General features: G+C 69.8%; 9 protein-coding genes and 1 long non-coding RNA gene across 16 annotated transcripts in view; 4 read left to right on the plus strand and 6 right to left on the minus strand.

Moving 5' to 3' along the window:
• IDUA (alpha-L-iduronidase) overlaps positions 1-693 on the plus strand; it is an 11,361-nt gene extending 10,668 nt beyond the window's left edge. Inside the window, 1 exon segment of the mRNA XM_037529787.2 lies at positions 1-693. This exon segment is cut by the window's left edge and continues 147 nt beyond it. The gene's annotated coding sequence lies outside the window, so the exon portion shown is untranslated.
• Positions 694-3,841: 3,148 nt separating this feature from the next.
• Positions 3,842-13,830, plus strand: FGFRL1 (fibroblast growth factor receptor like 1). The gene is made up of 6 exons (XM_037530170.2): positions 3,842-3,924; positions 9,262-9,534; positions 10,586-10,666; positions 10,748-11,029; positions 11,633-11,986; positions 12,074-13,830. The coding sequence occupies exons 1-6, from the start codon at positions 3,846-3,848 to the stop codon at positions 12,520-12,522; spliced, it is 1,518 nt and encodes a 505-aa protein (XP_037386067.1). The 5' UTR covers positions 3,842-3,845; the 3' UTR covers positions 12,523-13,830.
• A 1,672-nt stretch (positions 13,831-15,502) lies between these two features.
• Positions 15,503-31,450, minus strand: RNF212 (ring finger protein 212). Its single transcript, XM_037530518.1, has 14 exons — positions 31,314-31,450; positions 30,025-30,086; positions 29,552-29,626; positions 28,015-28,071; positions 27,830-27,888; positions 27,499-27,551; positions 27,370-27,430; positions 27,111-27,156; positions 26,502-26,565; positions 26,241-26,316; positions 25,830-25,933; positions 19,477-19,600; positions 18,067-18,171; positions 15,503-15,605 (listed from the first exon to the last, which is right to left on the minus strand). Exons 1-14 carry the CDS (start codon positions 31,420-31,422, stop codon positions 15,503-15,505), a joined length of 1,098 nt encoding a protein of 365 aa, XP_037386415.1. The 5' UTR covers positions 31,423-31,450.
• A 641-nt stretch (positions 31,451-32,091) lies between these two features.
• Positions 32,092-39,821, minus strand: LOC119261077 (transmembrane emp24 domain-containing protein 11-like). Its single transcript, XM_037530303.1, has 5 exons — positions 39,580-39,821; positions 35,601-35,701; positions 33,095-33,220; positions 32,402-32,548; positions 32,092-32,241 (listed from the first exon to the last, which is right to left on the minus strand). Exons 1-5 carry the CDS (start codon positions 39,698-39,700, stop codon positions 32,092-32,094), a joined length of 645 nt encoding a protein of 214 aa, XP_037386200.1. The 5' UTR covers positions 39,701-39,821.
• Positions 39,822-46,942: 7,121 nt separating this feature from the next.
• LOC119261273 (spondin-2) lies at positions 46,943-48,559 on the minus strand. Its single transcript, XM_037530519.1, is given in 6 exon segments — positions 46,943-47,127; positions 47,297-47,326; positions 47,329-47,470; positions 47,695-47,886; positions 48,004-48,227; positions 48,361-48,559. Coding segments are annotated over 6 exon segments (972 nt in total).
• Positions 48,560-58,477: 9,918 nt separating this feature from the next.
• On the minus strand, positions 58,478-71,788 carry CTBP1 (C-terminal binding protein 1). 2 transcript variants are annotated; one of them, XM_037529913.2, is made up of 9 exons: positions 71,722-71,788; positions 67,464-67,618; positions 62,341-62,485; positions 61,597-61,803; positions 60,811-61,025; positions 60,069-60,199; positions 59,728-59,855; positions 59,244-59,361; positions 58,478-59,149 (listed from the first exon to the last, which is right to left on the minus strand). In XM_037529913.2, exons 1-9 carry the CDS (start codon positions 71,759-71,761, stop codon positions 58,966-58,968), a joined length of 1,323 nt encoding a protein of 440 aa, XP_037385810.1. In that variant the 5' UTR covers positions 71,762-71,788; the 3' UTR covers positions 58,478-58,965. The 2 variants fall into 2 exon arrangements, with proteins under 2 accessions (XP_037385810.1, XP_037385809.1); XM_037529912.2 differs by having other exon boundaries at positions 58,478-59,152.
• Positions 71,789-84,296: 12,508 nt separating this feature from the next.
• On the plus strand, positions 84,297-95,642 carry MAEA (macrophage erythroblast attacher, E3 ubiquitin ligase). 4 transcript variants are annotated; one of them, XM_037529744.2, is made up of 10 exons: positions 84,297-84,422; positions 89,360-89,542; positions 89,649-89,852; positions 90,121-90,243; positions 90,739-90,852; positions 92,781-92,857; positions 93,406-93,514; positions 94,650-94,783; positions 95,182-95,377; positions 95,448-95,642. In XM_037529744.2, exons 1-10 carry the CDS (start codon positions 84,354-84,356, stop codon positions 95,541-95,543), a joined length of 1,305 nt encoding a protein of 434 aa, XP_037385641.1. In that variant the 5' UTR covers positions 84,297-84,353; the 3' UTR covers positions 95,544-95,642. The 4 variants fall into 4 exon arrangements, with proteins under 4 accessions (XP_037385641.1, XP_037385642.1, XP_054544012.1 ...); XM_054688038.1 differs by lacking the exon at positions 84,297-84,422 and adding an exon at positions 85,054-85,075; XM_037529745.2 differs by lacking the exon at positions 90,739-90,852.
• Positions 95,535-113,245, plus strand: UVSSA (UV stimulated scaffold protein A). Of its 3 annotated transcripts, none has more exons than XM_054688036.1 (14): positions 95,535-95,574; positions 98,518-98,617; positions 99,463-99,793; positions 100,182-100,302; positions 100,392-100,682; positions 101,252-101,364; positions 101,453-101,581; positions 106,197-106,302; positions 109,435-109,534; positions 109,748-109,870; positions 110,147-110,327; positions 110,580-110,691; positions 112,801-112,972; positions 113,137-113,245. In XM_054688036.1, the coding sequence occupies exons 2-14, from the start codon at positions 98,520-98,522 to the stop codon at positions 113,228-113,230; spliced, it is 1,971 nt and encodes a 656-aa protein (XP_054544011.1). In that variant the 5' UTR covers positions 95,535-95,574; positions 98,518-98,519; the 3' UTR covers positions 113,231-113,245. The 3 variants fall into 3 exon arrangements, with proteins under 3 accessions (XP_054544011.1, XP_037386097.1, XP_054544010.1); XM_037530200.2 differs by lacking the exon at positions 95,535-95,574 and adding an exon at positions 97,030-97,057; XM_054688035.1 differs by lacking the exon at positions 95,535-95,574 and adding an exon at positions 98,047-98,358.
• Positions 113,246-122,060: 8,815 nt separating this feature from the next.
• Positions 122,061-125,512, minus strand: NKX1-1 (NK1 homeobox 1). The gene is given in 3 exon segments (XM_037529049.1): positions 122,061-122,603; positions 122,606-122,898; positions 125,059-125,512. Coding segments are annotated over 3 exon segments (1,290 nt in total).
• A 1,754-nt stretch (positions 125,513-127,266) lies between these two features.
• On the minus strand, positions 127,267-128,879 carry LOC119261132 (uncharacterized). The gene is made up of 3 exons (XR_005128938.2): positions 128,716-128,879; positions 128,321-128,516; positions 127,267-127,293 (listed from the first exon to the last, which is right to left on the minus strand). It is a non-coding gene; the product is annotated as an uncharacterized LOC119261132 (long non-coding RNA).
• Between the last annotated feature and the right edge of the window lie 2,819 nt (positions 128,880-131,698).

Below are 131,698 nucleotides of genomic sequence, written 5' to 3' on the forward strand. Positions count from 1 at the left end.
GAAGGGCCTTCGCACACGTGGGCCTTGGTCGCAGCCCCCGTCTGGGGCCTGGGCCGCAGGGCTGGCTGGGGCAGGCCTCTGAGAGGCCGCGGGGAGCCGGGCCAGGGCCGCGTGGGGCTGCCCTTCCTCCCCGCAGCAGGGGAGGCCCTGCATGGGCTGGGGGAGCTGCAGCAGCCTGTTTGCGGGGTTCCTCTCCCCGCACCCTGGGCGCCCTGACGTGTTTTGGGCAGAGCCATGGTGGGAAGAGCCTCCCCGGAGCCCCAGGGCCAGGCCGCAGCGAGCTCTCCAGTGGAGGGAGAGCAGCCCGGCGCGGAGTGGCGGCGCCTCGCCCGCCCGTCCTCCCCTCTCCCGGGCAGCTCAGGAGCATGCGCACGGCCGAGCTGCACCCGCGTGGGGCCCTGACGGTGGCGGAGCCTGCCCAGCGCCCCCAGCTGAGCCGACCCCGGTGCCCTGGAGGGGCCGGCAGCCGGAGGCGCTGAGCTGTGCCTTAGTCGGGAGGGGGAGGCCTGGCTGCACCCTCTGGCCTGTGGATTGGACCCTGCCTCCTCCAGTTGGCGTGGGCGAGGCGGTGGGGCCTCCCAGATGCTGCCCCACGCTGCACCCGGGCACTCCGCCCTGCTGGACACGTGGCCCCCTCTGTACACAACTTCATTAACTAAAAAGTGAAGACTCTCTTGCCTCTGTGTTCAAGGTGGTGTGCCCTGCGGGCGGGCCCGGTCCCGGCCCCGGACTCCCGGGTGTGCGGGAAAGGCTGGTGCAGCAGGCGGACAGCAGGCAGTGGGCGGGTGCACTTGTTCCACTGTCCACCTCGGAGGACTGGTCACTGGGCACCTCTTCCGTGCTGGATTTGGGGTGGATACAGGCAGGCAGGGGAGGCCTTGCCAGGGAGGGGGGTGCAGGGGTGGCATGGACGGTGACCGGTGCGCGTGGGCTGACGGTCTGCCCACTGCAGTGCCAGCGGGGAGAAGGGAGATTCCTGCAGGAGACAGCCAGTGGGGAGACATCTGGCCCCTGTGACCTCTCCCTTCACCCAGTGTCACGACCCCACCCCGTCCCCAGCAGACTCTGGATCCGAGAAGGGCTCATCTGCGTCCCTCCCCCTCAAAGCACCCCCGTAGGAGCAGCACAGCCGGGGCCCCGCATGTGCCCCTGTCTTTTGAGGACCCCTTCATGGCGGGGGCCCAGTCTTGCTGAATCTGTGTCCGCCTCTGCTGTCTTCGCTGTTGCAGGGAGAGCCAGCCCCGTCCATTAGCTCTTCAGGAGCAGAGGATGCCGGGGGGCCGGGCATGCTCCCTGCACGGAGCCCCAGCCCACCCCCACGGGGCAGGTCTGGCCACTCGGAGCGGCCAGCACGCCCTGGGGCCTGCCCGCGCCAGCAGGCAGACATGGGCTCACGCAGCCCAATATGGGTGTGCGGGGCTGAGTTGGGGTGCTGAGACCCAGAGGCCTGCTAGTTGCCTCAGGCCCCGTGTCACAGGGGCATTGAGCCCATTCAGAACTCCAGCGGACTGTCCTGAGCAACAGGGGAGCCCGCAGGCTGGAGGGCTTCCTGGAGGAAGCAGGCGTGGGGAGCTGTCATGCCCCGTGCCGCCACCAGGGGGCAGAGCTGCCCACCGAGGGGGCCCCCAGGACCTGCCCTTTCCTGACAGCGCCCCCTGCCTTGGCCTGCACGGCCACCGGGCGGGCGGCCTCCAAGACCCTCCCCAGGCCTCCGCACTCCTCACTCCTCTGCTGCCCACTTCTGGTTCTTGCTCTCACCCTTGCAGCCTCCACACACCTGCCCTGGCGGCCTGCACACCTGTCGGCTCTTCACGCTTCGGTGGTGACTCCTCGCGGGCCTGTCCGCGGAGGCTGGGGGCCTCCGCCCGCGGGACAGTCCGCCCACCTGCCCAGGGCACCTGACTGCCCAGCCCCAGCCCCAGGTCCTCAGGGGCCCGAGCCCCGCTGCCGGCCGCATCCCCGCCTGCCGGCCTGGCCACCCAGTACAAGGGATGCGCAGGTCTTGGCTGGCTCCTGCAGCCTCTGTGGGGGACAGGCGGGTGCCCCCTCCAGGCGCCCACGCAGGCCTGGGAGCCCTGCCGCAGGGCCTGGGGGCTCCACATGCGGCTGGCCGGCACCCCTCACTCAGCTGTCCTCGGCCCTGAGGACCCTGCCTGCTGCCTCTCCCGGGTCAGTCTTCCCCGAGGCTGCCGGGAAGAGGCCCTGGAGCAGAGGCGGTCCAGGCAGGGTTCTCGGGGACCAGCACGGCAAAGGGTCAGTAGGGATGGAGGGCGCTGGGCAGCGGCGGGAATCGGCTAGAGTTGAGGGGCAGGGCCTCCGGGGCCGAGGAGTACGTGTTGGGGGCACTGGGGAGCCACAGCAGCATCAGGATTCTTTGGGGAGCCGGATCCGGTCACTGGGGGCGAAGAGAGGACGGCCAGGGAGACCCTGACGGGCCCTGATGGTGTGGGGGCGGGGCGGGGCCCCGGGCCGGGCAGGGCGTGCCAGGTGGGTGCTGGACGCAGGCGGCAGGAGGCCGGAGCGCTGCGCTGGACAGGCCCCCTCCTGGCCATGCCAGGTGCTGGCGGCGATCCTGCGTGGCGGGCCTGTGTCCCCCGGGCGCGGCTTCGGCGCCCGGCTGCGGGACACCTGCCCGCCGTGAGGCTGGGGCGCGGCTCTCCGCCGCGGGGCGGGCGGGGCGGGGGTGCGGAGCCGCGGGGGCGGCGGGCTGGTGTCCTCCGCCAAGGGCGAGCGCGGGCGCCGGCCGGGCTCCGGCTGCGCTCACGGCGGGGCCGCGGGGGCTGGGGCGCGGCGGGGCTGACCCCTGCGCGGCGGGAGCCCCGCGGCCGTCGGGCGGCCCCGCGCGCGGCGAGGGCCGGCTTCGGGGAGCGGGGGCGCCTGAGGCCGGGGCCTCCGGCGCGGGCTGGGGTGCGGGTGGGGGGCGCCGCGTTACCTGGCGGCGCGGGGCGCGCGGCGGGGCGGGCGCGCGGCGGGGCGGGGCGGGCGGGGGCGGGGCGCGCCCCGGGGCTCCCCGCCCCGCCCGCGGGCCGCCCGCTCGGCGAGGGTTAAGGCCCGGAGCGCGGCGGGCGGGGCGGGCGCCGGGTTGGAGGAAAGTTCGGGCCGGGGCGGGCCGGGGCGCGCCGATTGGCGGGAAGTTGCGCCGGGGCGGGGCGCGCGGCGGGCTCGGCGCTCGCTCCGGGAGTTGACAAAGCCCCGCAGGGAAGGACGCCTCGCGGCGCGGCGCCCCGGGCCCCTCGCCCCGCCGCCCCGGGACCCCGGCCCCGGCCCGCCGCCCCGCGCCGCCGCGCGCCCCGCCCCGACCCCGGCGCCGGCCCGAGCCGCCCGCGCCAGGCAGCGCCGCCCGTCCCCGTCCCCGTCCCCGTCCCCGTCCCCGTCCCGAGGCCGGGCCCGGGGGCGCGGGGCGGCGGGGCGGCGCCCGGGGCGCGATGACCGCGGGGCGCCCCCGCGGGCCCGGCCCTGAGCCGTCGCCCCCAGCTCCGCGAGGTGAGACCGGGGGCCGGGGCGCGCCGGGGCGCGGGGGGCCGGGCCGGCCCGGGGGGCGCCGCGCCCCGGCCCGCGCCCCGCCCGCCCGCCCCACGTGGCCCGGCGCAAATCTGTCGGCTCGTGGCGCAGGCGGTTGCCCGGGGGCCCCGGGCCGGGCGCCCCGCGGGCAGGGCCCGAGCCCCGCGCCGGGAGCCCGGACGGCGCGCGGGGCGGGCGCCGGCCATCAGGGTGAGCTCTTTGTCTGCTTTGACGCCCAGGCTGCGCCCGCGCCGCCGCCTCCGCCCCGAGCGCGCGCGGGGGGCCGGCGGGGGGCCCGCGGCCCGCGCCCCGCCCGCCCGCGCCGCGCCAGGCCCGCCGGCGAGATGACGCCGCGCCCCGCGCTGCTGCTGCTGCTGCCGCCGCTGCTCCTGGGGGCGCTCCCGCCGGCCGCCGCCGCCCGAGGTGAGTCCTGGCGCCCGGCCGCGCCGGCGCCGCCCCTTCCCGCGGCCCTGAACCCTGCCCCGGTGCCCGCGCCCGCCCGGCGCCCGCCGCCCCCCCGCGCCGCGCTCCCCGCGGCCCCGCGCCGGGCGTTGCAGCGCACCAGGAGCCGCCCCCGCTGGCCGGCGCCGTGGGCACAGGCCCTGCCCCTGCCCTGCCCCTGCCCCTGCCCCTGCGCACACGCTCGCTGGCACCTCGCTGGCCCGCGGCGCGGGCAGCTGGGCCCCTGCGGACTCCTGGGAGTGGGCTGTCGGCCCGGTTGGCCCAGTTGGAGCCCTGGGAGCCCACGGAGACCCCAGGGACAGCCAGGGTGGGGTGTGGGGCCGGGGGCTCTTTGGGCGCCCGCTGCTGTGCCCAGCCCTGGACCCTGGGCCTTCCCACCCCCAGAGGGGACGGGCTGGGTCCCCAGCGCATGGCACCACCTGGGAGATGCGGGTCTCCTTCAGGGCAGCCCCGAGGACCACCCTCTTCAGGACTGGCCACAGCAGGCCTGGGTGCGCCCACCACCCCATCCAGGTGGGCAGGTCTGGGGCCTCCTGTGGGCTGGGCAGCCCAGCCCAGGGAGCGGCGGCGGCAGAGGCTGGCGGAGGCGGGTGATGCGAGCCCCGTCCGTCCCCTGCCCACGTGCCCCGTCTGGCCTCCTCAGCGAGGCGGCCCGTGACCAGGCCAGCCCTTTGGGTGTGTCCCTCACCCTGTCCACCAGTCCTCTGAGGCTTCGCCCTCCCCCGCCCGCGGCGGGCGCACGAGTCCATCCTGGCCTTATATGGCCACATTCGGGTGTTGGTGGCGGGCGGTGGCCCAGGTGGGCCTCATGCCCGGCACCCCCTCTGCCCTGCCAGGACTGGCCGCCCGGCCCAAGGCTGGGGGCTGCCCGGTGTGGCCCGGCCGGGTGCTTGTGCCAGCTGCGGGCGCTTGTGCCAGCCCCGTAAGCCCCAGGGCTTTGATCCCCCTTTTATCTGCTCGGACCACCCCCCCCATCCTGCTGCACCTGCCGGCCCGCCACCCTGGTGGGAGAGGTTGGAGGTGGCCTCTGGCCTGATGAGGCGGGAGCTGTGGCCGAGGGGAGGTTGCGCCGGGCTGTGGACGGTGGCGGTGCGCTGGCCGGCCTGGCACTGGGGACCCCACATTTCCCCGGCATGCCTGGGCCCTGCCTGGTGTCCGGCAGGGCTGGCAGCAGGAGAGAGCCGGCACCACCGCCCGGGGCAAGGTTCTCCATGGCTTTCCCAGCCTGGACTTGGAAGTTGCCTGGATGCTTCTTGCCCGGGGTGGACGGAAGCGGGCCTGGCTGGCCGGGGCTGGGGCTGCTCTCAGTGTGACCGGTGCAAGCCCCCGTCTCACCCCACACTCATGACACCAGCTTCCCCCTAGCTCCCCACTTGCGCTTGGTCCTTGCTGTGGATGCCGGGGTGGGGGGCGGGCCCTTCGCAAACCAGCTTGCCGGGCGGTTCTGAGGAGGCCGCGCTTGCAGGCTCCGGGGTGGTGGTGGCCGGGCTCGCGGAGCCAGCCCGAGGTCACCCTGTCCGTGTGCTGGGCTGCGGTGTGTCCGGTGGAGCTGAGCGAGCACTGCCCAGGGCTAGGCGCCAGGGCCGGTGCTCAGGCTGTGCAAGCCGGTGGGGGTGGGGTGGGTGGGTGGCCCTGGCCCAGTGTGCGCCGTCCACTGGGCCGCAGGCCACCCCAGGGCCCTCTGGGCAGTGGCTGGCCAGTGCTCGGCCTGCTAGCTGGCGGGCGCTGGAGGTGGGGATGCGGGCCAGCGCCCCATTGATGTCTGGGGCTGCTCCTGGAAGCGAAAATAAATCACTGTCCGGGGGGAGGGGACTGCGAACAAAGTCGCCTTTGGCTGGGCCTGGAAACCCACGGGCTCCGCGGCCATTGTGCCCCATCAATGGGCCTCTCAGAGCCGCCTTCCAGCCCCGCCAGCCGCTGCGCTCCCCACCCTCCAAGGGGAAATGTTGGTTTTTCCCCAGCAGCGCCTCCGGCTCACCGGGCCCTGCCTCCGCCAGCCTCCCGTCCTGGGGCCACCCCTCTGGAGGCGCCCCTGCTCGTGCTGGCCCTCCTGACTGTCCTGCGCCCCACACTCCACCACCAGGGCGGCCCCGGGCACAGGGCCCCAGCCAGACCACCGCCCCGCCCGGCCCGCCCGGCCCGCCCTCCCGGTGCTGCGCCTGCAGCCGCACAACTCTGCCCAGGGTCACGGCGTTCCTGGCGAGGCGGGGCCGGCCGGCTGTGCTCAGGCCCCAGGAGGGCCGGGCCGTGTCCTGGCCACTTCCCTGGGGCAGCGGCCGGGAGTCCACGGTGCCAGAGCCAGGGAGGTGGAGTGGGGTCACCATGGGGCTCACGGGGCTGGGCTGGGGCTGAGCCTGAGTTGGGGCCGGGCTGGCCAGGAAGCTGCTCGGGCTGGGGGGAGGAGGAAAGGGAGGGGAGCCCCCTGGGGTCCTGGGGCCTCGGCCAGCCCCTGCCCCCACTGAATGGCTGCTGGAAGGGGTCCTGCGCCCCTCACGCCACACGCTGGCCTCCGGGCCCCCAGCGTGGGCGTGGCTTCCCGCTGTGGCCCCGCCCCAGGGGCGTGGCTAGGTGGTGGCCGGCGGGGACATGGACACCTGGCCTGGGTGTCTGCCTGTCCTGACATCTGGCCTCCTGCCCATTGTTCCCGCCCCAATGCGTCCTGACCACATGCCCTCGGTGGTGCCCAGAGCGGGGCCAAGGAGCCAGGCTCTCGGTGGTCAGGGCCCAGTGCTGGCGGGCAGCAGGGCCACGGTGGACACAACCCTCTCAGCTGGGGTGGGTGGGCTGGACCCCCTGGGGAGGCCATTCAGAGGACCCAGGCTTTGGCGGGTGGGGTGGGGGTGGGGCGGGGGTGGGCAATTGGGGGACTGGTCAGCTTGGAACCCAGGGGTGTGGCGGGATCCAAGCCCCTGGTGTGTCCATGTGGCGGGCCTGGCGCTGCCTGATGCCCATGTGTCTGGGCCAGGCCAGGAGGGACTGGACCGGTCTACGAGGCCCCCTGCTGAAGGCTCCGCTGGTGAGGGGGCAGCAGCTGCTGGGCAGGGGGTGGGTTGGACGCTGGGGCCGGCTTGTGTGGTGGGTCAGCCTGTCTCTTTGCTGTGCCCAGAGTGGCCTGGTTTCTGGGGCAACCACTCGCCCTGCGGGTCCTACCAGTTCCTCCAGGATCCACGGGGCCACCCGGCCAGCTGGTGACCAGGAGCCGGCACCAGGCACATGTGTGAGGGGCCACCCACAGCAGGCTGAGGGGTACTCTGTGCCCCCCAGGAGCCTCTCCTCTTCCCCAGCCTCTGTCCCCTCTGGTCTTCCCGGCACAACCCCTGCTGGGGCCCAGGGGACACACAGGCTCCCTCCCCAGGTGTGCCAGCTGGCCCCTCCGCCACCCTCTGGCAGGCCCCAGCCGCCCGGTGTGGTCTGCCGCCTGCTCAAGGACCCCTCTGGGCTGGTGGGGCCGGCCGGGACTGGGTGGGCCCTCCAGGTGGAGGTGGGAGTGTGGCCTCAGGCAGCCCCCTGGGGCCTCCCGGCCACCCTCTTGCAGGGGGTGGGGAGAAGGGGGTGATTCCCCTGGCCCACCACCGGGCGCCCAGCACCCCAGGCCCATGCCCCATGCCCTTCACCACAGCGTCCTTGCGGTCAAGCACTCCTCCTGGCTGTGACGGGAGTGTGGGGGCTGGGGCCTCCTGGGGGGGACTGGGGTGGGCCAGGCGCTCTGCAGTCAGCCCTCCCTCTGTCACCCTGGCCCGCGCCTGCCTCGGGTTCCGGGCTGAGTGGGAGCACTCCTGTCCAGGGTGGACGTGGGGCTGGGTTCCCCAGGCCGAGCGCAATGCGTGACTGTCTCCCCAGCCGCCAAAGCCTCCAGGTCCGGGGCCCGGGCCTCCTGCTGGTGGCCTGCTGGGTCTCTGCAGAGGGCAGGGACCTGCCGGGTCACCGTTGGGTCCGTAGAGCCAGGTGGGGGCAGGGCCGGCCGCTGGGGGCGGGGGCTGTTTGCTTTTGGATAAGGCTGGCTCCAGTCGGCCCAGCCGCCTGCCTGGCCCCCACGCTGCTCACAGGCGACCCTTGGCCAGGCTTCCGGCCATCTGGCTGTCTCTAGGCCCTGTTCCTCCTCTGCAGGGACCGAGGTGGGCGTCCCGCCCCAGGGTCTGCATCCAGCCCCTGGTGGCCACTCTCCCTAGCGCTCTGCCTGGGTGGGGACAGGGCCTGGGGGCCTGTCCAGGCAGCTCTGGGAGGCCGGGGAGCTTGCTCCTGCCCTGCTGCAGACGTCTGCGTGTACACTTGTGCATCGGGAGCGGGTGCATGTGCGGGAGGCGTGGGTCAGCTGGGCATGGTCTTGCCTACTGGGGCAGTGGGTCCAGGCCTGGGGGCCCTCCCTGAGCAGTGCTCAGCAGCCCGGTCACCGTGCAGCTGGGCACCCTCAGGGCCCTGCTGATGGCGAAGTGACCGGGGGAGGTGGGCCGTCCTCAGCTGCTGCCCTCCAGGAGGGGGACAGCTACGGGCAGATGACCCAGAGGCGGGGGCTGTCAGAGCAGAAAACAGGAGGGGCCCTGACAGCCTGGGGTGGGCTCACACCCCGGGGCTTGGAGAGGGCAGGCCCCTCCCCCCGCCCAGTGCCTCAGCTGGTGTCCAGAGCAGGCCAGGGCCCCAGGAGCAGCGCGGGGTGTGTCCTCCGGTGCCCACGCAGCGGGTGGGAGGGAAGCTGCAGCTCAAGAGCGAGGAGCTGGCCAGGTGAATGCTACGCTGGCCAGCGGGTAGGTGTAGGCTGGCCCCGGGGCCATGTGGGCAGTGCCTCCCGCAACCAGCCGAGGGGCCCTGGGAGCTGGGTCCGCCCAGCCCCCGGCCTTGCCCCACATCCCTGCCGGTCACCTTGCGGCCCTGACGGGCCACCACCCGGGCTCCAGCCACAGCAGGGCGGGGCCGAGGTCCTGAGGCCGCTCCCCTCTGACGCCTGTGGGCCCTTCCCTGCTGCCTTTCACTCCCCACCCTGGTGCCCCCAGGCCTGGTCGTGCCTCACCCCCGCATGCGCCCCCAGACTTGGGCCTGGGCAGTGGGCAGCAGGCCTCTGGCTGGACAGGAGCCCTGTGCCGGGACCTGCCGGGCTCAGCTACCTCTGACGGCAGTGCCTCAGGGTTGTGGCCTTCCGCTTCGGACGCCTGGGGCTGCATGGCGGGACACAGGCCCTCCCCAGCCCTCTGCGCCGGCCGGCACTGCTCAGGGCACGGGGCCTCTGCTGGCCAGGGCTCGCGTCTGCTCCTGCGTGGGCCCAGCGGGTGTCCGGCCGCTGCCCTGATGCGGCGTCTCCCCCAGGTCCCCCAAGGATGGCAGACAAGGTGAGCCCACGGCAGGTGGCCCGGCTGGGCCGCACCGTGCGGCTGCAGTGCCCAGTGGAGGGGGACCCGCCGCCGCTGACCATGTGGACCAAGGACGGCCGCACCATCCACGGCGGCTGGAGCCGCTTCCGCGTGCAGCCGCAGGGGCTGAAGGTGAAGGAGGTGGAGCGGGAGGACGCGGGCGCCTACGTGTGCAAGGCCACCAACGGCTTCGGCAGCCTCAGCGTCAACTACACCCTGGTCGTCATGGGTCAGTGAGGCCGCGGGCACGGGGGCCGGACCCTGGCGGGCGGGCGGGAGGGCCTCCCTGCACAGCCCCGCCCCCGCCTGCGCCCGGTGGCCGCCCCTGCCCGCAGGCCCTGCTCCTGCGGCTCTGTGATGGGGCCAGGACTGGCGGGGGCGGGTGGGGATGCGGGCAGGGGCTCGCTGAAGGGCAAGGGCGGGCGGCAGGGCTGGGTGTCGCCCTGACTTTGAGGCTCAGGTTTCAGAGTCCAGAGGGACCGGGAGCGAGGGGCCTTCTGTTCTCTTCTGCTTCTGAGGCCCAGCTTGGGCAGCAGCGGGGTTCCCAGTGACACCCCTCCTCTTGGCCCCAGGCAGTGGCGCCCCACACCCAGTGGCTCGGGGGCCCAGGGTGGGGCACTGGTGTCGCACTCAGATGTGGGTCCCTCGGGGCTGGGGAGGGTGGTCTCTGAGACGGGCGGCGCCGGTGGGGGCTGAGCAGCGGCCATGGATTGGGGGCCCAGCTGGGGGCCTGCGGCCAGGCTGGCCCACCTCTTGCAGGCGGGAGTCTGGAGGCCCCTCTCCGGGTCGGCAGTCCTGGGCTGGGGGCGGGGCCGTGGCGGGCAGGGCCATTTCGTGCCCCACCCCGGGACTACCCGCTCAGCCCCAGGCCTTTGGGGTGGGGATGGGAGGCCAGTGGGGTCCCCACGTCCTCCAGGGCGGACGAGCACGGAATGTGAGCCAGGCGTCCTCGCCAGGCCCTCGGCCCCTTGATGCGGGTTAGGGTTACCGCAGCTGCCGGCCGGCCCCCCTCCCGGGCCGCAGACCCCTGGAGCCAGGTGGGGCCAGCCCCGCGGTCCCTCACAGGCCTGTCCGGTCACCTGCGCCCAGGGCGAGGGCCGGCGGGCAGCCCCAGCTGTCTCTGGGGTCTGAGGCGGTGCTACCCCCCACCCCCCGCCTGTATGTTCTAGAGTTTTCTCAGCTGGGCCTGGGAACCAGCTGGGCTGGGTGGGGCTGGGGCAGGGGCCGGGCTGGGCCTGGAGAGGGCTGCAAGCCCATCTCAAGTGCCCCCCCTTCCGCAGACGACATCAATCCTGGAAGGGAGAGCCCGGGGCAGGACGGCTCCTCCGGGGGCCCTGAGGATCCAGCCAGCGAGCAGTGGGGTGAGCGTGGGGCTGGGTCTCCCCCGCGGTCAGGTGGGGGCAGCCCTCCTGAGCCCCACTGACCCTGCCTCCCCGCCGCAGCACGGCCCCGCTTCACGCAACCCTCCAAGATGAGGCGCCGGGTGATCGCGCGGCCGGTGGGCAGTTCTGTGAGACTCAAGTGCGTGGCCAGCGGGCACCCTCGGCCGGACATCATGTGGATGAAGGATGACCAGGCCTTGACACGTCCGGAAGCTGGTGAGCACAGGAAGAAGTGGACGCTGAGCCTGAAGAACCTGCGCCCGGAGGACAGTGGCAAGTACACCTGTCGCGTGTCGAACCGGGCAGGTGCCATCAACGCCACCTACAAGGTGGACGTGATCCGTGAGTGCTGGACAAGGGCCTGGGGCAGGTGGGGGCGGGGCTGGCGGGGTGGGGCGGGGCCAGTGCACATGGGGGCGGGGCTGGTGGGGCGGGGCCAGTGCACACGGGGCGGAGCTGTCGGGGTGGGGCGGGGGCAGTGTACGTGGGGGCGGGGCTAGTGGGGCGGGGCCAGTGCGCATGGGGTGGGGCTGGTGGGGTGGGGCGGGGCCAGTGCGCATGGGGTGGGGCTGGTGGGGTGGGGCGGGGTCAGTGCACATGGGGTGGGGCTGGTGGGGCGGGGCCAGTGCACATGGGGGCGGGGCTGGTGGGGCGGGGCCAGTGCACACGGGGCGGAGCTGTCGGGGTGGGGCGGGGGCAGTGTATGTGGGGGCGGGGCTGGTGGGGCGGGGCCAGTGCGCATGGGGTGGGGCTGGTGGGGTGGGGCGGGGTCAGTGCTCATGGGGTGGGGCTGGTGGGGCGGGGTCAGTGCTCATGGGGTGGGGCTGGCGGGGCGGGGCCAGTGCGCATGGGTGGGGCTGGTGGGGCGGGGCCAGCGCACGCGGGGCGGGGCTGTCGGGTGGGCGGGGCCGGCAGCTGGCCCCGCCCACACGCTCGTCCCTGCAGAGCGGACACGCTCCAAGCCGGTGCTCACCGGCACGCACCCCGTGAACACCACCGTGGACTTTGGCGGCACCACGTCCTTCCAGTGCAAGGTGCGCAGCGACGTGAAGCCGGTGATCCAGTGGCTGAAGCGGGTGGAGTACGGGGCCGAGGGCCGCTACAACTCCACCATCGACGTGGGCGGCCAGAAGTTCGTGGTGCTGCCCACCGGGGACGTATGGTCACGGCCGGACGGCTCCTACCTCAACAAGCTGCTGATCGCGCGAGCCCGCCAGGACGACGCGGGCATGTACATCTGCCTGGGGGCCAACACCATGGGCTACAGCTTCCGCAGCGCCTTCCTCACAGTGCTGCCAGGTGTGTGGCCGGCGACGCTGGAGGCGGCCCTGGCTGGCCACCGCAGGTCACGCCCTGGGCCCACCCCTTCTCTGGTCTCTCCTGCAGATCCAAAGCCGCCAGGGCCACCCCTGGCCCCCTCATCGTCCGCCCCCAGCCTGCCGTGGCCCGTGGTCATCGGCATCCCGGCCGGCGCGGTCTTCATCCTGGGCACCGTGCTGCTGTGGCTCTGCCAGGCCAAGAAGAAGCCGTGTGCACCTGCGCCTGCCACCCCTGGGCCCGCCCACCGCCCGCCCGGGCCCGCCCCAGCCCGCGGCGCCGACAAGGACCCACTGGCGCTGCCAGCCCCGGGCGCTGCCTCTGGCACGGGGCTGTGTGAGGAGCTGCTGGCCCCGGCGGCCCCCTTGCACCTGCTGGGCCCCTGCCTGGCGGCTGGCCCCAAGCTGTACCCCAAACTATACACGGACGTGCACACGCACACGCACTCACACACACACACGCACGCGCACGTGGAGGGCAAGGCCCACGCGCAGCAGCACATCCACTTCCAGTGCTAGGGGCCACGCACAGCGGCCACACACGGGGCAGCGGGCACAGGCCAGAGGTGCGGCAGTGCCCCATGCCTTGTGTGAAGCACACACACAGGCCTGGACACACCCCCAGACTCACACAGGTGTGGGTGTGTGATGGATGCGTGTGCACAGCCGTACACCATGTGCACAGCCCCCGCGGTGGACACACAGATGCAGCCACACCAGACACGGCCACACACAGACGCGGCCACACACAGACATGGACACACACAGATGCGGACACACAGACATGGACACATAGACGTGGCCACACATAGATGCGGCCACATACAGGCGCAGACACACAGACATGGACACACAGATGCGGCCACACACAGACACGGCCACACACAGACATGGACACACACGGACACAGACACAGTCACACACCAGCTCAGGCAGACACGTGGGCATGCACATAGCACAGACGGACGCACAGCAGGGACACAGACGCGAGTGCTGTGGCTGACCCTTCCTGCCAGGACATATGGTGGACGCGTGTGGAAGGACCGGGCTGGTGACTCTGCAGTTGGCATGTCATGGTGGCTGCTTTGTGACGGGTCTGGTGGCCCCAGAGAAGGATTTCGAGGGGCTGCTGTCTCCCCCACTGCCCGGTAGGAGCCTGGGGGGGCGTCTGGCTCGGCAAACCAACACCCCCTGCCCGCGCATGTGTGCTGTCCAAGCCTTGCAGGCCGCTGGCTATTCTTGCCCACCAGGCCCGGGGTCAGGTGGCAGCTCCAGGCCCTGGCCTGCATCTAGGGCCCAGCCCCGGCCTCTGCTGCCAGAGAGGAGGGTCGTTGGTATTTATATTTAAGAAATTAAGATAATAATATTAATAATGATGAGAGGGGGGCTGGGCCATAGAGCCCTGGCCGAGCCCGGAGCCCGGGACACGCCTGGCCTGGTGGCCACACTGAATGTCCACCTTAGGGCCACTGACCCAGGGCCCAGATCTCTGTATTTTATATAGAGTTTGAGCTGAAGCTTCGTATATTTAATTTATTTTGTTAAACAAGAAAATGTGCATCTTTTTCCTCTAAGCCAGTGTTTCTGTGTGTGTCTTTGCAGCTGTGTGCGTGGCTGTGTGTGTGCACTATGTATGCAGCTGTGTGTGAACGCACCTGCTGCCAGGGCTGGGGTCCAGATTGGGGTGCAGAGCAGGCTCATTAGCACCCTGGACAGAGCAGGGTGCCCAAGTTGGGAGCTGCCTTACCTGCGGGGGCCTCCTGGCTATCCCACACCAGCATGCCCTGCCCAGTGCCCCTGGGCAAGGTCCCCTGAGAAGGGCCATGTGCTTCCCCTGCCCACCTCCCAGTGTGGTCTCGGTGGGCAGTGCTGACCTGGGGGCCAGGGCTCCCTGCTGCCTCCACCTGGGTATTGCCGATCCCCATCCCTCTGGGCTGCCTGCCCTCCCAAGGCTCTGGAGCCATCGCTGGAGGGCTCTGCAGTGTCTTGGAGGGTTTCAGCAAAGCGACTGGCATCTGGGCTCTGTGTTCCCAGAGCCCGGGGAGACTTGCTGGGGTCCAGGGCCCTACCCATCACTGCTGGTGCCCAGCTTGTCCCTGGAAGTCGTTCTGTCGTCCCAGTCACAGCTGACCTGTGGCCTCTAGGGCCATCTTGCCAGGAGCTCGGCTGTCTATATTTCTGAAAAAACATAAGCAGCCAAATCCCCACCACCAGCTGTTAGGCCCTTGCCCGCGCCTCTGCCCTCTTGGTCTGCGCAGCCCATCTGTAGTCACTGTCTCCCTTAATTTCCATGCTTTGTCCGTAGACCTGCTTGGTCTCCTGACATCCCAAGCTGCGTAGGCTCCCAGGGCGGGCCCGTCTTCCTGACTGGCTGTGTGCGGCCTGCCTTGCTGCCTGGCGCGGGGTGACGCTCTCTGGCCGGACGCATGCTTTCCCAGTAAGTCAGGTCTGTCTCGGGAGTGGCTGCCTGCAGGGCGCCGCTTCCTCTGCACCCTCCGGCGGCCTCAGCGCACTCTGCCCACGAGGCCCAGGGCCCGCGTGCCTGTGGCGGCAGCGGCACCCAGATTGCACGTCTCCATCGGCCGCCTTGGGTGCGCCCTTTACGCCAGCCCAGCACCCACCAGGCATACCAGCCACGCCGGCCCACAGGTCCACTCGCCCAGCGCAGCCTTTGCCTTGAGGGCGAGGCCCCAGCTCCTTCGGGCCATCCCCAGGGACTCCCCTGGCACCGCCTGGCCCTGGGCCTGCCACTTGGGCCCTGACCCTCGGGCCTTGGTCTCCTTGAGCCACCTGAAGCGAGCGCCCCAGCCCACACGCGCCCCCGGCACACAGCCCTTGCTGGAAGGCGCGCCCCCCGGCAGCCTGGCCCGGCTGCTGCTGGAGTCGGCCATGCTGAGAGCGCTTATCTCCGACTCCCAGGTCCGCGCCTCCAACCCCCGCGGGTGTCCCCGCAGTCGCGCTGCTTGGCCGGAGCTGCCCGCGCCCCCGCTCCAGCCTCCTTTCAGAGTTGCCCAGCGTTTTCGGGCCTCTCATGGCTCTGCATACATTTTGGTATTTTTTGTTGTATTTCCTTGGAAAATACACTGGACTGGACAGGCTGCCCCGACTGGGCTGCTCCAGGCAGGAGGGTCCCCAGCCAAGGCCGGGCCGCCGGCCAGCAAGCAGTGTCTGCCCGTGTCCGGGGGTCTACGTGGCCCGACGGGCCGGTCTCCGGTGTGCACGTCTTCCACCTCTTGGCTCAGGTAATGCCCAGCCAGTTCTGCTCCCTGCCCTCTCCGGGGGCGGGGACCCTAGCCCCCCCACCTCCCCGTGTGCCCTGCTGGTTTTGTGTCCGTCTGCCCCAAGAACATCTGAGAACTAAAGACTTGCTTGCCTTGAGGCCACCCTCTCGTGGCCAGACAGACCCGGCAGGCAGGGTGAGGGACCACCTCCAGGGAGCCGGTCACTCTGTGGACATGCTGGGTGCTGGGCTGAGCAGGGAAGGGACCGTGGAGACCAGTCAGAGTCGCCAGTCCTCCTGGGCCACCCGCACCTTCAGGCCATGCTCCACGCCCACGCCATGGCCAGGAGCAGCGCCCACGGCCAAGCCCATCTTCATTGCCCTGCTCGGGGAGGTCAGCATGGGGTGTCGGCTCCGCCCGGAGGGGTCCTCTGCCTTTGGGCCCTGTAGCTCACGGACCCCTTCCCTGGGCCCCGGTCCACAGCTGCCCCCTCTGCTGTCCCTAGACAGGCTGCAGTGGCCCCTGAGAGATTTCGGGCTGGGCGCCCCTTCACTGCGACTCTGTCCCCCCAGGCCGCTGCACGCCCTCACTGACGGCCCCCCGGGAGGGACGGACCTCTTGCCCAGCACTGCCAGGGTGGAATCTTCTTTTCCTGCACCTCACACACAGGGGTCAGCAGAGAGCTCAGTGGTGGGGACACTGCTGGGCAGTGGCGGGGTGTCTGACCGCCACACCTGCACCCCCACCTGACCCTGTACCAGTTGCCGCAGGAGCCTCGTAACCCTAACTCTAACCCTAACCCTAACCCTAACCTCGGGGACTCCCGCAACCAGGACCGGGAGCAGTGGGGGCGGGGCCGAGGCCAGGGCGTGGACGGGCCGCAGGGAGCACACGGGCACCGGGATGAGGGGGCTGGGGGGGCGGGGAGGAGCCGCACCGGGGTAGGGGGCTCGTGCCACAGGGCAGGGGCAACCGGTCTTGGCGGGGCAGTGTCCGGGCTCCCCCGCGCCCCAGCCTGGGCGCCCCTTCCCATCGGGAAGCCCAAGCCCCGGGGGCCCAGCCAGTGCCGGGGACCACCAGCAGGAACACAAATGCCCCTTGTCCACGGCGCTGGCGGGTCTCTGGGCGACGGAGTGGGGCCCGGCGCTGCCCTGGGGGTCCAGCCTGGGGCGAGCAGAGAGGTCCCTAGGTGTGTCCTGAGTCACCCCTGGCCAGGCCGGGCTGGCCCGACTCCTGATGGCTCGTCTCTGCAGGACACGGCCCTGTCTTTGGGGGTGGAGGCAGGGAGGGGTCGGGGTGCTGAGCCAGGCTGCCGTCGTCCCTGACCCGGTCCTGGGTGCTGATAAGCCGGTCTCTTGAAGCTCGGCAACTTGAAAGGGCAGCCCAGGCTCTGACACCCTGGGGTGTGACTCCACCCCTCCCCCAGCCCTCCTGGCTTCAAAGGGGTGTCCGCCAGCCGTCCAGCAGCTGTCTCAGGAGGGGGGCCTGAGCTGATGCCCAGGGACAGGGCGGTTCAACAAGAGGCCGAGGGTGAGGGGGGCGTGGGGCCATGGGTTGGGCGAGCCTGGCAGGAGATCAGAGCCTTGTCCCGAGACCAGGACAGGGACAGGCCAGTTCCAGGGCCTTGGGACAGGAATGCGGGCTGTGGGACACAGGACAGGGGACAGGACATGGACAGGAGGGCAGGACACAGAGTGGGGACGCCCACATGGCGCAGACGCGGCTGGGGTGTGGGGCAGGGGCTGCCTGGCTTCCCTGGGCCACTGGGCGGCCAGGTGGGTGGGCAGGGGAAAGTGAGCCCCTCACTGACCTTGCCCAGGCCCAGGGCTCTCTGGACTCCACGCAGCGAGGCCGGTGACCTGGAGAGTGCGGGCCAGGGGCCGGAGACGGGGCTCCCACAGCCAGGCCTGTGTGGGGTGGGCTGGGCTGGGAGCGGACCCCTCACCCCGACCCCTGCCCCAGCATCTGGTGTGAGAAGCTCCTGGGCATGCAGGGTCCCGGGTGCTCCACGGAGCTCTGTGGAGCCTCACATGCTGGTAGGTGGGGTGCTCAGGCCCCCCCCAGAGCCAGCAGGCCCACGTGGCGGGCCCTGGGTCAGGGCACCCTCTGCGCCCCGAGCTGACCTCCTCGCCAGGCGCCCTCCGGGGGGGAGGGCTGCCCTGGCCCTGTGCTCCTGGGTGACCAGGTGCATCTTGGGGGCTGACAGGATAGTCTGAGGAAAGGGACTCCGATGAGGGTGCTGTCCTGCCTGGTGGCTGGGCCCTGGTGGGGGCTGCTGGCCATCCTGCACTGGCCAAGGGGGTACTCCTGTCCCCAGAGGGCCCACAGCAGAGCGGCCAAGGTGGCCAGCCTGGGATCCATGGGGTCCAGGTGGGTGTCGGGGGCTGGTCTGCAGAAGCTCACAGAGGCCTGCAGAGGCCAGGGATAGCCAGCCCTTCCCTGCCCGTTCTGCCCAGGACCACGAGTGACTGTGGGTCCCTGCCTGCCTCTGTGGCATGAGGGAGGCAGGGCCTCTCCGGGTTCAAGGCCCGCAGGAGGCTCCTGGGCCCAGGGACCAGCAGCTGGTGCCATCTTGGCGAAGGGCCCCTCACCCCCGACAGATGAGGGCCAAGGCTGGGATCACAGGCCACGGTCTTGAGAGGCCCGGGCCTGGGCACCTGGGGCAGGGGCATCCCCCGTGGAGATCCCAAGTTCCTGCTGGGTCCAGGAGCCCCCATGGTACCGAGAAGGGAAGCCTGGCTGGCCCTGCAGCCTCTCCGGCCACGCCGGTGGCAGTGTCACGGGCAGCAGGCTGGGCCGGCCGAGGGCAGAGGCTTCCCAGATGCTGCAGTGAAGGCATCACCAATTGAGGGTGCCCGAGCGCCACCTCAGCCTGGCCAGCGCGGTGCCACCTGCATCCTGGGGAGCCAGCCCGAGCCTCGAGGCGTCACCATGCCAGACCAGCCTCCTGAGGAGGGAGCAACACCAGGTCAGACTGGGGCCAAGAGTCCATCCCTCATGGCCCCGGGCAGAAGCGAGACAGTCCTGTCTTGGGGCAGGTGGGGGCACGCAGGGTCGGCTGCACCCCTTTATGGGCTGTGAGGCCCAGGCCCCACGTCTGCAGCAGCTGCAGGCCACCCCGCTCCCTGTGACAGCCGCCGGGCATCTGGCCCTGGGCCGGCAGGTGGTGACAGCTGCCAACAGCTGGCCGGAGGGGCGGGCGCCGGCCTTAGCCTGAGTCCTGGGGGGCCGGGGCTGTGCTGGGCCCTCAAGGCAGTCGGAGGGGGATGTGGGGAGTCCGGAGGCCGTGCTCTCCTGCCCTGAGACACCCGGCCCTAGAGAGACGCGGCAGGGGGAGGGGCAGTCTGGGTTGTCTCGGCCTGGCTGGGTGGACCCCAGAAGCCCCCCCAGCAGGGAGGGCAGGACGGCAGGGCGGCTGAGCCAGGATGGTGGGCAGTGGGCCGGGGCCTTTGCTATCCTGATGGGAGGGTTGAGTGGGGGGTGTCCTTAAGCTGATGGGGAGGGCGGGACAGCCGGTCACCCCCACCCCGGCCCTGATCTTCCTGGGTAACTTCAGCCTGCCTGGGTCCCTCGACTGACCTCTGATGTGGGGTTCACCATCTCACACTCCTGGCCCTGGCCCAGGCGCAGGGAGCCAGGACAACAGCCACCCTCGTGGCCGACGAACAGGCCGAGTCCTCGGGCCCCGGAGCCCCTCCCGTGAGAGACCCCAGGCCGCGGGAGCACCCGCCGGCCCTCAGCCACTGCTCTGCTGCGTGGGGAGGCGGCCTGGCGGGGGCGGGCGGGGCGGGCTGGCAGAGGGCACTGGCCCCACAGTGGCAAACCCCTTCCCCGTGCACCACTCTCCTGTTTCCACCTTCTCCCGGAAGCTGTCCTGCTCCTGGATTCCCCCCAAGTCTCCTGCACTGCGTGGCCCTCCAGGGCCAAGGCCCTTTGACATTCCCAGGTCTGCAGCCTGGGCCTGCGGGCGTTTGCGGCTCAGGGGGCATCACAGCTCACAGTGGACTTGTGGGGCACCCCCACCTGGCTGAAGGAGCCCTGTCAGCCCCAATCCAACACGGAGCACAGGCCTCCAAATACCAGGGCGGGTCCTGGCCAGGGACAGCTGCCGGGCACCCACTGGGTGGCACAGGGCGTACCGTGGTGTCCCCAGGGCCACGGTTGGCTGGACAGGTGGGGAGGGGGCGGCTCTGCCCCTGGCCCCATGGGGTCATGGGGGCTGGGGGCCGGGCGCCGGCAGCCCAGCCCTCACAGGTTGGGGGCCTGCTGGCTGCAAGCATCACGGCGCCCTCGGGGCCCAGCAGGGGCAGCGGCCAGGCCAGGGAGCTGGCCCAGGACAGGCACAATCCAGCCTTTGTTCTCGTGGCCGCCAGAGCCTGTGGGCCAAGAGGAAACGCGGGGAAGCCAGCCAGCAGCCCCCCTGCTGCCAGCCCCACCAGGGCCGCAGACGCCACGGTGGTGCCGGCAGGAGAACTGGGGCGCCGCAGGGAGGGGCGCTGGCCCGTGTCCTGGCTGCGTCCAGGACAGGCCACCTCCCCCCACCTTTGGGGCCCAGCAGGGGCCCGCTGGGCAGGCCCTGCCCACACGCCGGGGCCTGTGCCTCCTCTGGCCCTGGGGCCGGGGGCCAAAGGGGGCCCCCAGCGACCCCTGTGACCAACACGACATGTCCCAGCCACAGCCGGCCTGGCCCTCACCATACGTGGCAGACGCCGATCCCCGTGCCACGGCCCCTCTAGGGGCCCCTGTGCCAGGTCATGGCGGTAGGCTTGGGGTGTCGGTGCAGGTGGGGGATCGGAGCCCGGCGCCCCTGGTGCCTACGGCCCAGACCTGGCCTGCCAGAGCCCTGAGGCTGCCAGTTGGTCCCGAGGGGTCCCCCACACCGCTCCCCTTCAGTGAGGGGTGCCTGGAAGGGCCAAAGCCCCTATGTCTGCATCCCTACCTGAGGCCACTGCTCTGCGCACCGTGAGCTGGATGAGGCCCCGCCGCAGGTCCACTGGACTCCCCAGCAGCCTCCCCGTGGCCGAGGGAGCCCCAGGGTGGGCCCAGAGGTGCCCCCACCTAGGCAGGGTCTCCATGCACGTCCCCCACCCCAGCGGGGCCTCCTGGGGTGGCAGCACCCCAAATCCCCAAGGCAGGCCTCTGCCCCAGTGTGGACCCCGGCCCCTAAGTGAAGCTGGCAGTGACCCGGGCGCTGCCCCGGGAAACTTCCAGAGTTTGCTGGAGCAGCTGCAGCTCCAAGGCCCTGCTGGGCCTTGAGTGCCTCCCACACCCTGCTGGGCACTCAGAGCTGCGTCCGGGCGGGTGGGCAGGCGGGCAGGCAGGCGGGCAGCGTGGACACGCAGCCCAGGAGCCACCCTGGGGGAGAGGCGTCGCAGCCGCTGCACCCGAGAGTGGCTGGCTGCCCACCGCCTACCGGTGCATGCCTTGGGCCTGGGGGGTGAGCCGCGTCAGGCAGCCCCGCGACCCAGTTGGCCGCAGACGCAGAGGGACCAGCGGTCTGGTGGGGGCTGGCCACATGGGGTACACGCGGCTGCAGCGTGGGGGAGGCAGCTGCGGCAGGACCAGCTGTGGGCGGCAGGGGCTGGCCTGGAGGGGCGCTGGGCGTCTCCGTGCGGGAACCCTCTGGGCTCACGTTACAGTCTCCACTAGAAAAACAGCCCATTCGAAAGCCGGCTCTGAGGTTTCAAGAAACTGCAAACGGATCCACTTCCTGGCGAGGCCTCCCCAGTTGGGACCGGCTGTCCTACCCAGCAGAGGCAGGGCTGACCGCGGTTCTGAGCCCTCCGTTGGCCTGACCCGGGAGCGGGGATGAGGCTGGGTGGCCGGGCTTCAGGCCCTCTGTGCTGAGGGTGGCCCCACTGGGGAGGCCGTGCTCCCTAGCCCCCACTCCCGGAGCCAGGGGGCCATCTCCAGAGCCGGCGGGGGGCAGATCACGGGCCGGGCAGGGTGGGGGCAGGTGGACAGGCAGGGAATTCCCCCCACTGCAGGGAGGCACCAGCCTCCAGAGAGTCATGCAGAGTCTGGGGTGGGTCTGTGTCCCTGGGGGGCAGAGGCGGGGTGTCTGCTACCTTGTCCCTGCGCAGCCCCTGCCCACGGAGGGCCTGCAGGCCAGTGACAGGTGTCCACCCGAGAGCCCAGCAGCCTCCCCTGTGCAGAAGGCGCTTTCTGGGACATCTGGAAATGCTCCGGGCTCCCGGCTTGCTGCCCAGCCTGGGGTGCGGCCCCCAGTGGCGCCACTGAGGCAGGAGCTGGGGGAGGCTCTGAAGGCCGTGCTGGCCACAGAGGGTGGGTTCTACCCCTCAGCCCCGGGGCAGAGGCCAGGGTTTCTTCCTTCAGACGTGCTCACTGGCCATCTCCAGAGGGTGGCTGGGCCGGGGGCCAGGCTGGACACCCGCGCGGGAGGTGTCAGCACGCTGGCCCTGCTCACCGGACGCCCAGCCACTGCCTTGACGTGCAGCCACGCGGGGACCGTGGAATTCCAGGCTGGCTGCAGAGGCCTTGCGCAGCCTCTCCTCCCAGGCGGCCACCCGCCAGCTGCCAGGGTCTTGGCTCGGAAAAGGCCTGAGGCAAACCACTTTTCTGCCAAATTTCAGTCTAAGATGTAAAAACGCAGAAACCAGAAGCAGTAAAAGTGAGAACAAAGTGAAAGCAGCAGGCCGTGTGCAGGAAGGCGGCGGCCTGGGGGTGGGGGGGAAGGAGGGCCCTCCTGGGGGGCGGCTCCCTGCGCCCCACACCCGCGGCCTGCCTGTCAGGACCCCGGCCTCGGGGCCCGCCCAGGCTGGGTCAGGCAGGCCCCGCTGGCCCCTCACCCACACACAGGCACATGTGCACCCCCCCATCCCAGACCTTGGCCCTCCTGGGCCAGCGACCTGTGCACTGTCTGCCGGTTGGCGGCACAGCCTCCACGGCCGGGACTGGGGAGCCACTCCCAGGGCTGCTCCCCTGCGGCCTGCGGTACCCCTGTGCCAGCCCCTTGCCATCTGGGGGCCCCGCACGGACCTGAGGCACTGGCGGTGCCCGCACATTTCCCTCAGGGTGGGGTACCCTGAAGGGGGCTCCTGCGGTTTAGACCTGGGCCCAGTCCTCTCCTCCCGGGCCTCAGCTGCCAGCCTCCCTCCCGTACACCCTCAGAGGTCACTGTGGGCCCTGCCCGGTGCCCAGCACTGGACGCTGCCCTGCAGCCCTAGACGGGAGACCCAGGCAGGAGACCACAGTCTCCACAGGGGACTCCCGGGAGCAGGTGATCCTAGGGAGTGACCCCAGTGAGGGTGCCCAAGGGTGTGGTCATCCTGGCTACTTCCCGTGGGTGTCTGGACCCTGCAGTCAGCGCTGGACCCAGCAGCCCTGCACTCTGCAGCGCCGGGTCCTCTAAGCCCGCGCCCTGCTCAGGCGAGCGCCGCCCGGTCCGCATGACCCCGCAGCGCCTCTTGTGGTGTGAAAGTTCAGGTGCCCCCTGTAGCCACTTGCACCTGGGGTTGGGGTCTGGAGGCCCCCAGACCTAAAGCTCCAATGGCTTCAGGGCGTCTGCAAAGCAGCCCAGGAGGGGCTCCCCATCCCACCTCCCATGGCCCCGCCCCACACGGGCCCGCCCCCGCCTCTCGGTGGGAAGGGGTGGGGTTCCATGCCTGCAGGCTGGGTGCCGCCTGCGTGGGTCCCCACACGTGGAGCTGGAGGGAGGCGCCGGCTGTGTCTCCGGGCAGGGGCGCAAGGGCGCAGCCGCCTCTGGGCCGCCGGCCTGGCCGGGCAGCCGCCCACCCCTGCCGCGGGAGCCTGGACCTGGCCTTGGCCCTTTCGCCCCGCCCGCCGGAGCCAGGCAGGGAGACCCCAGCACTCGTGGCGTGGGGTGCATACAGGCAGGGGTGTGCAGCACCCGGGCGTGGAGGGCTCCCTAGGAAAGCAGGCGGCCAGGGAAAGGAGAGCCCTGGGGCCCGCAGTGGCTTTTTCAGGCTTTTATTGATCCTTCTGCGCCATCCATGGGGCGGCGACCGCGCGCAGGCCGGCAGGGCGAGGTAGGAGGCTCCCGGCCCCACTCTCCGCGCCCCCCGGGGTCCGCTGCACACCACCGCCCTGGTGCTCAGTGTGCCCACCTGCACGCCTGCACCGCGCCCAGGGGTCTGTGGAGACCACAGGTGTCCGTCAGATCCTACCGGCAGGAAGCCCTGATGACTCCCATGCCCTACAGCGTGGGTCTGTGGGCGCCTTCTCTCATCTGGGAGCGGCCGCGACCCCAAATGGACGCGCAGGGATGGGGCTGCAGGCCACGCAGGGGGGCCTGAGCCAGGCGGGGTAGCACCCAGGTGGCCTTGGCCCTCGCGCCTCTCAGATCTGCCATGGGGCCTGGGCACCGCTGGAGCCTGAGGGAGGCATTCGCCAGCCAGACGGGGTCCGGGCACGGGCCGCAGCACAAGCCCCGGCGCAGCGTGGGACCTACCCCAGGAGCCCCAGGAATTTCCTTCTCTGGAAGGAAAATGCCTTGGACCTCCTCGTCCACAGCTGCTGCTCTGTGGGGACCCCTGATGGAGGGGGGGGCACCCGGGGCTGGCGTGGGTCGGGGGTTCCCCAGCAGCCCACCTGCCAGGAAGTGGACTGGCACTTCCTCCCGGAGGCTGCGGGTGGTGCCCACCCCTTGCCAGTGCCCCTACCGGCTCAGTGGGGGTTAAGCCATGACATCGTTAACCCTCTGTGGACAGTGGGGGCCACTGCTGCTTGGGGAGTGGCTGGAGAGACACCCCACTATGGAAAACGCATCCAAGACTGCCGAGACGGCTGTCCCCCTGCTCCCCACCCAGGACACCGCCCTCCCCGCGGCCCACGCCCAGGACGCCCCCCACTCCCCCGCGGCCCTCGCCCAGGACGCCCCCCTGCGTCCACGCACACTTCATGGCAGTCCATCCAATCCATCCTGTCTGAAAAGCAGCCGAAGCTCTGGCTCCTGTGCGAGGCCAGCGCAGGACACCATGCCCGGTGCTGGCTTCCTCCGTGCAGCCCGCCAGGCCTCAGTAAGGGGCAGCGGCGGACAGGCAGACAGAGAGCTGCTGCCCACTGGGCAGGGCCCTCGTGGGGACCCACCCTGGACGCAGAGAGAGAACAAGTCGCGGGCAGGTCTCTAGAAGGGCAGGGCAAGATGGGGGCAGGCAGAGCGTGCCTGGACCCCCACATGCGCGTTGGAACTGTAACCAGAGCCCTAAACACAAGGTGTCCCCCGTGCAAAGGCGCCCACAGTGCCTGGTGGCCCCTTGGCAGGGATGCCCAGTTGGGTGAGGGCCCACGACGGCCTGTGGGGTGGGCATGCTCCTCTCCTGACAGGGGGAAGGGCCGTCTGCTGGCTGCACACACCCTCCTCCACCCCTCGTGGGCAGGCCAGCCCCGCTGGGCACATGGCATGGAAGCTGCGCTGCCCGCCAGGCCTGCCTTGGGAGTCCGTGCCGGCTAACAGGCCCCCGCACTGTGGCCTGCGGCCCGCTGTGTCACCCCCCACTCTGAGCGCCCGGCCGCAGGGGCCAGCCCACCCCAGGGCCCCGTAATAGCAGGCCCCTCGAGGGGCGGCTGGCTGCTCAGGAGGAGAACTGGACTATTTCTGGGAGGACGCCAGTCACTTCGGCCTCCGGTCCGGACTGGACACGCCAGCTCCCGCAGGCTGGAGTCCGCAGGCTCGTGGGCCCATCCCCTCGTCAGCCACTTGGCCACGCGGGCTGAAGTCTGAGGCTCCAGTGCTGGTTCCACCAGCATGGGGGCGCCGAGTCCATGGGGTCCAGCCGTGAGGCGGGGGCTCCAGAGGGGCCACGTGACCAGCCCACCGCTGCCCTAGACCCCACACCGGAGACACTGGGCATCAGGCCCTGCCTGCAGAGGATGCCGAACAGCCCAGGGGCCCCACAGGCCGCAGACCCCACAGGCCTCCCGCTGGGCAGCCAAGGCACTCCATGGCGGGCAGGGGTGGGGTATCATGGGCGTGCTGAGCTCAAGGTCCCACAGCCCTGACCAGACGCCCCAGATTTACCTGGCCAGACAGAAGGCAGCTGTGAGCAAACAGCAAGGCCAATGCCGGGAATCAAGGGTCGTGTCCCGTCAGGCAAAGGCTGGGCGAGCAGCCAATCCCCGTCGCAGGCCCACGCTCCTCCAGCGTGCGCGTTCCCCTCCGCCCCGCCGGCAGCTCCCCACGAGCATCTTCGCAGCCAGGCCCACGGGCGAGGGCGGCCAGGGCCAGGGAGGGGCGGGGCACGGCCCTGTGGTCAGTGCCGACACCTCTTCTCCCACCCTGCTGGTGGGGGCAAGTGCGGAGAGGGCGCTCGGGGGCGGCATCTCTGCACCAGAGGGTGCCCCAAGCACCCGGCCCCACACAGGGCAGCGCGGGCGCCCCTGCATCTGCAGCCAGGCCTCACGCCGCCCGTCGGAAGGCACGGAGGCCCCACAGAGTTGGGAAAGGACTTTATTCAACGGCGTGGTGACCGGCCCTGGTGGGGCGTGGTGGCTGGTCAGAGGCACAGCTGGTCCGAGGGCGCGGAGTGCGGGCGGCTCACCTCCCCAACGCAGGCCCTGCAGGAGCGTGGGGTCAGGCGGGGGCGGGGTCTCCCCAGCCTCCCCTTGTGTCCCCCGTGCACTTGCCTCCACGCTGCCGCAGCCCCGAGATGCTAATGGGGGGCCTGGGTGAGGGGTCTGCTCCCACGAGGCTGGGCGGCGGGGTGGGCGTGTGGGCCGGCGGCACCCCCCTGTGAAGGACCATGGCCGTCAGGGGAGCCCACACTGCAGCCAGGGCCTCCCCGGCCCTGGGGGTCTGAAGATCATGTACGGGTGCTCGCTGGCCCCGACAGCCCAGGGTGGACGGCCAGGGCTGGGGCCAGGGAGGGGGATCCCAGCTAGCTCTGTCCCCCCTCCTCTGCAGGAGCACCCGGCTGGGCTGAGGCCCCACCCGGGCGCGGGGCACATCTCCCACAAAGCAGTCACCGGCACCAGCAGCCTCCGCAAGCAGAGGGCCTGGGCAGGGCAGGGCAGGGCGGTGGGGGGACGCTCACCCACCTCAGGGCTGTGGCAGCAGCCATACGCGTGGGCGTCGGGCCAGGGAGTGGGGTGCTGCCCGGGCGGCAGACGCTGCCTATGGGGACAGGAGGACCTGAGCAGTGCCCGCCCCGCCCACCTCGGGTTGGTGAGCTCCGGGAGGGGCGCAGCTGGAGGCAGGCCGGCCTGCAGGGCGCACAGCACAGGGCGCAGCCCTTCAGCAGCCCCAGCTTCTCTCCCACAGGAAGCCACCACATCCGCCTCGCAGAAGGCCCCACTTACCCATGCGCCCGTCTTGCGGGGGGCTGATGAGGGAGATCCTCATGGGGCCAGCTGCGCCCTCGGGCTGCGGGGAAGAACAGGTGGGTGCCGCCCACAGTAGACAATGCTCGTGCCCCACACACAGCCACCAAGCTCCTGACCAGACGCCCAGGGGGCCAGGGGGGTTGCACCGAGATGTCCCCCACCGCCTGGCGGATGGGCGGGCCTCAGGGGGCCCTTCCACACTGGCCGGGCCCTGAACATGGTCCCGGTGGCCCTCCCGGGTCCATGGCCCAGCCCCTGGCCTGCACTCTGACCAGCCGCCCAGGGCCCGCTCCACCCACAGGGCCTCCCAGGGCAGGACTGAGCCCCTAGGACGGCGCTGCGACAAGAGGCCCCTCGGGAGCGCTGCTCTGCCCCTGCCCTCCTGCAGCCTGTCCACTTGTGAGTTCGGCCTCTCCGCCTGGGCAACGCCACTCCTGGTAGGTAGCGGGGCCAGCACACCTCTCCTGCTGTCCTTCCTCGTACTGTACCCACGGCCCAGTTCTCCCGGCGTCTCCTGGTTTATGACCGGCCCGGTCCAGCACTCAGGCCAGAGGCCTGCGGGGCCACGCCGCACGGAGCACTTACCCTCCTCTTCGGAGTCGGCTCCGAGTCCACGTCCATGGGCTCTGCTCTGAGAAAGGCAGTGGGAGGCTCCCGCTGTCCAGGCGCAGCACTGGCCCCAGGCGCCCGCGCCTGCCTCTGCCTCCTGCGGGCTCCCTGCTCAGGGCTCCAGCCATCCCTGTCCTCGCCCCTCCCATTGCCCAGCAGGCAATGGCCGCCCCGGGTCAGGCGATTCCAGCACTGCCCACGCGGCTGAACCCTGCAGGGCCCGCAGCCCACTCACCTCACGGAGGCCGGCGCATCCAGGAGCAGCAGCGGGCAGCCGTGTGGCCTTGCGGACGGAGCTGCGGGGATGCGTGTGAGGCTCAGGGGCCCCCGCCATTCTCCCGCCCCTCCCGGCAGCTGCACTTACTCGAGACCGAGGTCCGAACTGTGCCCGAGGCCACCTGCGGAGCCGCCCTGGCACTGGGCGGGGAGACGGTATTACACCCGTGTGCCACGACCCGGCCTGCACCAGGGCCCCCGGGCCTGCCCTGGGGTGGAGCCCGAGGCCTCAGGGAGCGTCCACTGAGGGCCTCCAGTTACCAGCCCTGCAGGGCCCTCACAGGAGCAGCCCAGGTCAGCCCCTGCCCCCGGCTCCAGGACTGCCCCCCTCTCCTCGCCCCTCCCTGCCCTTGGGCGTTCCCACTGCAGGTCACCCAGGCAGGCCTCCCCGCCCTGCCCAGGGGGTGCAGCCCACTCACCTCTGCAGCTGCTGCACCTGCAGCGCCGACATTCTGAGGGCGTCCTCTAGCCTCCAGACCTGGGCAAGGGAGACAGCGGCCAGGGCGCGGGCACTCAGGCAGGGCCCCATGCCGCAGGGAGTGGAGCCACGCTCGCTGCCGGGGACACCCCAGCGCTAGGCGCTCGGGGACGCAGCAGGACCCACCTTCTCTCTGTAGAAAGCCAAGAGTCTCCTCCTGTGCTTTTCTTGAAACTCTGAAATCTGAGAAGCGTGCCCAGCTGACAGGCCGGCCCGGCCAGGACCCAGCTGCAGCGGCCCCCCGCGGGGCGGACAATCGGGGGAGCCAGCAAGCAGGAGGCGGACGGACGAGTACCTGGGAAGACCGCGTGGAGTCCCGGGCCGCTGGCCCCAGGCCTGGCTCACAGGTGTCCCGTGGGCGGGGACCCTGCAGAGGGGGCTGGGCAGAGGCTGGCGACCAAGACCCCAGGGCCTCTACTGCCACGCCTGAAGCCAGCAGCCCGGCCTCCCGCGCCCCTGAGTCGGGCCATGTGCGGGGGGCTCAGGGCCAAGCCCTGCTCGAGACTGACCCCGGTCCTGCACAGCGGGGGCAGCAGCCGCCCGCTCCACGGGGAGCTGGGCCTGACGTGTGAAAAGGGACCTCCTGCCTGGCGGGACCAGGGAGCAGGAGCTCACCCCCTGCACTTGTACTTTTTGGGGGATGGCTGAGAGTGGCCATGCGGGTCCATGTGACAGACGGGGGCTCTCCTGGGTGCACACAGAGTGTCAGTGCCCTCCTGCTGCGCCAAGGTGGCCCCACCCCACCTGCAGCTTCACCCGAGTTGCCCAGTGGCTTCCGCCCCCTCCCCTGCTGCTGGGCTTTGCAGGCAGCCTCCCCACCGCTGCGGGCAGCTGCCCCCTTCACTGGCGCAGCCAGCGGGAGCTGCCTTTTCTTCTCGCTCCGCCGCAGCCAGAGGGTGCCGGGCCATGTCCTGTGACAATCAAAGAGCCCCAGCCGGGAGAGGGCGTGGGGTGGGGGCAGACAGGATCAGGGCCCGCGCTGGGGGGCGTGGCTCTGCCCACCCCACCTGCCCAGGCCCGTGCTTCCTGGGGTAGGGGGCCCACTCCTGGGCCCAGCCCTGCCGGGTGCATCCGCCAGCACCCAGCCCGCCAGAGACGTGGCGTCCAGCTCACGGGAGCTGCCCAAGCCCTGTGTGCGGCCCCATGAAACCAGCCCCCGGCCACTGCCACCCATCCCCCAAGCCGCTGAGGCTGGTCCTTGCAGGGCTCCCCCAAGCTGTGCCCCGGGTCCTGAGAGTCACCAGGGGCACTTTCCCAGGTCACCAACGGCAGTGCCCAGCTGGAAAGTCTAGCATGAAGGGGCCTCCGGCTGCAAATGGGGCCACAGCTGCCGTCCTCGGCGCCCAGCACAGCCCAGCAGTTGCCACACCCAGGGTGGGCGTGCAGGAGCCTGGCGACAGGGTCACTGAGCAGGTGGTCTGGAGAGGCCGTGGCACCCGGAAGCCAGAGGACAGTCACCCCAGAGGGACAGCGGTGGGAAGTGGCCCTCCTTGTCCCCCTCGGGGCAGGCAGCGTCCCAAAGCTGCGAGTCCAGGCAGCCCAGCTGGGCGCTACACCCAGATGCAAGATGGGGTGTGTGCGGGGGCGGGGGTGCTGGATGAGGGGCGCAGCTGTTCTGGCTTTGTGGTGGGCGACCCCGCGGGCGCCTCGTGCGCCTGCTCACCTGTGCGGTGTCCCTAGAGTACCTGGCACACAGGCTGTCCACGCGCAAGAAGAGCGCCTGGATGTCCCAGTCGGTCTGCAAGAGACATGCTTGTGTGCAGAGCCCACTCCCGGGGGCTGGGCACCCGCTGGACCCAGCACCAAGACCTGTCCCAGGCCCCGGGGGCCCGCCTTGCCCAGCAGCCCCCAGAGCCACTCCCAGGACCCGAGACGGGCAACGGGAAATAGCCCACCCGCACTGGACAGCCTCGACATCCCCAAGAAGCAAGGCCAGCCCTGTGGGGTGGACGCAGGCCCTGGCGGGGCGACCAGGGATGGAAATCCAGATGGAGCGCGAGGCGGGCGCCCCCAGACGTTAGACGTCACTTTATCTCTGGCCACTCGGTGTGGGGAGACCTGGCCGCCACAGATGCCTCCGTGCCGAAGGGTGTCAAAGGAAGGCGCGTCCGGCTCCGAGAGGAGGTTCCAACTTACGTGCTTGGAGAGCGGGACCGTGCGGCAGGGAGCGCGGCAGATGGCACACTTGTCCTTCCCGCCTGGAGGAAGAGCACCAGGGCCAAGTGGCTGGCCCCCGCCAGCCCGACAGGCGGCAGCGACACTGCCCTCCGCCCAGCGGCGACGCGTGCCCCACAGCCTGAGGCCCCATCACCGCTCCTTCCCTCCTTCGGAGCTTACAGCGCTGGGAAAACGCCCAGGTCGTGAAAATCGACCTCCAGGGAGGCCACGAGGGAGGCTCCGAGCTTGCTCTCCCGCCCCCGACACGCCGCTGCGGGTCTCCCGGCTCGCTGGACGCCGCAGTCCTCACCCGGGGCCCCTGGGCCCTGCTCTGGCCCCGCCGTGGCCGTCCCTCCCCAGGCCCCCTCCTGTCTAAAGCAGCCAAGAGCCAGAGCCGGGGTCCCACGCGTGGGTCGGTGCCGGGACCTGCAGTGCCAGCAACCCCGGCCCGGGGCGACCCACAGGGGCCACGGGAGGACGACGTCCTTGCGGCCTGCGCTCAGCGTCCCTACCCTCCGCCCGAACCCCACGCAGTGGGCGGCGGCTGGACCAGGGCCCCTGAGGGCCCCCGAGCACGTGGTGAGGTCGCCCCCTCGTGGAAGCATCACCCCAAGGCGGGGCTGCCCTCTGCAGGGCCCGCCCCCCCCAGCGGCCGGCACCGGCTGCGCTCCCGCCGCACCTGAGACGCGGGGGACAGGCGCGGGGGTGGCCGAGGCGGGGCCCGCCCGCGTGGGGGCAGCGCGGGGCCCGCGGCGAGGGCAGCTCTCCCGGCCCAGCGGCTCGGCCCTGCGGGGCGGCACCGGACCCGGAAAGACCCCCACGGCCCGGGCTGGGCGGCCCCCCCCCCCCCCCCCCCCCGCCCCCGGCCGCTCCGAGCCCCCGCGCCGCCCTCCCCCGGCCCCTTCGGGCTCCGGCCTCACCCCCGCCGGACGCTGGGGGCCGCCACCCGGGCTCGCACGGGGCAGAGGCCAGTTCGGTACCCGCCGGGCACGGCCCCGGAGGCCCCGCCCCTCCCGGGCCCCGCCCCCGGAGGCCCCTCCCTCCCGGAGGCCCCGCCCCTCCCGGGCCCCGCCCTGGAGGCCCGCCCCTCCCAGAGGCCCCGCCCCCGGAGGCCCTCCCTCCCGGAGGCCCCGCCCCCGGAGGCCCCGCCCTGGAGGCCCGCCCCTCCCAGAGGCCCCGCCCCCGGAGACCCCGCCCCCCAGAGGCCCGTCCCTCCGGGAGGCCCCGCCCCTCGGCGCCGTCCCAGGTGGCGGCCCTGTCCGCCTGACCTTTGCCCAGGCAGACGTGGCAGTACACGTGGCCACAGCTGGTCAGGCTGAAGCACGACGTCCGGTGCGGCGGCTGGAAGCAGCGATTGCAGAACACCCAGCTGGCCATGCCGGCCGGCGCCGCCCGGAGGCCAGGAGTCCCGGGGCGCGGGAGTCAGGCCGCGGGACCACGGGGCGGGCACGCGGCAGCGGTCGCTCCGCGCCTGCGCACAGAGGCCCGCTGCGCGCCTGCGCACGCCGAGCTGCCGCGCGTCTGCGCACGCAGCCCCGGCCCCGCGCCTGCGCACAGAGCGCGGCGGAGGCGGGAAGGCGGCGAGGCCGAGGCCCGCCACGACGCAGCCCGGCGCCCTCCGCCTGCAGGTGAGGCGCGCGCCGAGGCCGGAGCGGCGGTGCGAGGATGCGTCGCGTGGCCCGGGCCGCCCGAGCTCGGGGGCGGAGGGGCGAGAGCCCGCGCCCGTGAGGAGCCCGGCCCGGCGCGCCGTCGGGGGCGAGCGTGAGGCGGGCGGCGCGGGGGATGGCGCGGGGTTGGCGTGGGGGGGGCGGGGATGTCGGCGGGAGGGCGGTGTCAGGGGCGAGCGTGAGGCGGGCGGCGCGGGGAGCGGGCGGTGTGTGGGGAGCGGGCGGTGTGTGGGGAGCGGGCGGTGGGGGGTGGGGGGGTGGGGGGGTGGGGGGGCGGGGCGGGGGACGGGCGGGGGCACGCGGCTGCTCTGCTCTGCTCCGCCGGCCATGGCCCGGGCGCTGCTTTATTCACCCCCCCCCCCGCGGGCGCGTCTCGGGGCTACACGAGCTTCTTGGCGACGAAGAAGGCGCGCAGGTGCCGCATCTGCAGCAGCCCGACGGCCAGCAGCAGCAGCGTCTGCGCGAGCGCCCAGCGCAGGACGCCGCTGTGGGTGCCCTCGCTGGTGGCGCGGAAGCGCTCCTCGCGGCCCTGCGGAGACGGGGAGGGCGGCGCTGGAGCTCCCCAGCCCGCGCCCCTCTCTGGCGCCGCGCCCCCACCCCGGGGCGGCCCGTCCAGCGCCCAGGACACAGGAGCCGCCCCCCGCGGCCCTCGGGCCTCGCCTGGTGCGGGGAGCCGCGAGCAGACTGACCCTCTGGTAGTCCTGCTCTCTGAGTATCTGCTCAATTTGCTCAGTTAGATGCTCGAGCTTGAAGCTGACTTCGTTGACTTTGTCCTTTGCCTGAGCGATGGCCACGTCCAGGTCGTGTTCTCCGACTCGGATATCTAAGTGGACTCGCTGTGAGAACAGTAAAAAGGAAGAAACATGTTTTCAAACCAGCGCCCCGTCCCTCTCTGTCTCTGCCGAGTCCTCTCCTGGCCCCCCTCCCCTCCGTGTTTCTGCAGCAGCAAGCCCGAGGCGGCCCCCCTGGGCACCCACACCTGCCACTGCCTCTGCTGCCAAGAGGAGTCATCGCGCAGGGAGATTTCTTCACCCAAAACTCGATCTTGATGCTGAAGTGCAAGTTCTCTTTGTTCTCAGCACGTGTAGACCGAGCCACCCTACTGGGCAGGAGTCAGGGACTAGGACACCATTACTCTTGGGCCCCCGGCCTTTGCTTGTTTTCCAGCCTGAATAGCCACAGCTCTCTCCACCTCCCCACAGCTCGTATTACTCCCGGCTCGCCCTTGAACCCCTTCCAAGCCCTCCAGCTCTGTCATTGGTTGCTGTGCTGGTCTAGGTGAGAATTTTCATGGGCTTCCAGTCTGAGTGGATCCTGTGTGTCCACATCATGGTCAGTAATGCCAGCCCTGCTCTCCCAGAGGACTGGAGGCTGACACTCACCAGCTTACTCCCTCCAAATGACACCAGCCTCGTGGAATTAGATTCCAAGCAGATGATGTGCTCTCCAGGTGAATGGGATGTGAAATAGAATGTTCCTTGTGAGCCGTGTAACTTCGACAACAATACCTAGGATTGAGGATTTCCATAGCTTTACTGTTTATTTTCCATTCTTTCTTTTTTTTTTTTCCAAAGGTTTACTTTTACTTTTTTATGCATACAAGAACTGGGGTGCAGGCCAGAGGTGTGGGGGGGGGGTGAGAGGATACACCAGAGATAGAGTGGGGAACAGAACAGGCAGATCCACTGAAATCCACTGCTGAGGGGGCGCAGCGGGGAGACAGGAGAGGTCTGCTGCGCCCTGTGGGTAGCTCCCTGGCCGGGGATCGGACTCCTGCCGCAGTGGCTGCCGACAGCTTGATAGCACTGAGACTTAACCCTTGAGCCCCCAGGGGGGCTCCCTATTTCCATTCTTAAGAACAAGCAACCCCCCCCATATAATCTACTAAAATCCCATAAATAGTAGACTAAATTGCCCATAAGTGTGGGAAATATTCACTCTTCTGTGGCTTCAGTACAAACCACAAGTATGTACCCTTTGTTTGTTACCAGAGTGGCAAAGTTTTGGAAATAACTGCTTTTCAAACATCATTTGGGAGTGTAAGTAGAAACACCGTTACGGAGGTAGTTTGGCATTAAAACGCACGTCACCATCGCCCAGCACATCTGCCCCTGGAAATGTGTCCCATGAGCACATGCAAGTAGATAGTCACATGCGAAAGGATGTTTTGTGTGGTGCTTTGTAACAGCAAAACTGCTTTCCTGAAATAACTTTAATACCTGGTTTAAACTCAGCAAAGCCAAATAAAGGAGCATTCTGTGACCATAAGAGAATGTCTCACCCGTGTCTGCGCCACAGGTGCCCTGTGTCTTGTGGGGCGCCATCGCACAGGATGGGATTTCATAAAAATGCCATTTGTAGACCCCCACACATACTTGTGCGTTTCTGTGGCCTAGATGAGGATTCTGAAGATCATATGTCAAGCTGTGAGATGCTTATATTTGTATAAGGAACCTTGATTATCTGTTTTGTTTATGTGTCATCAATGTTTCAACAACAGATTTCCAGCTTGGTGGAGGAGCATGGAGTCACTCTGTCTTGACAACAAGTAAAAAGCTGAACAAGAGAGAGGTCAGTTCTTATTTCTATCAGACAATTGAGGTCTTAGGGCAAACTGCTGCTCCTCAAATTGGAGAGACAAATAAGCCAGGAACAAAGAATCACATCTTAAAAGAGCAGAAGCCGGTGGGAACCGGTGCTGGGTTCTTCTGGAAACATCCTGTCTGGATTTCAACCACGAACGACCAGTCATACTAAAAGGCACAAATACAGTTTGAGGGGACAGAACAGGCGTCAGGATCAGATCCGGATACAGCAGGAACACTGGGACTGTCAGGAACTCAGAGGAACACGACAGCGGCCCTCGTGGACGGGGCGGGTGTGTGGAGGGGAACAAGCAAGCAGGCAGCAGAGCGCTGGGGGCTCAGGGGCCAGGAATGCCGGTGAGGTGGCTGCAGCCGAGCCTGAGGGTCTGCCCACAGAAGCTTCCTCATACCGGAAACCGGGAAAGGCTGAAAAGAAGTGGAACAGAAGGTCCCAGAATTTGGGGGCACCTTTTGAAGGTCGAGTGCAAAGGCAAGGCCAGGTGGGAGAGGGTGAAAGTAACGGAAGGAGTTTCCCCAGCTCAGTATTGGCTACCCAGCTGCAGAGCCCGCAGCGTGGCCTGGATACCAGGCAGCATAAACACACAAGATTCCACAACTGCGCCAGTCACACCATATTAACCTACAGGAAGTCAAAGATAAATCACGACAGCACCAGAGTCACAAAAGCCGCAGCTACAGAGACAGGCAGAACGTTGGTCGGAGTCGCATGGAGCCCTCAGAAGCCGAGCCGGCTCCGCGGCGTTGAGAGCAGGGCCCAGCCCCCGGGGTTGTTTGGAAGAAAAGGAGAAATGGGCGTTTCCAAGGCAGAGGTTGAAGCAACTTGTCGCTGACCAGGTCAGAAGGGTCCACGTGAAGCACGGGCGCACCAGAGGAGACGCCGCGCCACGAGCCCTGTTCCTGTGGGCTCTGACGTGTGCCCGTCTCCCCCGAGGGATAGCCGCGCGCGCTGAAGGCCCGTGTTTCATGGGTCAGGAAATGGGTGCCGTCGTGCTGCAGGGGGCAGGTGCGCCCTGCTGGCCTGGAGGCCCCGCGCGACCAGGCAGCCTTGGCGGGCAGCGAGTGGGTGGCAGCAGCTGACGTGTGCGGTGCCCGGGTGCTCTGCAGCGTCTGGCCTCAGCTGACGCAGCTCTCGAGGCCGCTGGCCGGGCTGGGCCCAGGACCCCGAGGGCAGTGGGGGTGCGGCCGGCGCGCCTGCTGGAGGGAGTGGACACTCGAGGGGAGGCGGGGGAGGGATTTCTGGCAAGTGGGAAGTTGAGGCGGCAGAGCTCAGCGAGCCTCTCACCTCATCGTCGTAGGTCTTGACGGTCACAAACACGCCCAGGCCGGGAGCAGACTCGAGGAAGTCATGCCGGGACACATCCCACTGCTGAATCCTGAAGGTCCCTGTGCGGAAACAGGTGCTGCCAGGCCGCGTACATGGCGCGGTGGGGCCCCTGGCCCGGTCCCAGACTCCAGGGCAGGGCACTCTTGTTTACAGATCCCTCTGCCCGCACCTCAGGTCTCAGGGCTGCGGGCGTGATGGCGGTAAAGGTCAGGCTCCTCCTAGAATGTCGACCCGGCCCCGGGGCAAGTTGGGGGGCTTCCCACACCCCGTGAGCCTATGGCCCCCAGGCCTCCATCTGCTCTCCAGCTAACCCCGCCCCAGGGCCTCCTGCCAAGGGCTTCCTGGCCAGAGGGCGCTCGGCCCCACCTGGGGATGGGCGGAGGAGGGCACCTGCCAGTCCAGTGGTTTGACCTGGGGGCGGGGGGGTGGGGAGCGCCTCCTGCAGCCTGGCCCAAGGCAGAGGGCCCTACAGGCAGCGGCCAGCTCCCTGCAGCGGGGTGGGCCCTGCCTCAGCCATGTCCAGTGCTGGCTTTGCGGCGCTCCCAGGAGACCTCCGACCAGGCGCGGGCACAGGCCCGCCTGTCTGTGTTTGAACGTGGCCCACACAGAGGGTCCTCCCAAGGTGCTCGCACCCGTGGCCTGAACTTGGGTGACAGCTGCCTGGGGGGGCGGATGCTCTTCTGCCGATGATCTTACTCTGATGAGCCCAAAGCACAGGACAAGCAGCCCGTGCACCTGCTGAGCAGCCACTCCGCTGCCAGCATGTGATGCCGCCGCCACACCAAGGGCGCTGTCGGCGGGACTGGATGCGGGGGGGCAGGAGAGCGGGCGGGAGGGAGGCTGGCCAGCCAGACGGTGGAGGCCCCCGGTCCATAGTAAGGGGCTGGTGGGGGGGGCTGCTGTGGAGACGGGCGCCGCCGGGCCAGCGCGGTGGGCTGTGCAGAGGCGTGGGCCTGCGTCCGTGTCCGCTCAGCGCGCAGGACAGTCGCCTCACGGGGCCGTGGAGGCGGTTGGGACCCGTTCCCCAGCCCTCGGCACAGCCGCCTCCCTGGGAGCCAGAGGGCCAGCCTGGCAGCCTGAGGGGACCTTGCCTGGCCACGGAGCGCTGCGGGTGCTGGAGGGGGCGTCGGGAGGCGGCGCCCCGTGCCTTGGAGCACCAAGTGTTAGCGAGTCTCTCGGTGGAGAGGCCCCCTTGGGGGGCGGCGTCTCAGTTGCTCCCGGGCCTCAGAGAGAACCTGCCTGGACCCCCCAACATGGAGCAGGAGCCGCTGGGCGGTGGACACAGCCGCGTCGGAGCCGGAGCGAGAGGCACCCGCTTCCCGCCCACCGGGAGCACGTCTGCGACGCCCGGCGCGGAGGGAGCACCGGGAAGCAGCACCCCCAGAGGCCGGCACTCGGGCGCTGGCAGAGCCCGGCTGGGAGGAGACTCGAGGTGCCTGACAAGCTTTCTGAAGCAGCCGTCTTGAAAACGTGTCAACAGAGTGGACGCGCTTGAATGAGAACGTGTTGGGGGGCAGGAGGGCGAGCAACTGGTCGCCTCCTCCGGTGCTGGACACCGAGGTCTCCCTGACTGGGCTAAAGATGGCGGGGAGACCGTCGGAGGAGGCTGGGTGGGTGCTGCGGCCTCCCCACGCCCACTGGCCGTTCCTGGGCGCGGCAGGATCTGATGCCCCTGTCTGGAGACGGCGCCGGTCTCCACAGGGAGAGGCCCGTCCCCACACCGCCCTCCACGTGGCCTGGGCGGCCCACACGGCTCCCTGGCTGCTGACCAGCCCGCGGTGTGGGGGACGGGTCTCCAGCCTGTTCCAGCCCCGCAGGTGTTTTCTGCCACTTCGGAAATGCCCGGGGGCGCCGTGGTCATCGGAATGACCAGAGCTCTTCTAGTAAATCCAAGCATCGCACAGGAGCTGGCCGGGGGCTTGAAAGCCGTCAGGGAACAACCTGATCTGGACAAGGCCGGCCCCGGCGGCCGCGCAGGAGCCGCGGGAAGTGCTGGCCGAGAACCCACCGGGCTTGGCGGGAGGTGAGGCTGCCGGTTCCGGGCGGGGGCCCGCGGGTCTCACCGAGACGTCGTGCCCGGGCCTTGCAGGAAGAGGACGGCCGCGGGGTCCCGGGCCCCAAACTGGCCTGGGGGGTGGAGGCCGGACATTGAGGGCAACGAAAACAGTCTCCGAAGCGCGCCCTTCGGGGAGCTGCTGCGGGGTGCGCGGACGGAGACGAGGCCGCGGGGACCCCGCGCCGCGGGGCTTCTCTGTGAGGCCGCGGGGAGGGAGCAGAGCGCGGCCCCGCGCGCCTGGGAACCGCCAGCCGCGGGCGAGGGCGCCCCGACCCTGGGCGCCGGCACAGGCGATGGGGTGGCGGCCCCGAGCGCGAGCTTGGCCGCGGGAGGAGAGGCGGGGCGCGGAGGTGAGTCGAGCGCGCCCGGGGCCTGCGCGCGGCCGCCTGGGGGCGCCGGCGGACCCCGCCGCGCCGCGCCCCAGCCCGGGGGAGGACCGTCCGCGCCGCCCGCTCCGAGGCCAGGGGCGCGGCCGGGGAGGCGCGGCTGGCGGGGACGCGCGAGCGCGCAGGGCGCGGTGCCGGGCGGCCGCCGGCCCGGCCGCCAGCAGAGGGCGGAGGAGACGCCGGGGGGGGGGGGGGGGGGGGGGGGGGGGGGGGCCCGGCGGGGCCGTGGGGCTGCGCGCGGGCCAGAGTGCGGGGCTGAGCTGAGCCACGGTGTGCCTCGGCCCCCCCACGCCCGCGCGGTGCCTGTGTGCCTCTGACTAGCGGCTCCTCTCCGCAGCGTCTGTGGGGTCGCCGCCAGGTCCCAGCCGGCACTGGCTGCCCCCGCAGCGCACGCCCAGCCTGGACACGCTGGCCCTGGCTGGGGCCGTGCACAGGCCGCCTCCGCCTGCCCCCTGCTCCGCGGGCCGCTGGCCAGCCTGGGACTTGCTCCCCAGCTTGTCTTTGAAGGGGAAAGGGAGGCCTGACCCCTGGGGCCCCACACGGCCCTGGAGTGGGGGTGGACCTTAGGGCCCAGACCGCGAGACCTCGTGCTTGCTGGGGAGAGGCCTGAAGAGGCTGCGTGGGGGGCTGGGGGGGAGGCCGGGGGGGGAGCGAGGTGTCTGGCAGGGCGGCGTTGGCGCAAGGCTGGAGGGGGTGCTGTGTGCCCAGCCTCTGTTCCTGCTTCTGCCACCCTGGGCCAGGGCCTGGGGCCCACTGCTGAGAATTGTGGGATGAGTCCGGCCAGCTAGTGGTGGCTGCCGCCCCCCCCACCCCCAGCTGTGGGGCCAGGGCTGAGGCTGTGCTGGCAGGTGCCACGAGCTCCCCTGGTTTTTGGATGCCCAAAGCCCTCGTCACGATGGCACCAGCATACTAGCCAAGACGGGCAGACCCTTGCCAGGCCCGCGGCTGTGGGGCAGAGCGGGGCCGTGGTCTGGTGGCCCGGCCACCTCCCCAGCCCAAGCGGGTGCTCCCGCCACCCTGCTGGTGCGAACCTCTGCCCCCCGCTGCCTCCCATCGGGGACTGCCTGGTCTGTGGAGACGCCTAGCATGCAGGGCAGGGATGCGCGGGGGTGCCCAGGGGGTCCTGCGCGTTTGTTTGTGCTCACGTCAGGGAGGAGGCACAGGGACCACTGTGCTCGTTGGGACGCAGACGATCCGGCCCCTCCAGTTCCGAGAGCCCTGTCCTGCCCGGGAAGGCCGGGGGCTGGGCCGTGTGGATGGCGGGCCCCGTGGGAAGCCCACCTGTGGGAGCTTTGAGCCCGCCCTGCACCCCCTCCTGCTGCGTGTCCTTGAGCTGGACTAGGCCAGAGACCTCGCCTCCTGTTGGCCTGGGCCAGCTTGGGACTCGGGCTCCGCGCTCCTCTGCTCGGATTGACCCGAGCGCGCCAGTCGGCCTCTCGGAGCCACGTGCAGGCCCAGGCCCCGTCTGCGCTCGCCAGCCCCGTGGGGCTCCTACCTGTGATCAGCGTGTCGCTGGGGATGTCCTCTATGATGCATTTCTCCTCCCGCTCCCCAGCGTGGAAATAAAACGCTGTTGAGAGTGAAAAGCAGCAGCTCAGAAGGGCTAAGGTGTGCATGTCGCCGTGGCCACGCGCACGTCTCCGAGACCAGCAGGGTGTGCGCAGCCCGGCTTGTCTGCTGCTCCCTGGGGGTGGCGATCGATTTCCGTGAGAAGCGGCACCTGGGCCCACGTGGACAGATCCCTGGAGGGAGGAGGGACCTTTCTGAGCCTGGAAGCGCCTCCTGCTGGCCCCGTGGGGAGGGCCCAGGGCCAAGGCCAGGGCCACGTGAGCCCAGTGGGCTCCATGCCCGGCCTAGGGGGTGAGCGAGGATGGCGGTGGGCTGAGAGGGGCGCACAGGAGGGAGGCAGTGGGAAGAGGAGGTGGCGGCTTTGGGGGTGCCCTGTGAGGAGGGGCGGGGCAAGGCAGCGAGTGTGGACTTGGGGAGGAGACGAGTCCGGACTGAGGTGAGGGGAGCGCTGGGAGCACCGAGGCCCCCTGGGAAACTTGTCTCCCATGGAAAAGGAGGCACCTTCACCCCTTGAGCCCCCAGGCCCTTCAGCCTGGCACCCCAGCTTCCCTCTGAATCTGTCATTTTTCTCAGAGACAAGAACGGAACAAACCCGAGTGGCAGCCTCCCCATGGGGGTCACGCTCCCCCGCCACGAGGCTGTGCCCAGGCACCTCGGCGAGGCTTTTCCTCCCTGGAGCTGGGCCCCATACTGGCTTGCCCCCTGGCCACTGGGCCAAAACCCCACAGGCGCCCGGGCTTCGCATTGGGCCGGGCGGGTCAGGGCACTACCCGACGGAGGGCTGCTCCCTGGTCGCTTCCCCAGGCCCCAACCCCCGTGGGCTTCGAGGGGTGTTCGCGCTGCAGCAGCTCCCGGTGCCCCCCTTTTGGAGAAGTGATCGGCCAGGTCTGCACCTTGCTTCCCGTGTGACCAGGTGGTCCCCGCCCTGCCTGTGCATGCCCGTCCCGCGGGGTGCGGGGTGAGATGCCGCGTGCGCACGGGAAGCGCCGGAGGCCCTGTCGGGGACGCTGGAGGCCTGCAGACGTCGCCTGTGCAGAAGGCTGGTCTCTTTGAGGAGCCCTCGTGGCCATATCCGCACCCCACAAGACTCCACGTGCACTCCGGGCAGGTGTGTCTATGTGAATAATGTAACTGGATTTGGAGAGGGAGACCTCCAGGCGCGGAGGTCACTGACAGGAGCGTTGACATCTTGATGCCACGTCACCATCCCAGGAATGGGGAGTGTGCCGTTGTTCCGAGTTTGTCTCGGCAGCGTTTGTGGTTTTCATTGTCCACGTCTTTAAACTCCCTGGTTGTTAATTCCTGAGTGTTTTATTTTCTGACATTAGTAATTTTTTTAAAGATTTATTTATTTACGCATAGAAGAGCTTGAATATAGGCCAGAGGTGCGGGGGGTGAGAGGATTCACCAGAGACAGAGCAGAGGGGAACAGGACAGGCAGACTGACTAAAACACACTGCTGAGGGGAGCAGCGGGCGAGACCGGAGAGGTCTGCTGCATCATGCGGAATCTCCCTGGCCGGCCGGGATCGAACCTGCGTGGCAGAGGCTGCAGACAGCTTCACAGTGCGGTGCTCAACCCACTGCGCCACCGGGGAGGCCCTTTTAGATTTTTTTTGTTTTAAGATTGATTTTATTTATTTATACAAGAACCGGGGTACAGGCCAGAGGCGTGGGAGGGTGAGAAGGCTCACCAGAGACGGAGCGGGGAACAGAACAAGCAGACTGAGGAAATACGCTGCTGAGGGGAACAGCGGGCGCGACAGGAGAGGTCTGCGGCGCCCTGTGGGGACCCTTGCTGGCCGGCCGGGATGGAACCGGCGCTGCAGAAGCTGCGGGCGGACAGCTTCACAGCGCAGCGCTCAACCGCCTGCCCCACCAGGGGAGGCCCCTTTTAAATGTTTTTAGTCGTGAAATTAGGTCAAGTTCTTTTTCTGCTTCAATTTGAATTTTGACACAGGCTTTCCCTGTACTGACCGAGAAGACAGCGTCTTTCCCCGTCGTCTGTTCATGTGACGACTGATTTTCCCGCGTCGAGCCAGCCGAGTGGAGCCGTGCTTGCGTTCCACTTGGTCATGGCACATCATCCTTTCGAAATGTTGCTGAGTGCTGTTGCCTATATTTTGTGAGGACTTTTGTATGAATGGTCCTAGGAAGTATTGTTCTGTCGTCCTCTTTTGCTCTGATGTCTTTATCTTTGGTACCAGGTAACGCTGGCCTCATAGAATGAGTTAGAAAGTGCTCCCTCTTCAATTTTTGGAAAAAGTTTGAGAAGCATGGGTACTCGCTCTTTGTTAAATGTCTGATGCAGCTCACCAGTGGAGCCATCAGGGCCAGGCTGCTGCTTGTTGAGAATTTTTTGATTACTCATTCAGTTGCCTTACTAGCTGTTGACCTATTCAGATTTTTTATCTCCTCAGTGTTTCATCTTACATGTAGGTTTTGTGTTCTTGGGGATTTCCCTATTTCATCTAGGTTGTCCAGTTTTTTTTTTGGTGTACGGTTTTTCTTTTTTAAAAAAGATTTTATTTTATTTATTTATGCATACAAGAGTTGGGGCACAGGCCAGAGGTGCAGGGGGTGAGAGGACTCCCCAGAGACAGAGTGGGGAGCAGGGTAGGCGGATCCCCTGAAACACACTGCCGAGGGGAGCAGCGGGGAGACAGGAGAGGTCTGCTGCGCCATGTGGGTAGCTCCCTGGCCGGGGATTGAACTCGTGCTCCGGTGGCTGCCTATAGCTTCTTAGTGCTGAGACTTAACCCCCTGTGCCACCAGGGAGGCGCAGTGTATAGTGTTCCATAGCATGCTCTTATAATTCTTTCTATTTTTGTAAAATGGTCTGAATGTCCCTTTTTCACTTACGATTTTAATAATTTGAGTCTTTGTAGATCAGGCCTTCTAGCTGAAGGTTTATCAATTTTGTTAATCTGTTCAAAGAACCAACTTTTGGTTCAAACTAGTTTTTCATTTCTTTGTTGTTTTTTCTGTACTCTTTCATTTATCTTGAATGTTAATAGTTCCTTCCTTCTGCTAGTTTTAAGTATAGTTTCTTTTTATTTTTTCTACTTCCTTAAGTTGTGAAGTTAGGTGGTTTATTTGCCACTTTTTTTATTTTTCAATGTGTTTAGTTATAAATTCCATCTGCCCCTCCCTACATGGCTTTTGCTGCATATCATAAATTTTTGTATATTGTATATTTTCACTTTCTTTCATCTCTGAGTATCTTCTGATTCCTCTTTTGACTTATTCTTAGATCTATTATCCTTTAGAAACTTTAATTTCTACAATTTTGTAAACATTCCAGTGTTATGGTTTCTAACTTTGTCTCATTGTGATTAAAGGTATTTTGTATAATGTCTGTCTTTTAAAGTCTGTTGAGACTTAGCGCATGTTCTAACATACGGTCTACCCTGAAAAATGTCTCAGGTACACTTGAAAGTGAATGGTAATGTTGGATAGATGTGACACATGTGACTGTTAGAGCGAGCTGACATGTTATTTAAGTTGTCTCTTTCCTTAATCATGTTGTCTGGTTGTTGTACTCACTACTGTGAGTGGGGTATTGAAGTCTCCAACTCCTATTGTTGAGTGTATTTTCCCCTTTAAGTCCACCAGTTTTGGGTACATCTATTTTATTTGTTATATCTTCTTGTTGTATTAGTCCTTTTATTAACATATAATGCCCTTCTTTGTCTCTTGTACATTTTTTTTTATTTAGTTTGTCTTAAGTTAGGAAAGCCACACCTGCTTATTTTTGGTTACTGTCTGGAATATCCTCTTCGAAGCTTTCACGTTTAATTTGTGTCTTTGGGTTTCATGTGGGTCTTTTGTAGTTAGGCATCAGGAGCTACCCACAGGGCGCAGCAGACCTCTCCTGTCTCCCTGCTGCTCCACTCAGCAGTGGATTTCAGTAGAGCCACCTGTTCTGCTCCCTGCTCTGTCTCTGGGGAGTCCCCTCACACTCCTGTGCCTCTGGCCTGTACCCCAGTTCTTGTATAAATAAATCAATCTTTAAAAAAAAAATAGAAAACATGAATCTAGTCAAAAACTGTGTTTGATGTAAAAACCACTCTCACAAAGAAAACTCGTTCCAGTGGCCTCCCTAGTGAATTCTCTAAGACTTGGAGAAGTTCATCCCAGTCTTCCGCACAGCCTTCTGGGGAGGGGAGGCCTGGACTCTCTTACTAGTGAGCACCAGAATCAGAGGCTTTTGTAGAATCCGGTGGTGAAGGTCGGGATCAGAATGGCCAATTCCCTGGGCTTTTTAAAGAATCTTGGATAAAAACTTGCCTGGTCTTTGAGTCTCCCCTCTCCTGGCTTACCCTTTGTTCCTCTCAAGCCTGTTAGCCCATCGTCACTTGACCACTCGTTCTCAGATTCCTAAATTTTACTGTCATCCTCACTCTGCCTTTAGGGAGTTGATGCTTTTGTATATCTGAAAGACTTGGTTATTATTGTTACTCCTTGCCTCTCAGACCATCCGCCTGGGACACTTTTCCTGAATCCTAAACGACACACGCCCTTTAGCGCTTCCTTGAGCGCAGTTATGGTACATTTCTTTTTGATCTGAATGTCTTTGTTTTGCTCATGATCTTGACAGGTGCTGTGGCGTTACTGCCCTGGATTACGTTGTTTGAGCGCCTTCCTGTGCCCTCTGCCGCGCCGTCCCCATGAGCGCCGCTGCACAGGCTGCCTCTCCCGGGGTGCTCTGCGGGTCTCTCTCACCTTTGTGTTCACCACGCTCGACTTAAGTGCGCCTGGGCTGCTGTCCCCTGCCTGGGGTGGGGTATATCTATAGACACCGTTTTATTCCAACTAGCTCTGTAAGTTTCTCAGTTTTCTGTCCTATGTGCTTCCTTCTCCATTTCCCTATTATATTCGCTGATTATTGACTTGAAATGCTTAAGAACGTCTCGTTTTGTCTTCCTTTTTTCTTTTTTTAAGATTTATTTATGTATTTATACAAGCACTGAGTACAGTCAGGAGCAGAGCAGGCAGAAGGACCGAGATGCACTGCCGAGGGGAGCAGCGGGCGGCAGGAGAGGTCTGCGCGCCATGCGGGACCCTCCTCCGGTGGCCGGGGAGCAGCCGGGGATCGAACGGGCGCTGCAGAGGCTGCGGGCAGCTTCGCAACCCCGCGCTCAGCCGCTGCGCCACCGGGGAGGCCCACTTCCACATCTTTTTGAAGTTTTCCGTCTCTGCTCTGCCTTCTGGCTGGTGTCTCAGTCCTGTCTTCCGGCTCACTGCTGCTTTCTCCAGTGAAAGAGCGGAGAGTGGCTCTAACCCACTGGCCAGGCTTTGTCATGCCAGTGTTTCCTTCCTAAACGTGCCCGTCTCCAGCCTTCCCTCGTCAACGGGACATTTCTCGTTCTACCTGTTATATCCTGTCCTTATTCTAGTGCCTGTCATTTTGAGATCTGTGCTATTGGGTGTCTGAATCTTTTGGGGCTTTTCCTGTTGGCTTTCACCCAATTCACCCAATAATGCTAACTTAAGTGGTGGTTTGTGCCGCTCTCGTTGCTTGACTTGGGTTGGTGGGAGGCTGAGACCCACTTCTGGGAGTTGGGAAAAGCTCCTACGGAGAGAACGGTCAGTCCTCTGTGACGTGAGGGGAAATGCCGACCGCGGGGCCTTGCTCCTTGTGGGGCACCAGACTGCCCTCCAGGTCACCCTGGGCAGGCCCAGCGCAGCCCCGGGCGCGGTCCCTGCGGCCACAGCACACTCTGGCCCGCCTCGCTCCTTTCTCCTCCAACCCTGGCTCAATTTTTTTTTCTTATTTTTGGAAATGGGAGGAGAATGTACCAGTTCTTCATGCCTGTTACAGGAGGGGCGGTGTCTCGGCTGGGGGTCTAGTTGTGGAGCGTGGGGCGCGCGCTCAGGGTGCCCGGGCAGACCAAAGGCCCCAGACAGGCACCAAGGGGCGTGCACCTGCACATCCTTTCCCAGTTTCAGCGGCGTTTGGGCAGGCGTGGCGTCATGTCCCTTCTCAGTGCCCGCCCTCTCCTGCCTTCTCCCCAGTGCCGCTGGCTGTCCAGTCACCAGCTGTGGGGCTCAGCACGGGGGGCCTGGCACTGCCCTCTGCGGCCCACACGGCGGCTGTCACACTCGCTTCTTGCCGTGTGGCCTTGGGCCCTGCCACCCTGCCCAGCCAGGAGCAGCTTCGACACCAGCGTCCACACTCTGTGCCGGCAGGGGCCCTGCAGCCCCCCTGTTTGGCCTGGGGCCCCTCATCTAGTCAGCAGATGATGGGACCACAGGGGCCTTGGGGGTGATGGCCCTGGACACGGCCCTCCCTGAGCCGCCTGCCCTCAGCCTCCTGCTGTGCGCGCCGGGCAGGGCCCCGGGGCCGGCAGTGGGAAGCCAGACTTTCGCCACATCTCGCCTTTCCTGCGGGTGTCTCTGGCAAACCCTCCTCGTCCAGCCGTGGCAGTGGCCTCTGACTGCCCACACCCTGCCCTCGGTGACCGCAGGGAGCCTGCACGCGCCGGGGCTGGGCTGTCACTCCACGCCAGGCCACAGCGCCAGCACACACACCTCGGAGGCTCCCGACCCGCCTGGCCTGGCGTCCTCCTGCCGGGCAGCCACGCCACCTTGCCCGGCCGCCAACACGGCAGCCTGCATCTCTAGCCACGGGCGTCCTGGCCAGATCTCTGTGCCCCCAGCTCTGTTCAGGGTGTGCCTGCCAGTGGGGCCTTCTCCACACACCCCGGGGCTGTCCTGCAGCTCCCCAGCCACTGCTCCACCCGCCGGGGGTGGCCTGCTGGGGGCCGCAGGGGGCTGGGTCGTGGGGCCAGGCCTTCCCCTCAGCAGCAGCCATGGGGCCGCAGGTGCAGGCCACCCCTCCTTGTGCTCACACCTGCCACAGGGGTCTGGGGGGGCCCTCTGTGGGGGGCTCTGCCCCCCCCCTGGAGTGCAAGAGGAGGCGCTGGCACCACAGAACAGCCTTTATTCAGCTCAGAGCCCCAGGCAGTGCCCGACCCGCCCCTTCCGCGGCCTGGCAGGCCACCGGCTTGGACGCTGAGGGCAGCGCGCTTTCCCCGGAGGGCAGGGGCCCGTGGGACCCGGCCGGGGCGGGTCACAGCCCCAGGGCAGGGCGCGCTGCGCGGTAATAAATACAGAGGCGCGCAGAGCAGAGAGGGGCCCCGGACCCTCCCGGGAAGCCGCCGCGCTGCTGCGGGGCGAAGCTGGGGGCGGAGAGGCCGGCGCGGGGGCGCGGGGGGCCGCGCAGGGGGAGGGGAGGCCGCGCGGGCCGGGCCTGGCGGGGGCTGCCGGGGCGCGCCGCGGGGTCCCTCAGACGCAGTTGTCGGGGACGCACTCGGCCGCCTCCTGGAGCGCGGGGCAGGGCGCGCCGCGGTTGGCCGGCTGCACGCGCACGAAGCGCGTCCTGCTCTTGGCGCCCGGCTTCCCGCAGGGGCCCGCGCACAGCCCCCAGGACGACCACAGGGACACCTCGCAGTCCAGCGGCGTCTCCGGAGCTGGGCGGCACGGGAGGCGGTGAGGCGCGCGCGCGGCGGGCAGGGGGCGCCGGCCGGGGCCCGGGAAGCCGGCGGCTTTGGGGGGCCGCCGGCCAGCGCCGCCCCCCGCACCGCCCAGGGCCCCGCGTGAGGCCCCGCGGAGAGGCGGGGTGTGGCCGGCGGGGCTCACCTGAGGGGCCGTCCAGGATCTCGTTGCCGCGGCCCCGAGGTCGGGCGCCGCCGGGACGAAGGCGCGGGGACCCGGCCCCACGCGCACCAGGGTGACTCTGGCGATGGGGGGCAGGGACTTGAGCCGCGGGTAGAAGAAGGAGCTGGCGGGGTGGCTGGGCGAGGAGGAGGTGATCTGCGGAGACGACGGGGCGGCGCTGCCGAGGCGGCCGCGGGGCGCTGGGCGGGGCCGGGCCCCGCCGCGCCCGCCCCGCCGCGCCCCGCCCCGCCCGCCCCGCCGCAGGGCCGGGGCCGGGGTGCGCCGCGCGCGCGCGCCCGCCCGCGAGACCGAGGGGCGCCCCGGGCCCAGCCGCCGCGCGCCGGGCGGGAAGCGAGCCCCGGGCCGGCGCGCGCGGTCACCTCGGCCACCGGGTCCTGCGGGACGGTCGCGAAGTTGGGGGAGGAGAAGGTGAAGCCGCTGTCGGTGCCGGCGTCCTGCGGGAACAGGTCCAGCGCCACGCGCTCCTTCCAGCGGTCCCCCTCGCACAGGTCCAGGCTGTCCACGCCCACGAACCAGTCGGGGCTGGGCACGATGCGCACCACGAAGGACACCTGGGGGCGCGGCGCTCAGCGAAGGGCCGCCCGGCCCGCGCCCCGGCCCCAGCCCCAGCCCCGCTCACCAGCCCCGCCCCGCGCCCCGGCCCCGGCCCCGGCCCCGGCCCCGCTCACCAGCGAGTGCCGCGCGTGGGCCTCCAGCTGCGCCGCCGTCTGCCCCGTGCCGCCGGGCACGGCGGGCGCCGCGAACACCCCGCGCACGCTCTGCAGCTTCTCCTCGGCCGCCTCCATCTCCCTCATGAGCGCCCAGGCCTCGCCGCGCTCCGCGAACTCCCGCAGCCCGTTGCTGGCGAACTCGCCCTCGCGCCACAGGCGGTAGTCGGAGCTGTGCGCCGCCCCTGCGCCCGCCCTCGCGCGTGAGCCGCGCGCCCCCCGCCCCCCAGGCCCCCCGCGCCCCCGCCCCCCGCCGGCCCCCTGCGCACCCCCCCCCCGCCCGGGCTGCACCCCCCCCCCCCCCCCCCCCGCACCTACCCAGCAGGGAGGACCACTGGGCCGGCGGGCGGAACAGCGGGTACTGCTTGGGGAAGGCCGCCTGGCTCCACTTGCCGGTGAAGGTGAGGCGGTACCTGGCCAGGGTCCTCGCGGTGCAGGCCGGCTGCCCCCCCAGCGGCTGCCCGGCCGCGGAGCCCAGCGCGGCCAGCAGGAGCGCCCAGAGCGCCCGGCGGTCCATGCCCGGGGCGGCGAGAGCGGCCGCGCTCGGACGCCGGCCCCGCCCGCCCCGGAGCCGGAGCCCCCCGCGGCCGCGGCCGTGGGGAGCAGCGCCCTTCGCGCGCCTCGCGCCTCGCGCCGCGTTCGCGGGGCCGGCGAGCCGGGCACCTTCCCGGGCGCGCGGAGCCAGGGTCGGCGGAGCGCGCGGCCGGCGGTCAGGGCCAGGGGCTGGGGCGGAGCCGCGCCCGCCGCCGCCCCAGCAGATGCCTCCCCGGCTGAGGTCACCTCCGCCCGGGCGGGCGGGCCCCGCCGCACCCCTTTCTTTGTCTCCCTCTGCCGGCCTCCTCCCCTCGCGGCCGCACCCTCCGGCGCCCCCGCCCCGCCCGGCCGGGCTCCTCCGCGGGCGCTGGGGCGGCCAGGGGCGGCCAGGACCCCGGCCCAGGGCTGGGCCGGGGGGAAGGGGCCTCCCCAGTTTGCTGCCCCCAGGACGCTTCTAGGCCAGAGCGGCGGGTCTGGGCGGCTCCCCAGGCCCAGGCGCCGCGGAGCAGCTGGGCTCCCCGGGAGGGGGTCCCCGGGGCCCTCCCTCGGCCTCTGCCCTCGGGCTCCGGGAGGCGGTGGGCCTGCGAGGCGGCCAGCGGCCTGACCCTCCCTCCAGTGGACGCACCGTTCTTCAGAACTGCCGCCCAGGCGAGAGCCCCGCTGCAGGGTCACCCGTGCGGTCAGCGGCTCACCCACTGGCCCCCAAGCCCGCCGCCCAGCGGGGTGTGGAGGGAGCCCCCCTCGTGCTCGGAGGCACTGGCCAGTAGGGCTCCCCTGCCTCCAGGGTCAAGCGCAGCAGCGTCTGGAAAGCAGGTGTGAGGGACCCCACAAATGTGAGGGTACCCCTGTGTGCAGGCGGCACCCCCACCGGGTGAATACCCCCCTCTGGCAAGGGTGGACCCCGCTGGCCTCAGTGCTGGGACAGAGGAGACGCCGTGACCACGCGGACCCAGGCCTCCCGCCCGCCCGCCCTCCGATGGCCCGGAAGGGGTCCCGGGAGCACCGGGCAGTCCCCGTGCCCCCGCTGGGCCCCTCTGCCTGCCCTGCTCAGACAGCCCCGGTGGAACTTCCTACCTCTGTGTAGAGGGGAGCACACTAAAATGGGGTGTGCTAAGCAGAGGCCTCACCCCACCTGGTAGCAGCCCAACCCAGCCCCTGACTAACTCCACTCTTCTCTTCGCAGGAGGTCCCAGGGGACCTCGCGCCCCTGTCAGCACCCCAGCGCCAGCAGGAGTGTGGGCAGGCGGGGGGGGGGGTGCTGCCGCTGGTGGGAATGGGGGCTTGCTCCCCACGGTGCAGCCCCCGTGTTCAGCATTTGCCGCGATGCCCTGCACCCCAGTCGAGATGCCGAGGCTTGTGCAAAAGTGGCCGCTCAGGCTCCGAGGACGGCCTGCACACTAGAGCCCCGCGGGAAGGGGCGGCGGCCGTCCACGGGCCCTCAGCCGGGAGCAGCGCTGCGCTGGCCGTGGGGGCCGCCGGGCCTGGAGACCCAGCGCCCAGCCCTTGGGGGCCAGGCCCAGCTCTGTGCCCAAGGTCATTCCATGTTTGCTGTGTCCAGGCCCCTCCGTCCTGTCTCCCCGGTGGCCACCCCGTTTCACACGCCCACCGGCAGCGCTCGGCCCACGCTCACAGACACGAGGCGCGTGGTGGCCTTGGGCGTGGACAGCCCTGTTGACGGCAGCGGCCTGCCGCTGTGCAGGGAGGGGACAGGGCGGCGCCCTCGGCAGCGCCGTGGGGGTGGGTGTCCTTCGGCCTGCTGGTGACTCCCGGATGCCGGCATAGAGCTCAGGTCACACAAAGCCTCTCCTAAGCACGCCGGGGCCTCGCGGCCCTGGGTGGCAGCTGGCAGTTGGGCAAGCAAGAGGCCAGCCGTGGCGCTTGGCAGGAAAAGCAGAGAGGCGGGGTGTCTAGAGCAGCTTTGGGGACTCCGGGGGAACCCAGAGGCCAGCAGACGGCCAGGCCACGTGCCCAGCGGTTCTGTGGCCGGCCTGAGGTCGGCCGGCAGAGTGCGGAGCCCTGGCCGGTGCCCACGGAGGTGCCAGCACACCCAGTACCCACAGATGCCAGCGCAGACACGCCGGTCCCGGGCGTGTAAGGGACTCTCCATCTAGTCATTAGCTGACCATTGAGCCACCCAAGCCGAGAATTAGCGGCCACGCGCGGCAGGGAGCGCAGATCTTGGCGCGTCTCAGAGCGGCCGGCAAACCGCGGGCGGAGGCACTGGCAGGGAGCTCGCCGGGGTAGAGCCCGGTCCCCAGCGCGTCCTCACGGACCGGCACCTGCAGGAAGCGCGGCTCCCGGGCACGCCGACTGTCCAGAGCAGCCGCCCGCGCCCCCTCGACGGGGCGCCCCTGGCCGCTCCCCGTGGGGCGTCACGTCCCAGGACCGCTCACTGCTCAGGGCCTTGCCCGGCTTGACCGGGTTGCCCTTAGGCTGTCCGCACCCATCACCTGGACACTGGGCTGCGGTCAGACCCTCGCCTCCCGGGCCTCGGCTCCTCAGTGGTGCCTCTGGCTCCCGCGGGCGCCTCTGGGGGTCTGTGGTTCCAGCCGCCCCCTCCAGGCCTTTGGTCCATTCTGCGTCCACGGGCAGAGTCAGCTGGTGCCCGGACTCCATCCTCGAAGCCCGGACCCGGCTCTGGGAGCCCTGTGGGGTTGGGCCCCGCTTCCTGGCCGCGGGGGCTCCCCCACCCTGGCCCTGCCCGCTCGCTGGCGCTTCTGCACAGAGTAGGTCTTCATGTGTCGGAGTCACTGTTCTTCTCTGATGGGGACATTTTCCGAAGTTCACGGAAGGCTCCCCACGGCGCGTGGCCGGCTGGAGGGAAGCTTCTCCCGGACAGCGGCCTGTGGGCACCGTCTCCCTTTCTCTGCAGGGACAGTCCTGCCACCGCTCCTGCGCCGTCCCGGGGCCTGGGGCCGAGGCCACTGCCCGTCACGCCAGGGGCAGCCCCGGGCCAGCCGGACCTGCTGCCTGGCTCTGTCAGCCTCTCCGTGGGGAGCCGCGGGCCCGGCAGCCTCCCGGCTCGGGGCTGTTCCCGCTGAGCCTCGGTCCCGGCCCTCATCGTCAGCGCCTGGGCTGCAGGCTCCGGCCGCCCCAGGGTTTGGAAACCGCCACATCCTTGGTCGTCCCCCCGCGCGTCTGGCCGGTTGTGTCTCGGCAGGGGCGGCTCCGGCAGTCGCGTGGAGGCCATGGCAGGGGGAGTCACTGCCCAGAAGCTTTGTCTGCCCGTGGGCGAGGCACCCCGTGGGCCGCGCGGAGCAGGTGCTGTGGCTGCAGGACGCGGCCTCCGGACGCCCTTGGCCGCGCCGAGCCCGCCTGGGGCTTCTGGCCATGCGCAGCGCCCCGGCAGGCAGCGGGCAGCCACCCGGCCTCGGGGTCGTGACCCCCACAAGGGGCGCCCCCGCGGCTGCCCGCTTCTGGGGAGGCCGGGCGGGTAGGGCCTCCGCAGCCCGGGCGCCACAGTCCCCCAGACCTCGCTGGCCGGGACACAGATGTGAGCCCAGGTGTGGCTCTGAGCCGCCAGCTCAGGGGACTGGGCCCCCGCTGGCCGCCCGCAGCAGGGAGGCCGGAGAGGGCCCAGCTGGTCCCTGGGCGCGTGATGGGGAGCAGGCGCCCGTGGGGGCTGCGAGGTTGCCCGCAGCCGCCGGCCCACCCCCCTTCCCCCGCAGGCCCCGTCCCGGGGCTCGGTGGAGGAGCCGGCATCTGTGGCTTCCTTGCCCACCCTCCTGCAGCCCCGGGGCCGAGAGCAGAAGGCTCCAAGGGGTCCCTGCAGCCCCTCCAGGGAGAATGGCGGGGCACCCTAAAGGGCGCTGCTGGAGAGACAGCGGCCGGGGAGGCTGACAGGCTGCAGTGGGGGCCCCGAAGGCGGCGCAGGCTCTGCGCAGGGCCCTCCACATCAGCCCTGACCGGCCTCCGTGGGCGCGGCTTCTCCGCTGCTGCCGGGGGGCCCCGCAGACCACCGTGTCCACTTTGTCCCTGGGGGCCACTAGGAGGTGGCGGTCAGAGGCCTGGGTGCGGCCCTGCCGTGCTGCGGGGCTAGGGCCGCCTGCAGCCAGGGGGTCCCCCCAGTGGGGCGGGGTGCCGTGGGCTGTCCCTCTCTCCCCCTCCTGGCGGGGTCGCAGGAAGCCCACTGGCCCGCCGGGCAGGCTCTTGACCCGCGGATAGGCCCGGGCTGGGCTCCCCCAGGGTGGAGCTGGCTGGGGAGGGGCCTGAGTGAGGCCGCAGGCCCCCCGCCCTGGCCCCAACCCCCAGACCATCCTCAGCCCTGGCTGGCCCCTCCTCTCGCTGGCCTCGGCCTGTGGGTCCCAGAAGGGGCCTTAGATCTCAGGGGTCACGCTTTGCTGTCCGCAATCTCTCCTTCCCTCACCCCTGCGATGCCGCTCAGGTGTGGGGGCGTCTGTCTCCCGGCGGCGGAGCCCGGCGGCTTCAGGTCAGTGGGCGGGCAGCAGGGGCTCCTGGGGCCGAGGTCCCTGGGCGTGCAGGTTCCCCACAGAGGCAGCCCCAGCCCCCAGGCCCCCCACTGCGGCGGTCCGGCCACCCCCCACCTCAGGACCCTCCACGCGGTGGCCCTGGTGACGGCACGGCTGCCCTGCCCCCCTCACTGACAGGTGGAGCCTTCCCGTTCTGCAGAGACCCCACTCATACCCCACTCGGCTCACCCCGCTCTGGGCCAGGCCCGTGGGGAGACCCCTGAGACTGTCTGGCTGGGGCAAAGGCCACCCTGGCCCCATCTGGGGAGGGACTCGGAAACCCTGGCACCCGGGGTGCAAGGCGGGGCCCTCCACGGCTCTGAGCATGGTGGCATGGACACCCGGGGCAGCAGCCGGCTGTGCACTGGGGGACGCGGCCCAGCTTTGTGTGGGAGCCTGGGAGGGGTGGCCCCCAGCCCCGGCCTGGCTCACCCTCCTCGAACCCAACAGCAAAATCTCCCTTTTGGGTCCACGCTGACCCTGGAGCACAACCCTGCCGGACGCCTCCTGGCACGGCCCTGCTGCCCGGCCAGCCAGGCCGGCACCCCAGCCCAGGGGAGCCTGCCCCCTCCCCCCCAGACCGGCTTCCCTGCCCGGAAAGTCTGAGCAGGCTCCGGGCCGTCCGCCCTGGCTCCGCCCGCCTGTGGCCTGCTTTTCCCGGGGCAGTGGGAATGTGGGTCAGCCTGAGCCTGCCAGGGCCAGAGAGGGTGGAGGGGGACACTCCGGCGCAGGCAGGGCCCAGCCCCCTGACCATGGCCTCTAGGTGCCCGGCCAGTGCCTGAGCACGTGGCCTGCAGGGTCCCCAGGCTCGGTCCCCCTAGAGACTCAGTCTGGCTAACCCACTGCCTTGTGAGGCCCCCCAGGCAGCTGGAGGTGCCAGCCTGCCCCAGCCGCGCCCCCCTCTCCCGGTGCCGGCTCCCCGGCCCTCGGCCCCCCAGGGCAGCGGTCCCGGCCACTGGGAGGGGCCTGAGTCCACAGGCCAGCAGGAGGCCGGGCCCCACTGGGGTCCAAGCCCCACCCCCACTCTCGAGTGCTTTATAAGCACAGGAAGTAAGTCTTGTCCTCGGTGGTGTCAGGAGCCACCTGGAGGTGGGCGAGAGGCTGCCGGGAGCACCTGGGCGCGGGCGTGGGCCTGGGCGCGGGGCCCCTCCATCCTCCCCACCCAGACACCCAAACCACTCTTGGTTTCCCCGACTTCAGGGACACAGACACGCCGTGGAGCGCTGCACCCTCAACAGTAGGGGGTCAGCCCTGATCTTGGGGTGGCCGTTGATCGCGCCCCCCCAACCTCCCCGCCAGGCCCAGGGTGTGGGGCCACCGTGGGCCGCGCCCCAGACCCTGTTGGCCTTGGAAGGGCTGGCCGGCGTGCCGCTGGGCTGAGGTTCCGGGCCTACAGGGACGCGGCCGGCTGGGAGGAGCCTGAGGGCCCCGCCGGTGGCCGGGGAAGCTTCCGCTTGGACGCCGGGCCTGGCGGGGCCAGCACCCTTCTTAAAGGCCAGAATGAGAGAAATTAGACACATTTTATTTTTTTTCAAATCTTATCTTTTTTAAAAAAATATTTATTTCTGCATACAAGAGCTGGGGTGCAGGCCAGAGGACTCCCCAGAGGCAGAGCGGGGAGCCAGCAGACATCCACTGAAAGGCACTGCTGCGGGGAGCGGCGGGGAGCCAGGAGAGGCCTGCGGCGCCCTGTGGGCAGCTCCCTGGCCGGGGATGGACTCGCGCTGCAGAGGCTGCGGGCGCCTCACGGTGCAGCGCTCGCCCCGCGGCGCCACCGGGGAGGCCCCAACACATTTTAGAAAAGAGGAAACTGTGAAGACAGAACCAGAAGTTCGTTAAGCAGAAAGCGAGCGGCAGGTTCACGGTCGTCTGGGGAACATCGGGGAGAAAGTGCCATCAGGGCGGCCCGGAGGGGCCACACGCATTTCGGCCATGGCCCCGATGGACGCCAGGAGGGGCTGGGCTGGCTGCCGCCCGCTGGACCCCGCTGAGGGAGGAGCTGCCCCACTGGGCTCGTGAGGCCTGCAGCCAGACGGCGGGTGGTGGGCAGCGGGCGTGGGCAGTCGGACAGGGCCAGGGCGCCCCATCAGACTTGGGGTCAGTGAGAAGGCGCAGGGCCGGCGGCCCCGGGGCGTCTCCACGCTCGTGCTGGTGATGCAGCCTCCGGCTCCCGCAGGAGCACACGGGCCGGGCAGGAGGGCCGCGGAGCGTCCATGGCGCCTGCCCTGTCCAAGCGGCAGGCCCGGGCTGGAGCAGTGAGAGGCAAGGGTGCCGCGCATTGCGCCCACAGGGCAGAGACCACAGCCCGACCGACCGCGAGAGAAAGGGTGGCTGGTGGCGTGGCATGGCCTGGGGTCAGGGTCAGGCCTGGCTCGCAGCTGCGGGGGCGGCCCTCAGCCAGAGGCTAGGCTCCCAGGGGCCGGGGTGAGAGTGAGGGAGGCCCTGGGGGTGCGGCCTCGCCGAGGCGGAGGAGGAGGACCCGCGACCCAGCCTGTGTAAACACGAGCTGACCGCAGGCAGCTGTCCCCTCCAGTGAGGACCCCTGATTCTGGGAAGCGGAGCTCTCGGGGGGGGGGGGGGGGGCGGGGAGGGAGCCGGCCACCTCTGTGGGCCCAGGAGAGAGCCCAGTGCTCGCAGACCTGGGGGGAATGGGGCCCTCCAGTGTCCGGCCGCTGCCCTGGGGCGCAGGTGCCCAGAGGCCTCACAAGGAGGTGTTTGTTGGGAGGGAGGGCAGAGCGCCACCCCCGCAGTCCCTCTTGGACCCAGCCCAAGCGGCCACCCCAGCAGTGGCTAAGTGGCCGCATGCAGTCAAGGGGCAGACTGGCCCCACTGACCCCTGACCCTTTGCTGCCCCCCCCCAGGGAGGAGCTGGGCACTGGCGGGGGGACCTTCCTGCTGACCGGCGCCTGGGCGAAGGCCAGACCCAGCATGTGGTTCTCATTCCGGGTGTGACGGGCCCTTCCCCTCCCCCTCCCCTGGGCTAGGAGCCAGGGGTGACCCTGCCCCGCCCGGGCTGGCACAGGGCCTCGGGGCGGGAGGTCACCCCCTCCCACATCCTGTTGGGCCAGCCAGCGGACAGTGCTGGCCTCGCCCACCTCTGAGAGTGCCGGCTGGCCCCAGCCGCTGGTCACGTCCCCGATGCTGAGCACCCAGCAGGCCCGGGCCTGCCCTTGCTCATCTGTCTGTTCACTCTGAGAGGGACAGCGGCAGCGGCCATGGGACAGCACCCTCAGGGGGGCCATGCCCAGGGCAGGTGGGGATGAGGGGGCGGGTGAGGGGGCAGGTGGGGGAAGCTCTGGGGGAGGGGAGCACGGCAGGAGGCAAGCATGGCTGGGGAGGGGAGCACGGCTTGGGGAGGGGAGCACAGCTGGGAGGGGCCCAGCAGGAGGGGAGCACGGTGCGAGGGGTGCAGTTCCAATGGGGGCTGGCAGTGAGGCTGGGCACCTGGAGCAGGGCAGCAGCAGACCAGCCCCACCCTGCTGGGCGGGGCCCAGGAGCCCTCCCCGCCTCCGTCCAGGTCCAGCTGCGGCCTCCCTGGCCGGCCTGAGGTCAAGACTTTCCTGTGGCTGCTCCAGGATCTGCTTTTGCTGAAAGGCTCTGGGCTTTACTGGGAGCGAGCTGCAGCCCAAGGGCCGGCCGGACCGGCGTCCAGGCTCGGGGCAGGGGGCGGGAGGACGGCCAGCCACACCCACAGTTGGCTGGGCCCGCTGCAGCCCGCGGCCGTCCCTCCACATAGGCTGGGGCGGGTCTTGGGTGGTCGTGTGTATCTGTGGGTTTCGGGAGGGGGACACCCTCAGCAGCAGGTAGGGGGTCCTGGCTGGGCTGCTGTGGGGGTGGGGCAGTTCTCACTGGGGGCCCCTCCGGTGCCTCTGCCCCCTCGGGGACAGCACCCCAGGGGGTTCTAGCCGGCCAGTCCACAGGCCTGGAGGCCAGTGCCACAGAGGGTGCTCCCCACCTGCACGCTGGCTGGCTACACAGTGGGGGCCAAGCCCCTGGGTTCCACACACTGGTCTTGGCTTAGCAACCCCACGCCTGCCGCCCACCAGGACAGCCCTGACAAGCACAGCAAAGATGAGGGGCTGCATCCCACCCAGAACCCCATGGGGCCCGGTGCCCACTGCCAGGCAGACCCCTGCCCCGAGCTGCAGCCTGCGTGGAGGGGAGGGGGAAGGGGGAGGAGGAGAGGGCGGGCCGCAGGGAAGAGGGGGAGGAGCAGGAGAACGGGGAGGAGCAGGAGGGGGAGATGCGGGCGGCGTGGAGGAGGGAGGGGCGGGGCAGGCTGGGGCTGCAGCCCCCCAGCACCTTCCCGGGACTCATCCTGTGGCCACGCAGCCCCAACCCGGGAGGCCCATCTGCTGTGCCCAAGGGCGGGCGGGGGGCCGCAGGAGCTGGCAGTAGAGGCGTGTGGCCAGAGGCTCGGGCCAGCCTGGGGCCCGGAGCTGGGGGACGGGCGACTTGCACTTGGGTCTCTGCTCCAGGCCTGAGACTGGGGCCACGGCTGGGGACTGGCCGGGTCCACACTTCCTGGCCAGGGCCACGGGCCGGGTGGCCGGGCTTGGGCCCAAGACCCGGGCTGGCCCCAAAGCCTGGTGCCCAGGAGAGACCTGAGGGACAGCCCTGGGTCACTGCTGTCCAGGGCCCGAGGTTCTCCCCAGGGCCGGTCCAGCACCAGGTCTGTTGCCAGGCGTCCGACCCCTCCTTGTGACGTGTGTGCTGGGGTGTTGGCGCCCCCGAGCCCAAAGGCAGGTGGCAGGGGTCAGCCTGGCAGGGCCCAGAGCCCCCTCCCTGCCCTGTCCCTGCTCAGATGCCCCAGGAGGCACTGACCAGCTGGTGGCCGTGACGGCGGGGCAGTGCAACTGGGGAGAGGCGGGGCTTCCCCCGGCCCCGGCTGGCCAGGTGAGCTGCGGGCTGGTCCAGCGCAGGCGCAGCGGGACCCGAGGTGGGCTTTGAGCCGAGGGCCGATGCGGCCAGGTGCCCAGACGAGGCAGGACACCACAGCCAAAGTGACTGGGGGGGGGGGCAGGGCCCTCGCAGTCGGGGTCACCCTGCCCATCTGTGGCCGCTGTGGAGGGAGGCCTGGGAGAGGGCCTGCGGGCGCCTCGGGACTGCGAGGGCTTCCCCATGAGCCTGGGCCAGCCGGCGCCCGGCACTTTCGGGTGGAACATCCATGGCCCTGCGTGGGGTCCGTGGGGGCCAGGGGCTCCCGCAGGCAACTGCAGCAGGGGCCGGAGGGGCAGCAAGAGAGCCTGGGGCGGCCCAGGCCGCAGCAGGGAGCCCCGTGGTCTGTCCCTGCCCTCCCCACCGAGGACACCGGGGCGCCCAGCAGGCAGGCGCTCCCGGGACCCGGCTTCCAGCACAGGCGAACTGGCTGGGCTCGGGAGGAACACCCCTTCCCCTCAGCTTCCGCCGGGGACGCGGACACAGGCCTACCCGCTCTTCCTGGGGTTTTTATTTCTTTAAAATAATTCATACAAATGGTTACAGTCACAAACATGATTTTAACCAAAATATTGCTAGCTACCACGTCAGCAGGACGGCCCGCAGGCCCGGCCCGGAGCGCCCCCGCCAGCCGCGGCCGCCGTGCTGGGGACGGGGCTCATGCCGAGTTGGGGAGAACAGCCTTGGTTTTGTTTCCTAAATTACTCTAAAAATCAGACAAGCAGGTAGAAAAACAATGCACTGTGTGGCCTGGAAAGAAAGACGGGTGGTTGTCCTGAGAAGTGGGCCCGCCTGCCCGCGGCCGCCCAGGCGGGCGCTCTCCGTGCTGACAGCTAAGCAAACAAACCCTGGTGATGTTCTAACTGTACACAGACGAGGACATTCATGACAGCGCAACTACGACTTCTGCTCGACGAGGATCGCGACGGCCGGGCCGGCCTCCCGGCCAGTCTCTGGTGGCCTCGGCGCGGCGCCCCGCCCGCTACAACTGGTCGCTGGCGTGGTCTCGGTCCGCCTCGGGCTTGACGGTCTGGCCGGGGGAGGGCGCGTGGGGCGGGTGGGCCACGGGGGGCAGCCCGTGCGACAGGGGCATGGCGCTGGGGACGATGCCCTCCACCGCGGCCGGGATGCCGGCAGGAGCCACGCCCACCACGCCAGGGGGGTACCTGCTGGGAGCGGGGCGGTGAGGCCTCACGGGAGGCTGGGGGGGAGGCGGACCCCACCCTTCCCCCACCTGGCCCCACCCTGGCCCCGGCTCACCTGTAGGCGGCCCCGTTGAGCTCAGGGTGCACCACAGCGGGGTCCATGCCGGCCCAGTGGGTGGCGGCTGTCAGGTGGTCCTTGTTGACACAGTTCTTCAGGCTGTCGGGGATCCGGCCTGCGGGGTGGCCAGAGTCACGGCACCGCCCCAGCTGCTGGCTGCTCCTGCGGCACCGCGGGGACCGTCACCCCGGGACACCGCCCAGCAGATGCCCCGTCCCAAGCTGACAGGCCAGCCGGGAGGGCACATCAGGGCCCCCACCCGCCGGTGAGGCCGTGCCACAGGCGCCCGGCGGGTTAGCACCAGGCGGAGCCCAGGGAGGCCCTGCCCCACCTCCCCATGCCGGCGGAGCCCAGAGGACCCCGGCAGGTGCCAATGCTCCACGCCTGCTGTGAGATGCGCCCGTGGGAGCTTGGCAGCTGCTCGCCTCCAGAGAGACTCCTTCGGCCCCGCCCGGACGGGCCCCGCCTGTGCCGGCCCCACCTGTGATGGCTCTCCGGATCTCCCGGGCTGCCTCCTCGCGCATCTCAATGGACGCCTGCTCGCTGTACCAGGCCGCGTGGGGGGTGCAGATCAGGTTGGGAGCGTCCTTCAGGGGGCCCTGGCTGAAGCTGGGGAGCACACGGCACTCAGGACGCTGCCCGAAGCCCCACTCTGAGGCTGCCGGGGCCTGGGCCCTCCCCCCTGCGTCTGCTTTGGGGCCCAGCGGGGCCCAGCAGGGCGTGCCCTGGCCACGCCCCCAGCAGGGAGGGAGATGGGGGGAGCTGGAGGGCAACACGTGCGGGGCCTGGGGCTGACGAGACCCTGTGGACAGGCGGCAGCACCTGAAGGGCTCAGACTCGTGCACGTCCAAGGCGGCGCCGCGGATCCGGCCCTCCTTCAAGGCCTGGGCCAGTGCCTTCTCGTCCACCAGGCCGCCCCGGGCCGTGTTCACCAGGAAGGCGCCTTGTCTCATCTGGGAAGATAGCGGTGCCGTCAGCTCGGCGCCCACTTGCAGCTGGCCCCGCGCGGGCAGGAGTGGGCACAGCTGTGCCTCCTCCCATCAGGCCCCAGGGGCCTCAGGGCCCCCAAATGCCCAGGGTGGTGGGAGGGCACTGGGCACCCCGAAGGGCTGCCCCAGCCACGGAGCCCAGCATGATCTCGGCACCGCGTCCTCATCTTACTCCCGGCCTCCGTGACCGTAATGGCGGCCTCTACTGTGAGGTGAGCGATCCCAAGGTCCCATTTCGCCCCAGGTGAGCCCACCTGGCCGTGTTGGGCATTGTCCACAGGGTGCTCTGCCCATGTAGGCCTGTGGCCCCAAGGGACGCCCAGGCCCAAAGCTGCTGGCTCCTGGGAGAGAGAAAGGGGCCGGTGCTTCCCCCGCCCCCGCCGCACGCCCCACAACCCCACCCCCACCCCCCACGGGACATCAGGCCCCACAGACACCCCCCAATCAGAAGGTGCCTGTGGCCGCCTGGACAGAGGCCCCAACAGAAGCGGCTGTGGCCCTGTGGACGCCTGGTGCAGGCTGGAGCCTGCCTGCTGCGGGCTCCCCCCGAGTCCCGGCCCCGCCCCCACCCACACCTGCTTGACGGTGAAGTCGTTGACCAGGTGGTGGTTGTGCTCGTTGAGGCCGCAGTGCAGGCTGACGCAGTCGCTGTGGAAGAGCAGGTCCTGCAGGGTGCTGACCCGCTGCAGCCCCAGCGCGCGCTCCGTGCCGTCCGGCAGGTACGGGTCGTAGAAGAGGACGTTGAAGCCAAAGGCCTTGGCCCGCAGTGCCACCGCCTGCCCCACGCGACCTGCAGGCAGCGCGCGTCACACCGGCGCCCGCGCCCGCCCGGCCCAACCCCACTCGGACTCCGCGTCCAGCTGCCTGCGGCCCAGGAAGGCGCTTGTGACCCGCACCCTAGGCCTGAGGCCCTGGGGGATTCCAGGGAGGGTGAGAACTTGTGGGGTTCAGGACAGACGTCCTGGGCGCACCCTCAGTCGGTCCCTCCCAAGCCCAGGCAGCAGGGCAGAGGGCCCAGCGTGGGGCTGGGGTCCCTGGGGAGAGGCTGAGGCGCACAGGGCGCGGCGGGGGTGGGTGGGCAGCGCGCAGGAGCCGCGGCCAGCGAGAGGGGACAGGCAGTCGGGACAGGCAGTCGGGGGCGGCGCAGGCCGCAGCCCTGCCCCTGCAGCTGACCCCACCCCCACACAGGGGCTTGGGCCTCGGGGCGCAGCTGCCGAGCAGAAGGGTGACTCGAGGCTGGGGCAGGCCCAGCCCAGGCCGGGAGGCGGCGGCACCAGGTCAAGGGCCGTGAGCGGCAGAGCCTGCAGGGGTGGCCACGGTGTGGGAGTCGGTGGGCGGGCAGCGTGAGGGGCACCACTCACCCAGCCCGATGAGGCCCAGGGTCTCCCCGCGGATCCTGGCGGCCCCGGACGCCACCTCGCGGATCTGCTCGACGCTCTGCACGCGCGTGCCCTCCCGCAGCGCCTGGTGCAGCCAGGTGGCCCTGCGGTACAGGTTGAGGATGTGGCACAGGGTGGAGTCGGCCGTCTCCTCCACCGACGCGGCCGGCACGTTGCAGACGGCGATGCCTGGGGACGAGATGGGGGTGAGCGGCGCCCTGCACCGTGCAGAGCACCACCGGGGTCCAGCAGGGGAGGCTGCCCAGGCAGTGCCCGCCCCGTCCTCTCCACCGGCACCACCTCCCTCCACCTTCGCAGCAGGGCGCCCCAGCCAGTGGCCCGGGCTGAGTGGGGTGACCGCACCGGCCCCTGCATCCCCAGTACCCTCCTGCCCTGCCTTGGCAACCAGCCCCACCCACCAGCCCTGCTGGCCCACAGCACCGTCCAGTGTCACGGAGTGGCCGCCCAGCCAGGTGAGCACCCACGATCCTCACACGGCCTCAGGCGGCCGCTCCGGGTAGCAGCCCGCAAGGGCGGGCAGCAAAGGCCCAGGGCGGACCAGCTGCCTGCAGCCCCACCCAGTGCCTGAGAGGCAAAACGCAGCCATGGCCGTGAGCACCCCCTCGCCCAGGGCACCCTCCCTGGCGTGCCAAGGGGAGCCAGGGCCTCTGGATGGGGGTCAAGCCGGGCCAGCCGAGGCGAGGCGCCCACGGGGGTGTGTCCTACCTAGGTCCCCGGCCGACTTAATGTCGATGTTGTCAAAGCCGCTGCCGATGCGCACGATGATGCGGAGGGCCTTGAACTTCTCCAGGTCCTCCCTGGTGAGGGTGATGGTGTGGTACATCAGCGCACCCACTGCCTCATTCAGCACCTGGGGGGGGGCTCAGCGTGACCACCGTGCCCGCCCTGACGCACACCCCAGTCCGCGCTCCTGGCTGGCCCATGCGCCAGGACCGAGCTCCCTAGAGAGCAGGAGGGGCACAAAGGCCCCAGTGCCTCTGGCCAGGAGCCCGGGGACCTCATGCAGGACACCAGGCACACCTGCGGCCATCCCGCCAGAGCCCAGCCACAGACCAATAGCACAGCCCTTGCAGAACCGGGGTGCCCTGCCACCCCTGCCCACCCAGGCCCCTGGCGCGCATGACTGGGCCCCGTGGCTGGCGAGGCCGCAGAGGGTGGGGCTGGACCTGGCTGTGGTCAGTGCCTGGACAGTCCAGGGACACCCGCAGCTGTGACGTCCTGGGCATGTCTCAGATGAGGGGCATGTGGGGCGGGAACCTGCTGCAGCCTCGGCGCAGACCCTCCCCTCGCCCGGCCCTGTTCCCCTGGGGGAGAGCCAACCCCCCGTGGCTGCCTGGCTCGCTGCGGGGACACCAGTGCGGGGCCACCTGGCACGGTGGGCGCGGGGGACGTGAGGCCAGGGCAGCTGGCGAGGGGTGCTGGGCACCCTCCCAGCTGAGCGGGGGAGGAGGGCGGGGCTCGGGGCGCAGGCAGTGGCTGGCGAGCCCTGGGCCTGATGCTCCGGCCAGGAGTCAGTGCCTCCGGGCAGCACAGCCGCCCCTGCGAGGCCTCGGCCGGGAGTGCGGTCGGCGGGGCCGGCGTTGCCCGCCCTCTGCAGTGGTCAGTGCGCAGGCCCCACACGGAGGGCCGGAGGGGAGCAAGAACCCCTCCCTCCACCGGTGTGTGCAGGCCAGAGGCGGCAGCGGCCACTGGGGGCCCAGGCCCGCTGAGCGCATGTGGGGCCACTGGCCAGGGGAGCGTGGTGGCTCACCAGGGCCCAGGGCCACTTCTCCAGCCTGCAGGGGCCTGCAGGGCATGGCCAGGCTTGGGGACCACTACTGGGCATGGTGCTGACAGGGCTGCATGCTCGGGGCCTCTGTGACCCACAGCTGCGTGGGGATGCTGGCTGGGGACACTGGCCAGCGGCTGGCTCAGCTCCCAGGACCCCTGCCTCCCCCGTCTCTCCCTAGCGATGGAGGGATCTGGTCGCTGCCCTGCTCCTCCGCCTGGGCACGCTGGGCTCCCCACAGGCGCTGGGCTTCCTGCCCTGTCACCCATCTGCTCTCTGCAGACCCTGTCTCCTGTCCCGTCCTCCCCTATCAGGGCCGCGAGCCCCCCGGCCGGGCACCCAGAACATGAGCGCATCCCAGGCCTCTCTGGCCCAGCCTCCGTCCTGCACTCTGCGCCAGCCCAGCCCTGCTCTCTTGGCCTGTGCTGCCCACACCCCAGCATGGGGGCGTCCCTCCCAGCAGCCAAGCCGGCTCCCCTGAATCCCCGCCCACCCTGTTCTCACACCCTGCCCTTCCCCCGGCCGCCCAGCTCTGCTCCGGGTCCAGCCACTGCTGTTTCTGGGGAACATGTCTTTAGGGGCCTCCTGCGGAATGGGGGGGTGGCCCAGGCATCCTGGTGCAGCTGCCCCCTCATGTGGGCCACACCCATGGGCGCCTTCTGGCTCTGCTGGGGGAGCTGCCATCTCTGCTCGGGGAGGGGGTTTCCTGCTCGCACGGTGATGGCATCACAGCACCCAGCCCCCCAGTGATGGCGGGAGCGGGGCGGCCAGCCCCACAGCCCACAGGCCCAGCCACCCCGCTGCCCGCCCTCCGAACAGCCGGGCCCCGTCAGCCGCAGCCGTCGCATCGGCTCCTGGTCCCAGGTGGGAACCCACTTACCTCTTCTGCAGGCGCCGGGCCACGCGGGCAGCCAATGTGGGGACGCCGCAGCCATACAAGGCTGCGTCCCCGCCGGCCGTCCCCAGACTGTCCCCCAAGCTCCCCGGGGACGTTTATGAGGCTCTTCCTGGCCGGACGTTCTCCTGGGGTGGCTCAGGCCACAGCGAGGAGGCAGCTAGAGAGCAGCTGCTGGAGACGAGCTCTCCCGGCGCCTGCGCTGGTGAGCTGGCCCCTAACAGCAGGCGGGCTGGGCTTTGAAACCCCCCAGCCCCCAGCTTTTAACCTGCACGGTCACCAGACACCCGAAATGACCAAGACGTGCCTGCCGGCGGCGCGCCGTGTGCATGCTCCGCCTTCCCCAGCGCAGGCGTCACCCTGCCTGTGTTTGGGCTCGGAGCCTCCTGGAGCCTCCGTGTTCCTGCCACCGTCCGGGGGCCCCGCTGGGTCAGTTGTGCTGGCCCCGGTGCCCTGGGCGGTGTGGCCGCCGCCCCGTGGAATGAGCTCCGTGCCTCTGTGTGGCTCTGCTGCTCCACGACGACCCCCCGGCGCTCCCACCGCGCGCCTGGTTCTCTCCCTTTTGCTTTCCTGCCTCGGACGTTAGTCCCACGGAGGAAGGGCCTCAGGCGGAGCCTCTGCGGGAGCTGCCGGTGCCTCCTGCCACTTCCTTCCAGCCTGCAGGTGCCAGGGCGGGTCTGCAGACAGTCCTCGACGCCCCGCGCCGCTCACGCTTCTCCCCGATGCCGGCAGGCTCGGGGTGCGGCCACCGCCGTCTGCTCGGGGCTCCGCGCCTCCCGGATCAGGACGTCTGGTTCGCTTCACCCGCCGAGACGGGGCTCGGCAAACGCTGCTTGGAGGAATTCTCCCGCGCCCCCCGCGACACGCCGCGCTGGTTCCCCGGGGGCCGTCCGCAGGCCCGCCGCCGTGTCCATTTCCAGAATTCCGTCTCCCGCGTCCGACACGCCGCTCCCCGGAGCCTCCGTTCTGTCCGCCGCTGGCATCTGTCCGTGCCTGACGCCCTCGGCTGGTGTTTTAACTTCGCTGTGATCCTTTCCAGAGCCGGTCACTGCTCACAGCAGCCTCATCCTCTTGCTCTTGCCTTCGTTCCTGCTCCGCGTCACCCGCTGGTTTTCTAAGCTCCGCGAGCACCCCACAGCCACCCCCTCCCCCGCCCCCCCACGGCCCTGCTGCCCTGGGGCCTGGCCTCCTGCGCCGCGCTGTGGGGGCCCCTCTCCTCTCTGGGGGCTGCGGGGAGCTTTCCCTCTCCCCTCAGCGGGCTGGCCTGCACCCCTGCTGCCAGAGGCTGGCTACACGCCCCATGTTTCTGGCCCTGGGGCTCTGGGTGTCCACCGTGTCACACCCCGAGCCTGTCCAGGTGGCCGGAGAACCGGCACCAGCAGAGGGCGCAGACAGACTGGACCTGGAGCAGCAGGGCAGTGAGGGGCCCCCTCCGCAGGCAGCAGGGACTGCAGCCCAGCAGTGCTGGGGGCGGCCGAGGGGTGAGGTGGATGCCACCGTGACCCCCACCTCCAGACCAGCGCCTCAGCCTTGGCCTAAGCCGCCTGTGCGGCCTCGGGCCAGCCTTGGCCTCCCGCAATTGTGCAAATTGCAGGTGCAGCCGGATGGCTTCTCTGCTCCTCCAGCCCAGGCCGAGCCCTGGCGCCTGCCCTTGGGCCCACGGTGAGGGCCAGGCACTGGCCTGTGGGCGTCTCTGTGTGGCTCCGGCGAGGGGGGGTAGTGGGGTGGGAGGGCGCGGCCCCGGTCTCCTGGGCTCGAGGACACATGGCGTCTGCCCTACCGGCAGCTCCTCCTGTGGCTGGGGCAGCTCCCCCTCCTCCGGTGGGCGGCGGGTGTGTCTCGGCTGAGTCCACAGCCTCTGCTGCCCTGCCGGCCCCCGCCGGACCTGTGCTTCCTGCGCCCTCGCGGGCGGAGCTGGGGCGCAGGCCTGGGGCACCAGCCGTCCCCAGACCCCGTCCCCCGAGCCCGTCCTGCGGGGGCCTCGCCGGCCCCTCCTCCGAGGGTGTAGCGGCGGGGACGGGCGGGGCCGCCACCCGGCTCCTGCCTCCCGAGGGCCTCGGCGCCCTCGCCTGGGTTCCTCCGGGGTTTTCTGAGGTAACTTCTGTAAATTACCATTCAAAACGTGTTTTGTCTCAGTTTTCAAATTTATTGGCAAACTTGTGTTTCGGATCTAAAGGCGCTTCTGCACGTCCCGCTCTCATTCCCCGGGCTGGCTCCTGACAGCGATTTGGTGGGAAGCAGCCCCGCAGGCACGGGCGGCGCGCAGACAGCGAGGGGGCTCCGGCCCCCACTGCCCCCCGGACCCGGGGCCGCCCGTCCCCGCCGGGAACACCCGCGCGAGCCCTCGGCAGACCCATGCGGCAGCTCCGCCTTGGCGACCCTGAACCTGTCGCTTGACACCCCCCCCCCTCCCGCCCCGGGGCCGGCTCCCCTCGGAGCCACACCCCACACGGCCAGGAGAGAAGCGCTGCTCGGCGCCAAGGTCTGTCTCTCTGGGGCGGGTGACAGGCCCTGCCCGGGGCCGCCCAGCTGGACAGGGACCCACCCGCTCCCGAGAGCGACGCGCCCGCTGCCAGCGTCCCCTCTGCTCTGGTGCCCGGGTCCCCATCTCCGGCTCTGCGCCGGCACCTCGCAAGCACCCAGGCTCTCCCCGCAGGCTGTGCTTCAGACCATCAGCCCCCAAAGGTTTTCGGGCCGGCTTTCCGCTCTGGGCAGGCAGGATGGCCCCACCCACCGGGCACACCTCTGGCCAGGCCGCTGTAGGTGCAGCTCCAGCCCCGCTCCCGTGGGCACAACGAGGGCGCGGCCTCCGGTTCCTGACCCCAGGGTGCCGGCCGGGGCTGGGTCTGCACCAAAGCAGTGCCTGGCTCTTGCCACCCCAGGCCCCTGCTCCCAAGCAGCAACGCTGGCCCACGCGGCGGGCCCACCTGACGCTGGCCTCTGCCCACGGCGCCCTAAGGCTCAGCTGCCCCAAGGGGCCGCAGCGGGAGCAGCGGGGCGGTGAACGCGCGTCTCCCCGCCAGCATCACTCACACCTCCCACAGCCCGGGTGTCCAGGCCCCGCAGCGACCGTCGCCAAGTCCAACCCGACCGCTCCCGGGAGCCCGGCCGTAGCCAGCGATTCTCAGGCCTCGCCCACCCTGCGGGGCCACACCCGCCCGCTACCTTCTCGTGGATCTCCTGCGTGGACTGGGCGTCACAGAACGCCACAGTGGCCACGTCCTTCAGGATGGGCATCTCCACTGTGCAGTCCCTGCCGTCCAGCAGCGCCACCAGGGGCCGGGGGTGCAGGGGCCCGTTCATGATCGGGGGTCGGACGCCTGCAAGAGAAGACGGGGCTCGCTGAGAGGAGGGCGGGCAACAGGAAGCGCGCTGGCCGGCCCACAGGACGCACAGCACGGCCCTGGGGCAGAAGGCGGGCTCCCCATTGCCCCGTCTCCCGTGGGCACCCAGAGCAGGACGCTGGGCTCGGGGAGCCCCTTCCTTTCTTGGGCTGCTGCTGGCCTCCGGCTGCCGGGCACACAGCTACTGCGCGTCCCCACAGGCGGGCCTGGGGAGCAGCCAGGGCAGGCGGCAGGTGAGGCTCTTGGCGAGGGCGGCTCCGAGTCCCCAAAGCCACGCCGGGCTCCCCGCCGTGCTGCAGGACTTACAGAGCCCTCGGCACACCCGGCTCCCCCCACAGTGCGGCCTTGGCCCATCTCTCCAGGGGCCAGGAGGGGTGCCCCGCGACACCGGCCCAGCCCCCAGGCGCTGCAGGACTGGCCGCCCGCTGCTCCTGGGTGGGGGCGCTGGCCGCCTGACCACAGATGGGCACGCCACGCTCCTCGGACAGGGGCCTGGCCCGGGGGCTGCGGGCAGCCTCAGGATGGCCAGGCGGGGCCCCCACCCCCGCGGGCTCCCCGGCGAAGGGCCGCTGCCGCAGGAGCCCCGACCAACCTGGGGTGGCCCCGCGCTCGGCTCCGTCCCCGCAGAGCCGCCTCCCGTCGCGGGTCCGTCCTGAGGCTCCGAGCGGAGCTCCGGGCTCCTGGTCCGCGGCGACCCCGGGGCCCCACTAGGCTCAAACACAAGAGACGTGAGACCCTGGGCCCCGGCGCCTCACACCCCCACCCTGCAGCTGCCCTACACCACGGGGCAGCACGGTGAGCTCCGGGGGCGGGGCCCAGGACTGGGGGGCACAGCCCATGGCCCCTTGGGGGGGGCTGCCTGGCCTGGGCCCTGGCACCGCTGGGGCCGCCCTCCCCAGCCCTGGGCAGCAGAGCCCCAGGGCAGGCCAGAGCACCCGGCACACCTCTGGACCACGGCAGCCTCCAGAGGAAGCCCGTGCCCGCCCACCTTGGCCGCGTCCAGTTGTGCCGCCACCGCCACCACTGGCAGGACCCCACCTGGGGCCAGGCACCTGCTCCCGCCTGCCAGAGGGGCCCGGCCTGTGACCGCAGCCCCCGCTCTCAGCGTCACCACCCCACGCCCTGGCGCAGGCGGCCGCACCGACCGGGTGCCGAGACCCCTTCAGGCCCCGGGCCCGGCCCTGCCGGTGGCAAGAGGCAGGGGGGGCCCTCACGAGGAGCCGTGGGCACCCAGGCGGCCGAGCGAGGCAGGAGGGCGGCCCCAGCGGCAGAGCCCCAGCGAGGGGCCGAGTGGCTCCTTCCTCGAGAGGCGAGACCCGGCTCCCGCCGCTCCGTAGCGCGGGCTCCACAGGCCTGCCCGGGCAGTGACAGGACGCTGGTCACAGGGGCCGGCGGCAGTACAGATGGGTCCCCTCGGGCCACGTTCAGTGACCTGGCTTCGCAGGGGATGCAGGCCCCGAGGCCTCAGTGCCCAGCCCCTCGGCGCGATCAGCAGCCCAGGGCCCCGAGTGCCCGGCCTCCACCCCACGTTCCAGGCCTGGCACCCCCAGCTGCACTCCCCCCAGGCCCCTGGTGGGGTGGGGCTGAGCCTCGCCTGGATGCCCACCGGGTGGGGCTCCCCGCTCGCTCCCCACCTACACCGGCTCCCTGGACACTCCCCACAGGGCCGATAGACAAGGGCCCCGCCCTCCAGCAGCTCCACGGAAAATGAGCAGGTGAGGGGCAGGCCTGACCGGGCCACAGAACAGGACCCAGCACCAGATGTGCCCTGGGACCCCCAGGGCCCAACCTGGCCCCCCAAGCTGGAGACGGGGGACGAGACACCCCAACTGCAAGTGGACACACGCCAAGGTCACTGTGTCACGGCGCCACCTGCCCGGCCACGGGGCCCAGGCTCCCGGCGGCCCCACGTCAGACACACGGGCCATGCGAGCAGCCGCCCACAGAGAGGGCAAGGGTGCCCGGCGCCCATGCAGCTGACCCGCCCGCCTGCCAACCCGGGCCTGGCACGGCTTACCGGAGGGCTCAGACAGAAGGGCAGGGGCAGTGAGGCGGGGGCGCCGTGGACACTGGGCTCTCCAGCCAGCCCAGACCGGGAGCAGCCGGGGCTCACCTGCCTGGCCACTCCCTCGGGAGACTGGCAGGAGCCAGGCCAGCTCGTCCCCTGGGCGTGGTGCCCCTTCCCTGCCCGACCCACTGCGAAAACATGGCAGTCCAGGGCCTGTCTCTGGCCAGGTTGGGGCTTCTCCATGAGGCTGCCCCTCTGGGCAGGCAGAGAGCTCAGCCCGTCCCGGGCAAAGTGCTGGGCTGGGCACCCGGCCAGAGGATGCCCCGGCCTCCCAGCCGTGGCCCAGGTGCGTTGGCCAGGCCTCAGGGAAACGGGTCCTGACGAGGTGGGCTTGGGCTGCAGTGGGGGAGGGCAGGGAGGAAGCTGGGGGACTGGCCCACCCGGGTTGGCTGCCCTCTCCCTGGCCGCACCCCTAACTGTCTTCCCCACCGGGGGCCCAGCCTGAGCTCCCCAACTGACAGGGAACCGCAAAACGTGCAAGATGGCGTACCACAGCTAGGTCCAGCCGTGCTGGCTGTGCTGCTGGGCACGGGGCGGGGGCGGCCAGCCACCCACAGCCCCAGCCTCCCGCCACTCCCCCGCCTGGTTCCGCGTTCCCCACCCATGGGGTGCTTCCGGGCGATTCAGAGACTGGGTTATTCAGGAGCCCAGAGGGCGCTGAGGGGCAGCTGACCACTTCCCTTCCCAAGGTCTGTGGCAGCCCCAGCAGCCGCCTGGCACAGGCTGCCTGGGGCAGCCCCGCTTCCTGCGCCCCGTCCAGCAGAGCCCAGTGTGCTGAGGCGGCCGGAGGGTGGGGGCCTGGTCACAAAGGGGCCAGGTCTGGGCACTGCTGGAACAGAGGCCGCTCCTGCCCTTCACTCTGCGGTCCTCAGGAGACAGCTGTGTCCTTCAAGCAAGTTCTCTGCCCTAATCGTGTTCGTGCTACTGCGGGGGGCAGGTGGGAGCACCCAAGACAGGGCAGGCGGGGGCCAGGGGCTGACAACCAAGCTGGGGATGGGAGCTGATGGCCAGGCTGGGGGGCTTGGGAGCTGGGGGACTGCTGGCCCCGTGGGGCTGGGGGTTGGGGGGCTACTGGCCCCACGGGGCTGGGGTCTGGGAGCTGGGGGGCTGCTGGCCCCGTGGGGCTGGGGTCTGGGGGTTGGGGGCTGCTGGCCCTGCAGGACTGGGAGCTGGGGGTTGGGGGCTGCTGGCCTGCGCAGCTGTGGGCTGGGGGGCTGCTGGCCCCGTGGGGCTGGGGTCTGGGGGGCTGCTGGCCCCGCGGGGCTGGGGGCTGGGGGGCTGCTGGCCCCGCGGGGCTGGGGTCTGGGGGGCTGCTGGCCCCGCGCCGCTGGGGTCTGAGGTCTGGGGGGCTGCTGGCCCCGCGCCGCTGGGGGCTGGGGGGCTGCTGGCCCCGCGCCGCTGGGGGCTGGGGGCTGGGGGGCTGCTGGCCCGCGCGGCTGGGGTCTGAGGTCTGGGGGGCTGCTGGCCCCGCGCCGCTGGGGGCTGGGGGCTGGGGGGCTGCGGGCCCCGCGCCGCTGGGGGCTGGGGGGCTGCTGGCCCCGCGCCGCTGGGGGCTGGGGGGCTGCTGGCCCGCGCGGCTGGGGCCGACGGCCGACCGGGACCAGGAGTCCCGCGCTGAGGGCCGCGCTGGGGTCTGGCGGCCCCGGGGCTGCAGGAGTCCGGGGCCCCAGGCTCTGAGGGGGCCAGGGCCCGGGGCCCGGGGTCCGAGGGCCCGAGGTGCGGCGGAGCCGGGGTGCGGGCCCCGCGGCCCAGCCCCGCGCCCCTTTGTGTCACCTGCGGGCCGCGGGCGGGCGGGCGGGCGGGCGGGCGGGCGTGACGGCGCGGCGGCGCATGCGCCGCGCACACGGCCCGGCGCGCCCGCGCGCGGCGGCCCCCGGCCCCGCCCCCGCGGCGGCGCGCGGCGCGGCGCGCACGCGCACTCGCACACAAAGCGCCGCGCGCCGCCCCGCCCCCGCGCCGCCCCGCCCCGCCCCGCCCCGCCCGGGCCGGAAATGCGCGCGCGCGGCCTTACCGAGCGGCAGGCCCTTGTTGAGCAAGTGCGAGCTGCCCATTGAAAGGCGCGGGCGGCCGCGGGCCCCGTCGAGTCCGGCGCGCTCCGCCGCGAGCCCGGCGCCTGGGCCGGCCGGGGCGCCGTCCGCTGCTCCGCCCGCTCGCCTGCGCCCGGGCGCCGCCGTGCCGAGCCGCGCCGCGCCGCGCCAGCAGCCGCTCCAGCGGGCGGGGACAGGCGGCGGCGCGCGCGGGCGGGGCTTCCGGCGCTTGGTCTCCTGTTTCCAGGCGCGGGCGCCGCGCGGACGCACGCGGGCGGCTGCAGGGCGCGCCCGCCCGCCCCGCCCGCCCCGCCCGCCGCCGCCGCCGCGCGCCCCGGCCCGGCCCGGCCCGCGCACCGGCCCGCGCACCGGCCCGCGCACCTGCCCGGCTGCGCGCCGGCCGCGGGCCGCCCTCCCCGCCCCGGGCCCCGGGCCCCGCGCCGCCGCGGCCGCGGGCGGGCGCCTCCCGAGCGGGGCGCGCCGGGTCCCCCCCGCCGGGCCGGCCGGCCCCGGGGCAGGCGGCGGCCCCGAGCACGGGCGGCCTCCCGTGCACGCGCCGCCCCCGCGGCCGCCGAGACAGCCCCGGCCGGCCGCCCGCGGGGGGGGCCGCGCGGGCCGAGGACGCGGGGAGGCAGAGGCGGCCCGAGGCCGCCGGCCTCTCCGCCCCCGGCGGCCCGCACAGCCCCCGCGCGCGGCCCGCCGCGCTGAGGCCCAGGCGCGCTCCCCGGGGCTGGACGCGAGCGAGCCCGAGCTGCGGCCCCCGCCCTCCCGTGCGCGCGGGGCCCCGGCCGCGGGCCCCGCCGGGAAGGAGGTGAGCGCGAGCAGAGCGGCCGGCCGGCCGGTCCCCGCCGCGCCCCCGGCTGCGGCCGAGCGTCCTCTCTCCAGGGCCTGACCCGGCCGGGCGTGCCGCTGGGGCCGGGCCTGGGGCCGCCCGGAGGGTGAGCGGGGCGGTGGCCGGGGCTGAGCTGCAGCACCGCGGGCCCAGCCCGGGGACGGCGCGGGCCCAGCAGGTCTGTCCGGATGGCCCCAGGCTGCCCTCGGGCGTGGCGGGCGGGGTGGGCGCCGCTCACCACCGAGCCCCGGGGAGGGGAGCCAGGTGGCCTGTCCGCAGGGCCGGGCCTCCGATGCCGGCTGCTGCGTGGGGGGGGCTGCTTGCACTCTGGGGGCCGCCCACCCCGTACCGGGGAGCGCAGGGGCGTGACCTCCCAACAGCCGGGAGCGGCTCCTGCCGCCCGCGGGGCTGGGGCTGCCGTGCTCCCTGGCGGGGGTGGACCCCACACCCCCACCTCCAGTGTGTCTGGACAGAGACTTGCCGAGGCCAAGCCCGGATGGGGGCGTCCCAAGGCCCCAACTCCAGGGGAAGCTCCTGGAAGAAGTCGGCCCCGGGGCCTGCCGGGGCGTGGGCAGACGGGAGGGCGCCCCGGCAGGCCACGCCCAAAGTCGTCAGGGGAGGGAGCACTTAGATGCTGAATTGTTGAGCCTGAAGCTGAAAAATAAAATGAAACAAGAATTCGCTCTTCCGTGCGGAGAGCAAGGCCTGGGGCACACACGTGGGGGGGGGGGTCAGAACTCAGCCTGGCGGCAAGAGTCAGACACTGACCAAGTGGCCTCAGTCTCAAAATAACCAGTAACTTAAGAGTTTATATGTGGCATCATCAGCTATTCTTTTAAGGTTTGTTTCGGGGTGTTTTTTTTTTGCACACAAGAGCTGGGGTACAGGCCAGAGGTGCAGGGGTGAGCGGACTCCCCAGAGTGGGGAGCAAAACAGGCAGATCCACTGAAATCCACTGCTGAGGGAGCAGCGGGGAGACAGGAGAGGTCTGCTGCGCCCTGGGTAGCTCCCTGGCCAGGCCCCCATGGAGGCCCAGCATTATTACGGTGTAAGAAGTCACCCCAGATCCCCCCAGCTGAAGACGCAGCCTGCTCAGCACCCCCTCCCCGGTGTTCACAGGGCTGTCTGCACAGGCTGGGCAGAAAGGGGCCTGGGTCTCGCTGAGGGCCGCTGCTCCACGGGGGAGACCTGCTCAGCTCCTCACAGCGGGGCGGAGGGCTAGGGTCCTCTGGGGCAGTCTCTGGAAGGGGGTGGTGCCGGCGCCAGGGATACGGCTCCAAGGGATCCCTTTGCTGTGTCCGCGGGCTCAGGGTAGCTGCTGCTCAGGGTGGGTGGTGAGGCCATTGGCGTCCACCTGCCCTGGCGGCCAAGCTGGTTCCAGAGGGAGGGCCAGGCTCACTGAGCACCCGTGCCCTCCCACCAGGCCGGTGCCTTGGGGAGAGGGGACCCCGCTAGAAGCCCATTGCCTTGGGGGCCTGCCTCCGGGGTGGGGTGGTTAATTGCCCCTGAGGTCCAGCCTGGGTGTGTAGAAGGCCCAAGGCTGTCACTAGCCGAGGAACACCTCCCGGGGCTGGGGGGCGGGGCGGAGGGCCCCCCGGTGAGGACTCGGAGGGGACGGTGTTGGAGAGCAGAGACCAACACACCCAGAAGAATCCAGACGTGCCCGCGACAGGTTGGAGAAGCCAGTCTGGAAGCGCTGAGTAGGGCTCCAGCGGCTGCAGCGGGAGTCAGGCATGGGGGTGCGCCTGTGGGCGCCCAGGCCCCGCTTGGTGCATGAAGGACAGACAGAGCCGCGAGGACAGCGGGTGGACCCACACCCAGGAACTGCCGCAAGGCTGAGGCTCCAGCTCCCTGCTCCCGCGAAGGCGGGTGGAGAGTGAAGGAGACGCTGGCAGCCGGCGGGACTCGGCGGGAAGCCCTGCGCTCGCTCCCGGTGAGGCTCCATGGGCGCCCCGTGCTGGTGCTCAAGCTGAAGGCGCAGAAGCTGAACCCTGGAAGTGCCAGAGACCATGTCGTGCTCTGGGGCCGGCACAGGCCAAGCACAGTGCCCCTGGCCAACCGGAGGGAGCTGCCTTGGGTTGGAGGCGCCTTCGCTCCCATTAGAGGGCATCGCGCAGGCATGTGCAGGGGCACGGGGAGAGCTGCCCATGGGCTGAGGCCGCTGCTTGGGGTCTGCTCGGCTACCGCCAAGGACACAACAGACATTGTCCGAGCTGAGAAGGGACCCCAGCGTCGGGGAGCGCTAAGAGCTGTGAGGAGGACCCGGAGCAGACGCAGGGACCCGCAGAGGGGCTCCCTCAGTGGCAGTGCCACGCAAACAGCAGGAGCACCGGAGCCTCCAGGCCCGACGGGCAGGCTGGCCCCAGATGGGCACGAGAGCCGACCCGGGGTGAATGGAGCGCCCATGCCCAGGGACACGCTGTGCAGGCGGGGAACCCCAGAAGCGCCTGGCGGGGAGGGGCTCAGGTGTGGCTTCCCCTGAGGGTGGCAGTGGCTGCAGGTGGCAGAGCTGACGGCGGAAAGCACCGGAAGCCCCTGCACTTGCACTTCATTTTTCTTTTTTTCTTTCATTTATGCATTCAAGAAGTGGGGTACAGGCCAGAGATGGGCAGGTGAGAGGATTCACCAGAGACAGAGTGGGGAACAGAACAGGCGGATCCACGGAAACCCACTGCTGAGGGGAGCAGCGGGTGAGCCAGGAGAGGTCTGCTGTGCCCTGTGGGCAGCTCCCTGGCTGGGATTGAACTTGTGCTGCAGAGGCTGCGGACAGTCTCACAGCGCTGTGCCTAATCCCTTGTGCCACAGGGAGGCCCGGCATTTGCACTTGAAGGGCTGAGATGGTGAATTTCGTGGGATCCAATTTTACCTCAATTTAAAAAGTGGTGCGTGTCAGCTCAGGCCCCACACGCCTGCAGCGACGGTGAAGGTGCCCACATGCTGTCCACGGCAGCGTTTGCGAGCCGTCATGACGGTGTCCCTGCGTTCCTGGAATGAGCGTGATTTGGCACAATTATTCACTTCGTGTGTTTTGATGGATTCAGTGTTTCTTTTGTTTCTAAACAGGGTTAGTCTCTGTTTTTCTGGTTTCACTTTATCATCCGGATTTGCTCTCGGGAGCTTCCCACGTGAAATTATCTGAAACTTCTGCACAAATGCGCTGACCTGCTCTCTAGGCAGGTGACAGGTTTTCCTCTAAACCAGCTGCACCTGGTGTTGGGGCAGATGTGGGAACACGCAGGTGCTGGTTGGGCCAGTGCCTGGGCTCCGCGGGGCCATGCACCACTGCCCGCTGCAGGGGACCTCCAGGGGCCTCCTCACCCGCAGCTCCCCACCCCTGCAGGGCGAGTGTGGGTGGGGTGTGTCGTGGGCAGGTGGAGACAGGGCGGGAGCAGCGGGCAGGGACAGGCGTGGTGAGGGCGCGTGGGTGGGGCCAGACCTGCCCCCACCTGTCCACCTCCTTGCTGTGCCAGGATGTTGGAGGTGGGCACCTGGCAGGGTGTGCTGCCCAGGCAGAGCTGGGGGGGTCATTCTCGGGGCCTCCTATGTAGTCTTTTTTTTTTTTTTTCTTTTTATAGAGGCATTTTTTTTTTTTTATTATTATTTATTTGTTTGTTTGTTTGTTTTGTTTATACATGCACTGGGTACAGTCAGAAGCGTGGGAGGGTGAGAGAATCCACCAGAGCCAGAGCGGGGAGCAGAGCAGGCAGAAGGACCGAAGGACACTGCTGAGGGGAGCAGCGGCCGGCAGGAGAGGTCTGCGCGCCATGCGGGACCCTCCTCCAGTGGCCGGGGAGCAGCCGGGGATCGAACCGGCGTCGCAGAGGCCACGGGCAGCTTCGCAACCCAGCGCTCAACCGCTGAGCCACCAGGGAGGCCCTCCTATGTAGTCCTTTTAAAGAGGCAATTTGGGGTTTGTTAATCCCGCCTGACATTGGCTTTTTCCCCTAATTTCTTTTTTTTTTTCTTAAAGATTTATTTTTATTTATTTATACAAGCACTGGGTACAGTCAGAAGCGCGGGAGGGTGAGAGAATTCCCCAGAGCCGGAGCGGGGAGCAGAGCAGGCAGAAGGACCGAAGGACACTGCTGAGGGGAGCAGCGGCCGGCAGGAGAGGTCTGCGCGCCATGTGGGACCCTCCTCCGGTGGCCGGGGAGCAGCCGGGGATCGAACCGGTGTTGCAGAGGCTGTGGGCAGCCTCGCAACCCATTGCTCAACTGCTGCGCCACTGGGGAGGCCCCCCCCTAATTTCTAATCCCACGAGTCATTTTTCAATCTTCAGTGTTTTCTCCCGCCCCTTCCTCCCGGTGTGGCGCTCCTGTGTCTGCTCCTGGCCGGGCCCGCAGCGCTGGGCCCCACCTCGCTGCCCTCCCGCGCGAGCGTCGTCGCGAGGGCCCCTCCAGGCCGCCTTGCCTGGGCTCGCCCTTTGACCCGCTGGGCAGAGCGGCCTTTGCTCCGACATGCAGACGCCCGCTCGGGGCGCGGCTGTGCCTTTGTAACTCGCGGTGGTCTGGGCGCCACGCTTGGGCCTCCAACTCTCCAGGCTCGGGCAGCCGGGACCTGCGTGAGGTGTCGCCTGCAGCTGCCAACACACATTTTTGTGCCGGACACGTCCCCGAAGTGCTTGACACCTGGTGGCAAAGTGGGCTCCTGCGGAAGGGACCCTTCAGCGGGCCAGGCCGAGGAGGCCCAGGGCGCTCCTGCCCAGCCTCAGCCGGCCTGTGCTTGGCCCGTCCCGTTTCTGTGGATTTCCACGCCCGTGGGAAGGGTGTCCTGGGCTGTGGCCCCGCCGGCCTTCTGTGCGGTCACAGGTGTCCGCTTCTGCTCACTGGCGAGGACCCGCCGGCGCGGGCCCCCTCGGAGGCCGGGCTCTTGCTGCTGCTCTGGCTTGAGGCCCCACGCCGTGCTGTGGCCCTTGAGTTCTCCCGCTTGGGGTTCAAGCTTCCCAGAGGGGCACGTGTCATCACACTGAGGGTTTTGACCAGTTTCTGTCCCATTCCCTGGCCTCGGCCGCTTGGGACTTCCATCCGCCTGGCAGGGCTGGGCGAGGCTTCATCTGCTGAGCTCCGCCCCCGCCTGCTTCTTGGGCTGCTCAGCCCACGCTGACCCTCCGGGCGCCACACAGTGCAGCAAGGGCGGGAGTTCTCAGGTGGCCTGTGCCGACTGGCCCTAGCCAACCCCACGAAGGCCAGGTGCCCAGGGCTTCCCGATGGGCTAACTCAGCCCAGGGCATGACACTCTCGTCCCAGCCTCAGGAGCTTGCTGCAAGGGCTTCAGCCTAGAGTGGCTGCAGGCCAGGTGCAGCGTCCAGGAGGCTCGTCGCCTGCCTCCCTCCCTCTGCGTGGAGGTCGCGTGGGGAGCCCAGCAGGCCAGCGCCATGGCCACAGTTGGCTGCCAGCAGGCAGGGCCCTGCAAGCCGCTGGCAGAGCTATTCCAGGAGGCCTGCAAGGGCAGCAGCTCTGCGCTGGGGCTGATTCTGCAGTTGGCCGGGGAGGGTAGGCCGGGGCCCTCTGAGCTGCCTGCGCTCACACCCACCTAAGGCTCCCACCCACCAACCACCTGGGAGCCCTCGGACCTAGGGGAGGCAGGGAGCTGGCTCCCTGGCAGCGGGGCCAGGGCAGTGCCCAGCTCTCCCAGGAGCCCATGGCCTTTCACTGCCTGTGCACTGTGCAAGGATGCCAGGGCCTGGGCTCCATGGGCAACAGTAAGACAGCACCCGGCCCTCCTGGGTGTCCTCAGGACCCCAGGGTACCAACCGCTTCGAGCCGACCAGCTGCCTCACCCCCACTCCTCGACCTCTTGGCTGGGACAGAGAGCTGCTGGCTGGGCTCTGGCCAAGGGCCCCAGGTGCCCCTGGGCAGGCTGACCGTGCGGGGTCTTGCAGCTCCCATGAGAATCCTGCACCCCTTAGAGTGGGGCTTCACAGAGGAACCGCCCTGCCGGTGGTCAGGGGCCGCATCAGAGCCCGCTCACAGGCTGATGGACTCAGCTCACCGAGCCCCACAGCCGAGGGCCCCCCTGGGGCTCAGGCGCTGCACCAAGGGCCCCTGGCCCTACCCAGCCCAGGCCAACAGCTAACCTTCCCACGGCTGACTCCGCTCGGAAAAGTGGGCAGGCACATCCCGTGCAGCTGTGCCCCCCCAGCTCCCCACCTTGGGCCCACAGCGCTGATCTCTCCCCTCGCCCCTTGGGGAGCCCGAGTCCTCGCCTTGCTTTGTTCCCACCCCACGAATGCAGGGACCCCAGCCCACTGCAGGCATCCTGGGCGGACCGTCCCACAACCCCGTGGGCAGCCCTCCCAGGGTGTGAGACCGCATGGGCCCCCAGTCCTCACTGCAGTGGCCCCAGCACCCGCCGGGCCCAGGAGTGTTGGTGAAAGGGGCTGCAGCCTGGCCATGCGGGACCTCCCCGCAGAGCCGCACCTGGCTGGATGGCAGAGCCTGAGTGCAGGCCGCCACGGTCCGGCCACCTGCAGTGGGGGCTGCCCCAGGAGCTCCATCCCCAGAAAGGCAGGCTGGGCCCAGGGGGCCACCTCCACCGGCCTGGAGCCTGCGGGAAAGGGTCAGGACGAGCAACCAGACCAAGGTGGGGCCACCAGTCAGACACCAGCACCGCCGCCCTGCTGGGGGTGCCCGTCCAGAGAGCAGGACCCGGTGCAGAGGCGCCAACGTGTCCCCTGGAAGCTTCTCCGAGCTGGCTCCAACCTGGCATCCTGGGGCATGGGGCCGGGGAGCCCCTTCCTTCCGGGACACCCCCTTGAGGCAGAGGGAGAATGTCCCATGCCAGGCCAGGGGCAGCAGAGGCTGGAACAGCTGCCGTGGGACGTAGGCAACGCTGAGGGGCCGGAGGGAGACTCAAGGACATGAAAACAGCCACCGCGCGAGCAGGGGCCCCAGCCAGGAGTCTCCCCAAGAACAAGCCTGAGCTAAGGGGGTGCTGGCTGGGCCTCACCTGGCTTGGATCTCAGGACTGTCAGCCTTGAAGTGGCACCACTGTGTGGAGGGAAGGGAAACTATTTTTGGAAACAAAATTTTGAGGATTAGCTGCAAGGGAGCAAGGGAGCATGCAGTGGGGAGGGTCCCGGCCAGCTGCATGGCCCTGAGGCCCCACCCGGCCCCGGATGGGTTGGGCTGTTCTCAGCACAGAAGTCACATCAGGCCGAGAGAGAGGGCACTGGTCCCAGCCCTGAGGACCCCGAGCCGCGGCCACCGCGCCTGTGGCCTTTGGCTGTCTTGGAGCCGCGCAGCCCCAGCGTGCAAACCCTGGCCTTGTGTGTCGACTCCTGTGGTTTGATGATCACAAATGTGGGTTTCCACACGGTCACCCCGTCGTCAGGAAGTGGGTGGGACTCTGCGTGTGGGGCTCACATCATGCAACCTCGCTCACTCCTGGATTTCTCCAGTGTGGCTTGTTTCTCTTTTGTGTCATTTGTGGGTTCCCTGGAACCTTCCGGCAGATGCCCGCCTTCCCCTCGCCCAGCTGGCGAGAGTGGGGGTGCCTTGCCTCAGGCCGGGTCCCTTCACCTCGAGTGTTGGGTGGGCTTGGCAGACGCTCTGGACCAAGCTGGTGACTTCCTTGCTATTTTGATTTTTTTTTTCCAAATCAAAAAAGAGTTGAATTTTGTCAGATGTTCCTTCTGCATCGGCTAATTGCTCACGCACTGTGTTTTAAACCCTGTTTATACAGTGGGTCCTGTCGGCTGATTTTCAACTATCAACCGTCTGGCACCTCTGGACTAAACCTCGCTGAGCAGATCGGGCGAGTCCTCCACCTGGGCCGAGGTTGAGTCCATCTCTCGCCATGGAGGGCGTCAGCCTGAGGTTGTTTTTCTTGTGTGCTCTTGGTCAGGTTGAGTATTGGGTTTGGAATAGAAGATGAGAATATATGTGCCATCAGTGCTCTTTAAATGGCTGGGGGAATTCTCCAGAAACAATCCAGGCAGGAGACATTTCTTTGGGGGAGCTTTAAAGCCATAAATTCAATTTATGGCTTTAGCTCTCCCAGTCCGGAGGGCTTGAGTGCCCGGCTCCTCAGGACCCGGAGGCTGAGTCTCACGCCTCCTGCACCTGGCTGCCGGCCCCGCCCATGCTGGTCATTTGTCTCTTTTTTATCAATTGTTAGAGGTTTGTGAATTTAACCGGTCACTGCTTTTCTTTTCTCAATTTCACTGATTTGTCTTAATTTTACCATTTGCTTTGGTTTATTTCGTTCTGCGTTCTGCTTTTATTGCGTTTCCTAAGCTCTGCCGCAGCAGGCTCATTTCCAAGTGTCTCGGAATTTCCATCTTCCTGCTTAGTGTCGTCCGTTGTGGCCCGAGGACACACCCGGTGTGGTTTCCACGCCTCTGCATTTGTTGGTTTGTGGATGGCCTGGGGGAGGACCCCTCCTTCTGCATGTTCTGCAGGCCCCTGGGGACATTCCAGGTTCGCTAGAAAGCCACGTGGGCCTCCAGCCGAGTGAGGTGCCAGGCGGCTGTGTGTCAGCTGCCGACGGCAGAGGTCGGGTCTGCGCCCCGGCTGCAGCTGCTCTCTCCGTCCCCGGTCCTGGCGGCTGAGCGGCATGGCCTGCAGGCTTGGGGCTGCCATGTCTTCCCAGGAGGCCTCTCTCACTGTCCCGCTCTGCTCCAGGCATCTGCTTCGTCCCAGAGGTGTGGTGCCGCCTGCTCTGAGTCAGGTCTCCCTCCTCTCACACCTGCGCTTGTGGGCTTGGCGCCGCCCTCCCGGGCTGTCCTGTCTCCCGGCGGCAGGGCGCTGCAGCCAGGGCTGAGGTCTGCCTTCTATTCTCTCTTCTCTGTCTTTTTTGTTTCCTCAGCATTTTCCTGCACCCTTTGGGTGATGTGAGCATTTCTCACTCCATTTAATCTCAGTGTTTTTCGGTGTGTTGCTCTGTGAGGACTTCTTCGGGTTGGTTCTGTGTGACATCGAGGGCCTCACACGGTGAGGTCACAGTTGACCTCAGTCTGATCTCCCTCCAGCTCCGTTCACTCCCCCCATTTATAACTGTCTCCCACGCTTCCTTTACATGTGTCAAAAATGACGATGAGACAGAACGTCGTCACACAGTTGATTCCAGAGGAGCATCTACTGTTCTGAACCACTAACGGTTCAGTGTTATTCCATCGTGTTCTGTTTTCCATTGTGATGTTCTGGAATTCCTCGTTCTTCCCTGGCAAGAACTTCAATTTTTTTAAAAAAGATTATGTTTATTCATGTATATAACTGGGGTGCAGGCCAGGGAGGCCCACTGATTTCTTCATTCGTTATTATTTTTGTTTTATTGGAAAGATTTATCCATCTGGGCCTCCCTGGTGGCGCAGTGGGTTGAGCGCAGCGCTGTGAAGCTGTCCGCGGCCTCTGCAGCGCGGGTTTGATCCCCGGCCGGCCAGGGAGATTCCCACATAGCACAGCAGACCTCTCCTGTCTCCTCGCTGTTCCCCTCAGCAGTGTGTTTCAGTCCGTCCGCCTGTTCTACTTCCTACTCTGTCTCTGGTGAATCCTCTCACCCTCCCACACATCTGGCCTGTTCTCCAGCTCTTGTATAAATAAAAAAATTCTTTAAAAAAAAATTATCCATTTATACATACAAAAACTAGGGTATAGGCCAGAGGTGTGCGGGGGTGGTAGCACTCCCCAGAGACAGAGTGGGGAACAGAACAGGCGGTTTCACTGAAATCCACTGCTGAGGGGAGCAGCGGGGAGACAGGAGAGGTCTGCTGCGCCATGTGGTTAGCTCCCTGGCTGGGGATTGAACCCGCACTGCAGAGGCTGCAGACAGCTTCATAGTGCCATGTCTTAATCCCCTGCACCACCAGGGAGGCCCCTAATTTCCTCATTCTTTAAAGATCTTCTCATTGGACATGGAATGAATCCCAAACTTGGGTGTTTCTCTTTTACACTTGACAACTCTGGCTTCTGTGGTTTCTAGTGAGAGATGCACTGTTGTTCAAATGGGCTGTTTTCTCTGGAGGGGAGATCTCCTTACTGCCTTCAAGACTTTGTCTTTGCCTTTAGTTCTCAGATGCCTGATAACTACGCACTGTGTTTGTGGGCTCGGCCGCTAGAGCCACAGACCTGTGATTTTAACAACGGAAACTTTCTCAGTTGTGGAGGCTGGAGTCAAAGGCCAGGAGCCAGCAGGTCCTGGTGGGAGGGCCTGGCTTGCAGGTGGTACCTTTTTGCTGTGTTCTCACATGGGGGAGACAGAGAATGAGGGGGAGGCGACGGTCACAGACTTGTTTTCTGCACCCACTCGCTAAATCTCAGAAGTTTCTCCAGAGGCTTTAATCACGTGCACCGACCATCCAGGGGGCCTCAGCACCCGCTCTTTCTCAGGCTGTGTCCCTGGGCAGCTTCTGGGAGCAGAGAAGGTGAGAGGCACCTTGCTCCCCGGCCTCCCTACAGGAAGCTGGTGGCCGCCTCACTGACACTCCCTGGCTCCCCACGCCCACCTGGCATGCCCTTTGGGGCGTGCCCTTGCCAGAGGCTCTGCAGGCAGTGCTGGCAGAGCCCAGCCTCCTCCAGGCCCTGAGCTCCGGGCCCCTGAGGCACCCGCTTCGCTCAGCTCATATGGTTAGTCTGTCCGCTCAGCGGAGAGCCCCGCACGGCTGCTGAAGGCAGCTGACTTTCCATGGCACCCCCGCTAGACAGAGGCCTCCCCACCTGAATGACAGCCTGGCTGCTGTCACCTCTTCCCCAGGCCGCTGGTCTGACAGGTGCTCAGGTTCACAGGGGTCACTTCTTTGACCTCCACACATGGAAAGGAGTGTGACCTCTGCAGGTGAGAGGCCGTCTGGACCCCTGGGCCTGGTAGGTGCGCCTCAGGCAGGCCACAAAGAGTGGGCAGCCCCCACACCCAGTCCTCATTATGCCTAAGATGCTCCCCTCTGAGCTGTCGGGGCTCCCGGGGCCCAAAGCTCCGGCTCCAAGGGGCCCAGGGGGCAGCCTTGGGGGCAGGGCACACCCAGGCCCGGCCCTCATCCGCCTGCGCACGTGGGGCAGCCTCTCCGGCCTCCTGTGGCCACCGTTCTGCAAAGCCAGGGTCGCTGGCCAGCAGGGACAGAGGACGGATGGGAGCAGAGAGGGAGCCGGCGACGCGGACAGGCCGCTCTGCCGTCTCGCGTTTACGCCACGCCGGGGCCAGGCCGCGGGCGCCCAAGAGGCCACACGCCGGGCCAGCTCCCGCCTGGCCCAGGGGCCCGAGATCCCCGCGGCCGCGCGTCTGTGCCTGCGGGGCGGCTTCAGGCGCGGAGACGAGCCGGCCTGCGCCCCCCCGCCCGCCGGCGCCCGCCCCCGCCGCGTGGCGAGGCCGGCGGCGCCGCCCGGCCCAGCGCCGCTCTCCACCCGCCGCCACGCCGCCGGGAGGCCGGGCTGGGGGCTCGGCTGCGGGCCCGGGCGCCGCCTCCCCCGGGCGTCGGCCTCCAGGGGCCCCGGCCCCGCGGGGTCGCCGCGAGGGCCGCCCGCGGGAACCCAGGCGCCGCCCCGCCGCCCCACGGCTGGGGGCCGCCGGACCGATGGCGACCGCCCGGGGGAGGCCGACCGCCCCGCCGCGAGTTCAAGGGGGGACCCGCCCCCGGGCCCCGCGGATTGGCTGCGCGGCCGGCCGGCCGGCGGCGATTGGCCGGGCCCGACGCCTCTCGGCGCGCACGCCGCGGCCGCGCCCACTTCCGCCGCCGGGCCGGCGTCGGTCGCGATTGGAGCCGGCCGCGGGCCGCCCCGCCCCGCGGGCGACGTCACTACCCGGCGTGCCGCGCGCTTCGCCTCCGCCCGCTAATGTTTTGGCGGCTCCAAGATGGCGGTGCAGGAGTCGGCGGCCCAGCTGTCCATGACCCTGAAGGTCCAGGAGTACCCGACCCTCAAGGTGGGCGGCGCGCCGCGCCGGCGGCTCTGCGGCCCGGGCCTGCGGGCGGGGCTCCCCGGGGCTCTGCGGGCCGGGCGCCCGGGCCTGGCGGGCGGGCCGGCTCCGCGGGCGCAGGGCGCCGGGGCCCGGCCGGGCCGGGCCGCGCTCCCGGGGCTCCGCGGCGGGGCCGGGCGCGGGGCCGGGCGCGGGGCCGAGCCCGGGGCGGGGCGCGGAGCGCGTGTGGCCGCGTCTCGCGGCGGCGGGCCGCGCTGCCTCGCCCCCAGCGCCCCTGCGCGGCCGACGGGGCCCCTTTGTCCGGGCGCGGGCGAGCCCCGGGCCGGGGCGTCGGGGGCCGGGGTGCGGGCGGCGCGGCGTCCGGACCCCCCGAAGCGCAGGGGCAAGGACGTGGCTCCAGTCGCTCATCGGGAAGCCTGGCGGCCGGGCCCAGCCTCCGAGCGGAGCCCATTTTGCTGGGCGTCACCAAACCTGAAATACAGCCCTGGCCGCCGGGTCCGCGGCCGCGTGACCTTGGGCGGCAGCCTGGCCAGGTCGCGTTCCACTGGGATGAAACTGGTGTCCCGGCAGAGGCGACCGGACCTGGGCCTTCCCGGGCTGGAGGGGCGCTTGATACGGCGGACTAGAACCCCTGGGGAATCACTCCTTGGAAGACCAAGGTCAGGACACTCCCAGGAGGGCTGTGGCTGAGCGCTGCCCGATCTGGGTTCCTTTCCTGGGGCCAGGCAGCCTTTGCACGCCCTGTGACATCTGGCAGTGGGTGCAGTGCGTGGTGTGAGGGCTGGTGTGAATCCCGCCTTCCGCACACCCTACTTACTGGGGTACCACCGATGGGCACTTTAGTGTGCCAGGCGTGGGGATGACAGCGCCAGCTAGCCGGAGGTTGAGAGAGAGCCCAGCATCTCGCCTGGGCTCATGGGAGCAGGCAGGCCTGGGCTCGTGTGCACACCTGGATGCCCAGGACACGGAGCCCACCGGCACACATCCTGCCTCACGGGGGAGGAGGTGTGTGTTTGCAGACTGAACCCCACTACAACCCCATGGCTCAGGCGCCATGTTGCCCAAGCCTTGAGTAACATACATGGGGTGGTGTTTACCCGCCTACCCCGCCCACCCCATCCCACCCCACCCCAGTGGATGAGGTATAGGTGCTGGACTGTTAACTGCTGACCTCCATGTGGGAGGGTCGAAGGTCAGAACCGTGAAGGTGGGGAAGCCTTCTCTGGTGGGGGAGTGGGTCCCACGGGGGTGCACCTGCAGGGTCAGGGCTTTCTTTCTGGGACGACCTTAAAAGCACATTTTTGCAGTTAGAGAAATTGCCTCCACTATTTTCCTTCCCACGCACCTTTGAGCCCGTGTCCTGATGCTTTCTGCCTCTCAGTTACTGCTGAGTTAACAGTTTTTTCTTAGACATTTCCAGGAGAAGTTGCTAGCAGACCCAGAGGAAGCTTTCCTGACCAGGGAGCTTAGTTGGACGTGTTTGTTGGAATGAGGAGGAGCAGTTGGCAACCCAGCCGCGCACTGGGGCACGGAGCAGGCCGGGCGCAGCTCAGGCAGGGCACCAGGCAGGGCAGGGAGGGCTGGCAGGGCTGCTTCTGCTCTCCCCTGGCCGGGGGCCTGCCCTTGTGCCTCCCCACCTAGTGGGTCCTTCAGACTTGGGGTTCCTCGCAGCCTGGGCTGGTAGAGGCTCCTGGGACCTTTTGCTCTTCTGGCCGCATGGGAAGAGAGCAGCTGCTGTGGAGCGCTGTCCCAGGCACTCCAGCCTTACACCCGGCCCTCCGATGGCTGCCTACCTTCCTGCCTGCAGGCGTGGGCAGGAGTTCTGTCCCTGGGAGTTACATGTGGGGTGTTCAGCAGCACCCTACTTCTGCCCAGCAGGTGCTAGTTGCATGCCCCTCAAATGCTTCCAGACACGGCCAGATGGCCCCTGAGGGCCAGTGGGCCCGACCCAGCCCTCAGGATATTTGCTTGGGCTCCCACGGCAGTGTGGGGCCTGAGTCACCGCTCCGTCCTGCCCTGGCTGCCAGCCCTGTGCCACCCTGCTGGCCACGTCCCACGGGGCTTGTGCCCTGCGGGGCTCCCCAAGGGAGTGAGGTCCTGGGGCAGCGCACCCGCTTTAAGCCGCAGTCCTGCGGGAGCAGGCTCTCCTGGTCATGACGAAGTCTGTTCCCGTGCAGGTTCTGCTGCGCAGAAATGTCCCTGGCTGTGGGTGTTTTTCCCTGGGGTAACTGAAGGACAGTAACGCTTTCCTGAGCTTTGTCACCACCTATACCTGGTGGGAGTCTCCGGCCCAGGGCAGGTTGGCCAGTGGCAACCGGGAGCCTGGGGCCCTGGGGCCGCTCCATCCTAGGCTGAGCCTCGCCTCGGCCCCGCTCGGCTCCTCCGCTGTCCTCGGGACAGCTGGGCACTGGCGCTGCCTGGCCGAGTCCGAGCGCTCTTGGGGCCTGCGCATTTCGCTCTGGCTCGCGGAGTCTGGCTGGCGCGTGCTGGCCTGGGCCTCGAGGCCCAGGTTTGTGTTCACAGGAAGTGCAGAGCGGCCGGAAAGTAGGGAGCACTGGCCAGTCAGTTTTCCCAAATCAGTCTTGTCTGGACGTGGGGACCTATGTCCTTGACTTCCGGGCACACCGATGAGCACGAGGCCCCTGGATGGAGAGACCGGCGGGGATTCCAATCCTGGGGCTGTTGTGTCCCAGCAGCCGCAGGCGGGTCTTGACCTTTTCTTCAGGATTTATGACTTACACAGTGAGCGGCCCCTCTCTCTCAATGAGTTGGTGGACACCGAGGACCCCGCCTCATGGCCCCTTTTCCTGGGTAAGGCCCACCTGCCCTGCCCTGGAAGCTTTCCTGCCTCAGGCCCCGCTGCGTCGGGGGTGTGGGTGGGGAGGGGCTGGCACTCCCGTCTGTGCTCACGGCGCAGCTAGAGGAAGGGTCTCAGCCACTTGTGTCTCTGGGCCCCGGCCGGGGGGAGGGGCTCCACCAGGACCCCCAGCTTTGGGGGTGATGTTGAGAGAGCCGAGCTCAGGCAGGCCTGTAGATAGTCGGGGAGGAGGTGCTGGTGCCTGCCTGTGCCCAGGGCAGTGAGGCTTGTGCAGTCAAGCAGCGAGACAGGTGCTGCTTTCGCAGCTTGGGCAGCCTGGGTGCTTTGGGCGTGCCGGGGTGTTCCCACGACAACGAGCGGTGAGGCCTGGGTTGGTGCCATGTCTCCTGGAGGGGAGGCCTTGGAGCAGGTTGGCACTGGCCTTCCAGGCTCTTAGGGACCCGGGCGGGGGACTGGGTGGCATGGCAGGGGTGGTGCCGGGGAGCTGTATTTTGGGCGTTGGAATTTTGGAAGACCCTCCCACCAGGCGTGCAAGCAAGCTGGGAAGACCAGCTGGCGCTGGAAGATGGGGTGCGGGCTTGTGAGACACCTCCTCCGGGGCCTCCATGGTGTTTGGCACGGCCCCAAGAGCTCCCGGCCGCGGCCAGTGGTTTCAGTTGACAGGGGCCAGGGCCTGGCCCCAGGGACACGTCCCTCAGACTTGGCGAAAAGCAGACTGGCTCTCAGTCTGCCCTGCGCTCCTGACGGGTCTCCCCACGGCCAAGCTCGGGGCACAGCGGGGCACAGCTGAGTGGAGACAAACATCGGCCTCCTGCAGCGCCTGCCTGGCCGCCACCCCCCCCAAGCCTCTGGGGGGTGCCCTGGGGGCTCGGCCCCTCCCAGCCCCCTGTCCTCTGCTGCTCCTCTCCCTGCGCCTCCTCCTGGGCCTGTGTCCTTGTCTCAAGGGGGGACTTTCATCCCAGACCAGCAGTGCAGCCGGCGCCTGGGGACCTGCGTGCTCGCGGCCTGGGCTTTTCCGGAGCCCCACCCCCGCCCGGCCAGCCTCATGCAGGGCGCGCTCGGGGCTGTCCCGGTCTTTCTGCAGCTCCTCTCGGCCTGGCTGGCCTAGGACCAGGGCGGAGGGTGGGGGGCAGCTCACTCTGGGGCCCCCCAGAAGCTCTCACTGCTGGCGTGTGGTGCAACGGCCGGGGCTGGGAGCTTCAGTCTTCAAAGGGACCTGAGGACGTGGCGCCCGTTCCCTCCCGGCACCATCGGGGCTGGGCCGCAGCCCTTCCTGTGTCCCGCCTCCTTCCTTCCATCCCTGCCTGACAGCACAGCCCGGCCAGGGTTTGCTCTGTGGAGGCCACCCCCCGTGCTGAGGGGCTGGCCGAGGCCCAGGCGGGCGGCGACACGGCCCACTCTGGCCAGGACCTTCCATATCGCGTCTCCCCGAGCCCAGGGGATTGGAGCTCTGTGCCTCACCTCGTGCCCACAGGGGCGCCCTCCTCCCCAGGAGCCCCAAACAGCGCCAGCCCGCGCCTCACCCGTTGTCTGGCCCAGCTCCTGCGCCCCAGGCGAGGCTCAGGGCCTCGGGACACTGGCAGCGCCTTCGTAGGCTCCCTTAGTGACCGGCCGGCTTGCACTCTCGTCACAGGGTGAAGTCGTCAGATGCGAGTCTCCCAGGCGAATGCGTGGCTGGGAGACCAGGGCTGAGCAGGCACAGCTACCGCCTGCGGGCCGTGGGGTGTCTACCCTCAGCCCCCTTTGGGCTCTGCTGGCGGGTGGGCGTGGTTTGCTGCTGCAGCCCTGGCGCGCTTATGGGCAGTGGGGGTCTAGCCGGGTCTGGGCCACCTGCTCTCTCAGAAGCCGGCCCGGCAGTCAGGGCTGGCAGCCCCAGCAGCCGCCCACCAGGGTGTGGCCCTGCGGCGTGGGATCCCTGTGAGGCGCCGGCTGGGTCTCGCTCCTTCTGGCTCGCAGGCAAGCGTTTGGGCTGAGCGCTCTCTGTGGTCCTGGCCTGGCCTGGCCTGGCCTGGCCTGGCCTGGCTGTGCGCCGCTGCCGCACATGGGCCTCAGGGCCGGCCGCCCAGCTCCTGCTGCCCGCCTCCGGGGCCTCCCACACTCTCACTCCGCCTGCCCTTTCCCGCAGGTCCCCTACGAGACCCTGAACAAGCGCTTCCGGGCCGCCCAGAAGAACATTGACCGCGAGACCAGCCACGTGACCATGGTGGTGGCCGAGCTGGAGAAGACCCTGGGCAGCTGCCCGGCCGTGGACTCCGTGGTCAGCCTTCTGGACGGCGTGGTGGAGAAGCTCAGCGTCCTCAAGAGGAAGGTCAGTGTGGCCCTCGCCCGCCTGCGGCCTGGGCCGGGTGCTGGGGGCGCTGCGAGGGAGAGGGCGCTGCGGGGCGGCCGCCAGTCCTGAGCGCCCGCGTGTGCAGGCGGTGGAGTCCATCCAGGCCGAGGACGAGAGCGCGAAGCTGTGCAAGCGCCGCATCGAGCACCTCAAGGAGCACAGCAGCGATCAGCCGGCGGCCGCCAGCCTGTGGAAGCGCCAGCGCATGGACCGCATGATGGCCGAGCACCTGCTGCGCTGCGGCTACTACAACACGGCCGTGAAGCTGGCGCGCCAGAGCGGCATCGAGGTGGGCGCCACCCGCGGTGTGGACGCCGAGACCACCCTCAGCCCGCCCGGCCCCCACTCGCGGGAGCCCAAGTTCCCATCAGTCTTGGGGAGAGCCCCGTGGCTATCTCCGGGCTCGGGGAGTGGCCTGGCCCTCTGGCCAAGGGGGATGTGGGCACCGGCCCCACGTGAGCCCCGTGGGGCTGTCCGCCCCGGTCACCCCGGGGGAGGCCCCCGGTGCTGGGGGGGGGCCTGGGCCGCACTCCAAGCGCCCCCTTTCCTCCTCCAAGGACCTAGTGAACATCGAGATGTTCCTGACGGCCAAGGAGGTGGAGGAGTCCCTGGAGCGGCGGGAGACGGCCACCTGCCTGGCCTGGTGCCATGACAACAAGTCCCGCCTGCGCAAGATGAAGGTGGGCGGGGCTCGGGGCGGGCATCCTGCTCCCTGTGGACGGGCGGGCAGGGCTGTGGGGGGCTCGTGGGGCTGGTGCCTCCTGCTGGGGCGCTCGCTGCAGGGGCCGTCGCGGGGCAGGGTGGCCTTGGCTGCTGCTCACAGCCCCTTGGCTGACGGTGCAGGCGCTGGGGCTTCTGCTGGTGCTGTTCGGCCGCAGGTGGATCCCCGAGGAGCGTCTTGGGACGGGTGTGGACAGGTCTTCTGTGCAGGCGGGTTATGGGTGCGGCCTTCAGCGGGGCTTCTGTCCCGGACACTCTTGATCATGGCTTTTCTGGAGGCCCAGCCACAGCTGAGGCGGTCTGAAGGTGCCTCCCCCAGACGGGGCCGCCCCGCAGGCCTATGGCTGGCCAGCTCCCGCTGCGCGGCGTGCTCCGCTGAGCACTGCGTCCACCCGCCCGGCTGGCTTGTCCCCGCGCGTAGTCACCAGCCAAGGGTGACGCTCTCTGCCACCCAGGGCCGCCAAGGCGAGCAGGACGTGAAGACGGGACGCAAGGGTAGAGCGGCCAGTGGCTCCCCTAGAGAGAGTGAGGATCTTGGTATGGAAACCCTAAAAGGAAAGCCAGAATTGGTATGTAACACCCGGCCCTGCTCCTGCTCCCCCGCCCCGGCCGGGCTGCACCCCGGGGCTGGGCCAGCGCCCGCAGGCTGTCTGTGGCCTGGACTTGCCCACCGCAGCACTGCCTGGCCAGGGCCCCAGGCCACTGCAGGGGGCGGGCAGGCCTGAGAGCTGGTGCCGGCCGCAGGGAGGGGCTGAGTGACCGTCCAGGAGGGCAGCTGCAGCCAAGCGTGGGCCTCGGGGGCACTAGCGCTGGGGGTCTGGGCCTAGCTGCCCACACCCCAGCGGGCAGGCGGGGAGGGGCCCCAGGCCAATCTGGCAGCTGTGTGCAGGGCTGTCGCCCCAGGCCTGGGAGGCAGAGGCTGCAGGCAGCTGCTGCCCGCGGTGGCCGTGGACCGGGCCTGCAGGAGCTGCCTCCTGGGGGCACGTGCCCGGGTCCTCTGGCTATGGGTCCCGGGAGCCTGCGCCTGCATCTCGGCCTGCACGGAGCCGTTAGGGCTCTGAAAGCCCGCCTGGACGAGCCCGTCCTGCCGAGGGGCGCACAGGTCAGCCTTGTGGCATGGGAGCCAGGGCTTCGCTGCGGCACTGCTGGTCTGGGCCTGCCCGGTCCCTTCCTCCCGCAGTTAGAGTTGCATGCCCTCCCGGCAGACACGGTGGCCATCCGGGCCTGGGGAGCAGGCGGGGCTCTTCCTGCCAGTCTGACCTCTGAAAGGTCTTTGTCCTGTTCTCAGCATGGCCACACCCGCTCTGCACACGGCCGGCCTGCCTGGCGGGTCTGCGGGCGGGAGGGCGGGGCAGGTGCTGGCCGCACACCAGGTAAGTGGCCTGGGGCCGCCGGCCCACCTACGGCACCGTGGCCGGGTCCAGCTGCCTGGACGGCACGAGCTGGCCTTTGCCCTCCTGCCGTGTGGTCCTGGGGCCCGGCCCTGCTGAGCTGCCGCCTCAGGTGGCTGGTGTGCATGCGGCAGGAGGTGCTGCCCTGAGTGCAGGGCCTGAGCCCCAGGGCCTGCCTGCAGCCTCCCTGCCTCCTGGGGCTTGACCCTGTGCCGCCCCTGCCTCTTTGCTAGCTCACCTCCCAGCCAGGGGCCCTGAGCTCTGCAGCCACCTGTCCTTGCTTTGGCAGTGACCTCGCTGCTCCGTGGGGTGACAAGCTCACGTTACCTGCCGCCCCTCCCCACAGCTGCGAGGGCTTTGGCCCATGCTGGACTGCTGGCCTCAGATTCCAGGTCAGCGTGTGGCCCCAGGGACTGACCCTGCTGGTGGTGCCTCTCTTGGCGCCGGACTCGGCCCTGAGACCCCCTGGGCACCCCTCCTACACCTGGGCCTGGCCACCTCACAGCCCCACAGATCCTGGGCCTTCCCCCTCACGGGCCCTGGCGTCTAGTGAGCTCCCCTCCCCGAGGTCTCTACCTGGTCCCCACGGCAGGCTTATGGTGCCTTCGGGGTCAGCGACTCTTGTTCTGGGGCCATGACCCCAGGACCTTTCAATTGGCTCGCTCTTCTGCCTGGAATGTGCTCAGGGTGTCTGTCTGGCCCCCACCCCCGCGAGCCCTCAGATCTTCTGCTCTTGTGAGGTGCCGCCCTTGGGTCTTCCCACCAGGCCTCGGGCCTCCGCACGGGGCTGGGCAGCTGCCAAGCTGCCCAGGGCAGTGGGGTGGCCGGTGTCCTTTACGACGAAGCCCAGTGCTGCCCAAAGAGGTCACTCACTAGGGGCAGCTCCAAGCAGCACCACCACCACCGGCTGGTGCGCCTGTGGGACATGGACCTGGAGCTGCAGGGGTGGGAGCGGCCTCCGCAGCCCAGGCTCCTGCACGCAGTGCTGTCACGCTGGGCCCCAAGGGGCTGGCTGGCAGTCAGTGCCCAGCGCGGTGTGCCCGGGACCAAGTGGCAGGACCAGGCTCTGGGCTGTCAGCTGAGCTTCCTCTTGTCTTTGCTCCCAGAGCTGCCTGGAGTTCAGCCTCAGGATCCAGGAGTTCATTGAGCTCGTGCGGCAGAACAAGAGGCTGGATGCCGTGAGGTATGACGTGTATACAGTGGCGGTTCTGCCGAGGCCCGCTGCCCCAGACGCCCCCCTGTTGCTCAGGAGGGCCTGATGGCCTGGTCCCATCATCACAGACAGCAGGGGCCGGTGGGGTGTGCAGGCCCCCTTGGCCTGACGCGGGGTGGCCCTTGGCACGGGCTCACACTCCAGCCTTGCGGGCCCAAGCTGGGAGGGTGGCGGCAGAGTTCCCTGGGGGTGCTGCTAGGAGGGGGCGCTGCACGGCCGTACCCGGCTGTGAGGCTCTTGGCTCTGCTCCCGGCTGGGATTTGACAGCTGCCCCAGGGCGGGCCCCTGCTGAGCCTTTGCAGGTGGACAGGGCTCCTGAGAGGACTGCCCTCTGGGGACTGAGGGGGCCTGGGAGGACACCTGCAGGGGCTGGGGTGGGAGCAGAGCTGGGGCTGGCAGTGCCCTGGGTTGGGCTGAGGTGGGGTCTCAGGGCTCAGCTCTCGGGGGGCGTCTGCTGACCACGGGCTCACGCCGGGCGCCGGGGCAGCGCAGGTGACAAGCCGTTGTCCGTCCCCCAGACATGCGAGGAAGCACTTCAGCCAGGCTGAGGGGAGCCAGCTGGACGAGGTCCGCCAGGTCATGGGCATGCTGGCCTTCCCCCCCGACACGCATATCTCTCCCTACAAGGTAGGCCGCCTGCCTGGCTCCCCTTTCAGGGTGAGAAAGCTGAACTTGGGGGCACGGCATGATGCCTCCCCGCTCCCATGGGGCCGTTGTCCGCAGCGTGCAGGCGGTTACCTTTCAGAACCTGGTCTGCCGTCCTCAGTCCCCGTCCTGACCCACTGCCGTCTCCAGTCCTGACTAAGCCCGCACCCCCTCGGCACCGGCTGGGAGTCACCTCCTCACGGCTCCCGGCCTGTCCAGGGCCGGCTCTGCTCTTGCCCACTATGGGAAGCTGCCTGTGCGGCTGTGACCTGCGCCTGTCTTGCCTGCTGCCCATGCCCCGTGCCCAGCAGCGTCCTCTCCCGGGCTGACTGGCGGTAGGCTCTGCAGTCCTTGTGTGGGCACCGCCCTTGGCCCTGGTCACCCTGCAGACCTGTGGCCTCGGGCTGTCATCTGGACCAGGGCTTTTGCCTGGCTCTGGGCCTGCTCGCTCAGGGCAGCAGGTGCCCACAGTGCTGCGGCCAGGGGGTGCCCTGGCAGTCTCCTGGGCTTGTCGGGATAGCATCCACTTGGCAGTGCCGCCTCGGACTCCCACTTCCGGGCCATGTAGATGGTCAGGGAAATGCAGAGTATGAGGGGTGACCGGTGGGAGGGCCTCCGGCAGCTGCTCAAGTCGACACCTGTAGAGTGCTGGGCGGCCAGCCAGGAGTACAGCCAGGGCGCTCACAGGCCACGCCGGAGACCGGAGCGGCCGTGACACAGCCTGTCGCCGGGTCCAGCGGGTGGCTGGGGTCCGTGCGCTGGGCTGTGCACTGGGCCCTGGGCTCAGACTGGGCTCTGCGGACAGTGACAACGCAGGTGCCTGTTGACTGGTGGGGTGAGGTGTGTGTCCGGCCAGCCCACCCCTCCCAGTGCCTCCCTGGATGCGGGGTGATGGCCCCTCTTGCCCCCCCACTTGGGGTCTAAACCTGGCCAGACCCAGGTCTCTGTTATGCATTTCCGGGGTGGTGGGGGGGAGCTGCTGGTGCCCACTTGGGCGGGTTTTTTCCTGGAATGACGCTTTCCCTTGGCTCTGACGGCCTTGCCGGGCTGGCCGCGGGCCCCTGGGGTCAGGAGACACGCGGGCAGCCCCAGACTCTGCCGCTGCCCTCGTTTCCAGGACCTGCTGGACCCGGCCCGGTGGCGGATGCTGATCCAGCAGTTCCGGTACGACAACTACCGGCTGCACCAGCTGGGGAACAACTCGGTGTTCACGCTCACGCTGCAGGCCGGCCTCTCGGCCATCAAGACGCCGTATCCTTCCGCGGCCCTCGCTCGGGGCTGCCGCGTGGGACGGCGCCGTCCGCTCCGCCGCGCCAGGCTGCGCGCCCCTGGCGCCGGGGCTTTCACCCGTGGGAGTGGCTCCCCGCGGGCTGCTGGGGACCCTCTGGGCGCCCTCGGCAGCGGCTGTGCGGCTGGACGGGGCGCCCCGACAGGGTGGACCCCCGGCCCCGCCGCCCGCCGTCCCGTGCGCTCTGCGCCGGGCGCCCCCAGCCCTGCCCGTGGCGGGCCCGGGCCCGGGGGCTGCTGCCGGTCCAGCAGGACCAGCCTGGCCGGGCGGGCGCGGGGCCCCGGGCGGGGGGGGCGGGGGCGCGGCGGGCGGGCCGGCGGCGGGCGGAGCGGCGTCTGGGCCTCCCTTAACCCGCGCGCAGGCAGTGCTACAAGGAGGACGGCAGCTCCAAGAGCCCCGACTGCCCGGTGTGCAGCCGCTCCCTGAACAAGCTGGCCCGGCCGCTGCCCATGGCCCACTGCGCCAACTCGCGCCTGGTCTGCAAGATCTCGGGCGACGTCATGAACGAGAACAACCCGCCCATGATGCTGCCCAACGGCCACGTCTACGGCTACAACGTGAGGGCGCGGGCGGCGGGCTCGGCGGGGGGCCGCCCGCCCGCCCGCGCTGACCCGCCTCCCTTTGCAGTCCCTGCTGTCCATCCGCCAGGACGACAAGGTCGTGTGCCCGCGCACCAAAGAGGTCTTCCACTTCTCGCAGGCGGAGAAGGTGTACATCATGTAGGCCGCCGCCGCGCCCGGGCGCGCCGCCGGAGGTTTGTCCTCGCGCCCGTCCTGCATGTCGTGTCGAGTAGCCAATAAACTGCAATAAAGGGCTTTCCATTTCCTACCCCGTGTGGCGCGCCAGCTGCTGCCGTCGGCGCGGGCCGCGCGCGGGGTCCGGCCGGCGGGGCCCGCGCGGCCGCCCGCTGTGCCGCTTTGGCCTGATGCTCGCGGCCGGCCCCGGTGGGCACGTCCGGCTGGACTTCGCGGCTGTCGCACGTCGCGCCTAAGCCCGCTGGCCGCGGCGGAGCCCTGTCACCCTGAGCCGGGCGAGCTGCCCGTCGTCCGCCCTACCCGGGGCCGCCCTCGGGACTCCCCGGCCCGGCCCGGCCCGGCCCGCTGGTCTCCACATCGCAGTGCCCGCAGCTCCGTCCGCGCCCCGCGCGAAGCCGCTCGCCTTTGGCCGGCGTCCGGCGTCCGGCGTCGGGCTCCCCCAGCGACGCCCCGGCCCGGGGACACGCGTGGTCTGGCCCCGCCAGACGCTGACCGTGCGGCCCTTGCGGGCTCCGCTCCCTGCTGGGGGCTCCCCGCGGGGGCCCTGGGCCGCCCGACGCCTCCGGGCCGCCCCTCTGCCCGTGGTCACCGCGGCCGCGGGGCGTCATCCGGAAAGCTGCAGCAGCTGCTCTGACATCCCTCCGCGCCCCACGCCGGCGGCCGGGCGACCTTCGGTCTCCGCTTCCAGAGGGCCAGCGTGGGGGGGGCGGGGGGCTGCGGGGGCCGCGGCTTCTGCGCTCCTCTGGGAGGGGTGGGGGCCCGGAAGGCACCCCGGTCTGACCTCCGGGGCGGGTGGGACGCCGCTGGCGGCTGGGGCCGGCGAAGGCGGCGGGGTGTCGGGGTGCTCGGGCCCACGGGCGCCCTGGAGGTGGGGCGGTCCAGGAGCTGCACGTCCTCGGCCCGCGTGGGAGGCCGGCCGGCGGCTGGCGTGAGGGCCGTGGGGCCACTCGGGTGCTGGGGCGCCCTGCGCCGCGCGGAGAGGGGCCCCGGGGGGTGCCCGGCTTCGAGCAGCGTCTGGACGGCTCCGGGGCGCGCCCAGGACGGGGGGGGGGGGGGGGGGCCGGCCGCGCGCGCGCCTCCGGCGACCGGGCCCGCCCAGCCCAGCCCCGCGGGCTCCGGCTCCCGCCCGCCACCGCCTCTCACCGGCCGGGGCCGGCCCCCCGCGGCCGCCGCCCGCTCGCGGGCGCCCCCCCGCGCCAGGACGCCCCAGGCCCCGCCCCGGCGCACGCCCCGCCCGCTCTGCGTCGCCGCGTCACCGCGCAGGCCACGCCCCGCCCCACGCTCGCGAGCACGTGACAGGGGCGGGGCAGCCGCTGGAAGAGGCGGGGCGGGGAGGGCGGCCGCGTCGCGCGGTAGGCGCCGTCGCGGCCGCGCTGACCTCCGTCCGCCCGCAGGAGCAGCCAATGGCTGGAGAGGGTGGTGGCACGTGAGGGGCGGGCCTTCCGCCGGAAGGGGCGGGACGGGAGGCCGCCGGCGAGCTAGGTGAGCGCCCTGAGCGCCGCCCGCGGGGGTCGCCAGGGCTCCGCCCACAGGGGGGGCGCGGCGGCCGGGGTCTGGGGGCGGGGTCCGAAGCTGGGCCCCCGCCCCCCTCCTCCCCGGGGCCCTCCTCCCCGGCCCTCCTCCCCGGGCCCCTCCTCCCTGGGCCCTCTCCTCCCTGGGCCCTCTTCCCCTGGCCCTCCTCCCCGGGCCCCCTCCTCCCTGGGCCCTCCTCCCCGGGCCCTCCTCCCCGGGTCCCCTCCTCCCCGGGCCCCTCCTCCCGGGCCCCCTCCTCCCTGGGCCCTCTTCCCCTGGCCCTCCTCCCTGGCCCTCCTCCCCGGGCCCCTCCTCCCGGGCCCCCTCCTCCCTGGGCCCTCTTCCCCTGGCCCTTCTCCCCGGCCCTCCTCCCCGGGCCCCTCCTCCCGGGCCCCTCCTCCCCGGGCCCTCCTCTCCGGGTCCCCTCCTCCCCGGGTCCTCCTCCCCGGGTCCCCACCTCCTCGGGTCCCCTCCTCCTGGGCCCCCTCCTCCCCGGGCCCTCCTCCCCGGGCCCTCCTCCCCGGGTCCCCTCCTCCCCGGGCCCTCCTCCCCGGGTCCCCACCTCCTCGGGTCCCTCCTCCCCGGGGCCCTCCTCCCCGGGGCCCTCCTCCCGGGCCCTCCTCCCCGGGTCCCCTCCTCCCCGGGCCCTCTTCCCCGGGCCCCTCCTCCCCGGGCCCTCCTCCCCGGGTCCCCTCCTCCCCGGTCCCCTCCTCCCCGGTCCCCTCCTCCTTGGGTCCCTCCTCCCCGGGCCCTCCTCCCCGGCCCCCTCCTCCCCGGTCCCCTCCTCCTTGGGTCCCTCCTCCTTGGGTCCCTCCTCCCCGGGCCCCCTCCTCCCCGGGCCCCCCCCTTTAACTGGGGCCTCTCTCTGGCCTGTGGCACCTCTCCTCTGTGTGGGGGGTGCGGCGTGCTCTGGGAGGTGGGGGCGTCCCACAGCAGGGGGCGGCTGGGGCGTGTGCTGAGCTGTGTCCCACACAGTGAGCGTCGTGGGGGTGCGCCCCAGAGAGAGCGCCCTGGGCTGCCCACTCGCTTTCTGCCCCACAAAGCCAACCGCCAGCCAACCTTCCCCCGTGGCCGCACCTTCCTGGACACCCGATCCCCTGCACGCTGCACCTGCCTCCAGGTGGCCCAGGCGGGAGCTCGGGCGCACCTGGAAGACAGGGCCGCAACTCCCTGTGGGGGCCTGTATGGGGCTGCGTGCTCTGCGATGAAGTGGGGCCGCCCTGTGACTTTGCCCGGCTGAGGGGCGCCCCGTTACTGCTGCTCTCTCCCAGGTGCCGCCAAAGGCCCTTTGGACTCACCTTGACCTGGGCTAGCTTGGGCCCTGGAGGCTGCCCGGGCCCCTGGCGCTGTCCACGTGGCTCAGACCCGTGGCTGCGCGGCCCAGCGTCCTGAAGCCACAGCGACTGTGCCCCTGCCTCTTGCACTTGCAGACATGGATCAGAAACTCTCCAGGTTGGTGGAAGAGCTCACGACTTCAGGGGAGCCCCAGCTGGACCCCGAGAAGATGAAGGAACTGAAGAAGATTTGCAAGTACGTCTTATGGGGCGGTGTTTCGGGTGCCCAGCCCAGCAGTCCTGGCACGCCCTGGAAATGGGGTGGTCTCCCCTGCCCACTGAAGCCTCCCCTCTGCCCGGGAGGTGGATGTGTGGGTGTCTCCCAGGCCCTCAGGCTGAGCCTGCCCCACCCCACGCGCACAGAGTGTGCCCAGTCAGGGTGAGGCCAGCACACGGTAGGGTGTGGACCTTGCTCGCGACTCCTGTGTGGCCTGGGTGTGCCAGGAGAGCACGGGTGCTACCCAGCTTGGGTGCCCGGCCTTGGGTGCTGCGTGGGTCTGTGTCCATGTGGGTGGCAGCGGCAGGGCGTGACCCTGGCTCCCCACCCCCCTGGTCCCTGTGCCAGGGCTTCTGCACTTGGGTACAAAGACTTCACTCGGTTCAGACTGGGGCCCAGGCCACTCCAACATGGCCATGGCTGGGGGCGCGGCAGCGGGAGGTGAAGGGTGGGGGCGCCGCCCTCTTCAGGCCCCCTCCTTGGGTCACAGCCGGGGTCCCCTCTGGGGCGGGTCTGGTGGCCGCCCCTGCGGGCTCTGTGCTCACCCAGCTGTGAGGCCAGCTGAGGCGGCTGTGTCCCCTCACCTGCCATACGCTGCGCTGTCCGGGCCTTTGCACGGGTGGTGATGGGGCGCTCTCTGGCGTGTCCCACGCTGGAGACCTTCTGCCGTCTTGGCTCGTGCGGTGGCTGCCTCGGCCTGGTGGCCCCGGGGGCTGCACAGAGAAAGTGACGGGGCGGGGCAGGGGTGGGGGAGCTGCCAGCCTGCCGCTGGTGCCCGCTGTCCACAGGGCCGGCGCTGGGTAAGGAGGCTGCGCTGCCCCCAGGTCTTCCGAGGAGCAGCTCAGCCGCACCTACCACCTGCTGCGGGCCCAGCTGGGCCGGGAGCACGCCCAGGTCCGCCTCTCCGCCTTCCAGGTGCTGGAGCAGCTCTTCTCCAGGTCGCACCACTTCAGGGTGCTAGTGGTGTCCGGCTTCCAGGAGCTCCTGGAGCTCACGCTGGGCACTGAGCACGAGCAGCCCCTGCCACCCCCGCGGGAAGCAGCCCAGCGGCTGAGGCAGGCTGCCCTGCAGGCCATCAGAGGCTGGGCCCAGAAGTACGGAGCCGCCTACAAGAAGCTGGCCTTGGGCGTCCACTTCCTGCAGCACAGCAAGCAGGTGGGCCGGCTGAGGTGTGGGGTGAGGGAGGCCATGGCAGAGGAGGGGGCGGCGGGCGAGGCCTGGGCGGCTGGTGGAGGGGCCGGAGGCCGTGCCGGCAGCTTCCCATGGGTCCCCAGCTGCTGCCCACCCTGCCGGGACACCTGCGCTTGCCTGCCTGGTGCAGCGTCCGCCTGCGCCCCTCGCCCGCCGTTGGCGGTCCCCGCGGGGTGTTTTCAGGCCGGCTGCCTTCCGGGTCCTGGGCCCGGAGTTTGTGGGTCTCTGGGGACGTGCCAGAGCCAGGGGGCGTGTCCTCTCGTGTTTTGGAGGCGGCGGCGTCTCAGTCCTGCTCCGGGCGTCCTCCTGTGCCGCGCCCTTCGCTCAGCCTGGCCCGTGTCTCGTGCCTCAGGTGGACTTTCAGGATGTCAGCGCCAGGACCCCGGCAGGCCGGCGGCGTGAGGAGGAGAAGCGGAAGCGCCTGGACAGGATCTATGGGCGGCGGGCTGAGCAGGCCGCCAGGGAGATGGAGGGTGAGTGCAGGGCCGGGTGGGCACGGGCCACTGCGGGGGCTGCCCTCGAGGGGCCCCATGAGCCGCGCTGTCCCGCGTGTCCCGCGCAGAGGCGTCCGAGGAGATCCAGCGCTGCCTCACTGAGCTGGACAGCTGCTTCGACCTGCTGGTGCCCTTCTACCCGGCGCCCGGCGTGCCCGAGGGGGGCGCCCCAGACCTCAGGGGTGAGGAGCAGCCCTGCTGCAGCAAGTCCCTGCCGGCCTGGGCCCCTGCGGGGGAGATGGCAGGAGAGGAGCAGGAGGAGCAGGAGGAGCAGCAGGAGCACGGCGAGCAGGACGGGTTCATGCGCTGCCATGGGCTGGGCTCCCGCCAGTACACGCTGTGCCTGGATCTCTCCGCAGGTAAGGCCAGGCGGGGCCCAGGGCACTGCCAGAAGCCCAGGCTTCCAGGCCGCAGCCAGCAAGACCCCAGGCTGGCACACGTGGGTCTGAGGCCCCCGGGGGTTGCGCACTAGTGGGAGGCGAGTGTGAGGGGCAAGGGCCTTGGGGCCTGGAGTTCGGCCGCTAGGGGGTGCATGGCTGCCGCTGTGGCTCCAGCCCCCGCAAGCCCTGCTTCCTCACAGCCCTTGCACCCGGTGAGCTGCTGGGGGTCTCCTTCGGGTGGACCGAGGCTTCTGGGAGACCGGCCGGCCCTGAGGCCTGGCCACCTGCCCAGATGGCTTGGGTGCAAGGAGGCAAGAGGGAGGAATGTGGGGCTGCGGTGGGCTGGGGGCTCGGGTGGGCTGCAAGGGCTCCCTCTCCTTCCCGAGAGCAGATGGGGACCCCCGCGTGGCCTGGAGGGTGGCCTGACCCTTGGTGGGGAGGGTGGCAGCCCCCACAGGCGCAGCTAAGCAGGTGAGAGGCCGGTGGGGCCGCCGGGGCAGCCGCACGTCCAGCCTCCGTGCCTGGGAAGTGACCGCGCCCCTTTCCAGACAGCCTGTGGGTGCGGGAAGACGAGGACAATGCCGCCATCCTGCACTCCGCACGCGACGCGCTCAAGCTCATCCAGGACAAGTTCCTGCCGGCTGTGCGCTCCTGGGTCCAGGTGGGGTGGGGTGGGGAGGGGTGGGGTTGGGAGGGAGCTGGGGGGAGGCGGGTCAGGGGATCCCCAAGTGACATGTCCCCGTGTGCAGCTGTTCACCCGCGCAGGGGCACAGGGGGGCTCCTTGGAGGGCGCTGTGCGCCTGAAGGCAGAGCTGGAGCGCGCGCTGAGGAGGGGCAAGGAGCTGGCCATCGGGCCGCGGGGGGCGCGCAGCCCGGAGGTGAGTGTGGCCAGCTGGCCGTGGGCCGTGCTCTGACACGCAGGGCCGCGCTGGGAGCAGAGCTAGACCTGGAGAGGGAGCCCTAGGGCCGGTGCTCCCCGACCTCGCTGAAGCCCCCGAGGCTGTAGGAGGGGCCGCGCCTCCTGCGTGGGCGGGGCGGCCGTTGTGCAGGCGAAGTTCGGGAGCCGGTGCCCACGTTGTGGGGGACACGCAAGGTCTCCGTCTGCCGGGTCGCAGGGTTCTGGGGGAGCTGTTGGTCCTGCTTCCTAGCGATGCGGGGAGGGCCGGGTCAGGCCAGGACCCCCAGAGCTCCAGGCCCTGCGGGCCGAGCTTGCGGCCGGCCCGGGAGGGGAGCCGCGGCGGGGGTGGGCTGGCCCTCTCTGGGCCGGGGCAGCAGGGGGTTCTGTGGACCCTCCCTCGCCCCTCCGTGGTCTCAGACCCCAGCGCCAGCCCCGCCCCATGGGGCCCGGGCAGCGCGGCGAGGACCCGGGCGGCTGGGGAGGGGCCGGGCGGGGAGACCCCGCTGGGGCGCCCGGTGCCGGTCCTGCCGCCGCCTGCCTGGCCCGGTGCCGGTCCTGCCGCGGCTGTGCGCGCCGGCGCCGGCAGAGGGCGCGCTTGGCCGCCGCTCCCGCGGCCCGAGGGCGGGCGCGCCGAGGCTTTTGTGAATCTGGACCGGGACGCGCGCCCCGGCGGCCGCGCTGCGGTGTGTGGGTGCGGCGGGCCCGCGGGCTGGCCGGGCAGCTGGCCGCGCCCCACAGGCTGGCCGCCTGCGCCGGCCCCCGGGGCCAGCAGAGCTGCTGGGGGTGGACCCAGAACCTTCTGGGTGCTCCTGGAAGGGTTTTCCCACAGCGCGCAGCTTCCTCCTCCGGGCCCGGGGCAGCCGCTCTCCCCACCCGCCGCGCCAGGCGCCTCTCAGGCCCAGGCCAACCCGGGGATGCGATTGGGCAGCTGCAGCGCAGGAGGTCCCGGGCACCTGCGGCTGGATGTACCCCCACCCTGTGGGGTGCCGGGGCCGCTCCCCGGGCTCTGGGAGGCTGATGGGGTCGGCGTGGAGGGCGCCCGCTCGCCGCGCTGTCAGCCGGCCCCCATGCCGTGTGGCCCTCTGCAGCCCGCAGTGTCCTCAGGCCAGCCCCACGGCCCTCGCTGCTGCCCGCGCTGGTGCGAGCGTGGGGCTGGCTGGGGTGGGAGGGGACACAGCCCCTTTGGAAGGCTGGAGGGCGTCGGGGACGGACTGGGCTGAGGTTCAGGCGCAGGACGGCCCCATTGCAGCGGACGTGCAGGGAGGAGGCGGTAGGGCTCCGGTGCGGAGCCAGCGGTTCCCTGGGCCTGCCAGGCCAGTTGCAGACGGGAAGCTGCCGGTTCCTGTCAGATCCTCTCCCTGCCGCTGCCAGACGCCTCTGCTGCGGACTCCAGGAGACTGAGCTCGCGCTGCTCCGCAGGCAGAGATGGGGTGACTGGGGCTCCCGCTCGGGTGAGCGCTGCCCAAAATAAACCGGTTGTCTGTGGGTCTGCCCACGCCAGCCACCTCTCCGCCCGCTGTCGGCGGGGCCGCAGGCTGGGGAGAGATCCCCTCCGGGTCAGCGTCCAGCCGCAGCTGTCCTGGGAGTCTGGCTCTGGGGCCCCGGGGTGTCTGTGGCCCCGGCGCCCTGGCCCTAAGGGCAGCCCGTGCGGGCAAGGCTGCTTGTTCCCGGAGCCCCGGAGCCCCGGTGCTCCTGCCTGGGGGCAGGAGGGATAAATCCCAGTCGGGTCAATAGGCAGCGTCTCTTGGTAGATTTAGTTTCCAGCCTCGCAGCTCCGGGAGACGCGATAGTCCAGGGCTGCTACATTTGTTAAGCTGATAAAAATCCTTTGAAAACTTTAAAATTGGTTGCCATGTAATTATGTAGCCAAGATGCCCACTTATTTTGTGCTGTGTGGTGGAGAAAATGTCCATTTCTCCAGCCACCAAGTCAGAGCGTGGCGGCGGGTCAGCCCCATAGCGCAGGCCAGTCTCTGTCCAGAGGCCGCACGCCCGTGGGCGTCCCTGCCCTGTCGTGGCTCTCTGGCGCTGTGGCTGTGGGCCCTCCCCCAGTCTGACCCGGAGCCGCTGCCTGCCCGCGCCGGGCGGGGTGAGGGCTGAGGGAGCCGCATCAGGCAGGGCTCAGCCAGCCAGCCAGCGCCCTCCCTGGACACAGCCCCGCCGCCATGCTGAGGCCAGCGCTGCCTCCCGCCCCAGGGGCGACCCCTCATCCACAGCTGGGCCTCTTGGCGCCCGCAGCCTCCTGGGCCTGGTGCTGCTGCCCTACACACACCTCTGCGGCCCCCAGCACCCTGGCTCCTTGGCCCTGTCTCGCATGGGGCCCTGAGCACTGGCCCAGGCACCCCGAGAGGCGGGGCTGGGGCAGGCGGCCCTTTCCCGGCAGAGGGGAATGTGGGCCCGGAGGCAGCACGTGTCTGGTCCTTGCCTGGCCGCTTGCCCTCTTCCCGCTCTGGGCGAGAGCCGGGCTGGGGCCTGCAGCCTGGGAGCAGCAGAGAGCCCACCCCGGCCCCTGATGGGCACCCTCACCCAGCAGCTGGCTGCGCCCCATGCGCCCGCCCCGGAGGCCACCAGACCCCACTCCTGCCGCCCGCGCCCCCTCGAGGGGCTGGACCGCGCGGCTCGGCCAGCCGTCCTGGGCCCACCACCCCGCCGCCCGCCCGCGAGTGCGGCCGTGCCCCTCCTGGCCCTCGGCCCTCCATTCAGCGCAGCGACAGGCTGCGATTTGCACCGCGATTTGCACGGCCTTCCAGGGAGGGCATTAGCATATAAATAGCAGCGGCGTTGGGGACAATCACAGCTGAGCACGTTTAATTTTTAGTTCATAAGACAGAGCGGCTCTAACTGCGTGGCCAGCAAGGCGCTGGAAGACAGATGCGGCCGGAGCTCCCCCGTCTGACGAGGCCTTACATCATTTTTTTTTTTTTTCGAAAAAAGGGAAACAGACACACATAAAACTGAACAAAAGTGATTTCTTGGGTGAGAAGTAATTGAGATTGCGCACCGAGTTAATTAGATCGCGCGGAATTTATATCGCGGCCCAGCTGCCTCTCGCCTGGGTTGCGCGGGCGGGCGCCAGCGATGCGGCGGCCTCGGCCTTCACCGCGCGTTTAATTACGCTGCGGAGGCTCATTTTTCTAAATCCTTTTAACTGCCCTGAGAGTCAGTCTGCGTGGAGCCGGCCAGGCTGCCCCGCTGCGCCCCCCGAGCCCCGGGCTGCGCCTCCGCCAAGCGCCGGGCTCCCGCCCGGCCGCTCTGCGCCCGAGCTCGCTCTGGCCGGCGCTGACCGCGGACCGCCGCGAGGCCGCTGCCCCCCGCGGCCTGATGGGCCGCTGCCCCGCGCGGCCACTTCCCCAAGGCTGCGGGTCCCTCACCCCGGGGGGCGGCGGTGCCTCTTCTGGCCGCGCGGGAGCAGCCAAGTGTCTTTAGGCGAACGGAAATCTAATGAAAGTCCCCGGGGGAATTCAAGGGTGTGCGCAATAAGCATAATATTTTACGGAAACGACCCCCATATTTAAAGCCGGCGCCCGCGCTGCGTTGTAGGCCCTGCCCGGGCACCTTTGGGAAAATGAAAACTCATAAATTCTGTTTAGTGCGTGAGGCGTGCGGGCCGGCAGGAGCCGTGGGCCCGAACCTTGGGCGCTCGCCACCTTCCATAAATTCCTGGGGAGATTCTATACAAAAATAATTTTCAGGTCCGCGGCTCATTGTTATTCAGACGTGATTGATGGGCGTCATTTGCTGGCGCGCGAGTTAAGTGCCCCTGTCATTTCCAGAGAGCATAATTGGGGCGTTTCACAGGTCAGCGGCGGAGACGGGCTTCCCTTTTGATCAGTGTTAGGACTGATAACAAAAATTACACTTTCCGTGATGGATGTCCCGCCGCCCGGCCCTGCGTTTGCATCCGCGCGGCCCGCGCCCCAGGGGCGGCGCAGGTAGGGACAGGCCGGAGCCGAGCAGTGTGTGCGGGGGGCCGCGGGGACTGCCAGCCGGTCACTGCAGACTTGGCCTCCTGTTCCTGCGAAAGCCCCGCCGCTGGGCCTCACCTGAGGGGTCCCTTGCCTCAGGGGACCCCTGGTGCCCCCCAGACCCCCGAGGAAACAAGGAGGCCTGGACTTGACTTGGCTGTGCCGACGGAGGCCCACACTGGGCGGGTAGTGGGCAGGGCCTTGGCTGCCTGGTGCCTCGCTTTGGTGTCCCTGGGGGGAGGCACCGGCGAGGGTGGGGTGTGGGAGGCCCGATCTGCCCGATGAGGTGGTCTAGGCGCTGCCAGCAGCTGGGTGCTGCCCAGGATGAAGGCTGGGGTCTGGGCCACAGGCCCCTGACTGGTGGGGAAGGCTCCTTCTGCCAGAGGCCGCTCCTCTGGGCCCCTCTGGGAGGCAGCCAGGGGACAGAAGCTTCCAGAAGTGCTGGGGACCCGTGGAGAGTGCCCGCTGGACGTGGGGGCCAGGTTGGGGCCCCTGTGGGACGCTCCGCAGAGACAGGCCAGCGCCTGCTGCCGTGCTGTCTTGGCCCGGGGCGGCTGCACGCTGCGGGCCCTGCTGGGCCTTGCCCTGCCTCCCACACAGACGCGTCTCAGCTGCGTTGGTGTCTCCACAGCCGGCAGCCCCGGGGGACGAGGACGAGGAGGAGGACGACTTTGTGGAGGTGCCGGAGAAGGAGGGCTACGAGGCCTGCGTCCTGGAGCCCCTGCGGCCCCAGTCCGGTGAGCAGCGGGGGTGGGGCAGCTGGAGAAGGCCAGGTACTCCAGGCATCCCCAAGCGTCCCGGGCCATGTCCAGGGGCACTGCGGGCCAGGCCGGGGATGGGGACCCCACCGCCCCTCCCCACACTGCCCGCTCAGGGCAGGGCCTCGCCGGCCGGCAGCCTCCATATGTAGCCTCCGCCACTGTGCGCTGTGACCCCAGGCGCTGAGGCTGCCGCCGAGGGCCGCCCACTCGGCTCCTGGACCCGACGTCCGCTCCCTCGAGACAGTGGCCACCTGGCGCCTCTCGTTCTTCCCCCAAATCTCCAAAGCCATCTGCACCCGGCCCGCGGCTCCAGGGAGAGGGCACGGGCCTCACGTCCAGAGGACGCTCATGGCCTGTGGCCTTGGCATGAGAGGCGGTGGCCAGGAGGGCATGTGGGGGCAGGCTCTGGCCTGCTGGCTGGGGGATGCGGGGCCGCCTCTGGGGGCCGGCATAAGCAGACTCGCCTCGAGAGAGACCCCCACCTGCCCTCACCCTGACCTCCTGGGCCTGTGCCAGCACGACCCGGCCCCTGGACGGGGCCCTCTGCGCCCCCGTCAGGCTGAGTCTTCCTGCAGAGCCAGGGCTGCCCCTGGGTCGTGGGTGTGGTCAGCAGTTAGGGTGAAGGGCGGGATGGCTGCTCAGCCTGTGCCACCTCCTCCCCAGCCCGGGAATGGGCACCACGGGCCTGCGTGGGGTTGGAGGGGGCGCCCAGAGTCCTCCTCCTGGGGTGTCCTGCTCACCGGACCCCAGGGCTCACCGGTGCCCAGGGCTCCGGCAGACACCAGGGGCCTTCCCCACCCTCCTCTGGAGGCTCGGCCGCCAAGTGCCCCTCCAGCGTGGTGACCGCAAGCACCCGCCCGACCCCCGGCCCCTTGGGGGCTCTGCCGGAAACAGGCGGGCAATGGGGCGGGGTGGCGGGGGACCCTGACCGTCCAGCCACACTGGGCTCATTCTGGGTCAGGCTCCGCCCTCTCACATGTCCCCTGAGCTCTCGAGGCGCCCGGCCGGGGTCCCGCCCTCCTGGCCAGTCTGGAGCCTTGGGGCCGAGGGGTGGGTGCTCCGGGGCTCGGCCCGGAGGCCCTACAGGGTGAGGCACTGAGCGGAGAGGCCGTGCAGTCAGCCCAGGCCTCCTCGAGGGGCTTTTATCTCCCCCTTAATCCCGCGTCTGTCAGGACATAATCTCTTCCTCGAATTTACATTTTAATTACAAGGCCAGCGGCCCAGGGGGATCGATGTGTCAGGCGCCCGCTTCCTGCTATCGATCCCCGGGGCTGTGCTGCTCCGCTGATGGCGGGTCTGGGGCCTGGCCCGCCCAGGGCAGCCTTGGGTGTCCCCGTGGAGGTGCGTCAGCGGGTGGGTCTTCCACAGCAGGGCAGGGCGGGGGTGCCCCTGAGCCCACGCACCCGCCTCTTTGGTGCTTAAGAACGTGTTTCACCCCCGGAACTCTCAGGCGTCTCCTGGCCTTGGGCTGCTTGTGTCCACGCCCGGCATCTGCTGACCGGCCCGCCCTGAGCCTGTGTGAGTGCTGGGTGTGGGGGTGTGTGTGGTGTATGTGTGTGTGGTGTGTATGTGGTGTGTCTGTGTAGTATATGTGTGTGGTGGGTGTGTGGTGAGTGTGTGTGCCGTGTATGTGTGTGGTGGGGTGTGTGTGGTGTCACGTCCTGTGTCACTGCAGGTGTCTGAGTGCGAGTGACTCTGCAGGGCCTGGCCCCGGGTGCTGGCCTGAGGCGGGGTCCACCCGCCTGGACTGAGGCCGGGTGCTGCGGGGCTGGAAGTGGACGCAGCAGCCTGTGCGGCCTCCGTCCTGGTCACTGCGCGGAAGCAGGTCGCCGGCTCCGTGTGGCTGCCCAAGGCCGCAGGCGAGGCTGAGAGGGGCACTTGGGGTGCAGCCGGCTCTGCCACCCTCGGGGGCTGGGCTGCTCGGGGCCCAGGGGCCTGTGCAGACCCCAAACACTGCCCCATGTCCGCAGTGCCCTGCGGGCCTCCCGCCCCTGCTGCCCCACCACCGCCACGCTCTGACCCGGCTTTGGGGGCCGCTCCTCGACCCAGGAGCCCCTCTGTCCCTGGCCGCCGCCTCCTGCCCCCCGCGGGGGGATTCCGTGCTGGGCCCGTGGCCAGTGCCCGCACCGCCTGGTCCCAGGGGGCCCCGCGCCTGTGCTGTCGCCGGTCCTGTCCGAGTCTCGCCCCGCCGGTCTCTCCCCCGCCAGGCCGGCCTCCCCTCTGCTGGCTCAGAGACACCGCGAAGCGCACGCTGAGAAGCGAACACCCTGAAGCCTCCTGGGGCTTCCGGTCCCGCCCTTGGCCCCAGCAGCCCTGTCCACGCGCCCCCCAGATCGGCTCCACAGCGGGACCCCCACGCCTTCGCCTAGCTCTGACGCACCTTCCCGGCAGGCGGCCGCGGGGCAGGGCCGAGGCCCCAGTGGGGGGGTCCGGCTGGACTGTCGTCCTCGCCGCCAGCCGTGCGCCCGCGCCCAAACTCCTCTGGGGGGCCGGCGCCCTGTCCATCCCGTAGTCCCTCGTCCGCCCTGGCCTCCTGCAGCGCGCTCCCTGCGCCTCTTCCTTCCCCGCCACTCCTGGGCCGCTCCTGGCCTGGAGGGTGAGTCTGGCATCTTCCTCCCTCCCTCGGGCCAGGTGCCACCCCGTGGGGGCCTGCACCTCTGCCCAGCACCCACCCAGAGGCCTGCAGAGTGGCCTGGGCGCCTGCTGGGGGCCAGTGGGGAGCCGGCGTCCGGCCTCCTCCGGGTGGTGGCAGTGGGCGCCTGTGGCCCGTGGTTGTCTGTGTACAGGCAGGCCTGACCCCCCACTGTGCCGCTGGGGACAGGAGCCTCGGTGGCCTGGGGGTGCCAGGGCTGCTGGGGGTCCGGGGCGGTCTTTGGGGGCTGGGGTAGTCTGGGGGATCGGGGGACTGGGGTGTTCGGGGGGGCTGTGGCGGTCTGGGGGACTGAGGGGCTGGGGGGACTGGGGTGGTCGGGAGGACCGGGGCTGTCTGGGGGGCTGGGACAGTCTGGGGGGCTGGGGGTGCGGGAGCGGCTGGGGGACTGGGAGGCTTGGGGGGGCCGGGGGGCGCTGGGGGCTGGGTCTGGTGGAGCAGCCGTCTCTCTGTCCCAGGGCTGGAGCCGGGCCCGGCCCCGCAGGGCTCCCCGGTGCGGAGAGACGGGGAGTCGTCCGACCCTGCCTCTGCTGAGGCCCAGCTGCCCCTGCCCCCCAGGTGACTCCCGGACACCCCTGCCCAGACACAGTCCTGCCCCTGGGGGGTGGCCTTCCAGGGGGGCCTAGGGTGGGAGCCCTGAAGGTGGAGCCGGGCGCAGGCCCAGGGCGGCCCCTGAGGCCTGGACGTGGCCGCCATGGCCGGTCCGAGAGCTGGGGTGACGGAGGCCCCAGGCCCGCCTAGTGAGTGCCCGCTCGTCCCGCCGCCCCCCAGGGTGCCCGTGGGCCAGGAGGAAGCTGAGCGGCTGGCGGAAGAGCGGGCACGGGCGCCCGTGGTGCCCTTCGGGCTGGACCTGTGCTACTGGGGCCAGGAGCCGCCCGCCGGGGAGATGGTCAAGTGAGTGGGCGGCCTGGTCCGAGGGCACCCGTGCCCAGCCTGCCCACAGCTACTGTGGTGGAGGGTGCGGGGTGGGCTGCACCCTGGGGAGCCCCCTGGCCACCCCGGGCAGGCCGGGTGGTGGCAGCTATGCAGCGGGGCCAGCAAGCTGGCTTGCTGGCCCCCGCGTGACCCCACGATGGTGCCTGGGGCCCCGGAGCCCACCCCAGAGCCACCTCTGCTGGCCGCCTGGCTGGGCCGTCCCCGCGGCAGTGCTGAGGCCTGGTCACGGTGCAGGTCCGAATCTCAGCACCGCTTCTGGAGGCCCAGCGAGGTGGACACGGAGGTGGACGGCGTCTGCGCGTCGGAGCCATGGAGCCGCCGCATCCCCTTCCCGGGGACCTTCGAGCCCGTGCAGCACCGCTGTGGCGCCCTGAGGCCCGACGGCCGGCTGTGTCCCCGCCAGGACCGGCTGAAGGTAGGGGGGCCTTGGCGGGGCGGGCACCCGAGGACGGGAGGCTGGGCCACGCGGGCGGCGCTGGTGGGGGGCTGGGCGGGGCTCTCCCCAGCGAAGCCTGTGGCATGGCGGGCAGCGGCCTGGGCCGGGTTGGCCAGGCTGACTCAGAGCTGCTGCTGCGCCCGCCCGGCAGGGGGATGGCCCGGTGCCCTTGGGGAAGGGGCTCCGGTGGCTGGCCCGGCTCCCTGCCCTCACTGTGCCCTCTGCCCGCAGTGCCCCTTCCACGGGAAGATCGTGCCCAGAGACGAGGCCGGGCATCCCCTCCACGCGGAGGACAGGGCCCGGGAGCAGCAGCGGCAGCGGCAGAGCCCCGCGGGGCAGCCCGGTGGGTCAGCGCGCCCATCTGTCACCTCAGCCAGCAGCATGGACAGTGGGGGCGGAGAGGGGGGTGCAGGCATACGCGGGTCTGGTCAGGAGGCCCCTGGGTGCCCACCGGCCACTGCCTTTGCAGCCGCGGTTTCAAGCTGACCAAGTTGTTGAGGCGAAATGAGTCCATCGGCTGGACCCACACTGCCCACCCGGGGCTGTCCTGCGCCCTCTCAGCGCTGCCCGGAGGCCCATGGGGCTGGGGCGCCACAGGTCTTGACCCCTCAGGCAGAAGGTGGCACAGCCGGTGACCAGGGGACAGTGCCCCCTGCAGGCAGCTTCTGGCCTCAGAGCTAGCTGGACTGCGTCCCCCCAGGCCACCAGACCTGGCCACCAGACCTGCCTGCCCGCCACGGCTGCAGTGAGGGGTCAGCCCGGCCGGGCTATCTGTTACAGGGTGCCCACCTGTCACCTCAGCCAGCAGCATGGACAGTGGGGGCGGGGGTGGGGGGGTTCAGGCGTCTGCGGGTCTGGTCAGGAGGCAGGGGTGCTGGCAGAAGGCAGGGCCCAGGCAGACCCTCAGGCCCCAGGCCTGGCCTGGTCTCCGCAGAGTGCCCTTCAGGGCTGGTTATGCTCCTGTGCCTGCCATCGGGTCAGTGTCAGGCAGGTGGCCTGTGGGCCGTGGGAACCAGGGCTGTTCTCAGAGCACGTGGGGGCTTGCCCGGGTGCCCTGGTGCTGTGTGGGCAGCCCCGGGCACCTACACCTGACCCGTCCGGCATCCTGGACTGGTCACAGCTGGGCTGGGCTGCCGCCTGGGGCAGACAGGAGCCGAGGGGGCAGCACGAGGGTCCCTCAGGGGTGTCCATGGCAGAGACGGCTCAGGGCCCACCTGGCACAGGCACTGGGAGTGCCCGCCCCGCCCACCCGCATGCCCGGGGAGCATCTGGCTGGGCCACGCTCGGGGGTGGCGACTTGTTAGCAGACAGGTACCGGGCGCGGCCCCACCAGCGCTGGCCAGTCAGATGTGAAATGGCATCTCCTTGCTAACGACGGTATCGATCCCGCCCGCAGCCCGGCCAATTCTCTCGCGCGCGCCGCGGCCTGCGGCCTGCTGTCCGCCTCAGGAAGGCCGGGCGGCAGCTATTGATTTTCTTCAAAGGCTTTAAATTGCTCTTCGTTTTCCTGGGATGCTCGCGCGGCCTCCACTGGGTGCCAGCGTCTTCCGTTGTGTTTAAACAATCGCTCCATTCACTGCACCCCAAACTGTGACGCCTTCTTATTACCGCGAGATAAACTGTTTAGACAGTTTCCTGTAATCCCGGTGGCCGGCCCGCCTGGATTGTGCTGCCCGGTCCCTCACCCCAGGACCCCCACCCGGGCGGCCTGGCCATCATCTGTGTGGGCGGCCCCCGCCACAGCCCAGGCTGGCCAGGCGCTGTCCCAGGTCTGGACCTGCCTGCTGGCTGGCTGGACCCTGCCAGGGCCTCTCGGAGGCTGACCAGCCAGGTGTGGACGCATCGGCGGGTCGGGCGGCACCAGAGCTGGGACTCTGACTCACGCACATGGCGGCCGTGGTGCCCTGCCCTGAGACCTGCTCGGCCACGGCTGGGGTGTACAGGGCTGTCTCCTGCTGCCCGCGGAGCCTGTCCGGCACCCGCCGCCCCGACAGCCCCAAGCCACAGCTTGAGGCCTGAGGCCAGACCCTCTCTGGAGCAGTAACAGATAGCCCGGCCGGGCTGACCCCTCACTGCAGCCGTGGCGGGCAGGCAGGTCTGGTGGCCAGGTCTGGTGGCCTGGGGGGACGCAGTCCAGCTAGCTCTGAGGCCAGAAGCTGCCTGCAGGGGGCACTGTCCCCTGGTCACCGGCTGTGCCGCCTTCTGCCTGAGGGGTCAGTGGACCTGCCAAGACCGCCCTCTGGGCCACAAGACCCAGATGGGCGCTGCTCTGCCCTCCACCCCGAGCAGCCCCTGTCGGGGAGGGGGAGGCTGGGGAGGGGGAGGTGGGGCGGTGGGGGGAGACCGGGACCTGTGAGGCAAGGGAGGCCGGGATTGGCGGGGGGAGCCTGGGCCCTTGGGAGGTGCCCTGGTGGGTGCTGGGGGTTTCCTGAAACCAGGGGTGTGCTTGCAGACTGGAAGGACCCCGAGCTGATGAGAGACGTGGAGGCGGCCACGGGAGTGGACCTGGGCTCCTCCCGGTGCAGCCGAGGCCGAGGCCAGAGGCGGCGGCACCCGGGCCTCGTGGACCTGAGGCGGCAGGCCGACACCGCCCGCGCGCGCATCGCCAAGAAGATCTTCGCCAAGTAAGGGTCCTTGACCAGCGCCCCAGCCCCGCGCGCACCCCAGGCCCTGGCAAGATGGCCACCAGCTGGGCAGTGGCGGCCCGGCCGCTGGCCCTGCCTTGCAGGAGGCAGGTTGGTCTGCGGGGCTTCCAGAGCCCTGCCCATGCCCGTTCTGCTCCCCGCAGGGCGGCCGTGCGGAGGGCAGCCAGGGCCATGAGCCGGGTGGACCAGAAGAGGCACGAGAAGTTCGCCCACCAGTTCAACTACGCGCTGAGCTAGGGGGACGGTGCCATGTCCCCCGCATCCGCCTGCCGCGGTGCCCAGCGCCCGTGTGTCGGGCCAGAAGCCCATGGGCCGAGCACCCGGCACGGGGGCCTCCCCACTCCGGATGGGGGTGGTGCTTCCACCTAGCCGCCCACCCAGTGCTCGGACCGGACCCCCTTGTGGGCACGGTTCTGGGGCGCAAACCTCACTGTCCCAGCAGCTCACCCCACGCTCCAGGGGAGCCATGCTCACGACAGCCCGGCGGTCTGCCGCACTCAGCAGGGGTGCCGGCAGTGCCCCTCCTTCCGCCACCCGCACCCCGCACGTCCTGCGCTGGCGTGGCCCTCCCTGCTCGGGAGCGGGCCTGGGTGCCAAGCACACGCGCACCCTGTTCTGGGTTCACGCCCAGCGGGGGAGTGACCGGCCCAAGGAGACCCGTTTCCCTTCCCCATGGGCCCGCGGACTGTCCAGGCTCCAGCTTCTCACGCCCTTGCCAGGCCTCCCTGTTGCCCTTTTTGGCCGCCCGCGGGCCAGGCCCCTCCCGCTGGCCCTAGACCTGCGTCCCGGTGGCGGCGCCCAGCCTCTTCTCGTGGGCCTGGCCTCTGTCTTCTTTGGAGAAATGTCTGTGCATCCCGGCCCAGCTGGACTGGCTGAGCCCCAGGCCCCGTCCTCTCGCCCCCGCCCCCCGCCCCGGCTGCTCCCTCCAGCCGCTGTGCTCCCGCCGGCCAGGCGCTGCCTCACTGACCCGGCTGCCCGGACGTGGCACTCGGCGTCCAGTTCGTTCTGTGGCCACTCAGTGGCCTCCGCCCTGCTCGTGGAGCCAGCGTCCCCTCCCGGTCGTCCTGGCGCCATGCTGGCCACCGGCTGACCACGAGCACACGCAGGCGCGGGCCCCCTGGACACTGGCCCCTGCGCACCTCCCGAGTCCGAAGCGGGGGCCCCGGTCTTGCGCTTCTTCTCCGGACTGGCTCTGGCTGCTCCGGGCCCTCTGGCTTCCGCATGACCCCCAGGGGCAGCCGGTCGGTGCAGCCACAGAAGAGGCAGCCTGGATGCCGGGGGGGCCCCAGCCGGCCGGTGGCGGGGAGCGCAGGCTCCGTCCTCTGATTGTGAACTTGGGGCGCGCGAGTCCTGGGTCTGACGCCTCTCAGCAGCCCGTGTGGCGTCCGCGGCGAGTGACCCGAGCAAGCGCAGCCTGAAGCTGCCGCGAGACGCTTGCGCCTTCCGGCGGGTCTTCCCCGGCCTGTTGCTGTGCGGCGCCATTAAACACGCGGTTCCTGGATTTCGCTTGTGGGTGTTCACTGAGACGCGTCTGGTTTTGTCTGCGTCCTGCAGCCCGTGGGCTCTGCCCAGCAGCTGTGAGGCTGGGCCGTGGCCACCCACGGCTCCTCCAGCCCTGCCGACCCGAGTGGCGCTGCCTGCCGGGCCCGCGGTGCCCGTCCCGAGGGATGGGGTTTGCCCGCGCCTCTCTGCACCTGCTGAGTCAGCGCGGCCGTTGCGCCTCTCTGCCCGTGCCAGCGGCTTAGTGTGGATGCCCTTGTGCCCCTGGGGGCCTGCGTGCGGGCGGCCCTCCCCGTCCCGTCCGCCGGGCCTCCGGGGTCTTGCGGAGGATCGTGGGCGTCTGCAGCCCCAGGCGGTGGCCCCCGCCGCTGTCTTCTGGTCGCCGGCTGTTTCGGCACCGCGGCTTGGCCGCGAAGTGTGCCCACGTCGTGCTCCGGAAGGACAGGAGAAGAATTGGAATTAATTCTTAAAACATGGGGGGGGCCTCCCCGGCGGCGCAGCGGTTGAGCGCTGGGTGCCCACAGCCTCTGCAGCGCCCGTTCGTTTCCCGGCCGCCGGCAAGGGTCCCCCCCCACACACCAAAGTGGGGGATTTCACCAACGACACCCTTTGCTTCTGGGTGTTTTCTTTGTGGGGAGTTTTTTTTTGTTTGTTTTTTTTGGCCAATTTAATGCCTTTACTTATTATTTGTATGTAGGTCTCTTTGGCTTTCTGTCCACCCTCGAGTCACTGCCAGTAGTTGGCAGCTTTCCAGGAATGTGCCCGTTTCGCCCTGGGCGTCGTGTGGTGCCTCCTGGCGCCCCTCTGCACTTTGTGGTGGTCTCTCTGGGGTGGTAGAAGTGTCTCTCTTCTAATTATTAATTTTAGAAATTTGAGTCTTACTCTTCTTGGTCAGTTTAGCTAAAGATGTATCCATTTTATGGATCTATTCAAAGACTAGCTTGGTTTTATTGATTTTCTTTATTTTTCCACTCTTTATTAATTTCCACTTTTATTTATTTTCTTTGGGTTACTTTGGGTTTAGTTTTCTCTTTTCTAGTTCCTTAAAATGCCAGGCGAGCTTCCTGGCCTGAGGTCTGTCTTCTTCTCAGCGTCGATGCCCGCAGCTGGCAGTGCCCATCCAAGGCCGGCTACAGCGTATACATGCGCGTGTTGGTGTGTAGCATTAGCATCTCTGTCGCTCTCAAATACTTTCTTTTTTTTTTTTGAAAGATTTATTTATGCACCAAGAGCTGGGGTACAGGCCAGAGGGGTGGGGGTGAGAGGACAGAATGGGGAGGAGAACAGGAGGATCTACTGAAACCCACTGCTGAGGGGAGCCGGGGGAGTCAGGAGAGGGCTGCCGCGCCCTGTGGGCAGCTCCCTGGCCGGGGATCGAACTCATGCTGCAGTGGCTGCCGATAGCTCCATAGTGCTGAGACTCAACCCCTTGCGCCCCCAGGGAGGCCCCCAAAATACTTCCCAATACTTTTTGGATTATTTTGCCCATTGGCTGTCTAGGAGTTTGTCGTTTACTTTCTGCGTTCTTCTGCATTTCCCCAACGTATTTCTGGTATTTGATCTCTAATTTCAGTCCATGTCCCCAGAGGACACACTGTTGGTTCCAGGCCCCCGGGCGCTGGGGCTTCCTTCCTGGCCCAGCGTCCGCACCGCCCTGGGGACGCTCCGAGTGCCCGAGTGCCTCCTGTCCTGGGCGTGTGGGTGACCGTCCGTCTCGCTGTCTGCGGAGCTGCTCCGTCGTGTCTTTGTTGCTGACCCGTCTAGTTTGAGCCACGTGACCAAAACGGAGTATCGGCGCGTCCAGCTGTCCCAGCGACGGGGTCTGTCCGGAAGTCCCGTCTGTCTGGTGTGGGAGCCCTTCCCCCTCGCGCCGGGAAGTGGCGGGGGTGTCTTGGGGGCTCACACCCTGACCGCGCTGGCCCGGCCCCTGCCGAACAGAGGGGTGCACTGCTGGCCTTGACCACGGCTGCAGGCCTGTGTCTGCCTGCTCCGGCCCCTCCCGCAGGCCGGCTCCGCAACCCCCCCACCCCGTTCTCCCGTGGGGGAGTGGGTGTTGCCTTCCTTTGTGTTTCTGTCACTGTTTTTTTAAGTCATTTTCAGTGGTTTCTCTGAGTCACCAGGGATAACTGAGCACAATCTCGTTCCTGTTGACTCCAGCTTCGACGGCGGGTCCCTGCGGCAGCTGTGCGGTGGCCGCTTCACGCGCGTCTGCACATCCCACAGGAAAACTGCAGACGAACAGCGCGTCCGTGCCGTGTTCTGCCGGCGCCGCCGCAGCTCCTCATCCCTCTTCGAGGTTTGCCTTCTCGTCTCTCGCTTCCGTGTTTCTCAGGCTGGCCTGCCGCCGGTCTCCGCTCCGCCTGTCTGGGACGTCCCGCTGTCTCCTCGCTGGGCCTGGACTTCTGGGCGAGGCGCCCCGGCCTCCGGGCCCCGTGGGCTCCGAGGAGCTGGTCTCTGGGGCACGCGCGGGTCCCCTCGCCCCCGGAGCTTTCCAGACACCCCTTGGCTCTGGCGGCAGACAGGGCCAGGCTGGCCTGGCCCCCGGCACCCCCCACCCCCCGGCGGTCACCGTGCATCTCAGATGTGGACGTGGTTCCCGTCGAGTCTGGGGGGTTTGCGGCCGCTCGTCACAGCTTCCTGGACGCCCGTCCCCTGGCCTGCAGGCCCCGCTCGTGCTTGCTCCGCCGTCTGCCTCCCAGCCTGGGCTGCTGGCCTGGCTCCGGCGCCCAGACTCTCTTTCCGACCAGACTGTCGTGGCCCGTGAGCCGGCCCCTCCAGGGACGGCAGACAAGTGGACGGGTGGTGACTCCCCGTCATTTGGGGAGCCCCAAGCCTGTCTCCCCTCAGGTGCCCCGAGCCAGAGAGAAGGGGCCGGGAGGAGCTCAAGTGACAGGTGCCTCAGAACTCGCGGCTCCCGCCAGGACTCAGCTGCGCTTCCTGGGCCCTTACAAGCCTTTGGTTAATTTCCAAAGTATTGAAAATTGTTTCCACTTTCCAGCGTGCTCTGGACGGCAGAGGCGCTCCCCGTCCCTGGCCGTGGGCTTGGCTCTCGGACCTTCTGTGGCTCCTCCCGGCCGCCCCGTGGCAGAGACCCTGGGGCGGGAGCGGGGCCTTGGCCTCTCCCCAGTGCCCTGGAGCTCTGAGAGCCACGTCCCCACTTCCTGGTGTCCCCACTTCCTGGTCTCCGAGCTGCAGGGCAGGCGCTCGGGAGGGCAGCGTGTGTGCGTGTGGGGTGTGGGCGCCCGAGAGGGCGGCCCTCAGCGCGCTCCCTGCTGCGGCTGGTTTGCTGCTCCCAAGAGCGCATTTAAAATAACCTTAATGAAGAGGCGGCGCGGGGGGCGCAGATGCTTCCGCCCTGCTCCTCGGCCTCGCTGCCTCTGGACCGGCCCTCCTGGCGGCGCCCCCGTGTCCTCGCCCGTGTCCTCGCCCTTCGTTCCGTGTCAAATAAGGAAGCTCCAGGAGTCTGATGTTTTATTTCAAAGGAGCAGCCCCACGGCCCCCACGGGCCTGCGGCCGGCGGGCTCTGCACGCCCAGCGCTGCCCTCACACCTGGAGGCGCACGCCCGGGCCCGGGGCTCGCTGCCCTGGCCGTCGCCCGCGCGGCCACCGGCTTGTTGCGGAGTTTGTGTGAAAGGGTCAGTCCCGTCAAAGCGCTGCTGCTCCGCGGCTCACCTTTACATCACGGACCTTTTTGACATTTACGTCCACCTGAGAAGTGGGCGGTGAGATGGGGGCACCGCGGGACGCAGCTGGCCTTACCTGCCGCCTGGCCTCGCGCTGGCCCGTCTCACTGCCCCTGCATGTCCCCTGGAGGACGGCCTGCAGGCAGGGGCTGCCCGCGGGGACCAGGGACATGGGCCCGGAGCTGTGCCTGGCAGCAGGCCCCACCCGCTCGGGCCGGTCCCACGCTGACCTGGTCCGGGGGCGGCGCTGGGGAGGGGCTGCGGCCCTGGCCAGCTGGAGGCGCCATGACTCAGACCCCGCCGGAGCACAGCTGCAGCCGGGACCGGGTGGAAACAGCCAGAGCCTGAGTCTCAGCCCCTTTCTCCCCTCGAGACTCTGCCCACCGCTGCCCCGGCTCCCTCAGGCCCAGCCGCACAGCTGCCGGGGGGGCCTGGGAATAGAGTCTGAGGGCTGCTGACCGGGCAGCCGCGGGGAGGAGGCAGGACAGGCCGCAGCAGCGGGAGGGGAGGCCTCGCAGGCGGGGCAGGGCCAGGGGTGTGGCGGTGGGCCCAGCCGGCTCTCTCCAGGAGGCAGGGGCAGGGGCAGCAGTGGACAAGGCCCAGGCTGAGGGCCTGGGCTCCTGCTGGGCCACGGGGGCTCTTGGTGGAGCCCTGGCCCCGGACAGGGAGTGGGAGGGAAGGTCAGCCCTACAGCATCCACCCCAGGGCTGGAGGATGCGGGCTGCTGCGGACATGGGGGGCAGAGCCCCAGCAGCTGCGCAGAGTGAAGCTCCGAACAGCAGCACTCACTGCGCCTGTCATTGAAAGGCAGATGGTCAGCGCCCCAGGCTGGTGCGGCCACAGCACCACCTGCATGGCTGAGGCTGCCTCCTGACCCACAGTGGCTGCTGGTGCTCCGGCCATCACAGGATCTGCAGAGGAAAGTCAGCAGGATGTGCCTCCCGCTTGGTTGTCCCCCGCGAGGGGTCAGGAGCACCTTGGCCGGGCCTGGTCACAGCAGCATCCAGCTCCCCCAGAGCCTCAATCGCCACCTTCCGCCCGGGGTGGGGGTAGGTGCCCAGGGCTGGCACTCGGGGCTGCGGGGGCAGAACCGCCTGGAGGGGTGCCCTGGGCTGAGGCCTGCGTTACCAGGTGAGCCTCCCCACCCAAAGCCAGCTGCCCCTGGGTGTCCCAGGCCCTCCCAGCTGGAGGCAGGAGGTGCAGGCTGGGGTGACCGGGCAGCCTGAGGGGCAGTGGTAGGGCGGCAGGGGAGGGTGCCCTGCAGGGCGGGCACAGAGTGGGGGGCCAGGAAGGACATGTCCTGGGGAGTGCACCAGCTCTCCTAGGGGGTCAGCAGGGGTGATGGGGGGCGTGGGGAGCTGCAGCCTTGCAGGAGCAGGGTGCGTGGGCCCTAGAGCTGGAAGAGCCTGCTTGAGGTCCACGATGTGGCAGCTGGGCCTGGGGCGGCCAACCAGCGCTGGCCAGTACGCTGGAGGGCGCTTGGCCAGGGGCAGCACCACAAGCCCGCCCTGTCCCCCCTTGTTCCGAGAATGAGCCGTCACCAGCCTGCAAGGCCACACTCCCGCCCCGGCGGGCCGTGTGGCCAGACGCTGGCCAGCGAGATGTGAGCTGTGTCCCGGGGCTCCTGGAGAAACTCCTTCAAAGGGGGTGCGCCCTGTCCCTTCTTCCTGTCTGCTGCCTGGATGGGGGTGGGGGTGGCTCAGCCTCAGCCTCAGCCTCCATCAGGCCCGGGAGGAGAGGGCAGCCAGGAGCTGCCGGCCCTTAGGACTCGGGGCAGCGGTGCTGTCCGGGGCCCCCTGTGGCCAGGGGACCTCACACAAGAGAAACAAGCAACTGCCTTTCACTTCTGTTCATTCAGGCTTTCTCTTTCGTGCAACCAGGGCTGATCCTCATGCACAGCCAGGGCCTGGAGCAGGACATCCCTGGGCAGGGCCGGGAGGAGGCAGGAGGGGGAGGGAGGAGGGTGGGGGAGGGGGAGGGCGGCAGGAGGGCTGTGGTGTGTGGGTGAGCGGGGGTGGGGGCTCTCTGCCTTCATGAGGCCCAGGGCAGACGGGTGGGGGCTGGGTCATCCCTGGGGGGCTTTGGGGCTTGCAGCCGCGGTGGACAGCAGGTCCTCCTGTGCACGGCTTGGTTTGTGGGGAGCACTTGGAGCGGATCTGGGGCTGGCTGGACACTGCTGGCCAGGACCGGCCCTGAGAGCTTGGTGAGGCTTTGCAGGGAGCCCTCAGCCAGGCTGAGATGGCCCCTCAGGCACAGGGGTGCCCCCACCCCCCGCTGCCTCAGTCTCCAGCTCAGGCCCGGGGAGGCAGAACCCCAGGCTGAGACCTGGGAGGGAGGCCCCAGCCAGGCGGGGAGCAAGCAGGGAGGCAGCCTCAGGGGCTTGCACTCCCAGGCTCCCAGGTGCAGGTGGATTCAGGGACCCAGGCCGACTTGGGGCCCCACCAGGAGGGGGCAGGAACCCCTAGGCTGGGCCAGGCAGCCCCCAGAAGCCCACGTGCTCCCAGGCAGGGACACTGGGGTGCTGGGGTGTGGCGGTCGGTGTCCAGCCCTGCTCCAGCTTGGGCTGAGTGAGGGCACTGGGGTGCACAGGAGGCCATGTGTGGAGGGGGCCAGAGCCCCCACCTGCCTGCACCCCCACAGGCGCTGCTGCGTGTTTCCAGGTGACCTTGGGATCAGCCGCTCCGTGGGGGAGGCGGGGTGTGGGGTGGGAGGGCAGGAGGCAGAGCTGCTGAGTCTGGGCCCAAGTCCCCTCCTGGGGGGGGTCCCGAGGGGTAGGAGCAGGATGGGGGGCGTCCCCCTGAGAACACGCCAGCAGCCCCTGGCTGGGTGGCCTAGGGAGGAAGAGCTCCGGGGGGCAGACTTGGCTGGGTTAGGGCCCTGGGGTCCGCGGCCGGCCCGGGAGGTGGAGGCGGTGGCTTCGAGCTCCCCTAAGCTCCGGCAATGCTGACCTGACTCCAGGGCTCTGGGGGACTCTCCGGAGGCGCCGGGGTCAGCGGCCGACTCCCCGGAGGCCCAGCGCAGGCCCGGGTGTCCCCGAGTGCGGCCACATCTGGAGCCACTTAGCTCCGGGGAGGGAGCGCCCGGGCGGGGCCCGCTGGGGGCCCTGCAGGGCCGGGTGCGCGCGGGCAGCCCGGGTCGCGGGTGCGGAGATGTCGCCGGGCAGGGCCGCCCAGGCGCGAGGGCACCGGGCACCCCGCCCCTCCCCCCTCCCGGGCCGGAGAGGCCAAGCCGGCGTCGGCTTCAGCCAGGCCGGGGCGGGGCGGCCTCGCGCCCCAGCGGGGTCTTCGCGCCCCGACCGGCCTCAGCCGCCGTGGCGGGCGGGCCGCGGGCTCCCTCCTGCAGGCGGAGGCGCCGGCCGGCCCGGCGTGCGGATCTCAGGGCCCCCCTCGGCCGCGCCGCGCCCGGCGCGGACCCCAGGGTGCCCGCAGCCCCGGCCCCGGCGGGGGCGACCCCCGGCCTCCCCGTGCCCCGCGCGGCGGCAGAGGCGGCGCGGATCCCCAACCCTGCGGCCGCCCCCGCTCCGCCCGGCGCGCCCCGCTCCCGGGGGCGGCGCGGCTCCCTCCCCGCTGGGGGCTGCGGGCCGCGGTGCCGGCCCGACCCAGCTCCGCGTGGGGGCAGCGGCGGCCGCGGGCTCCCCGACCGCGTCGGCCGGCCCCGCGGATCCCCCCCCGCGCCCCCAGCCCGCGGGAGGGCCCGGCGCGGTCGGCGGGGCGGCGGGGCGGAGCCCGCGGCGGGCGCACCCGGGGCGCGAGGCGGGCGGCGCGGAGCGAGACGGGGCGCGGCCTGCGGCGCTTTATTGACTGAGTCCGGCTCGGCGCCGCCTCCGAGGGGCGCGCCGCGGGCCGCCGGCCGCGTACAGAGTCCGTCTCTCCCGGAGCCCGCGCTCAGAGGTGCGGCGCGTAGAAGGCGGGGGCGCCGTAGGGCTGCGAGCCCAGCACGAAGGGCGAGAGCACCGCGGGGCTCGGCAGGAAGGGCAGCTGCGCCGCGCACACCAGCCCGCCGGGGCCGTGCGCCGGGTACCCGGCCGGGCCGTGCATGGCGAGCGGCGCGCCCATGGGCGGCGACGGGCTGAGCGGGCTGAGGCCGCCGGGCAGCCCCGCGCCGGGCCCCGCGCCGGGCCCCGCGGCCCCGCCGCCGCCGGTCGGCGCGCTCGTGTCGGCGCCCGGGTTCTGCTTCTTCCACTTGGTGCGGCGGTTCTGGAACCAGATCTTCACCTGCGTCTCGGTGAGGCTGAGCGACAGCGCCAGGTTGAGGCGCTCGCACACCGACAGGTAGCGCGTGGCCTTGAACTTGTTCTCCAGCGCCACGAGCTGCTCGTAGGTGAAGGCGGTGCGCGCGCGCCGCGGCTTCCCGGACTTGGGGTCGGCGCCCGTGCGCTTCCGCTTGGGCTTGGCCGCCGCGCCCGGCGGGGCCGTCCCCGCGCCCCCGCAGGCGCCGCCGCCGTCCCCGGCGGGCCCGCGGCTCCGGGCGAGCCCTCGCGAGGCCCGGGCAGCGCCATGTCGTCCGCGGCGCCGGGGGGCGCGTCGCCCTCGGCCGCGCCGGGGCAGCCCGACCCGCGGGCCCCGAGGCCGCCGCCGCCCCGCGCGTCCCCCGCCGCGGGCGCCTCGTCCTCGTCCTCCGGGTCGGGCGCCTCGTCCCCGCTGCCGGCGCTCGGGCTGCGGCCGCCTCCGCTGCTGTAGCCGTCGGCCTCGGCCTCGTCCGCCTGGAAGGGGTCGCCGGCGCCTGCGGTGGGGCGGGCGGGAGGGAGCACAGCACAGTTAGGACGCGGCGCCGCCCCCGGCCGCCGGCCGCGCCCTCGCGCCCCGCGCCCTCCCGCCCCCCGGCCGCCGGCCCCGCGCCCTCCCGGCCCTGCGCCCTTGCGCCCCGCGCCCTCGCGCCCCGCGCCCTCCCGCCCCGCGCCCTCCCGCCCCGCGCCCTCGCGCCCCGCGCCCTCCCGCCCCCGGCCGCCGGCCCCGCGCCCTCCCGGCCCCGCGCCCTCGCGCCCCGCGCCCTCCGGCCCCCGCGCCCTCGCGCCCGCGCCCTCCCGCCCCCCGGCCGCCCCCGCGCCCTCCCGCCCCGGCCGCCGGCCCCCGCGCCTCCCGGCCCCGCGCCCTCCCGCCCCGCGCCCTCCGGCCCGCGCCCTCGCGCCCCGCGCCCTCCCGCCCCGCGCCCTCCGGCCCTGCGCCCCGCGCCCTCCCGTCCCGCGCCCTCCCGGCCCTGCGCCCTCCCGTCCCGCGCCCTCCCGGCCCCGCGCGCCTCCCCGTCCACCCGCCGGGCCGCGGCCGCGTGGCGCGCAGGGTGCTCGCCAGTGGAAGCGCGATCGATGTGTGGGGCAGATACAAACTTAATTAAACTCATTGTGTGTAATGTACAAACTAGTTAACGGCCATTTAATTTATTTCGGCGTATATTACCCTCCGATTACAGCAGGGCTGCGGGCGGCCAATTACTGGCTGAAAGGCCTGGGCTGGGGCGGGAGCCCGCGGGGGGCTCGCTGCGAAGCCCAGCCCCGCCTCAGCGCCCCGCCCTGGGCTGCAGGCCCGGCAGGGCAGGCCGGCTCCATCGGGGAGCCGGGGCCCAGCAGACCCGAGCCCACAGGGTGAGCATCCCGCCCCAACAGGCCTGGTCTGGGCACCAGCCGCGTCCTCCAGGCGCCGTGGAAGCTGCATTTTGAGCCTCAGCAATTTGGAAGAAAGTACCAGTCTTGGGCAGGACCTGGGGGGACATTGGCAGCCCCCACCCCACAGGTGATCTCCGGCCGGGAGAGAAGCGGAGGCAGAGCCCAACGCAGCACCGGGCCGGGCCGGTCCCAAGGCCTCCCGCCGTTGTCAGCAAGAACTTGGGGGAATAAACGAAATTTCCTCGGGGGTATGAGCAGAGGGTGCGGGGAGATAGGCAGAGTGGAGGGCATCTCCCCCCAGCCCTGGGGCCCTGCCCTCCCGCCTCTGCCCTGCCCAGGGGTGGGTGAAGAGGGCGACCTGCCTGCTCCCTCCCCGACCCGCTAGAGGCAGGGCCTTCCACGTGGGATGGCCCCCAGCTGGCGCCCCGGTGCTGGGGCTCCCTCCTGCCCCCTGGGTCTCTCCAGTCCCCTGCTGGCCTCTCTCCCTCCTCCCACCCTGGAGACGCTGGACCAGGTGCCCAAAAGACCCCGGCCCAGTCCTGCCGGCGCCTCTCCGGTTTCTGCGCCACGAGGCCTCCAAGTTGGAGGGCGGCCGGGGGAGGGGGCACCGAAAGCAATCAGGAGCCGGTCGAATGCAATCCTCGATCAATGGCGGCCCCTAATAAGTGTAATAGGTTTTAATCGAGTAATTATCCGAATTTTGACCCTATAATTTAGATGTTCGGGGGGAGTTTGCAAGGTGCTTGAAAGAGATATGCACGCTGCGGTAATGGGATATCGACCGGGCCGGGGGCGCGGGCCGCCCCATTACCAGCCGCTTTCCGCCGCTAAGCACATTTCCCCGCAACTGTAATCGAAGGGATTTAATTGTTTTTCCAGAGATAACCAGCGTTTTGTCACAATTAGTCTGATTTGTCAAAAAAAAAAAAAGGAGGGGCGGGAGGGAGGCCTCGGGCCTGCGGCGGCGCGGGGGCGGCCGCGGGGGGCCGCGACCCCTCGGGCAGCAGCCGCCCTCCAGCGGGGAGCCCCGGGCGGGCAGGCCCGGCCCGCGGGAGCCGTCCGGGGGGCGCGGGGCGCGGGGGGCCCGGAGTCCGGGTCGGGCGGCGCCGGCGAGCGTCGCGCGCCAGCCCCGCGCGCTGCGAACTTTGCGCCGCCTGTCGGCGCGGGCGGCGGGGCCGGGGCCGGGGCCGGGGCCGGGGCCGGGGCCGCGGGCGCGGGCGCGGGTCGTGCCCCGGGGGCGGCCGGCTCTCCCCGGCCCCGCGGCGGCGGCGCGCTCTACTCACGCGGCGGCTCGGCTCCGGGGGCCGCTCCGGGTCCTGCGGCGCCGGCGAGGGCGCGGCGCTCCGGCTCCTCCGCGCGCGGCGGGCGTCCGGGGGCGGCGGGCGCGGGGGCGCAGGGGGCGCAGGCGGCGGGGGCCAGGGGGCCCAGCAGCACGCAGCGGCGTCTTCTGCTGTTGAACTTGTTGGGGTCCAGGATGTCCAGCACCGAGAAGGAGGTGGGGCGCGGCGGCGGGCCGGGCCGGGCCGCTCCGGCAGCCTCCGGCGCCGCGGGCACCGTGTCGCTGGCCGCCAGCGGCGGGGCCGCGGCGCGGGGGAAGGCGGGCGGCTCCGCGCGCCCGTCCATGGCGTCCCGGGCGGCGGCGGCGGGCGCGGGCGGCGCGGGCCCCGGGCCGGGCCCCGGCGGCGCTGGCGGCAGCGCGGGGCCGTCCGCGGAGGCCGCGGGGCCGCTGGCGCTCATGCCGGCCTCCCGCCGCTGCGGCCGCGCGGCTACTGCGCTCCCATCCCCGCGGCCCTGGCGCCGCCGCGCGGCCTCGCGGCCCGGGGCTCGGCGGGCTCCCCGCGCTCGGCCGCTGCTGCCGGGGGCTGCTCCGCCGCCTCAGGCGCCCGGCGCGCCCGGCCCGCGCATTTATGGCGGCCCCGCGGCGGCGCCCACGCGCCCACCCGCCGCACACACGTGCGCCCGCCGCCGGCCGCGGGGCGCCGCCGCCCTCGTTAGCGCGCGCGCCTAATTGGCTGCGGACGGCCGGGCGGAGGAGGCGGGCCCCGCGCGGACACACGGACGGAGCCCCGGGCCGACCGACAGACGCGCCGCCCGCACCGCGCGCCGCCCGCCCGCGAGCGCCTCGGCCAACGGGCGCCCGCCTCCCGGGCGGGGGAGGGGGCCCGGCTTTTAAATAATTGCGGGAGCAGCCGGCGGGGCCCGCGGGGGCCGGGCGCGCGGGGGCGCGGGCGCGGGGGCGGGCGGGGGACCCTCGCCTCGCCGCTGGCGTCTCGCGCGGCCCCGGCGGCTGGGGCGGGCGGGGCGCGCGGGCCACTCCCGGAGGGTCGCCGCCGCCGTCGGGGGGCTCCTCTCTCGGGGTCTCCGCCCCGGCACCCCGCCCGCCTCTGGACCGTCAGGTCTGGGTCCGACCCGGGCCCCGCCGTCGCGCGCTGGAGCGAGACGGAAACGAGAGGCCGAGCGGCTCCCACCCGCCCTCCAGCGGGGCCGCAGTTTCGTGGGGAGGGCCGGGGCGCATCGGCGCCCGCACTCTCCGAGCGGGGGGAGTGGGCGGCCGCCCCGCCCGCGCCGCGAGCGAGAAGCGCCTGCCCGGGTCTTTATTCCGCACGTCCGCCCCCTGCCGCGCCGCTTGCCCGGGGCCTCGGGGGAAGCCCGGCTCCGGGGCGGGCCGCGACGGCCCGGGCGCGCGCCCTCCCTCCCCAGGCGCGCCCCGGAGCCCGCGGCGCGGGGGGACCCGGGTGGAGGCGCGCCGGGAGCGCGCGGCGGGGGGGTGCGCGCGTGCACGGGGGCTGCGCGCCGCTCGCGCTGCGGTCCCGGGAGCCGCTCCTCGCGCAAGGACCGGCCCTTTGCAATTACCGCGGGCAATGATCCTTTGGAAGCAGAAATTAAAAGTTGGGAGAAATAATGGGGGACCGATCGGCTGTAATTTGGGCCCAGCTTGGACCTGCTGAGCCTCCGGGAGGCCGGGACTGGGGTGGGGGGACCTCCCCTCCCCCGCGTGCTGGTCCGTCCCGAGATTCTAATCAGAGCCACAACGCTGTGTCCTTCCTTGCCAGGACTTGATTATTCTTTATCTTTAAATTATAAATCACCTCGGGGGAAGGAGGGTGGATAATCTCTCATCACAGGGAGGTAATTATCTCCTTCCCGCCCCCATCTTCCTGGAGGGACTCTCTCACCCCATCCCCCGCTAAGTTTGAACACAGATGTGCACACCCCACTCACGCACACTCACACCGTTCACACGCACACACCACGTAGATATGCAGGTCTGCGCGGGAGCACCTGGGCCCAGCTTGGTGCCCACAGATGCACTTACACCTGCAGGGGGGGCTGCTGCCCCTGGGTCAGTGCAGGCTTTGGGGGCTCTGGGTGTCGGTCTCGGTGGGTGCCGCAGCGCACCACCCTCCGCGCACTCGGGGCTCCACGCCACCGAGGGTCTGTCCCCCGCCACGGGCAGCCGGCGAGGTGCAGATGCAGCAGGCATCCGCAGCCTCCCCCACCCCTTGCGCTCCAGGGCCCTGCGGGTGAGAAGAGCGTGCGTCACCCACGACCCTCAGGAACAGACATCGGCATCTGGAGCGCAGCGTTGTGTTGGCTGCACAGCGCGCATCGTCCTCATCAAATGTCACAACTGCGACCTCGCGGGGCACCCGGCACGCTGGCCTTTGGGACTGGTGGCTTAGACCAAGCCCTGGGGCTGCCCTGCAGTTTGGGGGTCAAAGCTTCTGCTCCCTGGTCCTTCCCTCCCCCCCTGCCCTGCAACACTCCTAGTGGGGGCTGCGGTCTGGGCCGGAGCAGGGCCAGCAAGGCGGGGTGAGGGGCCTCAGAGCTGCCTGGGACTTCCAGCCACTCTCAAGGGAGGGGATGACATGTGCCAACAGGCTCAGCGAGGAGAGGGCATGCCCACCCCTTCCCTGTCTTTACAGAGCAGCTCCAGTCACAGAGTGCACAGGCCTCTTCTCCCAGACACCCACACACCCCCTGCCCCTGCCCAGCCTCAGCCCAGAGTGTCTGGGGCTATAAAGACGTCTTTTCACTCCTAATCACAATTGATTGTCAATTAGACCCTCATTTGTGCAATCTTTGCCCATCTGCCATAACGGGTTATCTCCAAGCCACCGGCTTCACTTGCAGGGCCCCAGGTGGGCACTGACAGGTGAAATCAGAGCCTGGGAAGGGGATGCCTCTGCCTCCCCGGGGGCAGGAGTCGCCCTTCCTTGCCAAGCCCCAGCCGCTGCACATGAGTTGGGACCAGAGGGGCCGCTGATGGTCTTGGGCGGGGGAGCAGCCAAGACAGGAGCCAAGCGAGCAAGGGCAGAAACGGGGGGAGGGGCGGGCGGCAGATCTTAGAAGAGGACCAGGAAAGGGATGGGGACCGCAGAAGTGAGACCGTGGTGGGGAGGGGGGCTTGAGCAGCATGGGGGAGAATTGAGCCCTTTCCAGTACACGACTGGTGTCCCCTCCCCATTGGTTTTGGGGGACAGAGGACCCCTGCTGCTAGCTCATCTTGTGTGGACGAAGCCCCTCAATGTTGTCCCCTGTCACCTGCGGGGGCTGGATTCCATGTGACTTCTAGGGTCCACGCGCCCTCGCTGCCTGGGTCGTGGTGACATTGGTCTCTGTATGGGAGCGGCTTGGGGCCTCTCTTCTCTCGCACCTGGACAGCCTTGCTGGACAGCGGGGTGCACTTTCCATGTTTTCCTCGTGCAAGAAACACCCCACACCAGACCGCCTGAGGCACCTGCAGGGCAGGGACCCCGTCCCCATCTGCGAATTAGTGTTTCCATCCTCGGATTGGCCCGTCTCGTTGCTAGCGGGGCTGCGGGGGGGGGGGGACGCCCGCCTGTGACCTGTGGGAAGGACGCGGGGGCAGAGGTGGAGGGTGGGGACGGCGGCGCCTGCGGTGCTTCCCGTCACTCACCGCTCCCCCTTTTGCTCACCCAGAGCTGGGGGAACGAGTGGGAAGCTTCCGCTTGCTGCTCCTTCATCCATTCTCTCCGCGTGTCCCTGCCTGAGGTCCTCCTGACTCTTAGAGAGAGGGAGTCTCGTGCCCGGGACACAACAGAAGAGGGGGCAGAGCTGCCCACTGTCTGCAGAGCCCCACAGCCTTGCCCCCCAGAGCCCCGCCCGCGCTGGCCGCCGCCCGCCCGCCCGCCCGCCCGCCGGCCGCAGGGAGTCTTCAGCACCGCGGGCAGAGCCAGGGCGCCGCCCCGGCCGGCAGGACCACGGACAGCGCCGCGGGCCCGCGCCCAGCACCGCGGACAGCTCCCCGCGCCCCGCCCCGCGCCCCGCCCCGCGCCCCGCTGCTCCGACATCCGGTCCCGCCCCGGCTCTATCCCCCAACTTCGGACACCCCAGAGGAGGAAGGGGGCCAGGCTGCGCGTGCCTTGTGGAGTCCTGGGCACCTGGCTCAGGCCGGCCCGCAGCCCGTCCACTCGCCACGTCGGAGCCAGCAGCTGCCACAGCGCTGGGGCCGCCCCTGTTGGGCTGAAGCCCCCCGATTCGTGAGAGAGCTGCCGCGGCCAGGGCGAGAAGCAGCAGCCCAGGGGTTCAGTCAGCGGTGCAGGGGTGAGCTCTAAATCCCTTAAACCTAGAAACAGCCACCAAAGGCCAGCAGTGGGCCGCCTTGCGCTGGTTCTCCGGTTCTGAGGGTGGAGGGTGGGCGGCTGCTCCCAGGGCTGTTAGGATGGGAAAGGGTGGGGCACCTTTTGGGGGGTAAACTGCTGGGGAGGGTGCTCAGCACCCCCCAGCAGGCCCGCGGTGGAGCTTTGATGAGAACTTTGGCCCCTGGTGCCAGCGTTTCCACGCGCTGCACGACAGCCCGAAGTCCAGGTGGGCACCCCTGTCCCCCACACTGCTCCTTGCCCCCCAGCCTCTGCCCACCACTGGTCCATCTTGGAGAGGCAGTAAGTAGGGGCGCCCAGTGTTGACCCTGCCGGGGCTGCCAGCGTCCAGGCCTGCTGGGAAAGCCCCATTCGATCAGAAATGCCACAGACGGGCCAATTCAGCCACCGCCCTCCCTTCACGCTCCCGCCCCACCATGGGGACGTGTCCTGCCACCCCCAGAGGGCTGGGCCCTGCGCCGAGGTGGTCTCACTGCGCTTCTGCTCCTCTGTGGACGCAACTCTCCAGAGAGTCCCTGAGCTCTGGCCCAGCCAGGTGGAGCCGGACTGGAGCCGGCTGGGGGAGCCCTGGCTGAAGCGGTCCTGGAACCCGAGTCAGCCCGTCCTCTGCTCCGGCCTGTCCCCAGCTCTGCTGCCTCCCGTCTCCTGCAGTGACGGTGCCGGTCCGCCCGCTCTCCGCGGCCTCTTCCCGGGTCTCCGGTGCCCTCCCCCCTCCCCCCCTCCCTGCAGGGGCCCTCCCGCCGCCATCATACCCGGCAGGGCCTGGGGCAGGGCCAGGGGGCGAGGTAGGCCCGGCTCTTGACCACCGCGACCTGGGGGGAAGCAGAGACGGTGGCGGCAGGTCTGGGAGACTGGGGTGTGGGAGGGGCGCTCGGGACGTGAGAAGCCGTGTCCGAAAAGAAGGGGCATAAGGTGGTGGGACTTTGGGGTGAGAGCCAGACACCCGCCCCGCAGAGGGGCCTGGTTCGGGCGGGGCTGCGCAGGCACACAGGGCGCCGGCGCTGAGGTTGTCCGGGCGGCGCCAGCTCCACTCTCACCGGGGCTGCAGGGCGGCTGGGCCGGGAGGGCCGTGGGGGGCGCGCCGTGAGCTTGACCGGTCAGGCCTCCCGCCGCCGTCACCACGCGCGGGTGGGGGCGAGAGGCTGGGGAGACTCTCGGGGGCTCCGGGAGCGGTTCCGGCGCTGGGGGCGCGTGCGCGGGGGGCTGTGCGCGGTGGACACGCGGGCGCCGGGGAGTCCGTCTGGGGTGTGTGTGTCTGTCTGGCCGGCTGGGGCCCAGGGGTCTGGCTCCCCGCGCTGGGCTCCGGGGGGCGGGGCGGGGGGCGCGGTCTCGGCCCGGCTCCGCCCCTCGGCCCGGAGGAGCCGCCGCAGCCCCGCGGGCCCGCCCCCCCGCCCCCCCCCCGCGCCCGCGCCCCCTGCGCCCCGCGCCCGCGCCCCGCGCCCGCGCTGCTCCCTTTATTCCCCGCTCTGCGGCCGAGGCGTGCGGCGGCAGCAGCAGAGAAAGGAGCCGCGAGGCCCACGGCGCGGGCGGCGGTTTAACGATTTCAAATGAGCGCGCTGGGCGAGGCCTGACAGTCCCGGGGCGGCAGCTGACGGCTAAAATTACCCCGAATCAATATTCTCGCCGGGTGTCCCGCGCTGATAAGCGCCGCCAAGACAATGTTGACTATTAAAGTCGACAGCTTGAGATATTACACTATTAGTTATGCTATTTTTAATAATCTATAATATTTGGGCTATAATTAATTAATTATACGGGTCAGATAGTATCTAGAGCTGGAAGGAGGTCTGAAGGGCCTGTGACGGCGGTAATGAGAAAGGAGAAATCTCATCCGGGACAGGTGCGGGCCGAGCCGGCCGCCGGGGCCGCGGGGCGGTGGGCGCGGCTCCCAGCGGCTCCGCGCCGGGCGGGCACCTGCCGGCCGCACCTGGCCCCTGGCGGCCCGGGCGCCGGAGCTGTCCTGTCTGCGCCGCAGCGAGGGCCTGGCCAGGGGCTCGTTGACCTCTGGGCCACCCTGACCCCGACCCCGTCCCCCTGGCGGCGGGGCCTCCTGCCCAGACAGACCCAGCAGGCCCGCCCCAGGGCCCCTGCGCGGCTGTGCCGCCCTGCCAGGGCCCCGGCTGCGCTCCCCGGCGCTGAGGGCAGGAGGGCAGGAGGCCTTCCCGCGAGAGCTGGGCCCGGCGGCCGGTGGGAGCCCCGGCACACGGCCCGCCCTGCGGCTGCCACCGCTGCCCTTTTCCGGGGCGCCCTCTGGAGAGGCAGCCCCTCCCTCGCTGGGGCCTCCTCCAAAGCCGGTGCA

This window comes from Talpa occidentalis, unplaced genomic scaffold (genome assembly GCF_014898055.3).
Source record: "Talpa occidentalis isolate TD23 unplaced genomic scaffold, MPIMG_talOcc4v2.1 talOcc4.6, whole genome shotgun sequence".
In the NCBI taxonomy this organism is placed as follows: Eukaryota; Metazoa; Chordata; class Mammalia; order Eulipotyphla; family Talpidae; genus Talpa; species Talpa occidentalis.

Coding starts and splice junctions, on each gene's coding strand:
- FGFRL1 (XM_037530170.2), top strand. CDS start 3,846: ATGACGCCGCGCCCCGCGCTGCTGCTGCTGCTGCCGCCGCTGCTCCTG. Junction 9,535..10,585: donor CTACACCCTGGTCGTCATGG/GTCAGTGAGGCC, acceptor CCCCTTCCGCAG/ACGACATCAATCCTGGAAGG. Junction 11,030..11,632: donor CTACAAGGTGGACGTGATCC/GTGAGTGCTGGA, acceptor TCGTCCCTGCAG/AGCGGACACGCTCCAAGCCG.
- RNF212 (XM_037530518.1), bottom strand. CDS start 31,422: ATGGCCAGCTGGGTGTTCTGCAATCGCTGCTTCCAGCCGCCGCACCGG. Junction 28,072..29,551: donor ACTCTAGGGACACCGCACAG/GTGAGCAGGCGC, acceptor CACGCTTCTCAG/ATTTCAGAGTTTCAAGAAAA. Junction 27,552..27,829: donor CAGGTGCAGCAGCTGCAGAG/GTGAGTGGGCTG, acceptor CTCCCCGCCCAG/TGCCAGGGCGGCTCCGCAGG.
- LOC119261077 (XM_037530303.1), bottom strand. CDS start 39,700: ATGCACACCTTAGCCCTTCTGAGCTGCTGCTTTTCACTCTCAACAGCG. Junction 32,549..33,094: donor CATTTGGAGGGAGTAAGCTG/GTGAGTGTCAGC, acceptor CTGTTCTCACAG/CGAGTCCACTTAGATATCCG. Junction 32,242..32,401: donor GAGAGCAGGACTACCAGAGG/GTCAGTCTGCTC, acceptor CCGTCTCCGCAG/GGCCGCGAGGAGCGCTTCCG.
- CTBP1 (XM_037529912.2), bottom strand. CDS start 71,761: ATGGGCAGCTCGCACTTGCTCAACAAGGGCCTGCCGCTCG. Junction 60,200..60,810: donor ACGACTTCACCGTCAAGCAG/GTGTGGGTGGGG, acceptor CTATCTTCCCAG/ATGAGACAAGGCGCCTTCCT. Junction 59,856..60,068: donor CACGAGTCTGAGCCCTTCAG/GTGCTGCCGCCT, acceptor TGTGCTCCCCAG/CTTCAGCCAGGGCCCCCTGA.
- MAEA (XM_037529744.2), top strand. CDS start 84,354: ATGGCGGTGCAGGAGTCGGCGGCCCAGCTGTCCATGACCCTGAAGGTC. Junction 84,423..89,359: donor AGGAGTACCCGACCCTCAAG/GTGGGCGGCGCG, acceptor CCTTTCCCGCAG/GTCCCCTACGAGACCCTGAA. Junction 90,244..90,738: donor CCCGCCTGCGCAAGATGAAG/GTGGGCGGGGCT, acceptor TCTGCCACCCAG/GGCCGCCAAGGCGAGCAGGA.
- UVSSA (XM_054688036.1), top strand. CDS start 98,520: ATGGATCAGAAACTCTCCAGGTTGGTGGAAGAGCTCACGACTTCAGGG. Junction 98,618..99,462: donor GAACTGAAGAAGATTTGCAA/GTACGTCTTATG, acceptor CGCTGCCCCCAG/GTCTTCCGAGGAGCAGCTCA. Junction 109,871..110,146: donor CCCGCCGGGGAGATGGTCAA/GTGAGTGGGCGG, acceptor GTCACGGTGCAG/GTCCGAATCTCAGCACCGCT.